Source organism: Bombyx mori, chromosome 21 (assembly GCF_030269925.1).
Source record: "Bombyx mori chromosome 21, ASM3026992v2".
NCBI classification, from domain to species: domain Eukaryota; kingdom Metazoa; phylum Arthropoda; class Insecta; order Lepidoptera; family Bombycidae; genus Bombyx; species Bombyx mori.
Window position 1 is genome coordinate 7,795,665 of NC_085127.1, and position 144,179 is coordinate 7,939,843.

A 144,179-nucleotide genomic window follows, 5' to 3' on the forward strand; every position below is an offset into this window, starting at 1 on the left:
GTGGGTTATGAGTTCGTCAGCCCATCTAAGCAATAAAAAAATCTAATCAAACCTTCTAATCAAATCATAAATTGGATTCCTACTAATAGTTATTTGACGCCAGACTCAGGGGACCGTGGGTTTTGTTATGATCGATTGCTACTTGCGCTATCTGAAATGTATGAACTGATCAGTTTTTTTTCTTTCTTTTTTTTTCCTACCTAAGCTGAGAGCCTTGAGAGGCTATTTCAGCGTAACCTTAACTAGTAGGTGAGCTGACGGGGTTCAGACCTGACGACGTTGCTAACACGAACCCTAGCAAGAGCCGTGCTTCGCAAAATCTACCACCGGATCGGAAACGCGACCCACTGAGAAGATCCGGCGAGAAACTCAGTGGCCTGTGTCTGAGGGTTTGATCGGTGGTGACTTGAGGTTTGACTACACAAAATCATGTCGACTAGAAAATTTCAACAATATAGTATTCTCGGTACTAACGCTTTGTGAATGATTTCATGACTCGTCTACGACAAATCACAGTGAAACATCTGTGAAAACAGTAGTAGCATTGAAACGCTGAGAAAACTCAGGGTTTGAACGTTTTCCGCCACTTGGCCAGTCTTTGACAGAACGTTGACGCGCGATGTCGCATGCACCGTAAATCGCCTACGGTATCTGTTAACTTATTTTTAAAAAATATATATACAACAAAAATGTGATATTTGAATTTTGGAACGGAACAAATGTGACTTATAGGTACAAATGTGATTCGTGGTAGCTCTGTGATTATTTTCTGTTTTAATGTTTGGAAAAAGTTGTACTGTAAATTTTTGAATTAGAACGTTCAAAAGTTTTGGGCTATTTGTCACGTAAGTTGGAAATTTCTTGAATATGATTTATTTTATCGATTTCTCTTACAAATAAAGTTTACTAATTATTTAAAACATTCTGATGGTTATTAGAAAAATAGTGTCATTTTCAGCTATTCGTTAAAAAACAGCACAGTTGAACAAACAATGTAACTTATTAAGTGTGTTTTATTTATCTATTTCATTATGATTTATTTTTAATACTCTCAACGCGAAGGAACATTTAAATATTATTGTTTTTAGTTGATTTTTTGTAGAACATATTACAAGTAAGGCAAAGTGAATAATAGGTATCTATACATGAAAATAAATCAAACTTTATGCAATAAATAACTTTGGAGCCATGGAGGCTTTGCCCTTAAGACGTCATTCAAACCAGAAATTGTTTCAGGCCCCGTGTCTGAATGGCCGTGAATACCAACTTTTTCATTTACCAATCTTGACGATATGTCTATCCCAAACGTTATGGAATTTGTAATTAATAAACTGTCAAATTAGTTAATGTATTAGTTAAAAAAAATTGATGTCTATGTATTTTTTTAAGGGATTTTATGACCTGGTAACTAAGACCTTTAAGTCATATCTTATTTTAATTTATATTCTTATTTTTATGAAAAATTATAATATAGAGTGAAATGAAATGAAATGAAATGAAGATGATTAATTTGAGATGAAATTAAATGAAATGAGATGAGATTATATGGGATGAAATATAATCTCAGTAAAATGGTGGTCATTTATTGAGATTTTTTCAGTGGACTTTTTGGAAGATCCCGAGAAGTACCGTTATTACACATTTAAATCTGAAGAAACACTAAATAAACAAAATACAACAAATCACACAACTTCACTCCTCGCGTTCCCGCCAAAAAGTTCCATTTCTATGTATTATAATCATCTAACGCCTTAAAAAAATTAATTAATTAATATTTAATTTTCTTATTTATATTATATATATATTATAATATTAGTATAACTAGTGGTCCCGCAGTAGTCGAAATTCGACTATAATTAATTGAAATTATAAGTTCGTACACTATTATGATTCTATTTTCAAAGACTATTATACTTCTATAATCACAAATTTCGCCAAGACTACACTATAGAAAAATATTAATAAAGACAAACAATATTTAATCTATTCTCAATTTGACCACAGACGCCAAGAACAAAAGTTTGAAAATAAATAAATAGTATGCATGCGTGTGTGCGACAAATATATGATATATAGTGTGTGTAATGTTTTTTTTATTGATTTAATGTATTTTTTAGGCATAATTTATAAAAATATTAACATTGTGCACTTCGTCTTTATATTCTCTATAAGTGTGGAAAATTTCATACTCCTCCGTCCGCGCAATTTTCGTAAAAAGGGATACAACGTTTTTCCTTCACGTATTAATATATTTTATAGATACAGTTTCTGGGTTAGAGACAACTGTAGGGGGTCAAAAATAACATATATTGCATATTCATTTGCACAGAATTCGTATTATTACAACTGAGAACTGATATTAACAAAAATTGAAATCTCACGGTAAATTTAACCGCCAAGTAAGAAAATGAAGATTCACATAATTGCTTGACGTCATCGCGTAAGACGAAAGTGCACGGGGGAGATAGCAAGACTCCCCATTCGATTAAAATATTTATTTCATACGTGAGCTTATTTTACTTACACAAATGGTAGTATACATAAAATAATCCGAAATATTTCTGGCATACACTTCTCTCTACGGTATTATCTAAGTGGTACGATGGGTCTTTCTTCAAACGACATTGGCGGAGATTCCTCTCGAGTCCCCGATAAGTTTTTTTTTTATTGCCATTATAGGTAGATGAGCATACGGCCCACCTGATGGTGAGTGGTTACCGTCGCCCATGGACTGCAGCAATGCCAGGGGCAGAGCCAAGCCGCTGCCTACCGCTAGTGATGGTGACCACTCCCCTTAGGTAAACTGTATACTCGTTTGCCTTTTAATGAACTAAAAAAACAAGAACCATTACATATGAAACAATGCTTCCTGTATTAGAATACTTACCCCTCCTGGCTGAGCCTTTGCTCATCCACCTGTTCTGTTAAAACTGAAAAGGCCCAGTAATTCTACAATGATAAAAAAGTATTAGAATTGAACTCTAATATGAAAAACATACTCAAATTTAAAAGATGCTCAAGCCTTTTGACGCTTATAGTGAAAGCCAAGGCTCTTGATCGGTAAGTACTAAGTAAAAAAGGGTGCGTGTACTTATGTACGCGTGTAAGAAGTTATACTTTATTTTTATTAAATTTATTTCTTTTTTTTATTTAAATTTTAATCAATTTGAAAAAAAATCGATTAAACAACATCCTCAAACACGCATATTGGACATCCCTTTTCTTGACATCGTATAAATTCGGTAATTCTCGGTACGGTTCGGAAAGTTCACCTGCGGCTATATTCAGACTCGCCAAGTTACGTCGGTCGTATTGTAATGAGCGATTTAGTGGGCAACTTCATTCTGTTAATTTTGTGTCCCGGTGCGCGCGCATCGTAAAATTTCACTCTCATCAATTTTTCATAACGCGCCTAAAGAAGTATAACTTCAAAAATAAAAAGATAGTAACTATCTGAAATAATCTTAAATTTTAACATGCAAAGAGTCTCATTAATTTTTAATGTAATAACTGCTTCGAAAAGAGGGCTGCTGATTACAGCAGCTGAAAATAGAACGGAATAATTGCATATTAATGCAATTGTTCCATTCTGTTTTATATTAATTTAAGCTTCGATAAAAGAATGGTATTAAGAAAAAGGTCAATTTTGTGATTCATCCTACTTGATTATGACGAAGGTCATTAAACTTTGATGAACCCTATATTTTATAAAACTTGTTTGGTTTTAATACCGTCTGTGGTTTATTTGTAAAAAATATACAGAATTCGAACATTAAATTAAGATAAACTAAGGTTGCTTTTGTTGGCAATTTACTTAATTGTTAAGTCATGAGTTTTTTTTTGCAATAAACAAAACATTCCTGATTAATGGTTATAATTTTTTTTTTGGTTTATTTAGATATTTATTTTAGTCTTTAAAAAATAAGATTATATTTAATTTATTGATCAAAAGTGACGTTATTTGAAATGTTACTGATGCTTGTGTTTTAATAAAGAAATAAAGCTCACAGGTTAGAAATTGTTGAACATGTCATCAGTAGCGTTGTACATATTTATGCACAACTTAACGTGTGAAAAATATTGAAGCTACTATTACGCTTTAATCTAGCGATTTTTATCGTCTGTGTATTATTTCCATCGCTTCGAAATCTTTAGTATTTGTGATCATAGACAACTAAGGTGGATACCAATTATATGTTTTATTTATTTATTGCTTAGATGGGTGGACGAGCTCACAGCCCACCTGGTGTTAAGTGGTTACTGGAGCCCATGGACATCTACAACGTAAATGCGCCACCCACCTTGAGATATAAGTTCTAAGATCTCAGTATAGTTACAACGGCTACTCCACCCTTCAAACCGAAACGCATTACTGCTTCACGGCAGAAATAGGCAGGGCGGTGGTACCTACCCGCGCGGACTCACAAGAGGTCCTACCACCAGTAAACTTTGTATATTGTATATTGTGTGAGTGTAACCTTAAGAGTACTTTTAATTATATCTACTACCTACTCGCAAAATTTTTAGAAAGTACTACATATAAGGTAGTGAACGAACAAAGTTGCCGATTTGAGTCCCGCAGTCAGATACTGACTTTAAAGTTGTACATATTATTATTGTAATCTACAAGTCTGGAAAAACATCTTTGTGCTTTAAGAAGCTTATAAAATCATCATTCTCATGCCCTTCTCCCTGGGATCAGTGCAACATGTTGTCTCTTTCCATACTCATCTATCACATACGATTTCTTGGCTCACTCCCCTCTTACACATATCGTATTTCACACAATCCATCCATTAATTTAAAAAAATAAGAAACTTATAAAACATGTTGAAAAATTAACAGTCTAAATAGATAAACTTATTGCCGCATTAATTATTAAAGTATGTTCATCTCGCAGTGTCAAAATTGTTGCTATTCCAAAATATTTATTTATGAATTAAGGACGTCTCACGATACTCATAACCGAGTTTTTTTTATTAATCAATGGCAGCTTATTTGGCAGTGAAAAAACATTTTTAGGACATTCATCTCCTCAATTTAAAGTTGCCATCTAAAGCAAAAGTCGAGATTAGGTATAGGGTTCATAGAACGAAAAACTTATTTTTTACGTTCAAATAATTAGATTATCATGTTTTACCTGTTTAATGTCATCAGTTGTATCAGATGACTAAACAACAAAATATAGCCAGAACTGTAATAAAATGAAAAAAGATATTATTAACTTTAACACGGATTTATAATTTTTGCGTGATTTGCAACAGGGCAGATAACTTATAATATGTAATAGTAAAAACAGTGCAACTTTACAAGTACAAATTAAAAATAATCAGAAGTATATATACTAAACGACGTTATTGACAATTGTATTCCATTTATTCGCTACACGGGTAATAATATTAAGCTTCGAATACTTGGGAGCGTTCATTCATTTTCTTGGAATCAGTCAAAGGATGTGGATTACTGTGTAAATGTCGGCGAGAATCAACAAGACGAGATTTCTAGCGTTTCTTCATACGTGTTTCCTGCTCTCTTGAACTCTTTTAGATACATTCAATATCGCAGTCTTGTTGTAGTTGACTTTACTATTGTAGAGCGTAAGACTAAATTTTCGACTCGGTATTTAATCATATTTTACTAATGACTAGCGACCCGCCCTCGCTTCGCTTCGGAAACATTAAAACACACATGAAACAAAAAAAAAAAAAAAAAGTAGCCTATGTTCATCAGGGACAATGTCGGCTTCTAATGGAAAAAGAATTTTTCAAATCGGTCCAGTAGTTTCGGAGCCTATTCGAAACAAACAAACAAACAAATCTTTCCTCTTTATAATATTAAGTATAGATATAGATGACAGATACGCGGTAAGCACAGTCAGATGTCAAGAACTTATGGGTTTTTGTTATGCCAGGTCCAAAGATGAGCCAGTGTCTGTTGTAAAATGCCTTCTTTCGGTCTCTCTCTCTCTCTTTCAGACCACAGATATCCACTGCTGGACCTAGGTGTCTCGCAAGCCTTGACACAATGACCGGCCTTGCGCTGCCTGTATCCGCGTCTATTTTAAACACAAACAATTTAATAATTAAATTACATGCTATTCATGTATACGCTACTTTCATTTTATTTAATCCTGTAGTTAATTAAAGGAAGATTTGAGTTGCTAGAGCAATTAATGGATCTTATTTGGGCCGGGCGCCGAATATTCGCACGAGATCCCCGCGATGAGTGGAGTCTGGCGGAGAGAAAATATGTGAGTGGTTACGGCAGTCCCACATACCCCGTGCTCCCCCCTCCCTCCAGGCGTGGATACGGCGGACGGTCAAAAAAATGGGGGAGATTACCGCGGCTAGCACTGCTAATGATACTTTGGCCCTTTAGATAATTTAGCATTATTTTTTTACGTGGTACAATTACGCACCTTGTATTAAGCTATTGTTGGAGCTCATAAAGATAAAAACGTGAATGTTGTAACCCATCTTGATTATGAGCTCATAGTCTTAATTGTTTATAATATTATAAAAGTAAAGTATCCCCCCTCATTTATCACAAAATCTCCAAAAATATTCGTCTGATTGACTGAGACATTAAGATTGGCACTGATTTTATTTTTATTATGTGAAAGCGGATCTTACGTCAATCTTATATACCTACAGCACATATACATATGTAGTACACATATCAAAAATTGCCGGTGTAATGTATTGAACTGTTTGTTTAAAGATCCGATTACCGAAATCCGAAATTCTTGATACTGAAAATAAATTGCTATTCATAAATATTTAATAACGGTACGTCTAGTACTGTACAGGGGTGTTTCAGGGGTGAATCGAAAAGCGTGATTATTTCGTTGTGGAAAAGAAAGGCCGATTGTTGTTCACTAGTAATTATGCAAATTTATAAATATCGTCAACTTGGTTTTTTTTAATTGAACGAATCCTAGTGGAAGTCATTTGAGTTAAGAGAACATGAGTCAAGTGCGTATTTTATTAGGAAAATGAGTATCATCTTGCGGGATTTGAACCATTTGCGGAAGCCTAGTCGCTTTAGTGGGGTAGAACTTATGGCTTATTTTCATTGTAGTTCTCTTTCGACTGTAATCGCTTGGCACTGGGATGACCGTCTGTTTTTTTTGCAAACTACGTCTTAATTCTCTCACACTGATATTGATCTGAGTAACATAGTTGCACACTCTGAATTAGATGTAGCCACCGTCGGGTCATCGTGGCCCGATGGTGGCATTCCTTAGGGAGGCACGGATCGGGCCTCAGAGTTGTTATCTCTATCCGAACTTGAGCTGTACCTAACTGGCAGGGCTGATTTGTATGCTGTATAGATGATATGGTATTTATTTATATATGAACAAATATACTTATGAATGGAGATATGATAATGACGAAAATGGGAATGATGATAATTAGGTGATGGCGTCATTTCCTGTATAGTTCACGGGGATCGGACTTTCACTCGCAGGCTTCCACTTCCGCATTCTTTTTGCTTATCCTCTTTCATCCATTTACATTCATGCTTTTTTTTTATTTCGATACTACTTTTGCTACAGGGCGGGATCGATGGAGACAGTTGGTTGACGAAATCGGACGGAGTCACGATCCTCAGCAGTGAGGAACCGATCGAAGAGAGAGACTACTTTTGCACTTGCTTCCTCTTTAACTGGTTACATCTCTACCCTGATATGACTCTAATGGAGTTTGTTGATGAAAGCATGTTAAATACCGATTGCTGTACTGTTTTATTATCAAACTTGGCATTTCTATTTTTGATCTGATGACAATACAATGATGCAACGTTATCGATCTGTTGTCATTATAAACTTGAAGGATTGATGAGAGAATTCATGCTAGAAAATCTAATTCCAAAGTGCTTTCACAAAATATTTCATTCTGTTTTTAAGCTATAATTATTTTTGTATTGTACAACAAACCCACTCGTCAATGTAAAGTAATTTTATCATTGTAATACAAACAACAAAAGTGAGAGGTCCATTTCAAAAAGATTAGTTTAATAAAATTTTGTACTCCATAAACGTTGCTTTGTTTATTTCAACTCAATTAAAGGTGTATTCCCTTTCCTTAAGCCGATTTCCTCAATTATTTCAGATTATATTATTCACTAATTTATTAATTGGAGAACATTCTTTGTTAATTCATCTCTCTCATAACGAAGTCTAAAATGTTTCATAATCAATGTACTTTTAGAATAATGATTTACACATTTGCGAAATTTGTTAGACTTTCAAGTAATTAATTATTTGTATTAACGATTTGAAAGTAAACAGCTAAACTATTTGAATTTGTTTAAAATTTCAAATAAACTAAGAATACCTACTAATTATTATCACAGAGTCCAATTTCTGAAAAAAATATTTAAAAATAACTAATGATTTCTGAAACAAACAGAAAATTTTAACCGAATATTTAATTGCTTCAAATATTGATTAGCCTTTCTTTAGTAACTTTGAAACTTTTTAGTAAATTTAAACTTTTTAATTAAAGTTTCAATAATTTGTTTTCGATGTGTACCTACATCAAACATTTTTATTTAAAAATTTTAAAACAGAAACAAAATTAATTGCGTGTAAACCCACATCTATACGTCTATACATATCTACTAATATACATCTATACATATCTATAATATGTTGGTAATTACTGTGTTGAATATGCGGCACGTGTCTCTCCTCAAAGAGGGTAATCAACGTAATTACTCTTCATAATAACGCGGAAAATCCAAATAAAATAGGTTTTGTTAACGAATCGCGTATAAATAAATAAATAACAATGACATTTATTCACACCGTTTCTTTGTTGGATATTATAATGTAATTGAGAGAAAAAAAGGGTTTTAATTGCTTGTCATGTCACTAGTGTAATAGTGCTACTTTACTAAGTATTCTGTAGTATCATTAATGTAAACAAAGAAGTAGAATTTACTTATATTTAAATGCATACTTTTTTTTGTTACAAATTACATTAATATTTGGGTTGGGAACATTCGTCATTTTTTTATTTGTATAGATAAGTAGATAAGTTTATCCCCAAATCGATGGATTCCAGGTGCTTACCGGAGCTTAATATCATAAATTGACATGTCCTACCCGTTAAAACGAAAACTGTTTCACAGCAAAAATGGTGACACTTTATCAATTTATTTCCAATAACGTTATTGCGAGGCGTCCTTCAAAGAAATAATTCAATGTAATGACATAGATATACATCTTATAGCTGCAACGAAGACAAAACATAGCATAAGCCTAATTTGAAGAGGAAATTATCTCGCGTTAATTTATTTGAGACTTCAAAATAAACAGGAAATTGATTCTCACCTGAACTGACAATAGCGTCTGGAGTGAGCGCATCAAATATCTTAATTTTAAACTAAATAGATTTACGAGTAAAAGTACTTTATTCTAAGTTTCTCTCCTACTTCTTGATGGCTTTTCCTGCTATACTTAGAAAGAAGTTCACGATTATATGGTATAATGTGTTTTGGCTTGCAGTCAGCTGCTTATCTGTCATCAACCAACGTGTTATATGAAATGGGAGGTATTTACTAATGGGAATAATCAGGGAAAGTATTCCTTAGCTCTTAATCGTTAGTTAAACTCACTGCCGCCTTCCAGACTAACATGAGGCTAAGGTTTATCTCATTTAGGATGTATGACTACTGTCAAATTTCTTCTTAGTCGTTTGCAATCTTGGCAGAGTGATTGTAGTCATCAGTTCTGGTGGTGGTACGCTTCACAGGATGTCGTCATTCCTCGCGTACCACGGTCTTTCTGGTGCACTCGTTGACGGGGTCGTTTAGAGCTGCCTTTGTTTCAAATCAAATCAAATGAAAAAAAATTTATTCAACATAAATGAAAGTACATACTTGTTGAACGTCAAAAGAACTACCGCCAATTCACAAGAACCAGCCTCCGTCCTGAGAAGAATTGGCAAGAAACTCAGCGGGCATGTCTTTTTTTTTTATATTATATAAATTTTTTTTATTATAAGTTTTTTGTTAAATATTATTTTTTTAGTGAGTATTATAACATAACAATTATTACAATATTGAAATGCCCGGAGCGAGCAACTCATTCCCACTTTGTGCAATCTTCTAGATAATCATTGACTTTATAGTAAGCTTTATTGCACAGATGTTCTTTAATAGTTTTCTTAAACCTATGTATATGTAGGTTCTGAACATCTTGTGGGATTTTGTTGTACAGGCGCACAGACAAACACCCGAATGAATTTCGTATCTTATGTAACCTACTCATCGGCACAACAAGCTTGTGTTTGTTCCTAGTATTTCTATTTTAGTCGATCCATCGTAAAGTCAAATGCGAAAGCGTAAATGCTTCGCGGCAGGATTTCATTTATTTGTCATTATTTATAGTCCAATTTAAATAGTTCATTTATTATTAGAATTTCTCAAAAAAAAATTGTACATTTCGGCAGGATTTGATCTCAACACAAAAAATGATGTTAGAATCTTTTGGGCCAACTTCGGCAAGAAACAGTTTTAAAGTTCAATTTGGTGACAATTTATTCATTTGTTTTTAAACATTAAAAATAATTCGATTATTTATCGAGATTTACTTTGAGGCTTGGATGTTCATTTGACATAGGTTTGACTTTGACAATAAAAGTATTCTAGGTACTAGATGAATAATAAAGTTTTAATAGTAGCATAAATGGCGTAAGTGGACCAATCTCGAGAACCGTAACAGCAATGAACGACTAAAGTTTGTTTTTGGTCTAAATGTCAGCTTAAGCCGAAAACAATGATAGTTTTTGAAGGAAAATTCAGGAAATTATCGTTTTTTTTTTTAAATTTAAATATGGTGACGATCACACAGACTGAAAACTGGTGCCCATGGATATCAGCAATACCAATGACAGAGTTGAAACGCTAAAAATATATTTCGCGAAATTGTAACTTAAACCGCTGGTAGTTAGGACTCGCGTGTTCCCTTGAGCCTGTTGATCTTGTGCGTCACATGTGACGTAATATGTACTTTACAACGGCTTAGTCATACTACATAGCTAACAGCTACAAAGCTAATAGCTAAAAAGTTTGACTTCATACGGTATTTATAATGCCAATTTTATATCATTGACCAGTTCTGTGTTTGTCAAAAAATTGTCGTGCTCTAAACTCGCACGGGTTCCTCGACAGTATTACTGCTTGAATTCCGATTCCAGGTAAGACAACGAATATAATAATATGTACTGTAGTTATATAATTGAGACGTCGTATCGGTAGGCAGCGGCTTGGCTCTGCCCCTGGCCTTGCTGAAGTCCATGGGCGACGGTAACCACTCACCATCAGGTGGGCCGTATGCTCGTCTGCCTACAAAGGCAATAAAAAAATAAAAAAAAACTTCAACCTCATATCTAAAAGGGGGTGACGGCATTCACAATGTGATGATACCTATTCGATCCGGCAATCACTCAACCAAATGAACTGTGATCTCTTTCACTCATTAATGCAGTCAATAAAAAAAGAACCCTTCCAGTCTTTCGTGGCCACGAAAAGAGAAATAAGGTTGCGTACTAAGTCTCACTGAGCCCTATTTCAATAATATCATATTTTATCTCTGAGGCATTTCAAAAAACTTATGTTACTTACAGATCGGAACGCTTCATTTTTCCCAGTGAAGCCTCAGTCTTCTGTCGATTGACATTTTCCCGTATTGCTCAATATTTATTTGTTATAAATCGACATGGGCTAGTGATCGACGCAAGCCGATCCCTGTGTTATTGTTTGGTTTTGTTCGCTTTCATTTTAGATGAACGATTGCGCTGATTGGAAATGAAGCTATGCTCTCGGAAAGCGAATCGGATGTGGGCGAATTAATATCGTTAGTAATGTTGTTCGAATTTCCTAATTTATGTAGGATTGGTAAGAACGGAACGTATGAAAAGGGTGTGGAACGGAGTGTTAAGATGTGAGTGAGAGACAATGGAATTAACAACTCAACGGACAGAGAATTGGAAGATGGCGAGGACGGTTTAAAAATAAGCAAGACGTAATAGAAGTGTTAATTATTAATTATTATTATAATTGAAGATTTTTGAAGAGTGGAAGTTTTATTTTATGCGCTGCGATCCCTATTCTACATTTATGTATTTCTTATTAATGGTACCGCTTATAGGATTCGGGTTTCCGTCATAATATGGTTGAACTTCAGACTATCAGTATTTAAAAATGTTCGCGTACTCTAACTTCATTAATCCATATCTCAGACGGTAGCCAATATCAATCATAAAAATAAATTCAAAAGTCGTCACGTTGAAAAATCAATTTAAAACTGATTCATCGTTGTCTTTCACAAAGCAATTTACTAGCCAAGAAACTCATCTTATTCCGTAATTGTGAGTATCTCATAAGGGCGTCGGTCGGTACATTGGCACTGGTCGGCCTCAGTCATCGGGGCAAAGATCTTTAACCTTAAGATGAAACGCCTTTTTTTGAAATAAAAGGGATAAAGCCAAATTATTGTTAAATCAAGAAAAAATTTAAATCTATCGAAAGGCAAAAATTTCTGTAAGCACGTACTTATTGGACATTGGAATTTTATATACTATTTCAATCTTTGAACTTCTTTTTTTTAGTTTCGGTGTTTTTGAAGCAACTAATTTCGCTTTGATGCTCCCAGTGAAAAGCATAGCACAGTTGTACTTGTTTTCAGAGTTAGCTTCGATACGCCCACTTCTGGAATTACTGTCTAAAGGTTACGGCTGAGGTCAGAAATTTCTTTGCGATAAGGTTATTCCTTGTTCCTTGTCCCTACTCTAGTAGTAAACTCGTTCCTACTTTAGTAGTAAATTTATTCTTACTTTAGTTGTAATCTTGTTCCGATTCTAGTAGTAATTTTGTTAAAAAAAACCAGCCACCACACAATAAATATTAAAAGGCTACATTGATTTGTAGAAGGAATAATTAACATACATATTGTTTAATTGAAGTTCATTTTAGTATTTAATAAGTTAATTTAACAATTTAATTAATGTTAGTACAATTATTATAAGTTTAATAAATTTAGTTAAATATTTATTATTAGTTATTAAATAGTTTATGTAGTAATTAAGCCAAACTTTGAAAAATATTATTGAATAAAAAGATTTTTTTATGTGGCTTGTCAATCATTTTATAAGTGTGAGCTGATAGGATATGTTACTAAGTATTGATTGGAGTTCTTAGTTATGACAACATAAATGGCGCAACCCTTTAGACTAGTTTGGCTCTGTTGTTTTATAATGACGGATATCTGTCGTATTAGATGGCAACCGATGCCTTACATCGCTAGGACAATGCCATTCAGTAGGCTGTAATTGGCATAATGCCAATAATACCAAATTTAAAAAATACACCTAACCACTATAGAAATTAGGTAGCAAAATAGGTGGGAATTGTGACAGCTGCTAACAACAACAAAAAAACAAAATTAACTTTAATTTAAATATCATTGTACACAGGTACAAATAAATAGCCTGAAAGGTACAACGTTCCAAGAAAACAGTTGAAAAAAAAAACCCGGTCAAGCAATGCAAAACTGAAGCCAAATTATTGCCAAGGAAATAAAACTTTAATAATATAAATGAGATTTTCCTTTTGTACTGGTCCAACCTTCTAAAAAGTTTAATTTATATAGACAGGTTACTTAGATTTTTCTTCGCGCAAAAAAGGGTTGTTCCATTTAGTTTTCACAGGAAAATAAAATCAATTTGAATAAATGAAAATAGAGTCCAGATATAACTAAATAATATAATGAGATTTCTTCATTCGCTCTATGTAATTTAGTTTATGTTGAAATAGCAACAAATAGTATATTGCTATAACTTGGTCAGACACGCATTGAGAAATAAGGCGATCTTACGATTGTGTGTTCAACAAAGCCCGCGGTTCCTCCCGCGTTCTTCACGACGTAAGTTCCCTTAGAAGAAAATATCCGAACGGTAATTTGATAAAGCGGCGCGCCACGATAACCCTCTTGTCGTGACTGCCGCTCATTATTTATCCCATAGATAATACACATCCGACACAGGCGACAGGGCAGCGCAAAGCCGCCTTCGCCCAAAACATGTCTAGTGAGTGCATTTGGGCTCTTCAAGCTCCATTCTCATTGAACTCGTTAATTATGACGAGAGGTCGACGTGCGAACTAGCCCATAGACACAACACACTGAGTTTCTCAGCGGATCTTTTCAGTGGGTTGTTGTTGTTTGCAGCTGTCACAGTTCTCACCTATTCTGCTACCTAATTTATTTAATGGTTGGGTTTATTTTTAATTTGGTATCATTGGCATTATGCCAATTATAGCTTTCTGGATAGTATTGTCCTAGCGATGTAAGGCATCGGTTGCCATCTAATACGACAGTTATCAGTCATTATAAAAAAACAGAGTCGAAACTTGTCTAAAAGGTTGCGCCATTTATATTGTCATGACAAAGGGCTCCAATCAATGCTTAATAACATATCCTATCAGCTCACACTTATCAAATGATTAACAAACAAACATAAAAAAATCTTTCTATTCAATAATTGATTTCAAAGTTCGCGATTCGAATACGGCGGTAGATTCAGCGTAGCACTGCTCTTGCTAGTACCAGACTTAGAAATTTATCCCAGTTTGAACTCTGTGAGCTTATCTTGCGATCCGTGAGCTGCTGGATTTGCTTTCTAGACTGCCAGCTATTACGCAGGAAAATGTTAACGCGTTAGTAGCGTCTGAATTTTTTTTACCTGTATTCTGGGCTGTATACGCCGCATGTATTGGGGATGCCACGATTAACAACGTAGGCGACCCTTCAAGTACGCCCTACCACCAGTAATTACGCAGATTATAATTTTTGTGATTTGATTTTTTTATACGACGTTAATCCTTCGCCGTGGAATCATTCGAAAATTTGCGAAGTACTTATTTCATTAGAAAAAATTGTACAGGCCTGTGGGATTCGAACAGCAACACAGTCACATCGCTATATACCAGGGGTTCCCAAACTTATTTTGTCTAGTACCCACTTTGAAAATAAATTATTTTTTAACTCCCCCATTTTATCACCTACTTAGAGACCACTATTTATAGCGAGAGCTCAGTCGGTATCTAAGAGTCCTCCTAGATAAAAATACAAATCGCCTCTCAAGCTTCTGCACAGTGCCCCCAATTTTTTTCTGGGTCTTTTACCGCCCACCTTTAGGCCTACAGCGCCCATAAGGGGGCGTTATCGCCCACTTTGGGAAAGGTTGCTGTATACGAATGCACCGGGCGCTTTATCTTCTAAGCAACGACGAATTTATAAAAGTTACCAATGAATAGCGCCTTAAATAATCTGTGACTTGCTAACTTACCCACGTTTTTCGCTTCATTTGAGTGTTCTGTTGACAATTGTTTACTTTTTTTTATTGCTCGTGTAGGCAGACGAGCACACGCAAACCTGACGGTGAGTGGTTACCGTCGCTAATGGACGTCAGTAATGCCAAGGGCAGAGCTAAGCCGCTGCCTACCATTAAATACTCTCCACAAACCTCGTTCTAAACGCGGGCTTTTGTTTTTCGCTTGGGAAATTGAGTTACTAAATACAGCATTATAATAGACATTTTGGTGACCTATTAAACCTTTATCAGGTGTATTCACAGCTGACTGATCACTTACAGCGACTTTTTAAATAATTACGTTAAAATGATAATTATGTTTAAATGAAAATGAGAACAAAATCGTTTTTGATTTCTATTTCAATAGTTTTCAATAATAAAAGACCGTTTTAATATTAATTAGTTAATTTAGATAGAAAAAAAATTGTTACATTTATTTTTTATTTATTTCGATTCGTAGTAGGTGATATTTATCACGTTTTTTTTTAGTAATCATACTCCTTGACCCTCTTTCGATTACATCCAAAACTTCTTAATCGAAAACTTATTTAGAAGTGTCAAAATCAATCTTCGATGAAAATTTTCAACGAATACTTGTTGTAGTCCTCAGTGTGATAAAAGTTTAGATTAAACTTGTTCGCTGAAGTATTTCGATCCCTTGAGGCCAAGCCTTTTGAGCCTAAACAATGCTGACTCATTTTGCTTGTATGATGAAAAGTATGCGATCAAAAACAAAAATTAATATCGTTTTTAATTTTTAACGGTAAATATCGTAGGCGTACATGAATATTAATAATTGAATTAGTTGTTTACTCTTATTTTATGATTCCCTAGTTGATAAATATTATAATATAGTCGTACTAGCTGACCCGGCAAACGTTGTTTTGCCATATTTATGATTCCTAGGAAATTTCTAGTGTAGAAAAAAAAAACTAACTTATTGTTAGTATGTAAGAATGTGGTAAAAGAGTGAAAGAGGAATGTAGCGCTATGAACGACGAGGGAATATAAAAATAACAAAACCTCATTTAACAATATAACAAAAAAAAAATGTCCAAAAACTAAAAAGCAAATGCTAGGGGTGGACAACCCTTATTACCTAGGGGTATAAAAAAGAGATAGTAGCCGATTCTCAGACCTATAAAACATGCATATAAAGTTTCATAAAAATCGGTCAAACCGTTTCAGAGGAGTATGGTAACTAACATTGTGACACGAGAATTTTATAAATAAGATATAAATATGTCTAATTGTTTGTTATCTATTTGCTATTTATTAGCTATTGTTTGTTAAGATTAGATTTAACTTTGAACTCGGGCCTCGAGGTAGGTGGGCTTAGTATTTATCTACCTTGCGATACCTAGAGGCTCCTATAGTACTTTAGAATCAAGACCGTGTGCTACTCAGTTCAGCTATGCCAAAAACAGTTTGTCTCATCATCGAAGTAACTCATCATCTCAGCCTGTCCATTGTCCACTGCTGAACATAGGCCTCTCCAAGTGATCTCCAGTGCGGCCGGTCCGTTGCCACCTGCATCCAACGTGACCCAGCGGTTCTTACCAGGTCGTCGGTCCATCTCGTAGGTGGCCGTCCCACACTGCGCTTGCCAGTACGTGGTCTCCACTCGAGGATCTTTCCGCCCCATCGGCCGTCCGATCTTCGCGCTATGTGGCCTGCCCACTGCCACTTCAGCGTGCTAATCCTACGGGCTATGTCAGTAACTTTGGTTCTTCTACGGATCTCCTCATTTCTGATTCGGTCCCGTAGAGAAATACCAAGCACAGTAACTCACTCGAGCTAAAAAATTCTAGAGCTTTTTTTTAATTTCATCGTTGCTATGTGCATTTTCCCGGTATTTTAACTATTATATTTACAGCTCAAGGTTAATACTTGATTAATTTGTCAAAATTTTACACGCATTATATAGCTTCGAACAACGACGATTTATGAAGTTTTCTTGATACATTCCAACAATGAGTGATTTTCTGAACTGATTGGACTTGTAATAAAAAAATACCATATTTTAGAATATTAAAAAAAAAAACGTCCAAAATTTATAGAGGTATAATAATGACAGTTAATTCCGTGAGTAATTTTTTTATGGCAAAACATCAAATTGTCTTAATTCCTTTTAAGCTTCGATTGTAATGGCAGTCATTATGATTACGACGTGAAATCTCCAACTATACATTCCGGGGAACAATTCAATTTACAACAATATAAAACTTGTTTTGCTTATAATCGAAAATGAATTCTTAAAAGTTAAGGTCAAAATTATTTACAACAACATTTGGAAATCCCAGATTTGTTAAAATTTTTTTTTTTTTCAATTTTTTATTAACAAAAAGTCAAATCAAAATAACTTAACATAACTCAACCCACACAGTAGAACAGATCTTCCAACGCGCTTGAAGGAGGCACAGTCCCCAAGATACTGGCTACGTTGCCTCGTTGGACAGCCAGACTCACTCTCTGTGCAAAGTACCAGCCAGCCTTAGCATCATGTGTAACCTCCTTCAAGCGTTTGGAGATTTCTGTTAAAAATTTTTTTGCTTCAGGGCCCCAAGGGCCCATCGTCTCAACCGCGAAAGGCAAAAAAGAATAAGAAGACGCTTTACTCAAATAAATCCCAGATTATATTTGAGTAAAGCGTATATGTCGGCGTTACGCCAGGGTTTTCACTCATAAGATCTATTACAATGAAAATATAATACAATTCCATAAAACGTTAACATTAATTACTTATAACAAAAAGCCACGTCTTAGTTTTTACACAATTAGCCATTTTGTGATGGTTATAGTAACTACAATTTATTTTATACAAGCAGATGTAATTACTGCGAAAGAATTCACAAAATATGGCTTAATATTCACAATACATATTTGAGTGATTTTTACATGACTCTGACACTAATTAATTTATTTATTTTATTATTATTATTATTCCAGAATAGTAATATAATAGATGGCGCCAATAACATGATTTGCATAACAATTGCAATATTTAATGAAATTATTAACGTTAATTATAATTTATTATGAATATTTATACTTTATTAATATTTGATTATTTTAACAATCATTTGTGTTTGAAACTAATAATAAATAAATAATAACTGTTCATGACGATGGTGAAGAAGAAACCACGCATGACAGAATTTTGATCGTTTTATTTAACTACTTTTAAAATACATTATTTTACAAAATATGTTGACGCGTGTCACGCTGCTGGTCGACGAACATGAATCCCAGGCCGCGGGCGCATCCTCCTCCCGCTGCCTTACCCCGTCCCCTCTCTCGCCCTGAACGTCGTGAACAATAACATAGAATAAGCTAAACTATACATAATTTTTTTTTTTTTTTTTTTTTTTTTTTTTTTTTTTTTTTTTTTTTTTTTTTTTTTTTTTTTTTTTATGATTGATAGTTTACTGGTGGCCCGAAGGCCTTTCCAGTTTCACCAGGACAGGTGGGCGAGCAAAGGCTCAGCCAAGAGGGGTGGGATTTGCTAACAACTGCCCGAGTGCCTCCGAAGGAGACCTAACAACTCAAGAGCAATTGTTTCGCGAATGAATCTACTACCGGATCGGAATCGCGACCCGCTGAGAAGATCCGGCGAGAAACTCAGCGGGCTGATGCATGGGTTAGGTTGCACGTCGACCTCTTTGTCGAGTTCGACGAGTACGGTTACCGGGGTCCCTAAGCCTGCCCCTAGTATTAGAGCTGAAGGCATCTAATGCAAAGGTTATTGGATCTGATGGATCCGTAAGGACACTATAAATAATGTTAATTATTGTCAATAGTAGCGTTTGCGCCAATACATACATTTAATATTATTATTTATGTAGCGAAAATATCCTCGCGTAAGAGTTGTGACGTTTTCAAGTTTTATAAAATCTAGTGTGGAATTAGTATGCGATTTTAATGTGGATTGGTTTACTTATTTGACGAGGACAGGGTGTCGCCATGCTTTCCTTTAAGTTATATCGTGTGTTCCCCCCGTAATCAAGGTCTATCCGCTATGACTTATATTCAACCCGGTACAGATATGTCCCGAAGCAAGCATGCTCAGATCAGCATCCAGTCCCCGGGAATTGGGCAAATCGCTTCCAAGATTCGCCCTAAGTTTGGCCAAATGTTTGACAAGCTACCCTTGCTATCCTCCCAGCGCGAGCTCTCAAAATATGGCCTTGCGCGCTCGATTTTACTCGTAGTTAACAGATGTGTAATTTTTCTTACAAAAAATTCTATTTAATAGCTCCAGAAGTTAGTCTCTAGTTCTTGTACTTATTATTTACAATAGCTCATAAAAATCGCAACCTAAATGCTTCTGGACAGATTGAATTGACAGATTGACAGATTGAATCGAATCGTGGTCTACAATACACTCTAACGCTAGTTGCTATTCTTTTTGGTACGAAACTTGCATTCAATTAAGTTTATACTGTTTATGCAAATGCGGTTAGAGATTAAACTTTTGTTGACAAAAAACATAATTTTCAGTGTCAGCCCAAACAATACTGTCGATTTGAATCCTTTAATATTGTATGTTTAATATATATACACGTGCTATGTTCTGTACAGTCTTCATTTAATTATGAAATGCTCTATTGTTTTATTATTCATTGTATTAGAATAATGAAAATCTCATTTAAATAACAGTTATTTTTTTTGTTGCCTTTGTAGGCAGTCCAGCACCACCTTATGGTGAATGTTTACCGTCTCTAATTGACGTCAGTGCCAGGGAAACAGTCAAGTCACGTTTCAAGAACAACATGTCACAGCACTTGGTAAGCACCGTGGATGGGAGTTTATTGCATATCGGGATGGAATATGGCAAAAAATTCTCTAGAGACACACTGCCAATGAACTTTGTATGGATTGTGTGATAGTAAAAAGAATTTGGCGGGATCGTCTCGAACAACTCCTCAGAAGATGAAGGCATGTAATGTAAATCCTCCTCCTTGCGTCGTATTCCTTCCTCATTGCTGAGGGTCGTGACCACCATTTTGTATCACCTTCGCACGCACGCTCTTTCTCCACGTATTCTTGTCTTTGGCGATGTGGAATACATTGTGCAAAGTGGAATCAAGAGCGGTGCGGATCTGGTCGGACCAACGTATTGGGCTGCGCCCCCGAGGTATTTTCCCATCTATCTTACCAGTCACGATGAGCTTCTCGAGATTGCCAATGCTTCCTGTAATGAAAATCACATACATAGAATTAAAAAAGTGAAACTACTTAAACTAAAACTTGTGTTGTTGGAAGATGTTTAGAGTTTAACCGCATCTGAATCTGACAAACCATATGTTTAAGATTAGAGGCATGCTTAAAGCGCACGAGTATCAGTATCATCCTATGTCTGCCCTGAAGCAATTACGTTCACCGATTCCAAGGGTAGAACAGCCACATAAAATTACCTAAAGCAATTGACCGACACCGAGTGGATTGAAAGTGAACTTCCTCTCAAATCAGTTGTCAAGAGTACTCGACGCGTTACCTCTGAAGAACCAGCCATTATTTTTTATTAAGCAAGCAATCAAATATCAAATTTTCTTTATTGAATTTAATCCAATATTTATTTCAGCAGTTTCAGTAATTTTTAACGTTTACTTATTACATTTTTGTATATTTATAAACCTTTTAAACTTTTTCGGTATGAGCCGAATAATAATTCTTAGAATTTCGGTAATTGTAAAGTCAAATAATCGTGTATTAGGAAGATTTTCATTGAAAATTTTCACTTCCTTTTTGCTCAGAGTTCAAAAAATAAATAAATAAACGCCAAATAATAAAAACTAATAATTAATAATGATAATCACCAGAATCGACTCATAAGTATCGAAGATTAACAGATTACGATAGATTCTTCTAATTTAACAAGTTTTAACCGTGATTTTCACATTTCTGGAGTTCACGATACTTTAGCGCCGTTGCAAGCGCCAGTATCACTAATTAATAGTAGTATACATATAACCATAGCGCTTGCAATAGTCATAAACCGATAAATAATAGTGTTTATAATATACTTAATACTATACTGTAATATACTTATAATAGCCGTGACAGTTTAAAGCAATCCAATAGTTTTATAGATATCACACACAGGTAAGAAAGCGGTTCAAGATTGTCATAACATTATTATTGAGTGTACTTTACTTTAGTTGTTATGATACACGTGATTTTTTCAATGACTCAATAGAGGACATCTGTTTCTTTAACGACACCACAGTTCCGTATGCTCAAGTAAACATTAATGCTTACGTCAGGCGTCAGCGTGAAAATCTGCTGGCCACAAATTGCCATGAAAATAGATTTGTTTTGATCGATAAATTAATAGTTTTAATTTTACCAAACTTTTATGATGTATTAATTAATTAATGTGTCAATTTAGTATTGAAATGTGAAAAGGAATAAAAAAGTAAAAGTTTACACAGAAGTTCATGCAAAAATTTGTTGAATCTTTAAATATATCTTACATTCAATGGAAATGCTAATGTTCAACTGCCTTTAAAAAGATAAAAATATTTTATTGAAAATATGATAATCTACATAAATTTTCCATCGGTACGTATAACACGTCCATTTCATGGAAATAAGATTGACGATGATTCGAATTATTTATATTTCGACGTTGTGGAAACTGTGAAAAAAATTGTATTTGAAAAAAAAAATATATATAGAGAGAGAGTATTCTTTATTGTACAACAAAAAACAAATAAACAGTGCGATACATTAAATACAAAAAAGTACAATTGGCGGTCTTATCGCTAAAAGCGATCTCTTTCAGACAACCATCAGGTGGACAAGAATCATTTGGAAACGAACTACGAAATATACCCAACGAAATATACCCATATGTTTTAGTGTGGCTAACGTTCGATGTTGTGTATTTGAAATCCAATTTTTTTGCATTAAATTACTCATTCTTTGCCGTTTAATTATTCACAGAAGTTTTTGTAAATATATTATCACAAAATACTCAAAATAGCAGGATATCGTAATAATGGTTGAAGGAAATTTCAAACCTTCAAACCCTTAGGAACTCAAAAAAAATTGTTTATTATTACAAGATTTTCCATTTCTCTTTAACTTCTACTTTTCTACCTCTGTCATCTATTTACGATCAGGGTACTTTGCTTCATCCCCACTATCTGGAGCCAACAGAATGATCCACCGTGTATTTTATTCAGACTATTTTTTTGTTGGCAAAACCCGTGTAGTGCTGATAAGAAAATCTGTCAACGGTGTTTCTTGAGTCTTATAAAGTATTTTTCTTCAAATGGGGATTAAATGAAATCCTTCAGCAGCAGACCCTACCTAAATCCTTGATATTGCTGTCTTTAACATATTATACTCGTTTGCAATCAATCGAGAGCATTAAATCTGTTAATAGCTATGTCAATATTACCGTAAGGTGGTTTTAGTAGTATCACTACCAAAATAGGAACGCTGGCATTATGCCACGGTGCTGAGAAATCGTAATCACGCACAAATAATGGCTTGTGGCCAAATCATTTCAAGATTAGATAGATTTGAGTAGGCGCATAAAATCTGTGGATTGGCCAAAATATTTAGCATTTATGTTGAACATTTGGCTTTCTGATGGATTGAGTGAAGGCCCTATTAGGACTTCAAATTTCAAATCATTATATCCACATGCTTCTTTCACTAACTGTAAATTCATCCACTAATGAAGGTTCATTAACGAATTATCTAGAAACAAAATAAGTACGCACAGGATTCATAACTATTCTTGATTAAAATGAATCATTAACATGCACATATTTTATATTATTTCGTTCACATCTTCATGTTAGGTGCCGTTTATTAAATAAATGATACAATTGTTTTGCATTTAATAATTATGTAACTTTTTACTTACTCCCCGTTTCAGTGTGACCGTAATTACAGATAAGTTCTGCAACGATGTTTGACTAATGGCTAGTCTCTGAAAGGCGACTACCGCAGAGACCACAGTCGAAAGTTGTATATTACGTTCGTTCAGAAATCCAAAGCGGCAGTATTTATCTCGTTGAAAAACTTTACTTTTAAATGATCGTTTTTTTTATTATTTTAAATCTCAAATTAGATTGAATCTGTATGCATAGATTTTATTTAAAAAGAGAATGCTTAGAAAATGTATCTTCTACTATCCGCAATCACCTATTCCACTATGAATAAATATTAGACTGTTGCATCTAAACTTAACGTTAGATTAGTTGGTGATAGCCCAGTGCCCACTTTGTGATTCTACATGCGTTCAGCTTTGAATCGTGTAACACTCGTTGTACGATATGACTAGGGCCTCATGTCTTCAGGTACCTTAACGGAGGTAGGTACGTTTTCATCTCTATGAGCTCTAGTAAGCCTACTAATATTATTATAATAACTTTTCGTAAGCAATAAACTTTTCATGTATAATAACATCTAGTTGAGTTACTTGAGTTAAGTGAAACGTAATCTATTCAACAAAGCAAATATATATCCGATGCTTAATTAATCCTGACCCATCGCAAGTTGAATATTAACTAACTAACTTTGATTAGTTAAGAACGTGATCTGCGGGGAACGAAAAAAAAATTGACAAAGGAAAGAAAGTTTGAAGCTGTGAGTTAAGGAGATTCAGCTTTTTAAACGCATTAAGAAAGATACCTCAATATATAATAGGATTTCTATAGAATCTTATCACAAAATATACACATAGACGTTCGATGAAAATAAAATTAAAATCCGAAATAAATTTACCTTTGAATTTATACTACTACTAATCTGGAGTCAGTCGAAATTGCCTATGTAATATTTTAATCCTATTTTTTAGTTATAGCAGAAAAATAAACTTAAAAGTGTATTAACAATTTATTTTTTCTCTACCTAATCGTTGGTAGTCTAACGGGCGATTCCAACTACGCGGGGACTGGTAGGTGACGTCATAGGGTTCAACTTGGAAGTATTTGCTAACACTAGCCTTAGCAATAGTAACGGTAGCTGAATCCACTACCGGATGGAAATCGCGACCCACTGAGAAGATCCGGCCAATAACTCAGTGTGTTGTATCTATGTACGTCGGCTTGGTTGCACGCCAAACTCTACGTCGCATTCGACGAATTTGTCGAGAACAGTGACTGGTGCTTGGAGAGCTTAAAAGCACCGAGAGTGAATCAGGAAGATCCGATAAGATGGCATTAGGGCGACAGCGGGTATGCGTTGGCTACATCATTTGGTCTATGACTATGTATAGCTATGCATTTTGTTTTTTTATTTAGGGTAAACGGGCTCACAGTTCAACTCATGTTAAAAGGTTACCGGACCACATAGAGATTGGTCTCTTGTCTCGAAGTAAAAGTCGTGAATTCTGTCACCCACTTCGAGAGCTGATGTCGAAGTCTTTATGATTATATAGAGCTGTCTAACTTTACAAAAATCGTTTCTTTTTCTCCACAACCTTGTTCTTTCACCGTAAAAATCAATCGTGAACAGATATCAGGTAAGTATTTTATTTGATTTATCCAATGCCTGCCAGCGGTATTCGAATCCCGATACAGGCGTATCGCTTGATGCGAGTACATCAAGAAGTCTTATCTTTTATACAACAATGACTTCGAAAAGGAATAAGTAAGCTTGCACGGTGAACCATTCTCGCTCACGACTCGGTCGTGCGCGGACGTGCTTTCCGATCCGTGGCCCGCTTGCGAGCCGCGTCTCTGAACTCACAGTTGTGCTCGACAGTGTAGTGACCGTGAATACATCGTGCGTACAATTCGGTAGTGCGGACGTGCCGATCCGTTGGTCGCTTGCGATCTGCGTATCGAGGTCCATTTTTGTGCGCTAAAGTTTTGTAACCGCGAACCCACCCTTACCAACTGCCTTTTTCAAGGCAACCAATCGCTACGTTCAGCTTCCTGTGGCACTCACAGGCTAGCGATTTCCTAACCCTTCCCAAAAACAACAGTCTTTTTCAAGACTAGACCCCCGCTCGCGATTCTGCCTGCTGTAGCACTATACAGCCCGAGCGGGTTCCTTTCCTTTTCCCCGCCGATTGCCGTTTTCACGGCATAGGCATTCCCCCCCCCTGCTCCTTGCTGTCCTGCAGCACAGGGGGGTTACAAATCCTATCCTATCCGGGGCCTCGCCTTTCGGCGAGTTCAACAAAAGTCCCGGGGCCGCCCCCCCCGGGCAAGAAGCAAGAAGAAACATGGAAGAAAGTGCAAGTGTTTGTGACAGTGATCTTGTCGGGTTCCTCCGGGATAGGTACCCGTCAATTAGGGCCGAATATTTAGCATTTAGGGCCTCTCGTGGCAATCCCTCCCCCCCCGCGTCCGTCGCCGCGTATTTCAACCGTGCCTCGGAGGCACGCCGCGCGCCCCCCGCCGCGTTAAGTTCGAGCGCACGTTCCGACGATGCGACTCACGAAGCGCCTAGCGCTACCCCCACCCCCGCGCCCGCGTCGATTACGTCATCGCTCGTATCGTCCGTCGCGACCTCGATTGTTTCGAGTTCAGGCTCCGATACCGAATCGGAGATGGATTTCGAATCCGCGTCAAGCCCTCAGCCTGGAACTTCGGATGGGTTCCAAACCGTAACGCGCGGTAAAAAGCGTACTCGCGCCGTGGAGTCCCGGAGCTCCACGACGAAGCAGACAAAATCCGCGACCGCCTCCCGCCCGCAGGTAGTCGTGACACCGGAGTCGGACTCCGCTCGCCGCGTAACCCCGCCGCCGCGTCCCAAGCCCGCGCCCGCTCCTAAAGCAGCTGCCCCGCCCCCGCTGATTCTCCAGGAAAAAACTGCGTGGAACCGCGTTTCCCAGGCCCTTCAGGCAAATAAAATTAATTATACCCATGCGCGTAACGTCGCGCATGGGATTCAGATAAAGGTCGCAACGCCGGGCGACCATAGGGCCCTCTCAGCATACCTCCGAAAGGAGAACATAGGTTTCCACACCTATGCTCTTCAGGAGGACCGCGAGCTCCGCGTAGTGATACGCGGAGTCCCTAAAGAACTCGACATCGACTACATAAAGGAGGATCTGACCGCTCAGGCCCTCCCGATAGTTAGTGTGCACCGGATGCACAGCGGGCGGGGCAAACAGCCCTATAATATGATACTCGTGGCGTTAGAACCCACCCCGGAGGCCAAAAAGAAGATCGCATGTCTCACGACAATTTGCGGCCTATCCGGGATCTCAATCGAAGCCCCCCACAAGCGTGGCACTCCCGGGCAGTGCTACAGATGTCAGCTTTACGGCCACTCGGCTCGTAATTGCCACGCGCGCCCCCGCTGCGTAAAGTGCCTCGGCGACCACGCCACACTAGATTGCTCGCGTGTTAGGGAAACCGCGACCGAACCCCCAAGTTGTGTCCTATGCCTTAAGCAAGGGCACCCCGCGAACTACCGTGGATGTCCTAGGGCTCCGCGCAAGCGTTCAACCCTCCCAGCTCCGCGAACCGTCGGCCCAAAGACTTCGGCACCCTCAGTGCCGAAACCTGCCTTCGTGCCGGCTGCAGTTCCCACGGTTTCAGCGTGGAAAAAGCCGCTGCCGTATACGAAGGCGGGAACACAAACCGCACCCCCGCCCCCGCTCGCGACACGCCCCGCGCCTCAGCCCCTGCTCGCACCTCGCCCCGCGCCCGCGTTCCGTCCCCCGCAACCCTCTGCCGCCAACGACTTCGCGCTCGTGCGCGACTTCGTCACCGCGGTGAACTTCGACCGTCTGCGATCGTTCGCTGACGCTATCCGTAGGTCGACAACCCCCGAACAGCGGCTCGCGGCCGCGTTCGATCACATGGACGTTTATGAGTCCGTGTCGCGTACGTTATAAAATCTTTACCGGTAATCAATGGCGCAAAAAGGTAGAGAAAAACCGTATTCCCTTACGTTAGCATTCTACAATGCTAACGGACTCGCGCGGCAACGCGATCAAATTTTCGAATTCCTCCGCGATAATCTTGTAGATATTCTATTAGTGCAGGAAACCTGTCTGAAGCCCTCGCGTCGCGACCCGAAAGTCGCGAATTACGTCATGGTTAGGAATGACAGACTCACCGCCTCCAAAGGCGGGACTGCCATTTACTATAGGCGGGCCCTGCACGTTGTCCCTCTCGATACTCCCTCGCTCTCACATATCGAGGCGTCAGTGTGCCGTATCTCGCTGACGGGACACCAGCCGATCGTCATCGCATCCGTTTATCTCCCCCCGGACAAGCCCCTTCTGAGCAGTGACATCGAGTCACTGTTCGGCATGGGAGACTCCGTCATCCTGGCAGGCGATTTAAATTGCCACCACACTAGGTGGAACTGCCACAGTTCAAACATAAATGGTAGGCGTCTCGACGCGTTTATAGACGACCTTACCTTTGAAGTAGTCGGTCCCCCAACTCCAACATGTTATCCGTATAACATCGCGCTCCGTCCGAGCACTATAGACCTGGCACTGCTGAGGAACGTAACTCTGCGCTTGCGTTCCATCGAAGCAATGTCAGAGCTCGACTCGGACCACCGACCTGTCGTTATGCAGCTCGGTCGCCCCCACAACCCAGTCACTGTTACGAGGACCATGGTGGATTGGAATAAGCTGGGCACGTGCCTAGCCGACACCGCTCCGCCAATCCTCCCTTACGGCCCGGATTCGAATCTATCCCCCGAGGACACCGTCGAATCCATAAACATCATTACCGATCACATATCTTCCGCGATCATTAGATCTTCTAAAGAAGTCGATGTGGAGGACAGCTTCCACCGCATCAGACTGTCCCCCGATCTTAGGAATCTCTTAAGAGTTAGGAACGCGGCAATCCGGGCCTACGATCGTCTTCCCACGCATTCAAACCGGATTCGGATGCGTCGTCTACAACGCGAAGTCCACTCCCGCTTAAGCGACGCGCGTAACGATAATTGGCATAGTTATTTAGAACAACTCGCGCCCTCCCACCAAGCATACTGGCGACTAGCTAGGACTCTCAAATCCGAAACTATAGCCACTATGCCTCCCCTCGTACGCCCTTCAGGCCAACCACCGGCATTCGATGACGATGACAAGGCTGAGCTGCTGGCCGATGCACTGCAAGAGCAGTGCACCACCAGCACTCAACACGCGGACCCCGAACACACCGAGTTAGTCGACAGGGAGGTCGAGCGCAGAGCTTCCCTGCCGCCCTCGGACGCGTTACCCCCCATTACCACCGACGAAGTTAGAGACGCGATCCACAACCTACAACCTAGGAAGGCACCCGGCTCCGACGGCATCCACAACCGCGCGCTTAAACTCTTGCCAGTCCAACTGATAGCAATGTTGGCTACAATTTTAAATGCCGCTATGACGCACTGCATCTTTCCCGCGGTGTGGAAAGAAGCGGACGTTATCGGTATACATAAGCCGGGCAAACCGACAAACGAAACTTCTAGTTACCGTCCGATTAGTCTCCTCTCGACGATAGGAAAAATTTACGAACGGCTCCTTAGGAAACGCCTCTGGAATTTTGTTACCGCGAACAAAATTCTCATAGACGAACAGTTCGGATTCCGCTCAAAACACTCGTGCGTACAACAAGTGCACCGCCTCACGGAGCACATTCTGATAGGACTAAATAGGCGTAAACAAATCCCGACCGGCGCCCTCTTCTTCGACATCGCGAAGGCGTTCGACAAAGTCTGGCACAACGGTTTAATTTATAAACTATACAACATGGGAGTGCCAGACAGACTCGTGCTCATCATACGAGACTTCTTGTCGAACCGTTCGTTTCGATATCGAGTAGAGGGAACTCGTTCTCGTCCCCGTCAACTGACCGCCGGAGTCCCGCAAGGCTCCGCGCTCTCCCCGTTATTATTTAGTTTGTATATCAATGATATACCCCGGTCTCCGGAGACCCATCTAGCGCTCTTCGCCGATGACACGGCTATCTACTACTCGTGTAGGAAGATGTCGCTGCTTCATCGGCGACTCCAGATCGCAGTAGCCACCCTGGGACAGTGGTTCCGGAAGTGGCGAATAGACATCAACCCCACGAAAAGCGCAGCGGTGCTCTTCAAAAGGGGTCGCCCTCCGAACATCACTTCGAGCATCCCACTCCGTAGTAGGCGCGCAAACACCTCCGCCGTTAGTCCCATCACTCTCTTTGGCCAGCCCATTCCGTGGGTCTCGAAGGTCAAATATCTAGGCGTCACCCTCGACAGAGGGATGACATTCCGTCCCCATATAAAAACGGTACGCGACCGCGCCGCGTTTATTCTAGGACGACTCTATCCAATGCTTTGTAGTCGAAGCAAACTGTCCCTCCGCAATAAGGTAACTCTCTACAAAACTTGCATACGCCCCGTCATGACGTATGCAAGCGTAGTGTTCGCTCACGCAGCCCGCAACCACTTGAAATCCCTTCAGGTTATTCAATCACGATTCTGCAGGATAGCCGTCGGAGCGCCTTGGTTCCTTAGGAATGTGGATCTCCACGACGACCTGGAGCTCGACTCTCTTAGTAAGTATCTACAGTCGGCATCGCTGCGCCATTTTGAGAAGGCGGCACGACATGAGAACCCTCTCATCGTAGCCGCTGGAAATTACATACCCGACCCAGTAGACCGAATGGTAAACCGTCGACGTCGCCCAAAGCACGTCATTACGGATCCTCCTGATCCATTAACGGTGCTTTTAGGCACCACAAGCACCGGTCACCGTCCTCGTCGAACCCGTCGCTTGCGACGAAGGGCTCGACGAGCGAACTAACCCATAGACACAGCCCACTGAGTTTCTCGCCGGATCTTCTCAGTGGGTCGCGTTTCCGATCCGGTGGTAGATTCAGCGAAGCACTGCTCTTGCTAGGGTCAGTGTTAGCAACTCTCCGGTTGAGCCCCGCGAGCTCACCTACTAACGTTAGGATGAAGCTGAAATAGCCTCTCAAGGCTATCAGCATAGGTAGGGAAAAAAAAACGGTGAACGATATACGTACAATAATGCAACATGTATACAGTAATTTTACACGCAGAGACATATTACAAATATCCTTATTGATAAAGTCGGGTATTTTAACATTAGAACGTATTTAAAGTATCAAATATACAATATGCGCTCATGGAAATAGACTTTCATTTTTACATTACTATTATATAAAACAACTGAATACTGATAAAATCGTTTTGTGTCGCCACATATTCTTATCTACATGCCTTGAATTATCTGTTTATGTTTTCAAAACAATCAAACAAACATTCTTGCTGTCAATATCTAGAATTAATGGTGTTGATGACTACATGCTTTCTTTAATTGTATTTAATAAAATCAATAAGATTCTTTAAACGAATATTTTTTTATTGATTACTATAATATATGGTTCTAAAAGATAATTCAAGTTTCAAAAAATATAAGTTAATTTTTGTTTTTTTTTTGTTGCTTAGATAGATGGACAAGTTCGCGACCCATCGGTGCTAAGTGGTTACCGGAACCCATAGACATCAGCAACCTAAATGCTGTCTTGAGATATGAGCTATGACTCTCAGTTTTATAATACAATTGCTGCTTCACCTTTCAAAGCAAAACGCATTACTTTTTCACGGAACAAATTGGAAGAGTGTTGGTACGCAATCACATGAAGCCCTTTTTTACAACCATTAAAATGAAAACCGGTAAAAATGGTCTAATAATTTGTTATACGACAAGAAGCATGTTGTAATTATTATAAGCAACGCCACTGGGCAATAAATATCAATAGGAATATTATTAGAAATACAAAATTGTGGAATCAAAATAAATGTAAATATTTCTAAAGAATCATTTTACCTAACACATGTTCACGAACGTAGTTTTGATGAAACAACATCGTTTTTTTTTTTTTTTTTTAATTGCCCTTGTAGGCAGACGAGCATACGGCCCACCTGATGGTGAGTGGTTACTGTCACCCATGGACTTCAGCAATGCCAGGGGCAGAGCCAAGCCGCTGCCTACCGCTTAATACTCTCCACAAGCCTCGTTTGAAGAAGGACATGTCATAGCGCTCGGGAAACACCGTGGAGGGAAGCTCATTCCATAGCCGGACGGTACGTGGCAAAAAAGATCTCTGGAAACGCACTGTTGATGACCGCAGTGGCTCCAGGTAGTATGGACGAACTCTACTCCGGTGGCGGGCGGTGCGATGGTAAAAACGAGATGCCGGCATCATCTCGAACAATTCCTCAGAGCACTTAAAAAAACAAAACTGCAATGTTTATAAATTTCCGTAATTCGTGGAAAGGTTGAGTTTGCATGGATAGGTGCCATCATCTATCTGAGATGAAGCAGTCATGAGCTCCATGTTGAAGAGTGACAAAGCTGTGAAATAATACGATTTCAGCCAGGAAGAATTTTAAATCAGCTACAATGTCTGTTAGGTATTTATCTAAAGCGTCTCTGTTATATAGGCTTGTTTGTATGGAATATGGAATACACGAATCAAAAGGAAAGTTATAATTAAACTAGGGGCCTTCCCCCGGCTTCGCTTGGGTAGTAGCGCACCCGATGTAAAGAATTTTAGGTATTTTTTTACACATTGGGTTACATTATTTGAGTTTCAGTAGTGGTCCCTAATTTTTTTGAGAATATAATAAATGTAGCCTATGTCACCCGGGGATAGCGTAGCTTTGCAACAGTGAAAGAATTTTTTAAATCGGTTCAGTAGTTTCGGAGCCAATTCAATACAAACAAAAAAACAAATCTTTCCTCTTTTTAATATTAGACACACTCTTCAAGTTTATGTTTCCTAATCGAATGTGGAAAAAGTACTTGTATATACTATGACAATACAACGGATCTCTAAAATGTGAATCTTCTTCTCATATAAGTTCGAAAGTAAGTATAAAAAAGTCGAAATATAAGTTGATTTTATCATGTCATTCTTCCCGTGAAATTGGTCACCCGCAGAAGTACATTCACTATAGCGACGTGGCACGTTTTGATAGATTACCGTTAATAAATAAAGTTAATCGCTCCATTGAAGGTAGCCCGCCTATTTATAATTTCATATTTAAATATAATTTGATTCTGAAATTGTCTTTTACGGCTTTCAGAATAATTTGATAAAAGAAATACATAATTTACACATTAAAATATTGTAATACGCATAGCTTCAGGTAAATTGTCATCTTAAGTAACTAAGTGCCACAAATCTACATGTTTCTAACGCGAAATATGAGAAAGTGATACAAAAGAAGTGAATTTTTGACCTGTTGTCTTTAGTTACGTAGCGAGATTCTCGTTGTGATTTCTATGGAATCTCAACTCCTCTACCCAGTTCATACAAGTTGATACCGCGATTCTATCTATTGATGTTAATCCAGTTCGAAGGGTGGGACATCCGTTGTGCCCACGCGATAGGAGATTCGATCGGTTTTGGGGAGCTTACGTAACGCTTCAGCCCATTTTAGCTAAAAAATAAAAGCTACTTATGTCACGAAGGGGAATGAATACATGTGAAAACAAAAGTTAAAATCGTATCATTCAGCGATGAGTTGTTAAATTTAACTGAGCCAAGTTAATAGCCACTAACCTTTATTTTGTCTTCCATCAATTTACAAAACACGTCAGTAGTTATTGTTCAAATTTTGTGAATATCTTTTGCTTAACGCTTTTATATAGCTATTTAAAAATGGACTCCCAATATTATAAAGAAACCATTTAAGATTCATCGTCTCATATGATATTCAAATGATGTAAAACACAGAAAATAACCCTATTGATATGTAAATTTAATACGCTACGCGTTATATAGTTTAGTATATATTTAAAAAAATACATCGACTTCAACTTATGAATATATATTAAATCTACGTTATGTTTGTATATGGAATGCATTTAGGTACGAATTTATATAAAAATATTATTTTGAGATACACTAATGAGGAATGAAGCTCCTCGTTTATTAGGATCACGTACGTGCAGCTCTATGACTTAACTTAGTGTAATAGGATAAGGAGAGACTTGTTTATTTGAGGATACGATAACTAAATTATCTCATGAAATATCTTGAACGTTGATCTAAGCTATATCTCAGATTGCGACTGTTAATGATATTAAACCAATATCCACATTAAAAAGTAGTTTAAAAAAACTAACAATATACGCTTTTATAGAAAATCCAACAAAAAATAGAAAATAAATTTTAATAAATTTTAATTAAAAATAGTGTAAGAAAATGATTTTATTGTAAAAGAGCATGGGGTGCTTTTCAGGATATTGTCAAAATAACCCTTCTACTCATACTCGTATCTGTTCAGAAAATATTTATAACTGCTGATGCCATGCACCCCACGCTTTTTTTACAATAAAATCATTTTTTCTTACACTATTTTTAATTCAAATTTATTAAAATTTCTTCTCTATTTCTTAGTTGGAAAAGCGTATTTTGTTAGTTTTTGTAAACTATTATTTATTTTTCATTTTTTAGTTGAATTTCTTTGTAATATTGAATTCTCATCTGTCCTTAATAAGTACACCAAATTTCGAGTTAATCCGACGTTTTGAAGGCAGTCAAAATCATGTTCAAAGATTCCGTTACAAACATACATCAAACTACGTCTGAAGCTAATAAAAGCGTATTAAAAATAGAAAAGAAACCATTAGCGAACAGAACGAAATCTTAAGAGTTTACGCCTTATGTGTTCGGTTATCACTTTATTTAGGTTAAAAAGTGCATGTTATATTAATAAATTAAAATGTATGAAACTAACTTCGTTTTACAATACAACTGAATTATCAGGACTATACTAACCTCTCATTTTTTATTGGGCTTAATCCAAATAATCCTTTGATAACAACAGAGACTAAATGTTTCGAGATACATACGTCCCTCACTAGGGCACTTCCTATTTTCGTAAGGATTCACAATCAAACAATTACGCTTACACAACGCACACTGGTGGTAAGAGGTCTTGTGAGTACGCACGGGTAGGTACCACCACCCTGCCCATTTCTGCCATGAAGCAGTAATGCGTATCGGTTTGAAGGATGGGGCAGCCGTTGTATTGTATGAACAGAGACCTTAGAAATCATATCTCAAGGCAGATGGCGGCATTTACGTTGTAGATGTCTTTGGGGTTCAGTAACCGAAAAAAATCAGGTGGGACGCGAGCTCGCCCACGCAGCAAAAAAAAATATTTGATGGTACTCCATCAAATAATTTTTTAAGAGAAAAAGAGTAAAAGAGTTATACAGATTTATTGGACCACGATTGCCAAAAAATCTTTATTTGTTTTGAAATTCATTAACCATAACAGCGTATCGAGGTCTATCTATATAACAGGAACAGTCTATATAACAGGAAAAACCAAGCTCTAAAGCATAGGTTTAATTCCTAATATACCGCATCTAAAGCATAGGTTTAATTCATAATCTGATGTGTAAAAGGATGGCCAAGAATTTTTTCGTGGTCCAAAACAAAGCCAGTGTCATTTAAGGGCAAAATAAACGATGAGCTAAGCATCAATCATACAATATTGATTAGCCACATATGACATCAGGCTTAATGATTCGTGTCGAGATTGATGTGAAAAAGTTTACGTTATTTAATTTTTATTTAGTGAATTAAAAGTAAAAAAATATTTTATAAAAATATTAATGAATTACACATTCAAATTTTTTTCCGTATTGCGGGCTTGCTAGAGCAAAATCCCGTCACCAAAACACACGATCATGTCCAATGGCGGCAAAAGCAGTCCGTTGACGCAATACATGATCTTATTATAACTGATAGTCTCGAATCATTAGGCGCTCGGAGAGATGAGCTTTGACGCCTGACGGAACGTGGCAAAGCTGTAATTCAGGAAAATATGATAGTAATCCGGACGTAGGGGATATTTTCGATTTTCTCAGACATGCGAGATATGGATCGCAAGTGGTTTGCTTTTAGCCAGTCATTTCCAAGTGGAATTGCCAGACCTCCGCCTACGCAGTGAAACGATAGGTGGCCCATGTCGGAGTTGAATCTGCCAATATAAAACTTCCGCCTTAACGTCGGAATAGACAGCACTCACGGAGGGTTACCGAGGGCAAGCTGACGCATGTCGCACTCGTCGCCAATCTCTTTTTTTATTTTTTATTGCTTAGATGGACGGACGAGCTCACAGCCCACCTGGTGTTAAGTGGTTACTGGAGCCCATAGACATCCACAACGTTAATGCGCCACTCACCTTGAGATATAAGTTCTAAGGTCTCAAGTATAGTTACAACGGCTGCCCCACCCTTCAAACCGAAACGCATTACTGCTTCACGGCAGAAATAGGCACGGTGGTGGTACCCACCCGCGCGGACTCACAAGAGGTCCTACCACCAGTAATCTCTCCGCCGCCCTGCCCCTGCTCGTCACCAAGGTTCTTCGATTAGCGCTATCCATGGTCCGTTTAACTACTTAGTCTGGGGTGTATTGGACACTAAATCGAGGCCCAACATTATAATTCGCTCGACGATGAATACTAGTCAAACAGTAGAACGACCGGCATACTCGCGAAAATTATCCGCCCGAAAAGAGTGCTCCTCAGCACCCAGCAATACCAATGCACTTGCCTCTCTGTGGAAAACAAAATCATTAATATCAGCCTAGTATTATTATGAAAAGGCTGATTTACCTATATATATTCGTTCCATTATCTACCTTTTATCTGTGTTACGCAATTCCATTAATATTGTTTAACATCCACTCTCGTGTTGTATCGTAAACAGAACCGATATTGAGATAAGGCAAGCCCCAAAACTATTTGTCGAATATTGCGTATTTACTGAGCATCGTTTTTTCAGGACCCCGTGCTACCACGCGGGAGTTTTATGAGAAGGGTCTGTGTGAAATTTCCAAATTAAACGTCGAATCGTAAAGGTCAAGGTCCTATATCAGTTTAATGTGATTTAATATATCGTAGCATATTTTAAAAATAGGTAGGACAGTTGAATACTCACTCATAGTAGCTCACCGCTCACTCACGCTCATCAACTAGACTGTAAATATCGAATTGAACAATTAAAATTAACATCATTATTACGTAACACTTGTTTTACTTATCAAAAGACTTAGATTTAAGATTTTTGTTACCGGAGGCCATAAGTATATATTGGTTTCCGCCACCTACGTTTAGAATTTAGGTCTATGTTTCAATTGTAAAAAAATAATACTTTTCGGCAAAATAGCTAAATAAGTTCGTAATACCAACGGTAAAAATGCAGATCGGTGGTAAGTCTTTATTAAACGATGTTTTATCGTCATCGACTTCCAGTCATTCGTGACGATGTGTCAAATGTTATATTTTTTATAAAAAAAATTGTTGCCTGCGAGACGTAAACAACGGCATAGTCCCATCGCTTAATATGAAAATACCGGGCGTCTTATCCTTCAGGCCGCGAAGATTTCAAAACAACTTCAGATAATGCCGTCTACAGAGTAGTGATTACGGAGATTAATATTGCGCTCGCACGCACAGTCAAAGTGAAGGAATAACATCGTGTAATAAAAATCAAGCCCGCAAAATTATAATTTGTGTAATTACTGGTGGTAGGACCTCTTATGAGTCCACGCGGGTAGGTACCACCACTGTAACGTAATGTTACAACTGAAATTGTCTGCAAAATAAAAAGATAAAAAAAAACCTTAAAACAAAAGTATTAATGTTCAAAGCAGTTATTTTATCGACTGTACCGCTGAGGTGAGAACAATAGTTCCCACCTCCCCCCGAGACGTAGGTTCGGCTGGCGCAGACACTGCGCAGCCGCCGGCAGTCGTCACTAGACTTCCTTATTAGTCTTACGTTTGTATTCGAGTTCAGTTAAAGTTCGTTTTCAAACCTAGACGACTTACCTACAAATAATTTATTTAAAAAATATATTTAGTACAGCAATATCGTGTGCTGTTTAATATTAACACGATTAAAATAAACGGATTCGACCCCGCTTTTAGGGTGAGTTGGAAATGGCATATTATTATTTTTTAACGCATTACTTCTTTTCTATTTTTTTGCTAATTATGCACAGCTATATTTCACTTGTTTTTTTTTTGCTTTCATTTTTTATTGTGAATTTACTCCGTTCTGGTTGTCCACTACCACGATAATCTCGCCACAAGATGTGGGTACCTTGCTCGAGTTCTCGTTGGTCAACCAGATCGGAAGGTAGATAAACCAGTTCGTGAAGTTGGTCTTATCGCTTCCAGGGTTCATGCCTTGCTGCCTTTCACGCTTCTTGCTTCGCTTGATAATCTGCGTCTGTGCTGAAAAGGTCATCTCCGCACAGTAACCCGTACCCTGGTGATCTAGCCAGCCCAGGAAACCTCCAGGAGTCCAGACGTGGTGCTTCAGCGGGTCAACCCACGTCCGTTGGCTGCCGGAATTCAGGAGGGTAACCTACAGAGGGAGAGTCAGATCGGCCGTACAACCACACCCTACAAATTTGTGTGCTCAACTGCCTGTTTTTTTTTTGTAATATATATTCTTTTAACTGAGACACTAGTTTTTTTCTTTTTTTTTTTAAAGGAAAGACTAAGCAGTTGTCGCACCACCTATCCTATTTTTGCCGTGAAGTAGTAATGCGTTTCGGTTTGAAGGGTGGGGCAGCGGTTGTAACTATACTTGAGACCACGGAATAGATAAATAAGGTTGGAAAGGCCTTTGCTCTAATTTTGTATGAGAACCAGTGTCGCCGCTTCATCCCCACTATTTTAATTTCTACACATACACATACTGTGATTACAAGCATTTCGCACACAACAAAAACACCCACACATAAATCTCAGGACAGATATTCGTTCGCAAACTAGCACAAAACACCCGTAGGCATACACACTCACACACGCAAAAAGACAATAAAAATTTTCATACACACTAGTGCTTGATAAAATCGATATTCTTTATCGATAAATTATCTGATGAATGAATGGAGAAAATGAAACATGAAATAAATATTGAAAATGAAAACTATTTTACTTTTATTAATTACAAATAGTCACTGTCCCTGGAATAAAACTTATTTGTTAAGCAGTTGGCGCTTGCTATTAACTGCGAATGAATTTTTCAAAACTAAGTGTATTCTGATTTTTTTATGGTAAAATAATTTTCAGTAAAATGTTTAGAGCAAATAGTACTCGTCTTTGTCTCCAGTTTCCTCTACCTGTCACGTCAATCCATTGTTCCCTGGCGTTAGGTTCTTTAGGAAACCTAAAATTTTTAATTTACTGCATAAGTCAAATAGCATTTTACTTAGATTTTAATACGTCTTATACAATATAGTAAATACCCGTAAATGAGAGGTCTACATGTCCCTTTATATTATACCTTCACATTAATTCAATGATAATAATTCAATAATAATAATACATATTTATTTTACTCAAAATACGTCTCACTAAGAATATACTAGGTATCATTAATTAAATATAAAATAATGCAAAAATTATCCATGTCAAATGTAAATATAGTCGAGAATTCTGTCGATGATTTTATTTCACCACATGGTCACCTCACTATCGACAAACTGCAACGGCCAATCAGGGCAAAGGCCGAAATTTCAAAGATTGAAGTGTAGAGAACGCAATGCATGTAGTACATTGGAAGCTGACTTGGTCATTGCGTTCATTGGGCGAGTACACATCGCGCAATGTATGTCATTTATAACTTGTTGCAATAATATTGTTAATGTTTGGAATTTCATAATGCTCAGTATATTTTTATGTTTTAGACAAATAATATTGTAATTAAATGGTAATTTCGACTTACCGATCGAAAGATATACCTCCTCGCTCTATACTTGAGGTCTGATTTTTTGTTTTACAAGTTATAATTGCACAACACGGCACTATAAAGCGGAGATCTGTTCGCCCAAGTATTCCGAAGCGCACTAAACGCGGTGAATGAAAGAATCGGTCGAGTTATGTTTGTTCTATCATAACTGTGGCACGCTTGCCCCGCCTACATTACCATTCCAACCTTATTTATCTATTCCGTGCTTGAGACCTTAGAACCTATATCTCAAAGTGGGAGGCGCATTTTCCTTGTAGATGTCTATGGGCCCCAGTAGCCACTTAACACAAGGTGGGCTGTGAGCTCTTCCCCCCAACTAAGCAAAATAAAAAAATTAAAAAAAATTGTTAGAGCCCGCGGGAATCTGCTGAATGCAGGCAGTGCAGGATCGGTTGCTGTGGCGAGGCTTTGAAAAAGCATTTCTCCAGTAGTAGATATCTGTAGGCTGAAAGATACAGAAGGAGATACTGAAGAACTTACAAAATTGCTTTTCGTTCCACAATTACGAATATCATGCGAATCAGGTTAGTAAATTTAATAAAAATGCGCAGTACTTTTAGAATTATATATTTCTTAATGCAGGGAAAATATTAATACCCGGTCGGCGGTGTATCGCGTTCCGACCCGGCAGGCTGGTTCTGGCCCAGCGGGGTATCCCGGAACACCAGCGGCACCGCCCGGGCGGCCTGGTAGGGCCGCCGTACCGCGGAGACCGACGTCGTTGGTCGTCGACTATCGCCTCGACGACCCGTCGGTCGGGCGTCCTCGGGGTGGCGCCGCGTGTCTGGTTGTAGTGTTGACCGCGGGAACCCCCCTACTCTGAACGGGTTCTGACCCCGGACGGAGATCGGACGTCGGGTGTAAGAGTGCAGGGGAGTCGTTTAGTGGGTGGGCCCTAAAATCCTTGGGCCCGCGATCTGCTCTCAACACCTGCAGATCGTTGAGTCTCACATACCCCGCGCGCCCCCTAGGCGCGGGGACCTCGTAGGAGGATCGGCCCCCGGCCCGAAAAAATAAATAAATATATATAATATAATATTAATAGTACAAGCTAAACTCCAACAAAAGTAACTACAATAAAATGTGACGTAAGAGATGGGTTGTATTTAAAAGTATTGCTCACAGATATCACGATTAGGTCGATAGAATGACATTTACACTACAATCATAACGTTCTCCAAAAATAACAGGGCTTGGCCACTACATTAATCGTTGGAAATATTGATAGCTTTTAGCAGATTGGATATAAGGTATACCTGAATCAGTCAATTCATAGCGGCGTATCTTGCTCTTGAAATAAATATCATTGTTTAAATAAGTCCTTTGGAAAGTGCTTAGGAAAACAAAATGTAGAAACAAATTTGAGATCTGGAAAATGTAACTTTAAACATAAACATGTTGAAAACTGTTACATAGTATAATTTACAAAATGATAGTGTATTAGTCTATTCTTCGATAGGATATAGGAGAGTCTTCATTCCTAGACTTTTCTTGCTTTAAATGGATAGACCATCTCTCGGCCTACTACCGCCATTTTGAGATGAGGTTGAAGCATGGATTTCAATATTAATGCTATAATTAATATCATCATGTTGAAGCCTAACGAAGTATTTCGAGATTTATTAAGAATCTTTTCGCACTAAATCTGCACGAACTGAATTAAAACATAATTTGAAATCACTTAATCGAACTTTCAAAGTAAACTGAAATCATGAATATTGAATGTAGGTATTCGTAGCCGCAGACTGAAGCTATGAAATTTTACGTTGAACCTTTTTTCCAAGACATGAATTACAACTGGAATTCATTAGAATTAAGCTAATGACCGCAAACATATAAGGATTGAACATTAATGCTAATTTTAGAATAAAAGTGTACGGATATTTAAATATTACGATCTCCGTAGAATTAAAAATAATGTACAATTCCCTTCCATTGTGATGTTTAACCTTTTTTATTATGCTCCAAATGCGGGTCTCATTTACAGTAAACCACTGGATACAAATTAGATTTGGAATGATACACCATTTTCATTTAAAGCTTCAACAAAAAACGTTTTTAGATTTTTATTTGTGGTGGTAGGCTTTATTTATTCGAAAAATATGAATATGATTCTTCTTTATCAACACTCAAAAAGCAAATTTTAGTAGCTTCTTACCAAATTGCACCAGCATTAATGCATTACTGCAGATGCGTTCTATGAGAAACTGGACACAATGATTGAGAAACTCCTGGCAAGCCATCCTTGGTTAATCGTTCGTCCTTGCACAACAACGCTCGACTTCATAACAAACAAACGATATCTGAGCTATAAGAGTTAGGGTTCGAAGTTTTGCGCCCTCCATCGTACTCACCAGACCTTGCACTGACAGAATTCTCCTTTTCAAAGCTTAGACAACTTCTGGGCAACGATGCCCGAGACACGGAAAAAGTACCTTTGGAAGATTTGTTGACTCCCGTACGCCTTTTTCAAGACGAGCATTGAAAAATTATGGCTGTGATCGAAACACGCCCTCTTACCGCTACAATATCACGATTGGATATTTTAATTGATAGAAATAAAAAAATGTTCGTAAACTTTTCAACATACTAAACAACAATTTCGTTGGTAAAGACCTAATATACATAATATGAAATTAACCAAAAAAAAAATTATGTTGTAAGAACAATTTAATATTCTAATTTGAATATAATATAATAATAAACAAAAAGTAAACACCAAAAACAAAAACAAGCAAAGTTGAATAAAAACAAAGGTACACAACACAACACAACACCCACACGCATAGTATATATTATCTCACACTCGTTAATATTAAATTGAGTATTTAGGGATTACATATTATGTATCTTTTGTATTGTAGTTGATTTTCATCGGAATGGTTCGATTAAATCATGTGTGTATATCTGATAAATACTGAACATCTCCTTGACTTTGATCTATAGACGTAAATTGCTTCAAAAGCAACGTATTGTTGAGAATTTGCTAAGATATGTATTTCGAACTAATGATAGTATAAATTAACGCAATTACTTGTCATATTGCAAATTAATTGCTATTAATCAATTCTAATGTTAGCCAACTCAATCTAGTCATCAGAGATTAGTTTCAAATTATTGAAAACTTTCGTTTGGCCAATTAGCAAATTATTCATTGAACACCGGTTGAAATTTGATTGCTTGGGATTTTATTTTCATAAAACTAAAATCTACTCTAGTTCGTATTGAATTCAGAATATTCGTGCAGTGCGTCAATAAGTGTAGTGATATTACCTAGAAGCGTGCTAAAACACATTTAGGCAAACGTTTAGTACATATTTGGCGTCAACTAATTCGTATTAGGCTGAAATTTATTATGACTAGAGGTCCCGCAGTAGTCGAAATTCGACTATAATTAATTGAAATTGTAAATTTGTACACTATTATAATTGTATAATCCTCGTTAATCTCAAATTTCGTCAAGACTACACTTTAAAAATATTAACAAAGGCAAACAATATTTAATGTATTCTCAATTTGACAACAGACGTCAAGAACAAAAGTTTGACAATAAATAGTATGCATGCGTGTGTGCGTCAAATACATGGTATGTAGTGTGTATAATGTTTTCTTTATTGATTTAATGTATATTTTATGCATTATTTAAAAAAAATATTAGTATTGTGCACTTCTTCTCTATATTCTCTATAAGTGTGGAAAATTTCATACTCCTCCGTCCGCGCAATTTTCGTAAAAAGGGATACAATTTTTTTGCTTCACGTATTAATATATAGATAAGGTAGTAAGCAGCGGCCGTGTCACTGCACAATTATCTTGTAGAATTTACAGCAGGAATATTCAAGATAGCGATGTTGGTGTTAACGTGTCCAACGAAATTACACAAAGACCCTTGCAGAGGCAATTATTATTGAGTTTCGGTGGCTTTTGATGGACGTTTGGTTATTACTTTAAATTATGTTTAAAAAAAGTATTATATAGTATATTTCAAAGTAGCATCTTTGTTACCTTTGACTAGTGTTTTTTAGGTGTGTTTCGTACTGAAACAGATTTTTCGTGTTTCTGTATTTTTATTAATATCGAGTATTAGGCAATACATCTTCAAGACAACACAAATCTTAACCTAGGTACAGTAAGGTTCGATCTCGCCTGTGGACGGCCGGCTAGCCAACCAGAAGCTTGCTGAGCAACCCCTCCCAGCCTACGGGCTGAGATCGCCGTCACATAGTAACTTAACACACGCGTTCCGCGACAGACATTCTTTTATTACAAACAACAAAAATTACCCAACGCAAGTCACGCGTAACCATTAGAACCAGCGACAATTGTTCATCGTGTACCAGTCAAGGGACAGACGGTCCCACCTCCGGAAACGACGCTGAGCCCAGGGAGCGCGAGGCAGTGGAAGGAAGGTGAACCGGTAAGTCTTCAGACTTATTTCGTTCCTTACTGTACATATTTTTTTGGTCCATTCGAACCGAATTGCTTAGCGTGACCTTGTGTTGTCTTGAGTTAGTATTCATTTTTTATTTGTAATAAAATAAAATTCACGATAACCGCCATTAACTCGCGCTGCTTCGTAGCCATCATGGCGGATATCGAACAAGATTTGTTTGAACGCGAAATAATTCTTGAGGATATCAAACGTACATTACAAGTTGCTCAAATAAATGAACAACAATTTAGATCTCGTGTTATAGACTTAACTTCTCAACACAGAAAATTCTCAAAATTACAATCCAAAATTGAAAAAGTTCTTATAAAAACAAAATGTTTCGATAAAGATGAACAGCTTAAAATTCGTGGTGATTTTAATGACTGTTACTACGCCATAATTGCTCATATGAATAGTTTGAAAAAATCAGATGAAGAGAGTAGACGAATGAGTCGACCTTCAATTTTAAATTCTTCGTTTAATGCTCATAGCGGTGGTTGCGCAAACAAACTACCCACTTTGCCTATGCCGTGTTTCAACGGGGAACCTACAGAGTGGCCCCCGTTTTATGATTTATTTCGTTCGTTAGTGCACGACAGTGATGCCTTCACCAACACGGAGAAATTCCGTTACTTACTTTTAACTTTAAAAAATGAGCCGTATAATTTAATAAAGTCACTACCGATAACTGAGGACAATTACTTTGTGGCTTTGAACATTTTAATTTCACGGTATGATAATAAACGGGTGATCGCAGTGAAACATATCGACAAAATACTCGATATCGAACCTTGTTCCGAAAGAAACATTCTTACTTTGCGTAATTTACTGAACGTGTATCAAGAAAATATAAAAGCGTTGGAAGTTATGCCATTGCCCACGAAACAATGGAGTTTTTTATTATTGAACATCCTACTGCGTAAAATACCACCCTCAATACGTAAGAGGTTCGAGTTATCTCTAATAAAACCATGCGATATTCCAGACATTGACACGTTAATAAACTTCTTAGAACGTGAGTTATCTGCATGCCAGTTTTCAAACTCAAATTCAGTTAGTTTAAATACAAATGATAAAATGGTCGCACATGGGGGTAGTTCTCGAACATTACCGCAAAATGCATCGCGTGTTGTTTCTAAGTCAAGCGAAGCCACCTTAGGTACGCGACGTTCATTTGCCGCTAGCGTCATTCATGACGTTCCCTTAAGAAATAAAAACACGAAGAACAATATATGTTTATGTTGTGAGGCTCAGCATACGTTAAATAAATGCAGCAAATTTCTAAATTTATCTCCGCGTGATAGATATTCTTTCATTCAAAATAAAAACGTTTGTTTTAATTGTTTAAATGTCGGTCATGATGTGAAACAATGCAAGTCCAATTTTGTGTGTCGCTCGTGTCAAAAAAGACATCACACTTTGCTTCATTTTGATTCTCATCGTTTGTCAGTTACAGTAAATAGTGGTATGACAGAAAGTAGTTCTGCATCTCTCTCGCGCAACGATACATCTCAATCTGACGTAGCCGCTCAACACGTCATGACCGCGGTGAATCACGCACAGTCTACTGCATCGTGTGTTCGGGGTACAGTTTTGTTAGCCACAGCGCTCATCCATGTATATGTGACTCCGCGTATTAAGCACATCGTTCGATGTATTGTAGATAGTGGTAGTCAGGCGACATTTATCACAGAGGCTTGCGCGCAGCGTTTAAATTTAGCGCGTAAATATACTAACGTTCCGGTGTTCGGTGTGGGTGATAATAGGCCTGTATACCCGAATGGCGTCGTAACGTTCTGCGTTACCCCTCGTAATGGGGATCAGCCTTCGATCCCGGTTGAAGCATTTATTTTACCAAAGATTGTTTTACAAAATATGCCAAGTGTTTCTTTACCTTTCACGGAATGGCTTCATATACAGAATATTACATTAGCTGATCCCAATTTTCATACTCCACAACCAGTGGAAATGCTTTTAGGTGCGGACATACTGTCCCAAATATTATTAGGCAATGTGATTACGGGACTACCTGGTTCGCCGATAGCTATAAATAGCATCTTCGGTTATCTATTGTTAGGTAGTCTTTCTTTCAATCACAATTCTTCCCCTGTTACTACAGGAATGCAAGTTTATCATTCAAGTTTTAGCTCATCCTACGATGACATGGAACTAACAAAATTTTGGGAATTGGAGTCGTTGCCTGAAAGGAAAGAGTTCACTCCAGATGAAACTTTGTGCGAATCGTTATTTGTTAGCTCACATACTCGTGACAAAACCGGACGATACATAGTCCCCCTTCCGCTTAGACCGGATTCCCCATCCTTAGGTGAATCCCGGAGTATAGCTTTATCTAGATTAAATAAATTAGAATATCGTTTAGAACGTAATCATTTGTTAAAAATGGACTATCACACGTGTTTAAAAGAATACGATGATCTTGAGCACATGGAGTTAGTTCACACTCCGTCCCTGGTCCCGGACAATTCGTATTACATACCGCACCACTGCGTGGTCAAAGAATCGAGTACTACTACTCGAACGCGCGTTGTTTTTGATGCAGGTTGCAAAACTTCCAATGGAAAGTCTTTGAATGACATATTGTTAGTCGGTCCTAAATTGCATCAAGACATAGTCGATGTTTTACTAAAATTTAGATTAAATTCTATTGCTTTCACGGCAGATATAAAACAAATGTACCGAAGCATTTTAATACGCGAGTCGGATCGCGATTTTCAACGAATCTTATGGCGGTCATCATTAAATGAACCCGTACGCGACTATCGACTCCGAACAGTTACTTTCGGCATTAGTTCTTCACCATATTTAGCACTACGCACGATACGACAGCTAGCTGTCGATGAGCAGACGCGGTTCCCGTTAGCCTCGGAGGTCCTGAGGGACCAAGTGTTTGTTGATGACGTAGTCACGGGAGAAAGTGACGAGTCACGTGCTTTAGTTTTACAACAACAATTAATTGGTATTTGTCAATCAGCGGGATTCGAACTGCGAAAGTGGTGCAGCAACTCGCCCGCGATACTCGCGGCAGTTCAGACGCCAAGACTTCACGGTGAGCGGCAGGACAACATATCCTTCGCTTCCATGGAAAATGATATGCAAATAAAAGTCCTTGGTCTGCAGTGGAACCCAAAGCTTGACGTCTTTTCATTTTCTGTTCAAGTAGGAACCGATAAAATAACAAAACGTGCGATTCTCTCTCAAATAGCGAAAATTTATGATCCCATGGGTTGGCTCGCTCCTGTCACTTTATATGCCAAACATTTAATACAATTATTATGGTTATCAAAAGTTGGCTGGGACGACCCACTGCCCGTGAATATAGCAAACGCGTGGTCGACCTTTATCAATGAGTTGCCACTCTTATCGCAATTAGAAATTCCACGTTATGTTTTGCCAAATACATATGCTGTCCAAATTCATGGGTTTTCGGACGCATCCGAGAAAGCATATGCTGCTAGCATTTACCTACGTCTTACGGACTTACAACGTAATGTTAGATGCTTTCTTTTAATTGCAAAAACTCGCGTGGCGCCTATCAAACCGGTTTTGACGATACCACGCTTAGAGTTATGTGCGGCGGTATTATTGTCTCAGCTGTGTGAGAGGGTGCTATGTATTTATAAAGATCGTGTGAACTGCGAAGATATATACGCATGGTCAGATTCTTCTATTGTGTTAGCGTGGCTTCGATCACCACCTCATGAATGGAAAACTTTCGTGTCTAATCGAACGAGCGAGATACTCTCACGACTTCCTGCAAGGTGCTGGCGTCACGTTCCATCTGAGGATAACCCAGCAGATGCTCCATCTCGTGGGATGCTTCCTGAAACATTTCTAAATAATGAAATGTGGTTTAATGGCCCGCCGTGGCTTGCCCGAGAGCCGTCTTACTGGCCCACGAACAAAAACATTCCTAATACTACGGAGGAAAGACGTAATTTAACAGTAATGCTGAATTCAGTAATAACACAACCGGAGGACGTGGAATACATATCACGCTTTTCCACGTTAGGTAAACTTGTTAGAATTACAGCTCGAATATTTCGTTTTTACAATAATTGTAAGCGAAGAAAAAAATCCTATCCTGATTTTATTACGGTGTCCGAGTATGAGTTTTCTTTAATGAAATTAATTCACAGAGTTCAATTATTTTGTTTTTATGAGGACATAAAAAATATTTCACAGGGAAAATATCCTTCAAATAAACTCAGACGTTTAAATCCCTTTCTTGACAAAGACAATAATTTACGAGTAGGAGGACGACTTCACAAGTCAATTTTGAATTTTGATTCTAAGCACCAGTTGATTCTACCTAAAAAACATCATTTAACTTTTTTAATAATCGATAACGCTCATATCACAAATTTGCATGCCGGATCTCAATCTGTTCAACACATTTTATTTCAAAGATTCTGGATCTTATCCAGTCGTGATATTATTCGTATGCGTATTCATAGTTGTGTTCGTTGTTTTCGAGCACGTCCTGCTCCGTTACAGCCAGCCATGGCTCCGCTACCCGCCTCAAGAGTGCGTCCCGAACGTCCATTCTTAAAGACTGCAGTTGATTTCGCTGGACCGTTTTACGTTCGTGCAAACAAAGTTCGAAACGCGAAGGTAATCAAATGTTATGTTGCTGTTTTCGTTTGTATGTCGGTTAAGGCGGTGCATCTCGAGTTGGTTTCGGAATTATCTACTGACGCGTTTTTGGCGACTCTAAGACGATTTATATCACGTAGAGGTATGAGTACCGATATTTATTCCGATTGCGGGAGAAACTTTGTTGGCTGTAATAACTACCTACAAGAGTTATATAAATTTTTACGTGATAATAATGTACAATCGACGTTAAACAGTAAAACTTTAGAACAAGGTATAACTTGGCATTTTCAGCCACCTTACGCTTCTCATTTTGGCGGCTTATTCGAAGCTGGTGTAAAAAGTTTTAAGCATCACTTTTACCGTGTGTTAGGCACACAAACACAGACGTATGATGAGATGCATACACTTCTTTGTCAAATTGAGGCCGTACTCAATTCACGACCACTCTGTGTGTTAAGTAGCGATCCTACGGACCCTTTACCCTTAACACCTTCTCATTTTTTAATTGGAGGTCCTTTAACGGCTCTGCCAGATGTCTCATTGACGGAGTCTACTTCAAATAAACTGACCAGATGGCGTTGGGTACAACAGTGTCTTCAACACTTTTGGAAACGTTGGAGTCGCGAGTATTTACATGAAATCCAACAACGCAATAAATGGTTTCACAATCGCGGACCACTCATACGTGAAGGCACCATTGTCGTGGTACGCGACGATAATCTTCCTCCATTACACTGGAGACTGGCTCGCGTACACGCTCTTCATCCCGGGTCCGACAATGTTACTCGCGTAGTAACTGTTCAAATCGGTAATACCTTCGTTAAACGTGCAGTAGTCAAACTTTGTCCACTTCCAATAAACTAACTTTTTTTATTACTATGTTACTCTTTTTTTTTTACTTTTTTATTATTATTACTTTTAATTTTCACACATTCGTAGTTGAGTTACTGAGTTTTCAAATTCCTTCATAAGTAGTGTTAAAACAATTGCATTATTTTAAGGTGAGCGGCATGTTTCGTACTGAAACAGATTTTTCGTGTTTCTGTATTTTTATTAATATCGAGTATTAGGCAATACATCTTCAAGACAACACAAATCTTAACCTAGGTACAGTAAGGTTCGATCTCGCCTGTGGACGGCCGGCTAGCCAACCAGAAGCTTGCTGAGCAACCCCTCCCAGCCTACGGGCTGAGATCGCCGTCACATAGTAACTTAACACACGCGTTCCGCGACAGACATTCTTTTATTACAAACAACAAAAATTACCCAACGCAAGTCACGCGTAACCATTAGAACCAGCGACAATTGTTCATCGTGTACCAGTCAAGGGACAGACGGTCCCACCTCCGGAAACGACGCTGAGCCCAGGGAGCGCGAGGCAGTGGAAGGAAGGTGAACCGGTAAGTCTTCAGACTTATTTCGTTCCTTACTGTACAAGGTGTTTAATAGAATTTATCGGTGCCTAGTGAAAATGTGACCACCCACCTAGAGACATAAAGTCGAAATTCCAATTGTAGAGAAGGATGGTCGTCCCAACCTTTGACCGAAACACATTATTGCTTTGCGGCAGAAATGCGCAAGATAGTGACGGCAATCTGAGCTGGCTACGGTCAATTAAACACTATTATCTCATCTGTCTCACCGCAGCATGAGCATGCATCTTGCGGCTTCTATAGGTTCCAGTAATTATTCTATACCTAAAAAAACTGACAAAAACCCGCAAGAATTTGCTTCTTTTATAAATAAAAAGGGTGCGTGTACTTATGTATGCGCGTAAGAAGTTGTACTTTAATTTTATAATAATAATAATAATAATAATAATAATTTTGTCATTTATATTACTAAAAAACTAATGCTAACTTTTTTTTACGACTGTACATGCGTGAAAGTTCACCTTCGGCTATATTCAGACTCGCCAAGTTACGTCGGTCGTATTGTAACGAGCGATTTAATGGGCATCTTCATTTCTGTTAATTTTGTGTCACGGTGCGCGCGCATCGTAAAAATTCACTCTCATCAATTTTTCATAACGCGCCTAAAGAAGTATAACTTTAATAAAAATGTTCTTTCTGACATCAGAATGACAATTAAGGCTAGTTCAAAATAGTTCATTTTTAAGTTGTCTTCAGTAACACCACCCAAAATAAGAACAATGAAAGCAAACAAACCGAAAATTTGACTTTTAACCCTTATAAAAACGAAAGAGCTACGTAAATTATCTGCAGCTCCGGAGACAAAAGAATCGACGTAGCGTTTTAATGGAACAGTAATGGAAAACCGGAGGAATATTTATATAAGCATTGCTTAGAGAATGTGCGGCATGTTTCTTTGTTTATCGCCATCTTACAGGTACACAATACGTGAAAAAAGATTGATAGCATTGCTTTAGATCTTGAGAATCGTGTCTGGTATGTTATTAAGAACTATTATCATCGTCTATGCGCTTTGTTGATGGATAAAACAATAGGCTTAAATTATTTTTGAAATTTGCATGCCATTAAATTTAATTGAAGCTTCAGTTCAATAATACACTTACATTTTCTGAGATCACGCTTCAGACAAGCAGAAGCTTACGAATGATCATTATTCTTTTGGAATAGTTTTTGTGGCCATTATCTACAGCCGTATAATGTTCGGTAACAAAAACATTATTTTGTATGACGAAATCAGACTCGAAACGAGATCAAAGGTTTGTTTTAAATTAGTTCGTTTACCCTTTGTTCTTATGTGTAATATTTCTGTCCTTAAATTAGGACACAATATAAATATTTCTTTTACAAATAAGATTGCATTGTGGTCAATCAGTTGTATTTTCTAAAAGGTGCCTAATAGATATTCGATATAATACATCTTGTAATATACCTATCATAAAAACTCGAGAAAATTTTGTGAGTGAGTCTTAGGATTTTTTTTTTATTAATTCAATATTTAGTTCGAAGTATAAAGGTAACAATTATTAAGAGTATACCAAATGTCGTAATACATATAAGCATTAATGTAAAATAAAGTAATCAAATATATTTTTGTCAATCTTTTGTTTAAGTTTTATAGCGAAATTTTTATTTCTACAAACTTCAAATTTATTTAAAGTAGGCATACCAAGAACCTCAAAGAATAAGTGAAAATTCTTAATTACTTTGTAATAACGACTAGATCATTCTTCAGTATAATATAAATACTTCAGAAATAAACAATCCACAAGGTACTAATGAATATAATACTGAAATCTTTTATATTTTTAAAGATGGACGATTATGAGTAATATTTAAAACCCTTTACGAAAAACAAGCGTTCGCCGACATTGAAGGCCAACGAAGTTAATTCTCAAGCTAAAAAGGTACTAAAGAGCAATTTCTTTGTACATTTATAACATGGAAAAATTGCTGCCTGTTAATGCTTAGTTATTCAGAGAATGTACGAAAAAGTGTTTTGTGGATTGGATGTGTTGAGATCCTGCTTGAGGTGTTGTTGATTTACCCGGTACGAAAACCGGTGACCCATAAGTCATGACGTAGAAATCTCAAGACTCATGAAGAACTATATTAATATTAAACGATAATAAACTGTTAATTCATTTTAGCATCTACTCCATTATTATAATAAAGTACATAATTCAAAATATAAGATGTTCGTTTTGTGTTAATTTACAGGGAAATCTAAGTTAACGAAACTTTCTTGAATTTAACAGGCGAGTTATCATGACAGATTATGCAACTTTCTATTAAACTTCGAGATACAAATATGAAACAATAATTTCGGTTGCCAAGAGAATTTGCTTTGATGTTTGAGTTGTTTTTGGGTTTGAAACTCGTTACAATTGTACCAAAGGATTTGTTGATGTAAGTAAAATTAACTTCTCCGTGTAATGTTGTTCTGGTGGTAGAACGTACGGTGGGGGGGATTTAGAGGTACAACCATCCCGTCTATCTCTCCCGAGGAGCTGACATACGTTCTAGAATGATGATGATGATGACGATGAAGATGATGAAGATGATTATGATCATGACTCAATATGTTGGAATTTACGCTGTGATGTTTATGGTGGTATACATAATGGTAACCGCTTGATGCCACTTGAACCTGAACTAACTATTTGTCCTAAATATTACCTACCAAAATATGATTTATAATTAATATTTAAGGCTCAAAAATAATGTAGAAAAACACGAAAGCTTTTAAGATAAGTGGTATAATACTGAATAAAAAAAGAATAGGTATCGCAAAAAAAATGTGTGTTTGTCTAAATGTTTATTTAACAAAACTGTTTTTTTTTACTACTGCGTGGCATCCAATAAACTTTTCAATTTTACGCTGGAAAGGAGTAGTCGTGACCTAAAAGATAAGATACCCGGAGTACTAATGTAAAGTGATGCGACTTTCCGGTGCTCAAATCGCACAAGGAGTGACATTTGTAAGGAAATAAGGAAATGCGTACACAACACGACTGACCTCTTAACTGACCTCTGCCGTCATGGAATCTTATCATCCTTCGTACCCTTATCCCATAGTATGCGGAGTCGGCGCAGTATATCCTCTTATCATAGTGCATGGGGATTTGACGCGAGTTTTACGACCGGTCACCTACCTTACATCAACCCTACTCGGGATCTACCTCTAAATGTTATTTTATTTTTTATTGCTTTGATGGGTGGACGAGCTCACAGCCCACCTGGTGTTAAGTGGTTACTGGAGCCCATAGACATCTAAAACGTAAATGCGCTACTCACCTTGAGATATAAGTTCTAAGGTTTCAGTATAGTTACAATGGCTGCCCCACCCTTCAAACCGAAACGCATTACTGCTCCACAGCAAAAATAGGCGGGGTGGTGGTACCTACCCATGAAGACTCACAAGAGGTCCTACCACCAATGCAGAGATCCAATGCAAGGTACCATTGGGAGGGATTTTTTCCGTTTCTTCTTTTGGTGTTTCTTATACTTGATCCAGTTTAAGTTATATTTTATGAATCATTTACAATTTTCACGACTTTGGAATAACGTGGTGTAATTAAATTTAAACACGAATTTTTATTTATAATACTAAATACTAAATTTTCATTGCATTATAATACGTATGCCTTGAAAGCAGATCGCAAGACTGGTTTTGTGGTAAGACGATAGTAACAAATATTATTATGTTTCTTAATACAAAAATACCAATATTTTTTCAAAATGCCGAACAAAGTCACTAGTAATAAATAGTTATTAATGTTCAAAATAGAATGTATTAAAGAACAAATACTGTTTTTGTGGACCATTTTCATTCACACCTTACCTTTGGGGAATACTAATAATGTGAATAAATTTTAATAATCCATAATTAATCTAATAGATTTTTTTTAAGAAAGTGTACTATAATTGATATTTTGTAAAGTCCGCATCTATGGCAAGCCTTGAAGACATAATAATTTAAGCATTAAGTTATAACGAATTAAGCAATTCGCAAATATTCATTTGGAAATTAGAGTTAAACAGTTGTAAAACAAGACTGGATTGTCTCACCAGAAATTTAGATTTTCTTAGAAATAATTCGGATTCTCAGAAATAAGCCATTAACATCTTCTATAATACTAAACTACAAAAACAATTTTGTGTCAAGGCTTCGCATTTAATAGTTAATGTATAATTACTAAATTTTTTTGTTAGGTTCATTGAAATATTTGTTTGCCACTTTCTTCTTTACACGCCATCTTGCACTGCCGTAATTATACAGATGTTAGCCACCGTGGACCATACCAAAAGACTTAACGATTAGGTGCAGGCTACCTTTTTTTTCCTACCTAAGCTTATAGCCTGGAGAGGCTACTTCAGTATAACCTTAACTAGTAGGTGAGCTCACGAGGCTCAAACCTGACGACGTTGCTATGACGAACCCTAGCAAGAGCCATGCTTCGCAAAATCTACCACCGGATCGGAAATGCGACCCATTGAGAAGATCCGGCAAGAAGCTCAGTGGGCTGTGTTTATTGGTTAATTTACTCGTCGAGCCCTTCGTCGCAAGCGACGGGTTCGACGAGAACGATGACCGGTGCTTGAGGTACCTAAAAGCACCGTTAGTGGATCGGGAGGGTCCGAAATGACGTGTTTTGGTCGACGTCGACTGCATTCTGTCCGCAGCATCGGGAATGTAGTTACCAGCGGCCACAATGAGAGGGTTCTCGTGTCGTGCCGCTTTATCGAAGTGGTAGGCTATCCGAGAGAGCTAGCATGCTATGGAACAAACTTACCTACCCGCTAACAGGAGACAGCAATAACTGCAATTTCGCTTAGCCATAACTTAAGAAGAGAATGAAGCTGAAAGAAAATAGAGGGGAACTACGATGCGCCATTAACCACTTATAAATAGAAAATAATTGATAGAATATGAAGATCAAGTCTTCTTTATGAAGCGTCAATAATAGTTTAACCCGTGTATTCACAATAGTGTCCACCACCACCAGATTTCACAATATTTTTACACAAATTTTGCGCTATCTATCTTAACATGTTAATAACATAACAGTTTAAAGTGTAGTTCTTAAAATGTATTTAAATTTAATGATGTCAGTAATTTTGATTGAATTACAATCATCGATTTAGTTACAGACTTACTTATACATTACTACTTAGTATTATTAATAGTATAACTTATTTATATTCTTAGTATTAGTATAACTAACAATAATACAGTAATAAATAGGTTTGTTCTGTGTAAATATTTGAAGCCTACATCCGATATCATCGCCCAGTAATAGCTTGTACCCTCATTCTTGTACCCTTGTCTAAATTTTTGCGGGCTCTGAACCCATTCACAAATTTCCAGGACGTAAAATTCTGAGTACAAGAACAATTTTATTACTATAATACGTTTTGAAAGTAATTTGAAAAATTTTAAGTTCCATAATGTTGCATATCAATTATAATTTTCAAATTAGGGCACTTATTTTTCTTTAGGTCACTTATTGCAACTTATTGTTATTATTGTTATATAAGGCAACTTATTGTTATTTTTGATGTTTTCTTCTGTTGTAACTAAGCATTTAATTTTATTAACTTCACAAAACTGTAATATCTTGTCTCATGTGTTTATTTATGGCCACAACAATGGGAAAAAGGTTTTAGTTTTGAATTGTTGAGTATGAATACTATACATTTTCCTTTATTATATTAATTTATTTTATTATTAAAAACCCAAATACTGCTTTATTGAGCTAACATTTAAAAAACCTTTGTCATTTATATTTTTCTAATAACTTAAAGATATTCTGTATCGATAGCAGTAGGAATTAGTTGTACAGAACTTAAGACAAATGTTTCTAATTTTATAACATTAAAAATACATAGGTACCATAAATTCAAAAAAAAAACAATCAAATGATCACTTTCTTAGCAATTTTCTTTTTCTGTTGCCTAGTTGTAATAGTAATGAATTCAATCCTTTCTTCCTTCAAGTTAGGGTACCGGCATTGTTGAGTACCGAAACAAATGTAGAGAAATAAAGGATTGCTCGAGTTCAGTTGGGATCCAGGACTACTGACAATTATTTGCTCCGATTCAAAAGCACCCATTAAGCATTTTGATTGAGATTTTAACTTTGTGTTTTAAAATTAAATATGTTAGTCACATTGGATGGATCAGTAAATACTACCACATGTACCTTCTAATCTTAAGCTCATCTAAGGTAATAAATATTAACAAATACTGGAAGAAATAACTTTTCGGTGATGATACCAGTATCGATTCTGTAAGCTATTCAAGCGTTCTACACTCCTACGATACAAAATCAAATAGAATTTCAAAAAGTAAAAAAACTGCTTTCATGAAGATTTTGTGTTTGATGATTGGATTTAGTATCGTCTTTATGGTGATCATATTTATCTAAAATTAATTTATTTGTAGTCCTTTGTAATAGATACTATTATTTTATAAAAACATAAAAAATGCTAAGCACGTTTTTGTAAGCTCGTATTTTGGCTAATGCACAGTATACTGGTGGTAGGACCTCTTGTGAGTCCGCACGGGTAATTACCACCGCCCCGCTTATTTCTGCCGTGAAGCAGTAATGCGTTTCGGTTTGAAGGGCGGGGCAGCCGTTGTAACTATACTGAGACCTTACAACTTATATCTCAAGCTGGGTGGCGCATTTACGTTGTAGATGTCTATGGGTTCCAGTAACCACTTAACACCAGGTGGGCTGTGAGCTCGTCCACATATCTAGGCAATAAAGAAAAAGAAAAAAAAACATAAAATTATTATTGTCAAGGTTTTTCACAATTACCAGTAAATAAACAGACGTAGACTTGCTAATTCAAAACATCGTACTTTCTTTCATGTAATATAATCACGGAATATCAGTCTCCATTAACGTTTATTCGTTTGAAACTCTTGAGACTTGCTTCTGACAAGTCCAAATATAAATCCTTTGAATTCAAAACACACATAAAATATTAATGAAGACTTCGTATTTGAAAATATTTCATGTTGAAGACTTTACGACACATCAGTGATTCAATTCGATGAATGAATCGCAAGGACATCGAGGAATATAGCAATGACGAAGTTAATTCGTAATTTTACGATAATATATTTTTTTTTTGCTTTTCGAATTTTCTTTGCGTAATCTTCGCCAGTGCGATAGATAAATAAAATCTTTGATATTACAGAAGTATTTGCGTTTTTAGGAGTGGGTTTTTTTATTTCTTAGACGGGTAGACGAAGCTCACAGCCCATGCATGACCGAATTAATATAGCACGGTTTCTGTTTAAAAGTAAAGTTAAATCGTGTGAAAATAATAAATCACAGATCAAAATGGATGGAAATGGGTTCAAGCTAAATCATTCAATTAGTTTTGAAAAGAGATCTAAATTAATCCGATTCCATTGCATTCAATTTCATTTCATTAATTTGTTCTAAGTAGAGAAGTACACTGAAAAAACTGTTCAATAATGAATTCATTCTAGTATTATTAAAATTTACTCCATTGACAATTATTTAAAAATACGTTGTTTCACTTAAATCAAATTTAAACATTGTGTAATTAAAATATATAACTAAAGGCATTCCTACTTATTCGAATACTGAACTTATTGAAATATGTTTTTTTTTTCAAAAATCCAAATCGTGCATGTGTGCGACTAATTTAATAGGAGTCCTAGTGACAAATTTTCTAATTAATTTAAACTCGTTACATATTATTAATTGGTTTGCATTTTGCAATATGATTTAAGTTTATTTTCACTTCCCTCTTTAAGATTAAGAGGACTATCGATCGATGAAAATTACAAATTATAGAAATGATATACCTATAAATTATTAATTCTTACCACTATTAGTTAGAGCAGAACTTACATAAAACAGGAAACAAATTAAATAACTGTTAGGAAAATGAAAATTCAATAAGATGAAGAATCCCAGGAACAGATGAGGTGGTGCTATTTGAGGCCTACCCAACAACATTTTTATTTAAGTATCAAGCCGTTGTGGAAACAAAGGGATCTGTGGACAAATCGATTTTCACAAATAAATAACTAGTTTTATTCTTAGATCTAGTCTCAAAAGCTTATGAAATGATGTACTTAATGTTTTTTAAAGAAAAGGGTTATGTTTTTCAACAAAATGACATTACATGTACAAATTTAAAACATCATCTGCTTACATGTCTGCTTACTTGCAAATATGTCTACTTACTAGAACTTATAATTACATTTTATCCATGTTTATTTTTCTGTTGCTTTTAATTTTATCTTCTTTTATAGTCATAATTATTAGTTTTGGAGCATAATACTCTGTAGCTTGTTGGCGTCATCAGCGCTGATTGTATTTGAGGTCTTGCACAGTTCGACTTCGACCTAACCCATGCATCAGCCCGCTGAGTTTCTCGCCGGATCTTCTCAGCGGGTTACGATTTCGATCCGGTAGTAGGTTCATTGTCGAAGCAGCTGCTCTTGAGTTGTTGGGCTACTTAGGAGGCGCTCGGGCAGTTGTTAGCAAATTCCACCCCTCCTGGCTGAGCCTCTGCTCGCCCACCTGGTAAAACTGGAAAGGCCTCCGGGCTACCAGTAATACTTAAATCATAAAAAAATAGTAAATAAAAAAAAGTTCGACTTCGTGCTATTCTATACAAATGATGAGAGAAGAATTTGGTTTATGATTTTTTTTGAAATCACGAAACACCTGAGACTTTTGTTTTAGAAAATTAATTTTGAGGCGATTAAAACGTTGTACCAAAACGTATTCATAACAAATAGCTGAAGCATGAAAAAAATTCTCAGACAGTCGATACGGTACTTAATTGATTGTTACAAAGAAAAAGATCAAGCTAAGTTGGTAGCAGCAATTTTGGATACTAATATTATCAGGCGAGTGTTATTAGTTTTTTCTAATAAAGTTTTATTAGAAGCTAAGAAATAAAAAAACAATCTCCATCATGATGAACTAGGACATAAACATAGCTTTATAGCACTACATTCGTCCATGCTATGATTGTCCGTATGTGAAACATCTATGCGTTTTGGCAGTAAAATCGAACCGTATGCCGTAACGCAAAGGGCATGATGCTCTCTCATGCCATTATGCCCGTGCGCATACAAAACACCGGTCATCGTTCTCGTCGAACCCGTCGCTTGCAACGAAGGGCTCGATGAGTAAACTAACCCACAGATACAGCCCATTGAGTTTCTCGCCGGATCTTCTCAGTGGGTCGCGTTTCCGATCCGGTGGTAGATTCTGCGAAGCACGGGTCTTGCTAGGGTTTGTGTTGGCAACGTCGTCAGGTTTGAGCCCCGTGAGCTCACCTGCTAGTTAAGGTTCCACTGATATAGTCTCTCTAGACCGTAAGCTTAGGCAGAAAAAAAAAAAAAAAAAACATACAAAACATTCCGTTTCTGTGAGCTGTGTATTGGCTATGTTTTTTTTTATTTCACTTGACGCACTCACTGCTTGTTTATTCACTTTGAATTTATTATTTTATTTTCATTTTTTTTCTGTTTACTCATTATAATTTAATACTTTTCAACAATTACAAATTCTATATTACCATCAACTTTGATAAATTACATCTGTTAGGCATTCCATGATGGCCAACTTGTTTTTACCCATCGATCTATTTAATATGTTTCAAAAATACTAACTAAACATTTCTTACGGCATGGTATACTGTATTTCAATTGAAATTTCGATGAACTGTTAGCAGTAAGCCCACTATGTTTATGCAATTATTGATTTTAGTAACAATTATTTTAATTAGGTACAAGTAATAATAATGAATCCAATATTTGCATTGCAGACAAGTAAACAGCTGACTTCCCTGACGGTATAGTTGTTGCAAAGTACGACTGCGTGCCAACCTTAGTTGTGTGAGTGATCAATTTGTTTAAGCGTCGATGTAGGCGTGAGAGCACGTACGGTTAGCAAACAAAAATTCATTAATTCAAGTTATTATGAATTTCACCCATTTTTATATTTTAAGTATTTTTTTAATTTACTTAATAGTAGTGGTCAAAATAAAAAATAAACAACACCGTTTTAGTAATTAATGTACATTAGTAATCTATATATTAATACGTGCAGCAAAAACTTTGTATCCCTTTTTACAAAAATTGCGCGGACGGAGGAGTATGAAATTTTCCACACTTATAGAGAATATAGAGAAGAAGTGCACAATGCTAATTTTTTTTTGAAATAATGCATATAAGATACATTAAATCAATAAAGAAAAAATTACACACACTACATAACATGTATTTGACGCACACACGCATGCATACTATTTATTGTCAAACTTTTGTTCTTGACGTCTGTGCTCAAATTGAGAACAGATTAAATATTGTTTGTCTTTATTAATATTTTTTTATAGTGTAGCTTTGGCGAAATTTGTGATTATAAAAGTATAAAATACAATCATAATAGTGTACAAACTTATTATACAATTCCAATTAATTATAGTCGAATTTCGACTACTGCGGGACCTCTAGTAATAATTAATTACAGGTAAAAAATTAAAATAAACACATCTTTCCTCTTTATAATATTAGTATAGCAGATATGAACAGCATCGTTCTTGAATAATCAATCGAAAACTCGTGAATCCGTTTTGAATCCGTTTTACCGACAACAATGGCAATGTACAATGCTAACCCGGACAAGATATATATATGGGGTCTTATCTCCAAAGCCTACTGTGGGATTCGTGCCGGCAGTGTTTGAAGATAAGGCGCAGGAATCAGGAGAACGAGATATTCCAAAGGTCGAAGTGACAAATCTACTCATAAAATCAAAGATAATAAATGCTGTATCAACAACAAAAATACATCATGCGCGTCGAACACGTCTCTCTTATATAAAATAACATAGTGCGAAATCATGTTATTGTGTCGTTCCTTTCAGATTTACGTGCTCATAAAATGTATTTTTTTCGTATTGAACACAAATGTTTTGTCAAAAACAATGACTCGGGGCTTACAGTGTATAACCTAATTTCAGTTGCAATGTGTTCTAAAATTATCATGTTCATTTTAAATAGTTAATTATTATGGTTTTATTTCGAAATTGAATCTCAGTTTTTATTAAAACTAATCATAAATTTCATCATCATCATCATCAACAGCCCACAGTCGTCCACTGCTGGACATAGGCCTCTCCCAACCCACACCACTGAGCCCGGTCTACGGCTCTCTTCATCCACTTCTTGCCGGCCACCGTTCGGAGGTCATCGCACCATCTAGCCATAATCATAAATTTAGTAAAAGCTTATTATGGGCTGACACACAAACAGACACATTGGATCACTTGTTTCGAGCTCGAAGAAGAAGTGTTTTCTTCAATAAGCTTGTGACTTTGATCTCATGACGTCATGTCAGTCATGACCCAAGAATGGTGACATTCACTATGTGATATCTATGGACTCCAACATTCATTTAACGCCCGAATTACGGAGGGGTCATGGCTCCTATGGACCCATGAATAAATCTCAGTGAACTCCCAGTGAACAAACAAAAATTTACCTCAAACTGATACCCAAAAATCTCTTGTCCAAACAACAAAATATTACATCATTCAGATACTCAATAACATGAATTGTAATTTTACTAATTCGATTGATTATATTATTACACTATATGATATTATCTATACTAATATATAAATCTAAAGTGGTTTTTACGGAGGTTCCGTTATAACTACTGAACCATGCATCCGATTGACTTGAAACTTGGTATCCATGTAGAAAATATATGTACTTAATGGACAGGCTAATATTTATATGAGTGTTGGACTCCTTAATAATAATGACAATAAATAATAATGTTAATTTTAAATGCGCAGCGAAGCGGGCGAGTACGGTTTGTAAATTTATAAATACTAGAGGTCCCGCAGTAGTCGAAATTCGACTATAATTAATTGGAATTGTAAGTTTGCACACTATTATGATTTTATTTTATACTTCTATAATCACAAATTTCGCCAAGACTACACTATAAAAAATATTAACAAAGACAAACAATATTTAATCTATTCTTAATTTAACAGCAGACGTCAAGAACAAAAGTTTGACAATAAATAGTATGCATGCGTGTGTGCGTCAAATACCTGGTATGTAGTGTGTGTAATGTTTTCTTTATTGATTTAATGTATCTTTTATGCATTATGTTTAAAAAAATATTAGCATTGTGCACTTCTTCTCTATATTCTCTATAAGTGTGGAAAATTTCATACTCCTCCGTCCGCGCAATTTTCGTAAAAAGGGATACAAAGTTTTTGCTTCACGTATTAATATATAGATCACACATGAATATTCAACTGATAACGTTCTAACACGTGCTATTCCCATAACTTTCATAACGAAACAGTTATAGCGCCCGCATTTCACTTACACAATTAACATAAACGCCCACAGGTAATGAAATCGGATTTGTTTGTCTTTTGAATTAATTATCATGGAAATGCTCGTTAACGCTTTTCGTTCAACGTTTTACAAACAAATAAAAACAACATTATTTTCGTGGCCGATGCGGTAATTGAAATTAAAAATTTAAATGTGTTTTTATTCAAGTACGTCTTCATAGTTTTTTTTCAACTTTAACCATTGTATCGCAATGCAGTTTCACTGGTGAGAAGAATCGACAAAAAAACTCAAGATTTGCTGGGTTTTTTTTAAACAGTTTACCCTAGTTAACAAAATTCAAATTATGAAATCTGTACATATAATAATGACTTGAATGAGAATAATCGGGTCTGCATTATCAAGCATTGGCCAAAGGTCTATTCGTACTGTTGCAGTGTGGAAAACAAATTCAAGCCATGTGCGTGGCGTCCATAGAGTTACTATTCTAACTGGAGTGCTTACTTCGTTTGACATAAAAACTAAAAATATACTTTATGTCTATGGCTTAAAGTTTATTTTTAAATAGCAAAAGATGTAAGGAAAAACGGTCTGAAAAGAGAATGATTATTAAGTGGTGGTGTCCCTCTCACACATTTTACAAACAAAAAGCAGTGTTGCTAGCTTAGAGGATTTTCCATAAAATCTCGGAATTTGGACCCCCGTCTTAGTTATCAAAAATGGCTTTTAGTGGTTAGTGGATTGTTTAGTAGCTTGGGTGTTGTTGAAAATTATCGAAAAGTTTAAAATCAATCCACTTTACAGGATTTTAAACATTTTATGACAATAATATATCTAAATACATATTATTTAAACGATGTGACTTAAACTTAACTAGAAAATGTTGCGAGAATTTAGAATTTCCATCAACGTCAAAAATTAAATTGGTTCAAAATAAACGTACAAAGTTATGGTGAAATTAGTTTCTGATGATGACAATTTATTAAAATAAATTATATAAGAAGTATTGATTATATGATATATATTGATTTTTAATAGAACATCATATATTAATAAAGCTTATTAACAAAAAATTATTGTTCTATGTTAATAAGAACTCTGTTTAATGGAAAATTTAATGGTAGGTACGTAGATTTCTGATGGTTTTCATGTTGAATTTGGTGGGAAGCCAGATTAATTGTTGGCATCACCGAAAAAGAGCTATGAATGGATTAAAAGAAAAATGGCGTCTATTTACGTTTGTAGTGCGAAGTTAAAATGGCACTGATACAGCTTGTGGCTTGTTTTTTTTTCGAAAATCGTGAAAGTTTCCGTGTAATCATGGTGAACACTTTTAATGTAAGTGGTTTTAAGCGAGAATCGTCTCCAGTTTGTGGAATATCCTTCCATATGTCAGATTCATTGATAAATTTTTACTAGTGTGAGCATATATTTTTAAAATGTGAGATATTTTTTCTCATTATAATATTTAATACCATTTGTCTTGTAAATTGTACTTAATCTATGTCATATACTAAATTTGAAAAAACAATCGTGAAAACTATAATTTTGCAATGTATTTTTCATATTATAAGAGCCATCACGTGGTATTTTTTGAACTTTTTTTATTGTATTGAATAGCGTCGCACGGAAGCATGTATATCATTTGCCTGACGTTAAGCGAACGAGTAGGATCTTCTAGTAAATATGACGTTGGAATTTCTGGAAAATGTCCTATATAAAGGTCAAACAAGAAGTATCAAGTACTCAAACGCAAGAAATAAAAAATACCCCGAGAAAAGCAAAATTACGACAAGATGTTAAGGTATTGAAACAAAAACTTAAAAGTCGCGAAATAGTGATTGTAAATATAAAGTCGATTTTAGATTTATTAGAGAAAAATGGCGATTTTTAATTGAATTGAAATTTAAATTGCGAAATTTTAATGATACTCATGGTCCACTTAGATATTGATTAAAATAAATTATGTATTTCGTTGAAAAAAAAGAATTTACTTAAAATAGAGGAAATGTTATATTATAAGACTACAGAAAATTAACTGAACTTAATAATAATAATATGTATAACCAATATTTTGTAAATAGAGATCAAGTACTATGTGTATCGTGTTATGTGTATTGACTTGTCATTTAAGAGTTATTTAATTATCTACATATAACAAATAAATGAATTTCAGTTCATTTCATTTTATTACCCATTGTGTTTTATTTCCTAAAATGTAACTAGTAGACTTAATATACACGTGTCATGAAAATAGCACAGAAGTAAAAATACAAACAATTTTAAATCAATTGAAGATGTGAATGTAGGAAAAGAGCACCCGATACGCGCAGACCATGTGTGTTGCAGTGTCTCACTCAGTGTGTCAAATATTAATTTGCACGGCCCACTTAGCCAGTGCATTAAAGTAGGAATTGCATAATTAAGTTCAACATAATATATTATTTAAGTCGCGGTTGAGTATTCGGACGTTAAACACGAGTTTGAGGAAGTTTAAGTAATAGAACTGAGGTAATGATGTTTGTAATAAAACTCAGTGCTAGATTTTCGACTACGCAGCAATTTCCAAAAAAAACCGTCGAAAAAAAGTCACCATGACGACGAAGCAATGCTTAGAATTGAATTTACATAAATAAAAGGTTGCAAGCACGTGTTTTGTATTTACATAGGGTTACACAGAATTACTTAAGGTAAATTCAAAACTTATGCATGTGTATAATTTTGTCCTATAATTAAATTATATATGGTCACCACATTAGACAAGGACACCGCGACCAAAAAGTATTCTCTTTCGAGACCGATTTCTCGGCATTAGACAGCACTCCAGTTGTAGGTACTTATTAACTCCATGGTGGCGTCCATCTTACGGGGTCGTCGTACTCCCTTACGGGGGCACGGAGCGGGCCTCGGGGTAAACCCCACTACCCGGGCAGACGCTCCCTGCCACACAGGGCAGGGGTGAAATAGATGCAAGACTGGATTGGGGGGAGGGCTGTTCGCAGCGTGCTTCGGCACACTCACATCGACAAAAATACATACATATATATAATACGACGGGCTTGATGATGGAGGAGGAGTGATGCCCGTGGACGACGCTCCCCGGCGCCAGCTGCTGTCCTCTGCTTCCTAATGCTAATTTTTTTTTTTTTTTTTTTTTTCCCTTACTATCTAACTACAACTAACCTAAAGCTAACTAAACTACTATATACATACAGGGACAACAGTCAGCAACCTTGGGGCCCGCCACCGGCCCCATGCCGCGGCCCCACCTCTACAAACCAGAGGAGGAGCCGCGGCACTAGTTTGGCGTTCACCCGTTCTGGGTTCCCCAAAAGGGGAAGACCATCGCGGGGAGGGACCGATATTAAACACTCCCCAGACGGGGGAGTGGTCCACCCAACGGGGGTGGGAAATGGGTCCCCATAAGGGGGCACCCCAACGATGTGGGGGGACATGACGAGTGTGGACAGCTCAGTCCCATGGGGGCACTCATTATGAGCACTCCCATATCACTCCGATTAAGCCGACTATCTTACCATAGCCGGGGGTTCCAGTAGCTCCCTTGGTAGCGCCCGACCATCAGGTGGTCTGGCGTGCAAGGGAGCTATATTGTGGAGGTGCTCGTGGGGTCCACCGTCAGCACCGTCCATCAATAGCATCATAGTTGTGAATATTAATTTGAAATAAATAAATAAAACGATTTAACTGAAAATTCAATAATATAATTAACAATGTTTTTGTTGATTATAGTATACCTATACAAAAAAGCAGTGAAACATCATTTTTTATTTATTAATATCATTATATTTACTAATGCAAAAGTAGCAACTTAAAAGATATAGTTAATTACATGGCTTCAGTAAAGCCCGATATGTAGTGTTCGCCCAATGATTAAATACCAACCATATTCAAGACAAGATTTAGATTAATGTTATGTACTATAGATTCACTTTTTTTGTTATACATCTTTAATACATAACTGGCTATTCATAAATATGTATAATATATTTTTATAGCATTGGAGCTTGTTATTAGGTACTCGTACTAAACAAAAAAAGAAATTGACAAACGGAAAAAATAAAACGGCACTTATATGTTTTGGTCTTTGCCTAATTAAATATACATACACTAAAGTATTATAACTTTATCTGTTACTTTAAAAAAAACTGATTTCAAAACAATATATTATAAATAAATAAAAATACTTTTTGGATATATTTTATAAAGTCAAAATCAGTATTTAAACGTGTGATCTTCATCCGCATCAGCAAATTTAGAGATCCTGTATAAATAGTTCGTAGCTCGCCAGAACTAAATTATCTCTTTGTAGTTTCGTAAGAATGGGCATGGATAGCAAACAGCAAAATAGAATCTAAAACAAAAAGGGACTGAGGAATTTTACTGAGCTGAATTTTACATTTGACCAAGGTTTTAAAATATATAATATGTAGCGGTTATGGTACGACTAGAAAATGAGCTAAGAACATAATCAAGGTACATTTAATTCTGCCCTAAATAGCAAATTTACAAAACCTTGGACGGACATTTGTTTTCAGATTTTAAATTTGTGTGCGTCGTGATTATTCAACGTGATTATCAACGAAGCTCTCATTAACATTGAAATTAGAATAATTTGTATACCTACCTATAAAGACTATGTGAATATATGATTATTACATTACACTCATTTTACGTAAGTGTGAATTTTCCAATTGCCGTGCATAGTATGAAGACGTACTTACGTCCACATCCATAGTTTTTATTATTTTTATTGCGTAGATAGGTGAAAGAGCTCACAGCCGACCTGGTGCTAAATGGCTACCGGAGCCCATAGACATTTACAACGAAAATGCTGCCACCCACCTTGAAATATAAGGTCTAAGGTCTCAGTATAGTTGTCTCAATCTTCAAATCGAAACCGATTACTGCTTCACGGCAGAAATAGGCGGGGCGGTGCTACCTACCCGTGCGGATTCACAAGAAATCCTACCACCAGTAGTAGTAGTTGTTAGTCACTGGAACTTTCAGATACTTCAACATATACCTCCACCAGCTGTAGTATATGAGATTACAATTTCATTGTATTTTAAAACGGATGTCGTCTCACCCTTAAATCTAAAATACGTGACTGCTGTATGGTAGAAATAAAAATAGAACCAGGAACACAATACACGTTGTCACCTTTAGTTAATAAATTTGGGGTTTTTATTTTATATCAACGCCACGGTCAAATTCCCTACAAATCGATTCAGAAAAAAGGTAGGAACTTTTATATGCTGTGCGTGTAGCTACGAAAGCCCGAAGACATGAATTTGACGGCTGTCCCTGCTTTAAAGCTTAAATTCATGATTGCTGGTGTACTGTTTGGTAGCTAGCGTGTTTTTTAGTGCTCACCCATGTAGGCTCACAATATATGTAACCACTGATATACCTATATGAAAAATACAGAGTAGTTAAAGTAGGCCGAAACCCCACCGGCGATAACATGAAAGTAGTGCGTAGATGACAATGTGACGTATGGGTGTAGATGCGGAAGGATGCTTGATAGAACTTTAATGAACGAGGTACATCAGGTCTCTAATTAATTTGGAGAAGAGATTAGTATAAAAATAAACATGGCGCGTAACGCAAGAAATTAAGATGGCGCGTAACCGAAAAACGTTACATACGTTTTTTCCTCCCTACGTCGATAAAGAAGTTTCACTTCAAAAAAAAACCACTGATACATAGAGGTCGGTAATCATAGTATGCTCGTATAATGCTCAAATAGTAATCATTCTGTGGCCTAATATTCAAATATGATATGATAGATATCCACCACTATGATAGACCGACTTAGCGATTTATACGACATGATATCCACCCACTAGTCTTGTTACGCCAGATGTGAAAAGTTTTTTAAACATATACTTGTACTATTTTATAGTTTAACTATGTAACTACAGTAAAATGCTCCTGTTTGAAGGTTCAGTAACAAAGCCCTTTGTTAAGATACGTCCCGTGATCCACTAATTCAGTAGAAAGTTCAGCTAAAGTTCTTGTAGGTACTCTAAGTTCGTGGAACTTTATTCGAATTACTCTGTACTTTTCTCGTTTTGCTATTAGTTACAAAGTACATTTGCCGGATTAATATTGTTTAAAATTTTCGCGCTTAAATATATTGGATCAATTTCTTGAAACTGGAATACCACGCCTACTACACACTAGAACAATAATAATTGGTGTCCTAATGCTGTAATAAATTACTGGTGGTAGGACGTCTTGTGAGTCCGCACGGGTAGGTACCACCACCCTGCCTATTTCTGCCGTGAAGTAGCACTGCGTTTTGGTTTCAAGATTAATTTTATTAATTAAAATTACTTTTACGGTTTGATCGCTCGTTTTTATTGTAATTATTGTGTCATTTCGACGTTTCGCATTCACTATCGCATTTGGTACGCATTGCATTTTTTCGTGGTCACGAAGTACTATGATTAAATCGTAAAAGTAGTCGTAGAAAATATCCTTTAATCCAGTCTAGTTCATAAAGGTCACAACATATAAGCCTAACTAAGAAAATTCTTACGTGTCATTTAGAACTTCTGGACGTAAGTTTTTCCGGCTTTATTTTGTATTTGTTTTGTAGCGTACATTCTTGTTGGAATTTTTTAAGTTCATCCCGTAATTTTACCATTGCTTTTTTATTTCAAGGCAGACAGGGGACAGAGCCAATCCGCTGCCTACCGAGCCAAGTATCACCTACCACTGGAGCAGACCTAATTCGTACCTAGAAACCCAAACGATTATCCATAATTTGCTGTCAGTATTTTTTTTGCCTCGTCGTATCTGATTCAGGGATGAAAACACCTCCACAGTTTTTTCCGAGCGCTATAAGCTATTTCTTCAAATGAGGTTTGAAGATAGTTTTAAATTGGATTAAAAAATAGTGTGTAATCTTCTGGTTACCCAACTGATAAGACTAAAAATACTTCTTGTATTGGGAGCCTTTCTGGTTCTGGTTGGGTAAAACTATCCAGCCCTGACTTGACAACAACCTTTGTATAATACTAATGGAACTTCAATCTAACGACTCAGTTGGTTGGCGGTATTCAGCAGCGGTTATATCTATATATATCTATATAATAATATTTTGTCACTTCTAATTTCTGTTATAGACCATTTTGCTTTGCGAAGCAATAAAATAACAAAAAAACTGAAATTAAGTTTTGAAAAAGCACTTAGCACTTACTACGTTCATTCATAGTTTGTGTCACTCTTAAAATAATTAGTCGTAAGGAAAAATGTTTTCGCAAAATCAAACTAGCACTTGGCTAGGATTTACATCAAGTATTTGCCAAGCTCTTTACTACTATTAGATTACGAGCGCAACTATTTACCTTTTGAACCAAAAAAATGTATTTGATTTCGGTAAAATATCGTAATGCTGTCAACTAAAAAAAACTTCAAACGGTACTTCAGCGAGCGAATATATCGCGAGAACTAACGAAGACTATGAAAATGAAAATGTTTGACTTTAAAAATCTCTCCTTAGAAGGAAAAATTCCGAACCAAAAAAACATGTTTTGAAGAAATCGCTCACTCAGTAAATTATTTTTTTGGAGAAAATGAAAAATATATTATTGTCATTAGAAAACTAGTGGCAAGATTAAAAACAATACAGAAAATTATCAAAATATATTTAAGAAGAACACACACAATACTAGCTAAATACTATATTATGTTAATAAAATAAAATTACGTTTGAAAAAGATTTGTTGATTTGATAATACCATATATTCTTCGGTTTTCGGGACTCGTACACGTAATAAAAGGTACTTTTTCGGTTTAATCTCGCGTTTTTTATTGTTATTATGTTATTTCCGATGTTTCAAATACTTTACGACTGTATGGTATTAGAGAATATAAATTACGCGGAATTGTACAATAGACCAATTGTAGGGACAAAGCGGTATGCTTCCAAAGCAAATTCTGTGAAATTTAGGAACCTTTTTAAGTGGCTTCAATCGATTGAAAAGGCACGTATAAATATCGTTCGGTGAATATCAATTCGTACTTTATGCTTTTATTAATTAAATTTCGAAATATTAAAACGACAGCTAAAACAATTTATAAATTTTATTACTTTATATAATCATCGGAAGTATTTATTTTAACTAGAGGTCCCGCAGTAGCCGAAATTCGACTATAATTAATTGGAATTGTAAGTTTGTACACTATTATGATTGTTTTTTATACTTCTATAATCACACATTTCGCCAAGACTACACTATAAAAAATATTAACAAAGACAAACAATATTTAATCTATTCTCAATTTGACCACAGACGTCAAAAACAAAAGTTTGACAATAAATAGTATGTATGCGGGTGTGCGTCAAATACATGGTATGTAGTGTGTGTAATATTTTCTTTATTGATTTAATGTATCTCTTATGCATTCTTTTAAATTTTTTTAGCATTGTGCACTTCTTCTCTATATTCTCTATAAGTGTGGAAAATTTCATACTCCTCCGTCCGCACAATATTCGTAAAAAGGGATACAAAGTTTTTGTTTCACGTATTAATATATAGATAACTTTTACTTAACTACGATGACTTATCCGTTTTATTGCACTCGGTTTTATGAATAAAAAATAAATTTCAATCTCAGTTGTTCCACCAAAACTTTTACTATTATACTAAGCTAGGTTTATGTTCGAGTCCCTAATTTGATGAAGTTTTGCTTTTAATATGTAAGTAAGAGTTATATGCATATGACTCTGTAGTAATTACACACCGCTAATAATTATTAGCCATCAACTTATGAGGGCATTGGTATATGGATTTTTTTTTTATTGCTGGATGAGTGGACGATCTCACAGCCCACCTGATGTTAAGTGGTTACTGGAGCCCATAGACATTTACGACGTAAATGCGCCACCCTCCTTGAGATATAAGTTCTAAGGTCTCAAGTATAGTTACAACGGCTGCCCCACCCTTCAAACCGAAACGCATTACTGCTTCACGGCAGAAATAGGCAGGGTGGTGGTACCCACCCGCGCGGACTCACAAGAGGTGCTACCACCAGTAATTACGCAAATTATAATTTTGCGGGTTTCATTTTTATTACACGATGTTATTCCTTCACCGTGGAAGTCGTGAACATTTGTTGAGTACGTATTTCATTAGAAAAATTGGTACCCGCCTGAGATTCGAACACCGGTGCATCGCTCAACACGAATGCATCGGACGTCTTATCCGTTAGGCCACGACGACTTCGATGTATGTTTTAATTACAATTGATTTTCCCAGACCAAATAAAATATTAGTGTATTATTAATTACATAAAATGAAGACAATTGAAGAAATCCTTTACTATGTATACAATTCCCCGATAAATTTATAAATTAACCCGGATGCTTAAATATACGTTGATGAGAGCTAATATAACATTTCTGATAATTTTTTATACATCACGGGGCGTTGGGAGCTCGGAAGGACCTATATTGTTATTGATTCTTCGTCTTCAGAACTTCAAGAAAAGTTAAATATATAGAGTATAGTATTGACTTTTCACTATCTTATTTATACAGACGTTTAAGTCAATTAATCGGGGACACAATCACTCAAGCATATAAGGGATATATATGTATATATAACATAATAATAACAAGTGATTTTGAGCCAATTGGTTTGTGAATGACCACCACCTCTGTCAACAAATGCCTTAATAGTACTCAATCAATCTAACTAAGGGTAAAGTCAAATCAACTTTTCTAATCGGATAGAGAACTTCTATGACCAAACTACCTTAATCAACTAACAGTTCCCGTTCAGTCAATACAGAAAGCTGAAACCTTTTGTTCGCGACGGACATAAAGAAACATAGTTAGAATAAGATATTCCCGAACGGACATAAATGATTGAAAATAGTTAAATAGATATTGTTCGCGATGCACATAGATAGTTGTAAAATAATAGAAAATGTCCGCGATAAATAAATAGAGAATAAATAGATAATACGTTAAAACAGAAATGTCCGTAAATAGATACGCTAGAATAGGAATATGTTCGCAAGTACGGCTAGATTTAATAGAAATAGAGATAGTCAGTATGTTAAAAATAGTTAGCATACAAATGTAAATAGAAATAAGTTAATTTGTAAATGTTATTTTGTAAATAAAGATTGGTCCTCGTGGTCTTTAATTTGGCGTGGGAACGCAGGAGCGAGTCACAATACGGGCAACTAATAGAGCGACTAGGCAAACAATAGGCGAGCGAGGCGGCCGAGAGAACAATAGACGCCCACCGTGCTCGGACTCATAATAGCGCTGGCCGAGTGCGTGTGGGCGACCATAAATAAGGGGCCTACCTCGCTGCAAATTCAGTTCGAGACAGCGAGCCGACGAGTCCAGACCTCTCCAAAGAAGAGGAGAGCGCCAACCGAAGAAGAAAAGACTCGCTCCTACGCCCTGCGCCGGTCAAGCCACGAGGACCGTGTGAACGCCATACTGAAGCCTTCGTTATTTTCCTCGAACCAATCCCAGCACCCGTTCCGCGACAGCCACTGCGGCAATACTCGAGCCACCACGTTTCAACGAGAGTAAGAAGTCTAAAAATCACACGTGGTGGCCGAAACCTGAGCGGTGGCCGTCCGGAATACCTTTCATTCATTTCCTACACACAGACTTCGTTATAAATATCTATACTAATATTATAAAGAGGAAAGATTTGTTTGTTTGTTTGTATTGAATAGGCTACGAAACTAATGAACCGATTTGAAAAATTCTTTCACTGTTTGGAAGCTACACTATTCCCGAGTGACATAGGATATAATCTTTTTTGAAAAAAATTAGGAATCCTTACTATAACTCCAATAATGTAACCCGAAGTGTAAAAAAAATATCTAAAATATTCTTTACATCGCGTGCCCTGCGAAAACTATTGATGATAGAATAAAATAATGTACTACGACTTTGTAGAACACATTATTATTTACAAAAAAAGGTCACGACAGCATATGTCTAACTATTATACTTGTGCCGCAATAAGTGTTCTTTTATTAAAAAAAATAAAACAACGTCAAATATCGTTGAAGTTCTTGTTAGAGACCCGAGCGGAGCCGAAGCGGGCCGCTAGTATTATATATATACGTAAAATATTATTCCATAGATTAATACATCTACTTAGTTCAAATTCAAATGATATGTGTATTGTGTTGTGTAATTATTCATTAGTTTCAACTTCTCTACTAGAACTAAAACTAATATATCTTTTGAATATAAAATATGTCAGTTTACTTCTAGCCTTTTTCGAAATATTTGTGTTCATACTAAATTTAAAAAGCAGTTAGATAAATGTCGTTAGGTGCCTTGGGATTTTAATTCCCTATAAACTAAAACTAGGTTATAATATAGCGAGACAGTTTATTTAGCCGTCATCTTAACTATGTACTAGGCTTAAGAGTAGTTTACCGTACTTCATAAGATCGTACCAACTTTGGCTTTCCTTACGACCTATCTTCGTGAACACACGTATATCACATTTTATCATAAACTAGCTGACCCGGCAGACTTTGTACTGCCTCAATCGATCAATAACAGACCTAAAGTTTTGTATAAAATAAACTTAAAACAAACAAAATGAATCCGTCCGACGGGGGATACATCAAAGCGAAAACAAAATTGTTATTTTTAATTAATTCCGAGCATTTTCATATTTATCTACCTTTTAAACCTTCTCTGGACTTCCACAAATAATTCAAGACCAAAATTAGCCAAATCGGTCCAGCCGTTCTCGAGTTTTAGCGAGACTAACGAACAGCAATTCATTTTTATATATATAGATTACCTATCACAATTTGTACCAGATTGGTATATATTATACGACAATACTTTTGACCGAGTTCATAAAAGCGGGGGCTATTTTTTTAAGGGTGTTAATATAGAATCTTTTGAAGTGAAAACTTCTTTAGAATCGTTGTGATTTCAAACCGGATGCAACGGAAAAAACGACAGGTAAGAGACACAAATACAAAAATGTGTAGGATGAAGCCAGCAAAGAATGAGACAGAAATATACAGCGCCATCTGTGAGATTTTCTAATACTAACGTGTGTATGAAAGCTCTTGTAGTGAATTTTAATTTAGGATTATACGTGAAATTAAAATATCAATTCACAGAGGGCGCTACCTTACAATTATTTACTAATGACAAAATTTTACATATACTTAAGACGTTTAGGATAATTGTATTTTAATTTTGGAAGGTTTCACTTCTACCACGGGTGAATTGCACACATGTATTTTTTTTTCATTGTGAATCGATCCGTCGTTTCTCATGTAGAGAAATAAAACATACCTCTAGATGACAGTATTTTTACTATTATCGTTTGGATTCTTTGAAATACGAGTTATGTAACGAGCAATTTTCATTTATGTTTTCCATCTATTCATCAACATGTAACAAAGCGAGAACGTTTTTACGACGCCTTCTATAGCGGAAATTGAGTTTGTTGAAAAAAACGAGTCGCTCATCGTAACCTTTATGTAACATTTTATTGACTAAGCACTTAGCAGTTTTTCGATTTTATTGGAAAAGCAACGAAATAGTCTACTTCCGAAATGTTTCGAACCTGATATTTTCGCAGATCTCAATGGCTTCTTCATAATAGATCATGCTCGGGCTAGGATTGTAATTTATTGTAAATTAAGCAGTCATTTTCTTTTTCAAGTGTCAATTCTTAACAAAAAACGTTGGTCCTTAAATCGGCTTTGACAGCTGGACTGAACAAAGATCGCGTTCTTTTTAAAAACCATTGGCAAAGGTTTTTATGACACGATACTCCCCTACTCTACTACAATTATCATCTTATACACATGACATTAAGCTCACAATCCACTACTTCAATGAACGAATAAATCGTGTGATAAAATTTTACCCGCTAAATTTCAAAATATATTAAAGAAGTCTTGCATCGAAAGTCAAACCCGTAAAGTTACGGGATTTGCGAATATATTAGTGATATTTTATATATAGTAGTGCAAGGTAGAGGAGGTAGAAGTCGATCGAAGAAAACATGGATGGGGTGTGTGAATGACTATATGGGAGAGAGAGCAGTGAGTGTGACCAGTTTACTGGTGGTAGGACCTCTTGTGAGTCCGCACGGGTAGGTACCACCACCCTGCCTATTTCTTCCGTGAAGCAGTAATGCGTTTCGGTTTGAAGGGTGGGGTAGCCGTTGTAACTATACTTGAGACCTTAGAACTTACATCTCAATGTGGGTGGCGCATTTACGTTTTAGATGTCTATGGGCTCCAGTAACCACTTAATACCAGGTTGGCTGTGAGCTCGTCCACCCATATAAGCAATAAAAAAATGTGCTGAGTTGACGGCTGATAGAAGAGAATAGTATAGAAAAAATCGCTGTGCCTTGTGGGATAAGGTCGAGAAAAAGAAGAGAATAAGATTTTATATATATTAGAGTCAAGAGCTTCACGCTTGAAGGTAGTGTTGATGCATATTGTAATATTTATTGCTCCAGTATCCAAAAACAGATTTCAATTAATACGAACCGCGCAATAAAAATTTGAAATCATACCACATATTTTCGACAATACAATACAAACATGTCACATTCATATTTTTCATTTGTTCAGTTGTTTTATCGAATAAAGGTATTAATTAAGATTGTTGAATTTACATACGCAAAATGTTTACAAAATGCTTACTTAAAATTGTAAATAAAATAATTAACGAACTGTATCAATAAAATAATAACATATATTATATTTTTTGGTCATTTATTCACTTAGAGTAAGTAGTAAGGTTTTTGAACTATAGTAAAATTGATAAAGGTAAATTTGTATGCAACTTAGAGAGCTTTTGCAATAATATCAGTAAGTTAAAAATGCTACTTTCAGTAACGACTGTAAGTGAGCACACAAAGTCGTAGTATTTTTCATCTCAAAGTTTTGCAGGATAATCCAAAGTTTATTAACCATTCCACTTTTTATAAATTATTTAGAAGAAATTTATTTCCTACTAAAGAGCTTATTTCAAATCCATCCAATATCCATTTTTAAACTAATTGTTCAACCACAGTCAATTAGAATATTAATAAAAGATATAATTTAAAGTTTTATTATAAATTTTATTTGACTTCCGAATCTTTAATTAATAAAAAAACATAAAATATAACAAATATTATAATACTAAAAATAACAATAAAATCGTTTGTTCTTCATTTAAACTTAATGTGTAAAGAAAATAGTAGAGACGAAAACCGCTTTAATTTAGAGGAACAAGCTTAATGGGTACTTTGTCTTAATCCGCAAAGCTTGCGGTTGCAAACATAAAATATTATTCTCTGTTTAGTGTGAGTTAACGAATGAACATCATGAAAACGTTCCAAAACTAATATTAGATATATTAGTTTTTTGCAAAATTTGACTGGGAATCTGAATAAGTTAGTCAGTCAATATTGGTGAAATCGTATGTCCATAACTTTTGTTCAACTACATGATATTCTAATTTAGCTCAATTCACATTCCCAAACAATATACTTTCGAGAGTAAAAGGGAATATTTTCACTAAGGAATTTCATTTTAGGATTATTTGAAAATATTAATTAAGTTTCTGATTTAATACTAAAGCAGGCCGAACAATGTGATTTTAAGCTCTGATATTTTCGGTCACAGGTCTCGTGTTGTTACCTCTGACGTATGAATTTAAATCAAATATTTGATACAGAACAGATGATTCCACTGCTCTATGTTTTTATAGTAAATATCAGCAAGTGAAATGAATATTATTACTTAAAATCATAGCTGGACATTGACAGCATTTTCAGCTTCTCATAGGCCACAAACTCCAAAAATAAAAGCATATTATACCGATAAAGTGTGTGGGAAAGTATTTGGATACTTCAAAAATAACCTTTGAAAATAGCATAACCAGACTATAACTACTTTTTGGGATTTTAATTAAATAGGTAAATTCTTTCGTTGATAGAAAGAGATTCCTTGTTTAAATTTGCTTGGTTCCAGTTCATTTAGGCTCACAGTACCAACGTCCTCCAGTAATGAAACAGGTTTATGACCGTGTTTAATTTTATTACCCGGTATTATGTGAATATATTTTACGGGAGTCGTTCGTGTACACACATTAGGTACATAATTACTTAGAAAAATGTATGCTCATCCCAGGATAGGTTTAGGAATATAGCACATGTGCTTTTTCTACCATCCTACTTATTGACAGCACACGACAACCCTACAATTACTACAATAAATTCTCATATCTAAAGGTGAGTGGTGGGATTAAATTGTATATATAGGCTTCGAATATCTACACAAATATTTCATGAACCCAAAGCGATAGTTAATCAAACGGATATAATGAAATAGGCCAGGAGTTTTTGTTTTAACGTCAAATACATAATTTGAATTTTTGGAAGAACGCAATAACGCACCTAGCGTACTACTGCTCGCCTGTGGCTCCATTTCCCTGCTATAAGAGATTAAGCATTTCCTTTAGTCGCCCGGTTTTTACAAGAATGATGTGTTTCTTATGATCATTTGGAATCATGCCTTTAATTGAAGCCATTTAAGATTGGAAATCCATTGTTGATCTATATAAGGCTGCAAGAAAGGATTCACCGCCACGAGCCTTCGATCGTTTCTGTAAATTATAGGGCGACATTAAACTAAACCAAATTGGTCACGTATCTGTTTTATTGGTTCAGTAAATGCTTTTTCCTATTCGAATTTGAACTTTGTTTCATTACAATGAACATTGTAAATTGCACTCAGGTGGTTTGGAATATAAAAAAAATTGACTGGTTAATGTTTTACTTTGAACAGTTGAGTGTGTTTACCCGTGACAACACTTAAGCCGATACCAACATAATATAAAACTGAGAATTTATTTGTTTGTGTCTTTATAATCTATGTGCTGTTTATTTGTTTGAATTAATAATATGTAAACATTTGTTGTTGATACTTTAGAAATGGTTTCTTATGTGTTATTGAATGCCTTTTAGAAGACAAAAAGCAGAAAAAATTATTTCATTTTAATACTTTTTTTTTATTGCTTAGATGGTTAGACGAGCTCACAGCCCCTCTGTTGTTAAGTGGGTACCGGAACCCATAGACATCTACAACATAAATGCCCCACCCTTCAAACGGAAACGCATTACTACTTCATGGCAGACATGGGCAGGATGGTGGTACCTACCCAGACGGACTCAAAACTTAAAGCTAGTACGATGACCTTAGAAATTACGTTTGGTGTTGAAAACGTCGAGCGCAAGCCATGGTGTAGATTGATGAGTGAGTTTATAGAACTCCTGAATGGTGGTTCGAAAATTATAATTACTTTCCTTAATTTTACTGAGCCTGTTCGAAAGTGAGAATTCAGCACATCGATTTTGTACTAAGCCAAAAACTTTACTGAGTTAACAATTTAATTATTCTAAATGTCAATTAACTTATAAAAGCTATACAACGATTCGTTTATTTTACATACATAATTGTAAATAGAAATACGCTTTAATAGAATCCGACTTCAAATAGAAAAAAAAAGGAATTCCAAAACAAATTAATATATACACTAAAAACAAAAATCATCGAAATCGGTTGGCGTGATATTGAGTTATTGAGTTATTCATCTATTTGTCGTGCACGTACTTAATGCAAATTTAAGACTTATATGGTTTTCTCGTGGATACCATTATCAGAACTGGATTAAATTGAAATCGGACCACACGGAAAGTGTCAGCTTTCTAATAAAAAAAAAACATCAATATCGATTCACCCAATCAAAAGTTATGAGGTAACAAACATAAAAAAACACAGTCGAATTGAGAACCTCCTCCTTTTCTGAAGTCAGTTAATAAAACTACTTTTTTTTTCCTATAGGAGTTTGATATTGGATTGAGTTTGGTATTGAATATTTAATACCAAACTCAATTTCTAAAGTTCACATCTCGCTTAAAGATATTATATTTATTAAAAATAGAAAATGGTGTGTATATTATTTATCCGGTACATATAATAAATACAGCAGACATAATTCAGGTAGAAACGTTAAACTTTGAATCAACATCAAGTTGGAAGGGAAACTTGTTTACAAATAATGTTATATCAGCAACTGTAATGAATAGTGATGTAGTATTTTGTTTGGTTTTCGTATGTCTTGTTGAGAATATAAAATTTGAGATTTATGCTAGAATTCCCTTTGTGCACTCTAATTGTTTTGTCTTCCTACGCCATGAAGTGTGTTCTGGAACAAAAAAACTGCAGAGTAGAGAATTGTGTATAAAATGTAAAAATTAAAGTGTGGGAATGTTTAGCATTTAAATTATGTCCGTAGGAACATGCCTGAAATTATGTTTTTGCTTTTAATTGTTGCACAAGATGTTTAACAAGATGTTAAACATCTTGTGCAACAATTACTGTATGTTTAACAAGATGTTAAACATACAGTCAATTAAGACATCCGTAGATTTCGGTATAGTATCAAAATTAAGTTAAAAAAGTTTCATTCAAATGTTACAATAGGTTATTGGAAATAATGAAATATGCACATAAAACTTAAATCAGAATCAAATCAGTATAAAATATCATGTGTATCAAAAAGGTGGAGATAAAAATGAATTTAGGTTAAATAAATTGACCACATATAGTTTCTAAATAAATTATAAAAGAAACTATTATTAAAAAGAACATATTTCATTTCATAATATTCATATGTTTTAATGAAAAAAATTCTATTTAATATCTCAATTGATTTTGTAAAATCATTTTTTTTAAATATACGCTATATTATTACATATATTTCTAAATATTAGCTACACGTATTTTATGTGCAATTTTTCCTTGAAATACATCTAACTCTTCTGCCTTTTTAGCCTCAGATCCTGAGAAATCGCGATACAAAACTCGAAAAAGGTAAATTTCAGACGGACGTTGCATACTCACACAATACGTTACCAGAGCCATTGTTTTATTAAAATTGTTAAACGGAATTCTTATTGTCTACAAATGTTATAATTTAAGATTTTGAACGAAGTTTTTATAGATTTCGCAGATATATATTCAAAGCTAATTAAGCGCAGCCACCTGAAATGAAAATTTTAACATTTCGTTTGTATCACACCATTCGTAATCATATTTAATTTACGTAAATCAATGTCCTATCCTTATTTCTACGACGCAGAAGTTCGAAGAGTAGCGTAGTATGTGCCCCTGACTAATGGGCCGAAAATGGAGCCTCTGGGTCTGCGGAGGGACTTCGGTTCCCTCTGTATTTTGTACCGTATGTTCCATGGGGAGTGCTCTGAAGAATTGTTCGAGATGATACCAGCATCTCGTTTTTACCATCGCACCGCCCGCCACCGGAGTAGAGTTCATCCATACTACCTGGAGCCACTGCGGTCATCCACAGTGCGTTTCCAGAGATCTTTTTTGCCACGTACCATCCGGCTATGGAATGAGCTCCCCTCCACGGTGTTTCCCGAGCGCTATGACATGTCCTTCTTCAAACGAGGCTTATGGAGAGTATTAAGCGGTAGGCAGCGGCTTGGCTCTGCCCCGGGCATTGCTGAAGTCCATGGGCGACGGTAACCACTCACCATCAGGTGGGCCGTATGCCCGTCTGCCTACAAAGGCAATAAAAAAAAAAAAAATCGTGAGATCGACTACAAATTCAGGCATATACTCATGTGACGAACAGCTTCACTTGCTCTGTGTTTCGGTCATTAACATTTGTGCAAATTCATACATTTATAGTTAGTACTTATAGAAGTCTCTATTTCAAGGAATGATAGTTTAGGTTTGAATGACTTTATGTGAGTCCTCAATTATTTAATTTAAAAATATACCCGCTTACAATACAAACCCGTATATGTTTAAGAGCACTTGAAGCGCATATGAAGAATGTGAGACACGCAATAATGCTTGTTTATATAGAGAAGACAATTTAAAATTCATTCGCGAAGCAGCTGGTCTCGAGTTATTAGGTTTACAAAACATTAACTGTCCCCTTCACACTAATAAGCTAGACCGCGCCAGAGAGAGATGGGCAGACTTTTCATGATGCGCATGCAGTGCGACGTCACGCCCCACGCTTATTCACACACACTACACAAGCGCAACGTGTGAATGTATTGAACGTGAGCTACATGGAAGGCGGAGTGGGGGGTGTTAGGTTTTATTTTCGTTACGGAATTTCTTGATTCGGTCGCCGCGCTCAAAGCCCGCGATAAAAGCTATGCAATAGCTTAAAAAAAGTTCACATAGCAAACGTTAAAATACAACTTCTTCATGAATCTAAGAATTATCAAAGTATATACAGACACCATTTAATTTTCTTATGTTGACTACCAGCCACAATATTATTCCCTACTTCGGTTCGTCACCCTTTCACATCCCACAACTTCGAGATAAACGATGTTTATTTTGGACAAACAAATATTCAGAGGTTACATACATAGTTTATCGTTTAAAGTTTCGACTTGTACCGAGAAACTCATGAATATGCTATGATAAAGATGCTCTGCTGTTCTAAAATTCTATATGCTTGTCTTCATGAATTACATTTTCACTCATCGCTAAATTATATTGACTATTTATGTTCAAACTATCACACATTAATCTCGTTTTCACTGGTGGTAGGACCTCTTGTGAGTTCGCACGGGTAGGTATCACGACGCTGCCTATTTCTGCCGTGAAGCAATAATGCGTTTCGGTTTGAAGGGTGGGGCAGCCATTGTAACTATACTGAGACCTTAGAACTTATATCTCAAGGTGGGTGGCGCATTTACGTTGTAGATGTCTATAGGCTCCAGTAACTACTTAACACCAGGTGGGCTGCAAGATCGTCCACCAACCTAAACAAGAAAAAAATTTAAACAGGTATCAGCTAGTTACACGTATACTTAATCTTCGTTAAATGTTGAAAATCTATATTTAGACAATTACCATTTTTTTAAAACCTCCACAGCTTATAAACAAAACAAAAAGAAGTTATTGTTTACCTAGTTTTCACAACATGACATATCGTCACGATCAATTTAAATATTTATTCACTTTGTCTACATTGTCTCCAGTCTGCAAACGCTCCAAAGAAAATACTCCTTTGTCTTTTGTTACAGTTCGTTCATCTTTAATCGGTAGACCACGCATGACGAAACATGGACAACGAAGGCAACAGTACCATATTATATGATGGTAATATAATGTACCCAAGTGAATTAACTCTTCGCACAGAATTCAATACGGATGGTAATAATATGAACGTCTGTGCAATATGGCCAATAGAAAAATGTATAGAGATCCTCATACTAAATGACACAAAGACTGATGATATCCTTGGCCGATCGTTCATTTACAATGATACTCAACTTACATGCTTAGAACATGCTCCAGTACTCACCAAAACCACTGTAATCAGAGCGAGCGTTCTTTCTGCTATGGCTTTTTTATCCTTCATTGGCAATGTGGCAACAATTATAAGCATTCGGAGGAGTAAAAGATGCAGAGGAAGAGCACGACCTTCTTGGACCGCCATTTACAGTTTAATATTCCAGCTCAGTATAGCTGACTTGCTAGTAACGATCTTCTGTATAGCAGGAGAAGCCGCTTGGTCGTTTGCTGTCCAGTGGTATGCTGGTAATATTGGATGCAAATTATTCAAATTCCTACAGATGCTAGCTCTTTATTTGAGCACTTTTGTCTTAGTACTAATAGGAGTGGATCGGTGGCTTGCCGTTAAATATCCAATGAAAAGTATGGCTACAGCGACAAGAAGCGGAAGGCTGGTTATAATTGCGTGGGTCCTGAGCGTCATACTCAGCATTCCTCAGGTAAATATTAATTATGAGTCTATTTGTCTTAACCGAAGAGTCCAATTTAACTTTCGTGAATTTTAATAGACAGCATTAACAACCCTAAAGGAATATTTATAACTTGAGTCGTTACTGGTAGCGTGTATTGAGATTCCGCAGAGGTATGTATATTCGCGAAACAGGTTTGAAAAATGAAATTGGTATTTTTTAATACAACTGATAATTCCACTTCATTAACTCCTTGACAACAGATGTCTTCTTTGCCCATCACATCATTCGGTACAATAAAAAGACTAGCCAGCGAGAAAACAATTAAAATTCGTAAAATAATAGTAGAAAAATCCATGGTTTTCAACCTTGAATCTCGATTTTAATAATAATATACAGATGTTAAATGTTGAACATGCTTGGCATTTCACACGAATTGCTCATTGAAAAGAAGGGTAGTCATTTGACAAACTGTACACACAGGTGTGCCTGCCAAATTGCGCCGTGTTTACCATTGTCTTTATGAACAAAAAAAAATTCCGTACAACATTCACGGCTTTTGAAACATTCCAAAGCGAACGGCTAACACGATTTAGATACGCCTTTTAAAATGGATTCGACGTAATAGGATTATTTAATTTATATTCTTCGTCTCTACACTCATCGATGCTCTAATGAGTATTTTATGAAATTAAATTACTATGAAATAATTTGTATATTTATGTCATTCATTTGACCCGATTTTCATAACCAAATGTGCTAAAATAGACTATAAAGGGCTTATATTTTTTATCAGATTATTTATATTTATTTACAAATTTCTTAATAATAATTCAGTCTGTTTTGAATCGTTGTAGATTTCAATCAGAATAAGTGCGCCCTCTGGAAACGTGATAGAAGAATTCTAAAGTGTCCTTCATTACTACTGTACTTCACGCATGATTTTTATATGAAATGCATCATAAAAAAAATTTTTTTCATGATCTTCATGATCCTTAGATGGGCAACAATAACTCAAAGTCCACCTTTTTAGTGTTACGTTACCAACTCCTATAAATACTATAATAATACTTTTCGAAACGACAAGAGTGTGCTACTAATGCATTAATAGCATTATTGTTTATAATGTATGTAATACAAATATAACTTGAGTTCCCGTACGGTCTCTTCAGCACAACAAAAATATTCCAACGAACATTTTTTTCACGAGCCACATGAATAATAATTTGTTTCAAAACTATGTTCCGTTATTAATATTCATATAGGCACATAATAAGTACATTCGGAGCAGAGGCGGGGGGCCCCCGTGCTCTCATGTAAAGCGACCCGCTGGACACGACCGGAATTCTAATCTCAAGGTCGAATTTTTTTCATGCAAATCAAATATCAGTTTCAATTATTTTGTTTTCAATTTCGTATATACGTATACTGGTGGTAGGACCTCTTGTAAGTCCGCACGGGTACCACCACCCCGCCTTTTTCTGCCGTGAAGCAGTAATGCGTTTCGTTTTGAAGGGTGGGGTAGCCGTTGTAACTATACTGAGACCTTAGAACTTATATTTCAAGGTTGGTGGCGCATTCACGCTGTAGATATCCATAGGCTCCAGTGACCACTTAACACCAGGTGGGCTGTGACCTCGGCCGCCCACCTAAGCAAGTGGAATTCAATCGTGAACATTTGTTAAGTACGAATTTCATTAGAAAATTGGTACTTGCCATTCGAACACCGGTGCATCGTTAGATATTAATGCACCGGACGTCTTATCCTTTAGGTCACGACGACTTCTAGATGCCGTCACTCACCTGGAGATATGAATTCTAAGTCTCAGCTGTATAGTAAAACGGCTGTCGCACCCTTCAAACCTCAACACATTACTGCTTCAGATTCACCTGTAATTGAGCAAATTAATTTGTGCGGGTTTCATTTTGATTACACTATGTTATTCTTTCGTAGTGAAAGTCATTCGTGGCCATGAGTTAATTGGATTAGATTTAATCTTCAATTAGAGTTGATTAGATAGCTTGGTATTTGCATGCGGGATTCCAACACCGGCACAGTCGCATCGCTTGTTACGAATACACCGACTGTCTTATACTTAAAGCCAAGACAACTTTAAATTAATACTACTACTAGTGACTAGTATGATAATATATTATAAATCATTAGTCTAAGGCTATTACGTATATTAGGAGTCTAGGAATCTACTAGGGTCATATTTATTACTCTCACAAAGCATTCATCTGTTCCTGTTTAAAAGATAAGATAGCCGTCATACAATCTAGATTTGAACCTCATATCTAAAATAGGTTGGCGGCATTTACTTTGATTTCCATGGACATCCATGGTAGTTTCGTTGGCCCATAGTATAAAAAAGTTTTTGTTTCAGGCCGTAGTATTCCGAGTAGCAAAAGGCCCGTTCTTTGAAGAGTTCCATCAGTGTGTTACACATGGATTCTACACGGAGCGATGGCAGGAACAAGCATACACTACTCTGTCGCTAGTCTTTATGTTCATACTGCCATTGATTATATTGGTTTCTACTTATGTGTCGACGGTTAGGACAATTGCACGTAAGTTTCATTTTACTAATATGACATCGTCTCAAACTTTTTTGGTCTGTGTGTTGCATGTCGCGTGACGGTCGGCCACGGAGTAGGGATAAAGTGAAATGCGCTCGTCAGAGCAGCCAAGGCCAATATGGCGGCGCCTATTGAGCAGCTGACCGTGTAGTGTATAGACTATTACTTAATTTATGCCAGTGCTCCACGCTGTTTTGTTTTTGTCAGTGTTTAATCTAAATGTTGTTTGCCAGAGTTAAATGTCTATAATGTGAAAAAAAGTTTCAATTTTACTGTGGTTTCATAAAACCACACAATCCTTTTTTTTTAATCGCCTAACTATTGCTAGTAGTCTTGAGGGGTTATGCTAGCTTCAACGGACGCGTAGGCGAGCTCACGGAGCTCACAAAAGCAGTGCTTCGCTGAATCTACCATGATCAGAATCGCAACCCTTTGAAAAGATCCGACGAGAAATTTAATGGGCTGTTTTACTACCAATGGGCAGCTAAATTCATCGGATCATTGTGCAGATCAATGGAAACGACCAGACCAGAGGCTTTATCTCTAGTAACCGGATCATTAGTTCTATCCTATTCGTAGTATGTAACTGTTATTTAGCATTGGTATGTGAATGTTTTAGGCACTTTTAACAGAGAAATATATATTATCTAGCCTTTGAATATCGAATGCTTGAATTTAACTCTATGAGAATTAATAAATTAAACATTTTAAAATAAAAACGGCTTCCTCGCTAAAATCCGCTATTTATTAATTTATTCAATTAAATACAAAGTCAGGCTTACAGTTTTCACCAAAACGCCTAACTCGTTAACCCAAAAAACATTACTAAAATTATTAAGTATTTATTATTATGCAAAAAATAATATTATTTTAGATAAAAGTATTCCCGGTATTGGTATGCCAATGATTTTATTGACAGTATTTTAAAAGCCCCTGATAATAGAATTCTGAAATAGCACAACTCATGTATTTTCAATGAAAACACAAGTTGATCTTTTAGATCCATAAATAAATTAGTGACTATATTTGTTGTATAGGTTGAAATTGTAAACGAGATTTTGTTTTAGATTTTGTTTTATATACTTAATGCTTATTCACTTAGAACTAGGATTAAAGTATTTATTAAAGATAGATATTAGAGATAATAGATATTAGAAAATTAGATTAAAGATATTGTTAAAGTCTCCTGTATTACGCCAGCAAAAACACAGGAGACATGAACTAATAAATATAACCGGATCAAGTTATCAAATAGTATAATTAAAAAGACCCATACATGTGCTCACATATACAAGTATGTTAGAAGTCATAGTTGTTGAGCGTAAATGAATTATTTACTAACTGAAAATCTTATTATTGTACTCATAAATAATAAGTACATGTATGTAGCTCCAAATCTTGCTTGCTACACAATGTTTCCAATGGAACTACAATGAAATAAAATATGTGTTATGATCGATTCGATTCGTGATATGTTTTCTCAAACGCGGCAAAAGAGGTATAGCTAGCTTCAAGAATATAAAGATGATAACAATAGAGTATTAATCTATACATATAAATAAAATTAGAGTGTCTGTTTGTAGTATTGAAATAATCGCTTTTTACTACATGCGTATGAATATATATATACGGTACATACACCAAAATAACATTTTTTACAATTTTTGTCTGTCTGTCTGTTTGTTCCGGCAATTCTCTGGAACGGCTGGACCGATTTTGATGAAACTTTCACTGATAGGTAGCTGATGATATAAGGAGTAACTTTTTTTAGACTAGCTTCGCCCCGTATATTATATTATATTACTTTAAGTTTCAAATACTTTACAGTTTTCGTGGTCACGAAAGTCATTCGTCGGTCAGACGTTATGCCGCAAAAGTACATTTTTTACTGGTGGTAGGACCACTTGTGAGTCCGCGCGGATAAGTACCACCACCCTGCCTATTTCTGCCGTGAAGCAGTAATTCGTTTCGGTTTGAAGGGTGGGGCAGCCGTTGTAACTATACTGAGACTTTAGAATTTGTATCTCAAGGTGGGTGGCGCGTCTACGTTATAGATGTGTATGGGCTCCAGTAACCACTTAACACCAGGTGGGCTGTGAGCTCGTCCACCCATCTAAGCAATAAAAAAAAACCATAGTTTTCATTATATCTATGACTAAAAAAGGCCAAAGAAAATACTAGCCTTACACGAATTATGATTTTCTGTAAAACTGAATACTTAGTTGTTACTTGAATATTTATTATAAGTCTCGAGAGAAACTATGACCAGTATTAACCATAAGAAATATCACTGATAATTTTAGTTAACATAGATAATTTAAAACATAAACGTCTAAAGTTATAGTGTACAGAAAGAAAAAATAATTAACATACAACAACTATACTTAAGAGAATTAATTAAAAGTATATACGTATTATCCGATATTATATAACAAGACTCACCTTAAAGTATTCAGTGCTTTTAATAGATCTGACGGTTCGGATTTAATGGTTATGGGACAGCCGCTGTCCCAACTAGTGGCTACAGAGGTTAATTGACCTTGGCCCATGAGGTCAAAATCTGCCTTCACAAGATAGTCTTTTTTTTATTTATTGCTTAGATGGATGGACGAGCTTACAGCCCACCTGGTGTTAAGTGGTTACTGGAGCCCATAGACATCTACAACGTAAATGCACCACCCACCTCGAGATATAAGTTCTAAGATCTCAGTATAGTTACAACGGCTACCCCACCCTTCGAACCGAAACGCATTACTGCTTCACGGTGGAAATAGGCGGGGTGGTGGTAACTACCCGTGTGGACTCCCAAGAGGTCCTACCACCAAGTTCATAAACAATTATAAAGTAAGCCGCGGTAATTGCGCAAACTTACAAATTTAACTAGCTTGCCTTAAACCCAATGATAATACGTATTAATTCAACTTTGAAAGCGGCAGTATTTACATCAGTTCTATATCAATATGTCTTTCTTAAATTAGAAATGTTGTAATTCGTATCTTATTTCCTCATTTTGATTAAATTCGCGTTACATTTATGTAATTATCCTTAAATTAAAAACCAATCTCCGAGATACGTTTTGATGAAAGTCATCCTTCAGTATATTCGCCTTTCAAGCAAATATACGATGCGGTGTCAGTTATTGTGTGGCAAACTGGAATGTCATTTGAGTAATTAAAGTGAGACGCTCCGCTTTTGAGCCGAATATAATTTAACGATATTGTGTTTTACAGTTGATAGTTCTGAGATTAAATTAATTGATAACGACAGAGTACCACAGAGAAGCTCAAAATACATACTTGTGACCTAATGCGTTGGACGGTGTACTCAAACCAAGTGATGAGACATCTCCAGGGTTCAAGCTTTGAGGCAGGTAGACCGTCGAGGCGATCCGCCCCGTTCTCTCGGACTGGGTGAATCGCTACCGAGGATGCCTCATCTTCCCAGCGATCCAGGTGCTCACGGAACACGGCTGTTTAAGCTACCTGCATCTCGTTGCCTGGAGGGAGCCGACGCCGCAGTCCCACCACTGCAGTAGCTTTGACGGGTTCCCGACTTATCATAGCACTAGGACTGTACGAAGACGCCGAAAGGGGCATCTACCGTGTGGTCGGCCACGACAAACCCTCACACATCCCTACTAGTCTGTGCTATCAGCCCAATGTACTCGATGTGTGTGTTCATAACGGACCACACTGTCCCATGATAATTGAAGCGCTTTACGACCTGAGTACTCAGCACCTTCTCATCCTTATAACTTTGGGACTGAATGTAACTCGATGCCTCCGTAGGGAGTTCATAACTTATCACTCCCAGGGACGCCGGCGAGAACGCTATCTCAAGTCTTTTTACATTTCCCCGCAACAGTATATGACTTCTCAGTCGGACACTCTTGTCAGAGTGGTCGTGGTTGCGCTGACGCTGTATGTGCAGAAGCACCCGTTAGGTCGCCCATGCTCCCGAGGACCGCTCTCCAGGCAATGTGCTTCCAGGTCTGGTGGTTCGAACTTATATGACACGGCTGTTTAACTCCATTCTCTCCACATGTACTTCCCGGGAACTTGAAAATTGTGCAAGGTGATAGCTCTGACCAAGTCCGGGGAGAATAGGCTCCAGCTATCATCGGATTATTATTACTATTATGTTTATTGCCATTCTATGCAGATGAGCATACGGCCCACTTGATGGTAAGTGGCCACCGTCGCACATGGACGTCAGCAATGCCAGGGGCAGAGCAAAGCCACTGCCTACCATTAAGTACTCTCCGCAAGCCTCGTTTGAAGAAGGACATTTCATAGCGCTTGGAAAATACCGTGGAGGGGAGTTCACTCCAAAGCCGGATGCTACGTGGCAAAAAAGATCTTTGGAAACGCACTGTCGAGGAACGCAGCGGTTCCAGATAATATGGATGAACTCTGCTCCGTTGGCCGGAGGTGCGATGATAAAAAGGAGATGAGGGGATCATCTCGAATAAATTCCTCAGAGCATTCCCCATGGACCATACAGTATAAAACACACAGAGAACCGAAGTCCCTCCGTAGACCCAGAGGTTCCAAGCGATCCATGAGAGCGGGACTATCGACTATCCGAACAGCCCGTTTCTGTATGGAGTCAAATGGAAGTAGCTGGTATTACTCTATTGTCGTATGTAGGCAGCAAACCATCCCTGTCCCATAGACTGGAGAAATGATGCTTGGGTAGACGAGTTTTCCCGAGATCCGTCCCGTGCCGTAAGCATGCATGACAAGCCGTTCTTCTCCTACGAGAAGAAGTCAAAGAATTATTCAATTATAGTGTATACCAACCCAAAACTGTCAATTTATATAGAAAAAACTCCTTCGTAAATAATTTTTCTCTTAGAAATTAAACTTTTTCAAGGTATTATATTTAATGTTGGGGCTCAATTCATGAAGGTGAACACGAACTCACCTTATTTCAATAATCTTTTCAGCTATTATTTTGCTTTAATAATGAAAACAACTATATTTAGAATGCTTAAAAGGTTTCAAAGCGTTGGAAAATTTTGTAGACGATTTTCGGTCAATATAATTTTATGATATTTTGTACTTCGCATATCTAATTTTTTGCATTGTCGCAAATGTCGAAATATTTTCTTATTATTAAGATATATTACTAAAATATCAACTGTAGATAAATTTACTGTGAATTTGGAAGCGGATTAATTATTTTGCGTTATAATCGCGAAAGCTCGACTAATAGTTAATTTATTCTATTATATTCTATTCTATAACTAGCATGCCCATTTATAGCGTTTGTACACATTGTTAACTTAATACTGACGACACGCATTTAAAATATTTGTGGATCAACTAAAAAATGAAAAAAATAATTAGTGAATAATGAAATGATTTTTTCATTATCATTTTTATGATCCATTTCAAACGGAAAACTGATTTATAAATGGGAGCATCTCTGATTCAAATATGTACATATGATTTATTAGCGTACTTAACGAATGGAAGGAGTACAATGTTACCCGAGCTTACCCTGTTTAAGTGTACCTTACTCTTACTTGCCTCTGAACTTTTAATCATGGTGACTCACTAATTAAAGTGCCTTTGAAAATATTTCGGGCCCTAAACGATGTCAATTGTAAAGCTTCTCTCATATTCTACGGATCATTGAACAAGCTTTTGGTTTCAATGAAAATGCTTGATTATCAAAATTTTAACCGATTAATTATTTTCAGAGAGTGAAAAAGTATTCAAACCTGAAGTCAGAAGGCAAGAAAAATATTTCACTCCCGACATGAATAGACGGAGATTAATAGATCGGGCTAAGATGAAATCTTTGAGGATGTCCGTTGTTATTGTGGCTGCGTTTCTGATATGGTGGACTCCGTACTACGTAATGATGATAATATTTACGTTTCTGAATCCAGACAAAAACGTAAGTACAAAGATTTGTATTTTACAAAATCAAATGTAAGTGACTTGATCATTGATTTTAACGTCGCCCAGATTAAGATTATAAGAACTCTATACAAGATATAGATGGTTTTAAATCGACATGACTTTACTGCAACATGCAAAATGTAGCTTCAGAAAAAATATGGCATTGTTACAATATTTCACCATGTAAAAGTGACTATCAAAGAAATTGTACCTTTCACAAGCGAATTGTACCTTCTAGGATTAGGTTGAATGCAACAAACAAAATATTTAAAAGAGTTTGAAATTTTAAAAGTTATAAAAGTATATTGTGGATGTGGAGGGTGTGGAGTGTGGCGTGATTGTTAGCAAATATTTAATTTGTTTAAAAAAAAAAAAAAAAAAATTGGGAACACTGGTGAAAGGGCATATTGTGATTTGTTAAACGTCACGCATACGTACCACCATCTTGTATATTTCTGCCGCGAAACATTCATGTGTTTCTTTGTCTAATGTCTCAAGACGGATTGCAGCATGTTCTGTATATGGGCTTTAGTAATCACTTAACATCAGGTGGGCTGTGTGCACATTCTCCAACTATGAAATTGTACTGTGCTATGTCAGCCGCACAGCAAGGTACCAACCAACCACTATCCGCTCGAACCGTGAAACAAGTCTAAAATTACCAAATGGTTCATATGTGAACAATAAAATAAAATGCCATACAAGCTATGAACATATTTTATGTGTCATATTTTATTATACTATTTTAAACTGAGGCTGCTAGTAACCAGATATGATTTACCATCTCCGTATATATGTGAATATAATACTAACATTACATATATATATACAATATACTCAGTAAAAGATTATTGCTTGTTATTGTAGTATTGAGAGACGAATTAACTCGAGTCCCGTCGAGATGAATGAGGGAGGTGAAAAATCCAACGGCATTGTTCGATTTGATCCAAGTATTTTCTTTTTAATACGCTTTTATTAACTTCAGATGTATTTAATATGTACTAGAGGTCCCGCAGTAGTCGAAATTCGACTTTATTTAATTGAAATTGTAAGTTTGTACACTATTATGATTCTATTGTCAAGGACTATTATACTTCACTATTTTTATTATACTCACTTAATCAAAGATTTCGTCAAGACTACACTTTAGACAAATATTAATAAAGAGAAAACAGTATTTAATCTATTCTCAATTTGACAGACTATAACTGACAGACTGCAAAGAAAAGTTTGACAATAAAGAAATATAGCATGCGTGTGTGTGTCAAATACATGGTAGTGTGTATAATGTTTTCTTTATTGATTTAATGTATCTTTTATGCATTATTTTAAAAAAATATTAGCATTGTGCACTTCTTCTCTATAATCTCTATAAGTGTGAGAAATTTCATACTCCTCCGTCCGCGCAATTTTCGTAAAAAGGGATACAAAGTTTTTCCTTCACGTATTAATATATAGATGCTTGTAACGAAATCTTTGAACATGCTTTTGACCCCCTTGAAAACGTCGGATTAACTCGAAATTTGGTATATATTTATTAAGGACCGATGACATTCCAATATTTAAAAAAATTGAAAGAAAGTTGAAAAAATTGAAATTCAACTGAAAAATGATAAATAAATAATAGTTTAAAAAAACTAACAAAATACGCTTTTATAGAAAATCCAATTAAGAAATAGAAAATAAGTTTTAATAAATTTTAATTTTAAGAAAAAGTGATTTTATTGTAAAAAACCCAATACAGTCAAACCTGGATAAGCGAGAACTGGATAAATGAGAAAACTCTATAAGTGAGAGTAATAGCCAGGACCCGTCATTTTAAGCTCCCAAAACCTCTATTAGCGAGAAACAGAAACCTCTGTAAGAGAGAGTCGTTTCTCCCTCATGGACCTCCGTAAGTGAGACTGCTACTTATCTATACCTCTATAAGCGACAGTCGAGCTTTATTCTTTATATTATTTAGGAGGAACAAATGACAAAACAAACTACAAATTTAACATCTACTATTTTATGACTCATTCTTAACTTTCGGGGAACTTCCTACCATTGTTTTTGTATTGTTTTCTCGTCAATATTGAACCTATTCTATTTCATGGAACTAAATAACGTTGTTATTTTATCGCATTCTTTTCGAATGGACACATGTGCCTGTGTATCGTCCTGTTTGTCGGCCTTACTCAGTTTATCGTTAATCAATTGCGAAAGAAAGTTCTGTTCTGCATCATGTCAAAACGGAAAATTAAAGTACTGTCATTAAGTGATAAACTTAAAATAGTGAATGCGTTTGAATCCGGAAAATCGCGAAATGAAATTCAGAGGGAGCATTAGCGAGAAACTCGGGTTAGTGAGAAACCTCTATAAGCGAGAATGAGATTGTGCTCCCTTGAACTCTCGCTTATCCAGGTTTGACTGTATATATATATATATATATATAGGTATATCCATTTTCTATAGTCAATCCAAAGAATAACAGAAATATTACGAACATACGAATTTACACTTAATTTAATTACGACATTACGAATATTATTAATAAATAAATAATAACGAACAACCTACTTAGAAATGCTAACTAAACGATCAAGATATCATAACATAGATTCCACTATCCCCTTTAAAAACAGAGCTCGATGTCAGAACATAGAAGATTATTGTTAAATGGTTGCTGAAAATCGTCTCTTGTCACGAAAGGATCAGGCTATTCATTTTATGGGACTTCAGAGATTATTTCAAGAACCGAGTAAAATAAAAGTAACCGCAGAATGTCCCTTTGGGAGGCTTTATTTGTAGCTACACTATTACATTGATTTCACGCTGAATTTCATTTATTTCACATGTTTATTTTCTTTTGATGTTTATGTTGAGATCCATTATTGTAGTAGAATGATCTATTTTGTTCGCTATTCAATCGACGTAAACAAGAAAAAAATGAAACAAGATGTAGCATATATTGCAATATTCTTATATACTATTACATTATTTACCTTAAATACTAATAATTAGGATATATGTAGTTTTGAAAGAGTGTAGATCTTAGTTAGATCTTAGAATACTTATTATTACCATAGCTTTATTTTTATTGAACTTACGTTCGAAAAAAACGACTGGTAAACAACTAGCTGTTCGATTTTGATGAAGACCGTAGACTTTCGTTTCTAAATTATTTAGCTACTTTATTTTCTTCTTTTATAGTATTAGCCGCCATTAGTTAGATAGTCTGTAAGCTTAATAAAAACCTCTCGCCGCCGTTGAACATTAAATTCCGAAGATCTGTACTAGACGAGAGCTACTAGAATTGCATTAGAAATATTCAGCAGTCCCCGGAGATAAAAGAATTGTAGCCTCCTAGTGTCTATCACACTCCTAGACGTTATTGCCTGCTAGAATACATCGCCGTGTCGTTTGATACGAGACACTAATAGAATATTACTCGTAAATAACGTACCGTAGTACTAAACTGTACTATCTCCCTCAGCCCACTGAGTTTCTCACCGGATCTTCTCAGTGGGCCGCGTTTCGGACCTGATGGTAGATTCTGCGAAGCATTGCTCTTGCTAGCGCCAGTTTTAGCAACAGTCCCGGTTTGAGCCCCGTGAGCTCACGTACACGTCAAGGAGAAGCTGAAATAGCCTCTCGAGGCTATCAGCATAGGTAGGACAAAAAAATACTACCTCCCATGTCAGGATGAAAATTTAAAGTAATCTCGTCCTATTCACATTTCAATGCATCAACATGATTTTTGATTTAGAAACATTACATATCACGGTCTTGGTCTGTACTTGGATTGGTATCAAAATTAGGCTAAGTATCATATAAACCTTAAGCTGATTGTTCACGGTTGAAATTTCTGTGTGGTTTTTTTTTCTTCATATTTTTGAAACAACTTAGTACTGATGGAACCAATTAAAACTTCTCGACTCTCGTTAATGACTCTATCATTATCTTCTTCAGAGCACCCTCTAAATTAAAATATTCTTAAACTAAAATACTTTGAAAAGCGTTTTGATCTGCGAAAGCTGTCTGGAAAATAATTGTTATTTGCGCTATTAATTTTAAATAACAAAACATTGAGACACGGTCTCATGACACAGCTGGCATAAATAGCTGGAGCTTATAGATGTCACAAAGTGGATATCACCACCTTGGGACATATTATAGTCTATAAGTCTATAAGTCTCAGCGGCATTGAGTAACGGTTGCCCCTGACAACTGGAAAGTATGATGGCTTCGCGACAGGACTGGTGGTAGGATGTCTTCTGAGTCCGCACGGGTAGGTACCACTGCCCTGCCTATTTCGCCGTGAAGCAGTAATGCGTTTCGGCTTGAAGGGTGGGGCAGCTGTTGTAACTATATTTGAGATCTTAGAACTTATATCTCAAGGTGGGTGGCGCATTTACGTTGTAGATGTCTATGGGCTCCAGTAACCACTTAACATCAGGTGGGCTGTGAGCTCGTCCACCTACCTAAGCAATAAATAAATAAATAGAAACAGGCTGGTGCTTCCTACTTCTGCAGGCTCAGTATATTCTCTCCAATCAGTGTGATATGATTCTCAAAAAACACTGCTACTCATTTTGAGCTCAAGCTTGTCTCGTTAGGCACCCATCTACTACGATTGATAAATTCGCGTCCGCCGCCACCGGGCCTCTACTGTAAGCCCACCCTTAATTGTCTTTTACAATGCTTTCGAGATGAGATTTTCGAATTGGTTCATTTAGGTCGACACAACACAGACAACGCTGATCGCATACTTGTTTATAAACAAGAACCAAAACTGAGCTCTTTCATTTATCGACCTCATTTAAATACGTGTCTTTACCAACGTAACGATGCGTGTTTTTCGTTTATTATTTCTAATGAAGGCTGCTTTGAAAGATTTATTTCGACAACATAGTCAAATTCAGTTTTGGTTTTGGTAATGTATTTATGGAACTGTATGCTAATCAAACGATGATAACTTGAGTATGGCTTTTCTGGATTTCCTTTCTATGATAAATATTCAAATGATGATGTATTGTGTTTCGATGATCATGCTTAACGATAACTTTGGCTTTCTGTCGCATCACCTCGTAAACCTGTATTGAGTGGAGACTGCAAATTGGCAAACGTAATACAGGGTGCTCTCAGGCTCAGTGGAGTAACGATAAATGCAGGGTACCTGGCAAAAGCTAGATAAGAGAGTTTTTTTACTGGTGGTAGGACCCCTTGGACCCGCACGGGTAGGTACCACCACCCCACTTATTTCTGGCGTGAAGCAGTAATGCGTTTGGGTTTGATGGGTGGGGTAGCTGTTGTAACTATACTGAGTCCTTAGAACTTATATCTCAAAGTGGGTGGCGCATTTACGTTATATGGGCTCCAGTAACCACTTAACATCAGGTGGGCTGTGAGCTCGTCCACCCATCTAAGCAATAAAAAATAAAAAAGTTGGAAAGGCCTATGTCTAGCAATGAATTGCTATAGGCTGATGATGAAGATGATGAAGATGATTATGATGACGATGATCACGATGATCACACAACATTCCCGAAGTTCCATGGTACGGATGAAATGCCTGATTTGGTGACACTTTTCGCGTAAACAACTATTAACTACCGTTATAATATTTTTAATTTAATCTCTTTCTCTTTCCGTTGATAATCCTCAATACTAAGGGTCGGGACCTCGATAAAAAACTTTCTCATGCACGATCTTGTACCAGCTTAATCTATCCTCGGCTGCAGGGAATGAGGTTTTGAAGCATTGAGGAAGTTTATCTTGTACTAATTATGGTAATGTCTTCATTTTAAGAGTCGAATTCTGACGAATTCAATTCTGTAGAAGAAACACGCTGCATTCATTTTTAGACGTTGCTTTATCCTATTAAAACAAGGTAGTACAGTCCGGCTGTATTCCACGGCGAATAATTTTAAATAGACAACTGTTTTTTTATATTTTTTTTATTGCTTAGATGAGTGCATGCCTTTCTTTAAAATCATCGCACATTGATAAAACTCAAAAAAGCCGATGTGCTTACCTACTAAGGGGAGACAGAGAATTGGCTCTACCTCATCATAGACCCTGATCTCCCGCAAGACACCTGATTGGTGATGGATAGCAGACCCTAGACCTATAAAAAAACGGAACTCAACTTCGTGAATGAATACCATAAATTATCTGAAATACATATAATTTCCACTATAATATAATCCACTATAGTATAATGTCCACATGTCCATTGTAATAAATAGGCAAATTTAAATTTCAAGAATTATAACAATGCTTAATTTTTTGTTACAGCAAAGTGAAGAGCTACTGAACGGTATATTTTTCTTCGGAATGTCAAACAGTCTAGTCAACCCCATCATATACGGGGCTTTCCATTTGTGGCCGAGAAAGAAACGTTCATACCAGCATAGTGACCGGTATGTTGAATAAATTCATAAGTATATACATATAAATGATATTTTTGCAGCTTTACAGGGGAGCCACACAAAGCTTAAATTTTGGAAAAAATATCATGCAAAAAACATCTTCAGCTATTTGAGTGTGGTAAACCTAATTGATGTACAATAAAAAATAACGAGAGTTGATTGATAATACTACCAAATAAAACGGAACTTTAATTACAAAGATAAAACTCGCGTATTAAGCGTCTATAAACGAAATCGCCTTTCTGCCCTCGATATATATTATGTATGTGTATATATGTTGAATAACTTTGATAATCTCGTTGTGTAGCTGATAAACTTCAGTACTTTATTATTTTTCATGTTTTGAAACAGCTTAGACACCTGACAACATTCTGCTTATCTCTCTTAAGCACTTACAGTATATTTTTGGCTAGTAGTACAAGCCAATAAATACCAATTTTAAAAATACCAATAAATATATAAAATATATATAAAATACCAATTAAATACCAATAAATATTTACAAATAAATTCAATGTAAAAGTTAGTAAGAAACTACTAAAATATGTTAATAACAATAAATATTTAAATGTTAAACTATTTTTCTCAAATATTATTTGTCACAACACTAAACAAGTTCTTTGCTACGAAGCTAACGTGACACTACTGTACAGAAAACCCATTCTTCATTCTGAAAAGTTTCTGTATTTAATTTTCAAATTACGCGCTACCAGCATGCAATACTGTCTCAAATTACAAATGGTATTTAAGAATCAGAAATTACTAACATCTTTCAGTAACAATATTTCGTTACAAGCTCACACATGTTTCGTGTCCAATATTAGTGACATTTGCGGACAAATATTGTAAACTAATTCTGTTTGACCTATTGAAGAAATTAATGAATCTATGATATTGTTGAAATAATTTTGAATAAAGTTTTCATTTATTATTTTCAAGAGATAGACATTTTATTGCTTCTCTTATATTATTTAGGAATTCACCAGAGCATAGTTGGACCATACCATTTAGGATCACTATGTTTATCCTCAGTCTGTTTTCAGAGATCTTTTTAGCCTTATAACGTCGGGATTGGAATGAACCTGGTGTTTCGTGAACACTATAACATTCTTCAAACGAGATTTGGGTAGAGCATTCAGCCTTAGACAGTGGATTAACTGTGTCCTTGGCATTATCCACGTTCATGACTGCATACTCGCCTGCCTACGAATTAAGAAAACTTACATATCTGTGGTATCATCTTATTGTCTTTCATTAAGTGAATCACATAGAACCATTTTTTTACAAAGCGTCAAATAATTACATCAAAATACATTAGCTTTCTTTACAACTCATCCTTTTGGCTATTCGATGTTAGACATAATATAAACTGTCCAATATGTTTTGGCATTATTTCAAATAGTAAATAATGTCATAGCCAAGTGCCCGTTCCAGATATTTATTACAGCATTAACATAATATTGTGATATAAGATCATATTTATTTTTACCATCACTTCAGACCCTTGCAAAAGTTTAGTATCAACTTTTAATGCTTACGGGAGAAATTCTCAGGACTTCGGGTCCGCCATTAATGTGCCTCTCGCTTTTTTCACGGCACATTAAGTCCTTAAGTATTATTAGATAATACTTTGGAGGGTTACCATGGAGCAAGAGTTTCGTATACCTTTTAATGGTTTGAGTACGCCTCTTTCCTGAATGTAATGTGGTGGGGTAATGTCTTAGATAATTTGTTATGAGCTTTATAGCAGCAACAATATTTGGAATACTGTGATTCATTGGAATTGTATTAGCCTTAACTTATTATCCTACCAGATATCAGTTGCAATCTGAATCTCTCATTTCCATCATAGAGGTCGATTTTTATAGCTTTGGTGGGTTATTAACATTTATCAACAATGAAAGTGCATAAATTTAGAAAAATAAAAATAAATAGTTAGATGTGTTTTATCCGGTTCTTTCAAAAAGTGTTTCGAAGCGTCAGTATCTTCCCACCATTTCGCCAAAACACTATCTCATATTATTTAATTCCATATCATTCATTTTTATCCCATAATCAATTCAATTTTGTTCCATTCCGATGAAATTTAATATGGCAAATAATGTAATATACGTTTAATTAATGAAGATTTAACTAAATATATCAAATCTTGAAAAATATATAAAAATATTTCTAATACAAATTCAAATTCAAATTCAAATTCAAAATCATTTATTTCAACTTGGATGTCATCAAAAACACACTTGTTGAATGTCAAAATGTAAAAGAAAATGTTAACTCTACCACCGGTTCCAAAAAAGCCACAGTCCTGAGAAGAACCGGCGAAACAAACTCAGCGGGCTTTTTTATGTATTTTCTCAACTATTTTCTTCTTTTTTTTTTTTTAAACATGATAACATATTTACAGTATACAAAAAGACAAGTCAAAAAAATACAATTCAAATAAATAATAATAATAATGAAAAATGAAAAGGCCAGGAGCGAACGCCTCATTCCCACGTAGTGCCATCTAGTAAAAAATCCTTAACTTTATAATAGGCCTTGTTGCACAAACGTTCCTTGACAGTTTTCTTAAATCTATGAACAGGTAGTAGTTGAACGTTTTGTGGGATCTTGTTGAAAAGTTGTACACCCAGCCCCCTGAAAGAGTTGCTTATTTTCTTAATTCGAGCCGCCGGTAACGCAAGCCTATGTTTGTTCCTAGTGTTCACATTATGCAAATCGCAGACTCTGGGGAATTCTACAATGTTTTTACGCACGTACAATAAATTTTCAAAAATGTATTGGGACGCTAAAGTTAGAATTTTGATTTCCTTAAACTTGTCCCTCAAGGATTCCCTCGGGTGCATATTATAAATAGCACGAATAGCCCTCTTCTGCAGGATGAAAATCGTTTCGACATCGGCAGCATTGCCCCACAGCAAAATGCCATAGGACATAACACTATGAAAATAACTGAAATAAACTAGACGTGCCGTATCTTCATCAGTATACGTTCGTATTTTTTTTACCGCAAACGCTGCAGAACTAAGTCTATTCGCTAACTTGCATATGTGAGGACCCCACTGCAGCCTGGAATCAACTGTTATACCAAGAAAAACTGTCGAATCAACAAGCTCCAGTGTCTCTCCACTTACAATGATATTAGTGTCTACTTGTCTAACATTGGGTGTGGTAAATTTTATACATTTTGTTTTTTTGTTATTTAATAACAGATTATTAACACTAAACCAATGTACCACGCGCGAGATAGCATCATTCACATCGTCATAATCTTCCAATTGTCGTTTAATTTTAAACAATAAGGATGTATCATCAGCGAATAATACGACCTCGTGACGGGTTTCAATAAACTTTGGTAAATCATTGATATACACAAGAAATAAGAAGGGACCCAATATGGAACACCCATATTAAGTAAGACACCGGAAGATCTCTTTCCTTTAACGTCTACCTTTTGGATTCTTCCGGATAAATAAGATTTAATAAGTTCTAATGAAACGCCCCTAATACCATAATGGTGTAATTTCCTCAACAATGTATTATGCTCAACACAATCAAAAGCTTTAGATAAGTCGCAGAATACCCCAAGGGCATTATGCGATTCCTCCCAAGCCTGAAAAATATTTTTAATAAGATCTACACCTGCATCAATAGTCGAACGACCTCTAGTGAATCCATATTGTTTGTTATGAAGCAGGTTATTGGAATAGAAATGGTTCAAAAGCTGTTCCAAAATAATTTTTTCAAAAATTTTACTCAATGTAGGTAGTACTGAAATGGGTCTAAAGTTAGTGGGGTCAAAAGTACTACCAGATTTAAACAGAGGTATTATTTTACTATATTTCATTAGATCAGGAAACACACCATTATAAATACAGTCATTAAATATTGTAGCAAGGTAAGGTGCGATTATATCAATAATGGATTTTATAACCTTAATTGATATTCCCCATAAATCACCAGTTTTTTTAATATTAATGGTCTTGAAATTATCAATTATGTCCTTTATAGCAATATTTGTGAACTTAAAGTTAACACTGCATTCATCAACATGATCTTGCAGTAAATATACAACAACAAAGCTCACCTTATAAGCTCAAAAGTTAATTTGGATGTGTATAATATTATTATATTCACAAAGACATCTCGTTTAATAAGATTACACAAAAATATTTAGATCTTGATAAGATAGACTTAATCTAATAAATAGAATATTATACAGGGAGAAACATTTTTAGTGTGAATGATTGTATATGATTCGGATATCATACGTGAATCTAAGTAGCATAGGATTTGTGAATGGCAGATATATTTTTTTATATGAAATGATTAAATTGGTAGAGATACGACAAAGGGAAGATCTTACATCGAGCGGGTGATGTTGCTCCGTAGACCGACGGTCCAAATATTGATGTTCGGAACTTGTATATAATAATAGGCTAGCTTGAAAATGTCGTAAGCGAGATTCAGCCATCTCTCAAACATCTTACGTTCTACCGCCACAAATTATTATCTTAATACATTAAATTAAAAAAATTAAGGTATTATAATATCAAATTACCTTAAAAATCAATAAAAAATTATTAAACATGGTTGCATGCCTAGAATAGAAACAAATACTTTCGTATTTGGATCGCCAACGGGCATTTACTCGTGATAGGGCGTATTGTAAGCCCATATGGGTAAATATCACCACTCCTCTTATTTCCGCTGCCAACATATTGTGTTTGAAAGGTGGAAAAATCCTAATTCAATAAAATAGATACTTCGATGTAGGTGACCGAATTCACGATGCGATATATGTATATATGGGCTCCACTAACTACTTCACTTTAGGTGGCCCGTAAGCCCATTTATCTATCCACGAAATTTTGGTAATAACAAAAAAGTCGTCGACGATCTAAAATGTATGAAATGCCATTAATAAAAGTCAACATAGCCGTCAAGTTAAATTAGAATTTACGATACATTGAGTGCGAATATGTCGGGAACTAAGGTGATATAAAGTGAAGCTAATTTATTTTGGAGTGATTTAAATTTTTTGGATTCTGATTCGAAATTAAGAATAAACTTTGATTATGTGTCCAATTTTTTGACGTAACTAAACCAATACTAACCAAAAGTACATTTAGTTAATGAACGCTTCAAATGCGTTTGTAAAGTATGAAATGTGAAATATAATATATCGTGGCCTAATGGATTTGGCGCGAGGTATTGTAAGAACGCATTGGTATGCCCTATTTATTACGGTAACGAAGCAGTCAGGCGTCCCAGTTTGAAAGATGGAACACCTGTTATTGAAAATTCGACCAATAAATGTCTCACGTCTCAAGATCAGGGCGGCATTCACTCTCTGATGTTTATGGATCGAGTAACCAATTTCTCAAAAACGAATACTATTAGTACAAAGCGTTATGTCATTTCACGACGATGGTAAAAGCAGCATAAATGTATTTCATGAGCTGCATTTGATGCTATTTATTGGTTAGATTTTTATTTATATATTTGTTTTTATTGGTTAGATGGGTGGACGAGCCCACAGCCCACCTGTTACTTAGGGGTTACTGGAGTCCATAGACATCTACAACATAAAAGCCGCCACCCACCTTGAGATATGAGTTCTAAGGTCTCAGGGTAGTTACAACGGCTGCTCCACCCTTCAAACCGAAACGCATTACTGCTTCACGGCAGAAATAGACAGGGTGGTGGTACCTACCCTTGCAGACAAGAGGTCCTACCACCAGTAATTACGTAAATTATAATTTTGCGGATTTGATTTTTATTACACGATGTTATTCCTTCACCGTGGAAGTCAATCGTGAACATTTGTTAAGTAGTTAAGTACGTATTTCATTAGAAAAATTGGTACACACCTGCGGGATTCGAACACCGTTGCATCGCTAGATACGAATGCACCGGACGTCTTATCCTTTAGGCCACGACGACTTCAGTTTACTATACAGTATATATCTATATAATATCCACAGTTTACTATAATATCTTAATTACTTTATTTAGCATACTAAGTGTTTGGGCTTGGTTCTTTTTTATTTATATTTTTGAGCGCAATCGATATGATACTTGGTAGTAGGTAATATTTTTAGGAACTCACCGAAAGTCTGTGTCTTTGTAGTGATAATATTTGTAGCACTATCTTCATGGAGTGGCCACTCCTGTCTTCTTTCTTTGTATCTTGATGAAAAGCTTTTAGTTTTTTAAGTACTTACTTAGCTGCACTCAATATTCACCACTTTTTTGCGATCGCACAATTTTGATGCGCACGATTCAAATTCAATTTAAAAGTGTCATTGATATAGGAGGGGAAAGGGGCGGGACTACATCGATGCGCTCTCAGTTACGTTCCAAAACATCAATGCTAATTATCCATTGCAGATAGCGTAAACATGCCCCCCAGTTTGAGAGAGTAAAGCTCTTTCAAAGTTAAACACTATAATAATATATGAAACCTACATTATAAATAATCTTATTATCTTAGACTTATTACTTTTATTATTCAATTAGACTATTAAATTACTACTTAATTATATTTAATTAGATTTTGTGGACTGTATGTATGTAGAATTATATCGAACCACTACTGTGTTGGTAAAGGATAAACCTTAACAACAGGTCTACGATAAGTACCAGTTTTCGTTCTAACGTTAACCACCCTTACAACTCCATCACGACCCGGAAAAGTTTCCTCTATTATACCCAATGGCCAATTAAGAGGAGCACTATTTTCAGATTGAAGCAGTACAACTGTGCCAGTTTTAATAGGAGTGCTATCTTTTTTCCATTTATTACGAACTTGTAATGTATTAAGATATTCAAGTTTCCATCTTTTCCAAAAAGACTGGACCAAACTGTCTACAATACGTTTCCTTTGGATGAGATTAGAATGTTCCGTTATCGTTTCTGAAGGTAGTGATTTTAATGGTGTTAAGTTTATAAAATGTGCAGGAGTAAGAGCTTGAGGGTCACATGGATCTGAACTCAAAACTGATAGAGGTCGCGAATTTAATAATGCTTCAATTTGAGCAAGTGTAGTCAACATTTCTTCAAAAGTGAGAAGCTGATTACCAATTATTTTATTAAGATGAGTTCTAACGCTCCGAATATTACCCTCCCATATACCGCCAAAATGAGGGGCTGATGGTGGGTTGAATTTCCAATCTATATTATTATCACGCAATTCATTTGCAAATTTATCTGCATACTGCTCAGAGGAAATCAATTTATACATTTCCTTGAGATATGAGTGAGTTCCCAAAAAGTTTGTTCCACAGTCGGTATATACTACTTTGATTGGACCACGCCGCGCAATGAAGCGCTTGAACGCATTCAGGAAAGCTGCTGTGCTCAAGTCCGTTGAGAGTTCTAGGTGAACTGCCTTGGTAACTAGACAAATGAACAGACAAATATACGCCTTTTGACTACGAACACCACGTCGCCTGTAGGGAATAATACGTAATGGGCCAGCGTAATCTATACCAGTGTGATAAAAGGCCTTTGTTTCTTGAACTCTACAAGCAGGTAAATCAGCCATCAATGGACATTGGTTTCGGGGATTTGCTCTATAACATATATTACACTGCTGTACTCGCTTTCTTATTATATTCCGAGCAGAGAGAATCCAGTAGTTTTGGCGTATCAGAGACATTAAGAGCTGCGGTCCGGTGTGCAAATACTTTTTGTGATAATAGTCTATCAAAAGGTTCACTACATGGTCACGAGCGGGAAGTAAAATAGGGTGCTGACTATCAAATTCCAAGTGAGCATTCTCCAATCGCCCGCCAACACGAAAGATACCTTCGTGAACAAAGGCTCTGAGCCGTTGAAATGCAGGCGGTAATATTTTGCCAGACTCCATATTCTTAAGTTCTTTATCAAAGTGAACTCGCTGTACGGCCTTGATGATATTCGTTTCGGCCACCTTTAAATGGGAAATATCAAATTTACTCGGTACCAATTTAATAAACCGGAGAACATAAAGTACAATACGGACCAGCTTGGGCCATGATGAAATACGACATGCAAGCGTGTATAATATATTGTCATTCCGTGCATCATCAGTTGTGAATAGCATGATAGCTGGTTTCATTTCTAGAATATCAGTCATCGATGTGGCATCAAAATTCTTAACTGGCCAATCTGAAATGGGTAGATGAGCAAATCGGGGTCCACTGAACCAAAGAGGATGCTCCATCAATTGTGATGGTGTTAAGCCGCGTGAAAGACAGTCTGCTGGATTCTCTTTACCCGATACAAAATAAAAGTTTCTGGGGTGTATTTCATCCTGTATCTTTGTTACTCGGTTGGCTACAAACGTATGCCATCTAGCCGGTGATGAGTGAATCCATGCCAAAGCCACGGTGCTATCCGTAAAGGCAAATACATTACTTATTTTACAGCGATGAGAATAGCTGTCAATAATTGCTCTCATCAACTTTGCGAGAATCAAGTTACCGCATAATTCTAGTCTTGCCAATGACACGCATCGTAACGGCGCCACTCTGGATTTGGCACAAACAAGCGTAATAGTGAACTTATTTGTTTGTGGAAAATAAACATGTAAATAAACGACACCTCCATAGGCCTTTTCAGATGCATCAGCAAATCCCAATAAGCTAACTATGCACTCCATAACAATGCCAGTATGTCGTGGTATTCTAACATTTTCCAATATTGGCAACTCAGACACGAATCGATGCCAAGCTGCTACAATTTCAGGGCGAGGAGTTTCATCCCAATCTATATTATTAGCCCATAGTGACTTAATGATGAGCTTGGCCCATAGTGTAACAGGAGCTACGAATCCCATTAAGTCCCAAATTCTTGCTATAACTGATAAAATATTTCTTTTAGTACATTCGCGGTTCCGTAAATTTACTGTGAATGTGAATACGTCTTCGGCTGGAAGCCAGTTTAGTCCCAGTATTTTTAAATAGCTATCTGGACTAAATTCTATAACTTCGAATTCTCTATGTGAAGAGGGTATTTTAGAAAGAACCTCTGGTGAGTTACTTGAAAACTTTACCAAATCAAAACCACCAGCATGAAACATTTTAATAAGTTGATTAGAAAGTTCGACCGCTGTTTCTTCATTCGCACAGGAAGTAGCCAAATCGTCAGTGAAAACGTCACTGTCAGCTACTGGAGCCGCGAGAGGAAATTGTGATCCCTCGTCCGTCACTAACTGGCGCACAGTCCTGATCGCAAGGAACGGACTACAACACAAACCGAATGGCACACGTGTGAATTCGTAAAGTTTTATCTCCTCGCTTGGATCAAAGCGATACAACATTCGCAGGAATTTCCTATCTTCGTCCTTTACTAAAATCCTCAAGTACATTTGCCTAATGTCAGCACTAATCGCTACATTAAAAAGTCTGAAATTTAAAATTATTCTAAAAAGGTCGTTTTGCAAATTCGGTCCGACTTGTAATATATCATTCAGTGCCAGTCCCGATGATGATTTCATACTGCCATCCAATACTACCCGTAATTTTGTTGTACTTTTATCTTTTCGAATGATGCCGTGATGTGGAATAACATACTGGAGTGAGGACTCATTTATATTTCTAGAACATGGGTTTAAATATTCCTTTTCTAAATAGTCCTTAATGACTTTATCGTATTCTTGTCTCATTTCGGGTTCCAATAGCAGCTTACGTTCCAATGAAAGATATCTACGCATTGATGCTTGCAATGAGTCACCCAGCTTACTAGGAGTATCTTTGAATGGTAACGAGACAATGTAACGACCTAAGCTATCACGAGTAGTCGTTTGTCTATAAAGGCTTTCACACTCCTCTTCCTGTTCCGTGTATGTCTTGACGTCTGGAATATCCTCTAATTTCAAAAAATTACCAATACAAACATTATTCTCATTATCCAAATTGTCCTCACCAAAGGTGCAATGTGTATAGTATGAATTATCTATCGAGGGAGCTAATACCGGTGCCTGGCCGACTATTATGTAACCTAATGAAGTCTCAATTGCTACAGGTTCACCGGGGGCCCTAGAAATTATATGAGGTCGTAAAATTCGAGAGAATACATCGGAACCCACAATCAAATCTATACCACTAGGCTGTGAGAATCTGTCATCAGCTAGCTTAATGTGTTTTAGATAATTAAGACTTGAAGTATCGATCTTTGAGGTAGGAAGTTCACCTGTAATTTTATTGATTACCAGAGGTTGTATTGTAATACGCACTGATTCTTCAGTACAAGAGCAAAGTGTTAGACAACAATATCCTTCAATGGAATTTTTCACATCACCCACTCCGCACACTTGCTTTGTTTCGGAAGGATAAATTGGTAAATTAAGTCTCTTACAAAATTCAAGAGTAATCAGATCTCGTTGCGATGCACTATCTACCAATATTCGGGCAGTACTCAAGAACGTACCTGAATTATCCATAATATTGCATATCGCTGTACCAAGCAATATAGTTTTAGTGGGCTGTTGATTACATACCGTCTTAAAACACTGCTGTTCCAATGCGCATGCGCACAGTGAATCTGGCATAGCGTTGTCTTGATCTCCGTTAGTGTGGGTGGCAATGTCTACTGATTTCGGTGCTTCACCCGAATCACCTTTTCTAATAAAATGTAACAGCGAATGATGACTACGTGAACATGAACTACATTTTTCATTTGACGAACAATTTCGAACTGTGTGACTGGTACTTAAACAATTGACACAAAATCGGTTGGTTTTGATGAAAGAAAACCGTTCCTTTGGTGTAATTGATTTAAACTTAGAACAATTTTTTAACTGATGGTACTCCGCGACACCACAGAATATGCATCTCTTCTGTTCGTGTACAACAAATGTTTTCACATTATTATTTCTTATATTACGAGGTTTGTTTGAATTACTTTGTTGAGAATTATATTTATTCATTCGAATGCTATTGTTATTAGATATATTATAAGCACGTTGTAAAATATGGGACTGATTACGAATATAATTTATAAATTGAGTACAAGTGGGTAGTTTATCAGAATCAGAGTAGTTCATTTCGAATGATTTAATTAATTCTAAACTAATCTTCTTACAACCTAAATGAACAAAAATAAAATCTTCAAGACATTCTAGTTTTAATTGTTTTAACGAGCTTACTAATGAAGAATATTTGTCTATGTAATTTTCTAAGCTGATCGGGTCGGCATCGTTAGCTACTGGAAGATTCAATAACGTATCAAAATATGACGCCGCCAAGACTCGCTTATCATTATATTTATTCACTAATGTTTGCCATAAAACTGAATAATTTTCAGCAGTGGGCATAAACCCTTGACAAATTAATTGAGCATTACCAGTCAGTTTACCGATTAAATACTGAATTTTTTCACTATCAGATAAACTTTGATTTTCATGGATTATAGATTTAAATGTTTCATAAAATATAGGCCAATTTTGAAGTTCACCATTAAACGGACATAATTCTAATCGCGGTAATTTCGGACACTGTCGGTAGGTCTCAATTTTATCCTCACCAACAACAGTGTTCGCCGTATTTTGCGTATTGTGACGCAACGACATTAGTTCCGAATATTTATATTTTATGCGAGAAAATAGCTCATCAAACGCCACCATTGACTCGTAATTGGGTTCTGTGGCGTCTTCATTTGATGCTAATAAATCATTAAGATCGTCCAGTGACTATATGAATTCGGTACGCATCATATCTAAAGTACTACCATTCGACATAAATACATCCACATTGCTCTCATTTATTTTAGTGATACTGTCATAAATGGACTGTACTCGAGAGTAATATGCATTAATTTTACTACGCATCTTACGTACATTACGATCAAAAAGTGATTGAGATTTAGAAGTAGTAGCCATTTTAACTAAGTAGTAACAAAGAAATTTAAACAAAATATTCACCTATTAATAGTTTTTTCAAGTTGGGGGTAGCCGCTCAATCTATGTGCAACGGTTAAATTATTGTTAAATATCCGGCTCGAAGTGATCAAATATGTTTGGGCTTGGTTCTTTTTTATTTATATTTTTGAGCGCAATCGATATGATACTTGGTAGTAGATAATATTTTTAGGAACTCACCGAAAGTCTGTGTCTTTGTAGTGATAATTTTTGTAGCACTATCTTCATGGAGTGGCCACTCCTGTCTTCTTTCTTTGTATCTTGATGAAAAGCTTTTAGTTTTTTAAGTACTTACTTAGCTGCACTCAATATTCACCACTTTTTTGCGATCGCACAATTTTGATGCGCACGATTCAAATTCAATTTAAAAGTGTCATTGATATAGGAGGGGAAAGGGGCGGGACTACATCGATGCGCTCTCAGTTACGTTCAAAAACATCAATGCTAATTATCCATTGCAGATAGCGTAAACACTAAGTATATCTCTTTTTTTTGTTGCTTACTTAATACATAAAAGATTCGCGTTCGGTTCTGCTTACACAGAATTGTAATGAAATTGAATCTATACTGAACTAAATCGATAAACTTTGTGCGAATAGTCCTTTACAGGAGCCATTAACGGTAGCGTGTGATTAAGTCTTTAAAGCCAGAAATCGATTTTTTCCAAAAACGATTAAATATGCTTGAAAACTTTCTTTCTGGATACGAACTGATGAATTTACGGCACATATAAATCTGTTATTTGACTATCGAAGCTGTGCTGCCAACACCAATAAATTAGCAGACTTAAATATTTTTTTAATTATATATTCATGTCTAACAATTTCTAATTTAATATGTACACACGTATTAAAATTAGAAATTGTAGGACATGATTATTTAGTAAATAAACTTAAAAATACTTTTACCGTTTAATTTCGCGATTTTATTGTCTTATTAAATATTTGATTGTCATGTCGGTCAGTCGTTCGTGACCACGGTACTGTAAAGAACACATGCAAAACATAGGAAGTAATCTACCCGGACAAAATACAATTTCCAATTATAAGTGTCTGTATTGGAAGTTATGGATAGGTTATTCGTGAATAATGAAAAGTACGAACAGTTTACATTTAATCAAGAATTTTTATTTGAATCAAGCACATAGGATATGCATTCTTTATTGAAAAGGATTACGTTTTGAGAAACGTCCTTGTGTCCGAAAGAGTCGTCAATAATTTATAGCCTTAAGGAAACAATATTTATTTTATAATGAGGCCTGTGCTTCTTTTCCCACGCATGGAATTTGTTTTTGTAGGCCTGACCGTGGTGCTCGAGAAATTCTAATAAAAAACGCTGAATTATGACTGCAATCCACTTCAAAGTCATTAGAGCCTAATGTTGAAGTTACAAAATTATAAAAGCTAATCTTACAAACTACGGCTCAATTTTGTACAAAGAATTCAACAGTATGAAAAAAGGGGTGCGTGCACTTATGTACGCGCGTAAGAAGTTATACTTTTTTTTTATTAATTTTTTTTTTTTTTGTTTTAATCAATTTGAAAAAAAATCGATTAAACAACATCCTCAAACACGCATATTGGACATCCCTTTTCTTGACATTGTATAAATTCGGTAATTCTCGGTACGGTTCGGAAAGTTCACCTGCGGCTATATTCAGACTCGCCAAGTTACGTCGGTCGTATTGTAATGAGCGATTTACTGGGCAACTTCATTCTGTTAATTTTGTGTCACGGTGCGTGCGCATCGTAAAATTTCACTCTCATCAATTTTTCATAACGCGTCTAAAGAAGTATAACTTCAATAAAAACTGAAATGCGAATTATCGATTTTTTTCCGATGCTCTTCAAATAAACACGATATTAAAAATCGACTATTATCTCCTTATTCACACGACTAGCTCCCACCCTAGCTGTCGAAAATTGAGAAAATACGATAGAGTGAACATCATCTAGCCTCAGCACGAAAGGTCATAGGGTATATTGGTAGCCAAGATAAAACCATAAAACCACAGATAAAATTACAAGGATATTGTCATCAAATAGGAACTTGATATTTTTATGATACATTTTATCCTGTTCATAAAAATTCGATCCTTTTTTTTCGTTCGCAAGAAAACGAGCTTGTGGCCAATCTGATACTGAGTGGTCACCGTTGCTCGTGGACATCAACAATGACAGATCTGAAGGGTATACTTCGAATTAAATTTCTACATACATACAGTATTTTTAATATTACATTACATTGAAGTAGAAAAGTGTTATTAAATACCCATTACAGGAAAAATAAACATTTAGTTACCTGGAAAATTTCATATAACTATTCTCATGATTAATTGCGGTGCTGTTGTTGCAAAGGAAGTAATCTAAATAAATTATGGATAAGAAGAACTTTTATATTTTAAGGGGTTGAATGTTTTATTTTTGTGTCGTTTAAATTTTAGTCATGCGATAGTTTGTAGTGTTTACTGCTGGCAATATATCCAATATTGTAAGCTTACTACGAATGGTATCGTTTCGCCTGAATTTGGCGCGAAGCAGTTATGCGCTCTGGCTAGATCGGTAGGAATTATTCTTGTTGAGTAATATTGTTACGCCGGTAAGAGTAACGCCATCTATCGCCGAATAGCCGAACGAATATCGAAGGATCTAGTAACATCTAGACCGCTCGAGGAGTGCAACGCCATCTATTGTCAGATAGCGGAAACACATAATACTCGACTTTTGTGGAATATTCCCGACGATTCTAGGAATTTCGTTTCGACTATAAAAGCGTTGCAGAGATGTTACGCAGTCTGTCCCACCCACAGAATCAACCCTGCTACTCTCAAACCTGCACCTCGTCACCCCTGCCTCAATAGGCAAGGAGATCTAGTCCGGGCAGAAGGGTTTCCCCGAGGCCCACTCCGCGCTCCCGCAAAGGGACGCCACGCCCCGCACGACACGCAGTTAGTTAGTAATCGGAACAGCGAACGGATCAACTGAAGCGAAGCGAACGAAGCGAATTTAGACTTTTCAAATGTTTGTGAAGTGTTTTAAGTGTTCTAAGTGATAAATACAGTTTTAAGTTGCACTTTGGTGGAACATTTATTTATCCTAAGCCCCAGCGCGTAACAATATGTACAAATGAGATTTCGTCTAAAAGTACGACGGACTCCGTTAAGCACTTAACATTAGACGGGGCATGAACGTCTATCAAACCAAAGAAATATATGCTATTTTGTTTAGTAAATATTCACGATTAACTACAGTTTTATCCATTTTTCCCATCTTTACAAGAAAATAGCATTAACAATACAGAAAAGAAAATGTAAAAATTGCAATGAATATAAAGCCTTAGGTGTCAGTGGTTACTGTCAAATTTCAGTTGCTGAACGAAAACTAAATAGTTCTAATAAATAGTCGTCGACGGTAGCGTACGCCACCGTGGTCCGTTGGCAGGTAACAGACGACCAGCTTCAGCGACAAATTAATAACAGTATAACTTTTTTTTATTGCTTAGATGGGTGAACGAGCTCACAGCCCACCTGGTGTTAAGTGGTTACTGGAGCCCATAGATATATACGACGTAAATGCGCCACCCACCTTGAGATATAAGTTCTAAGGTCCCAGTATAGTTACAACGGCTGTCCCACCTTTCAAACCGAAACGCATTATTGCTTCACGGCAGAAATAGGCAGGGTAGTGGTACCAACCCGCGCGGACTCACAAGAAGTCCTAACACCAGATAACTATACTTCTTATTAAAAAAAAACCGATAGAGGGGATAACGAGTTTGGGATTCGAATAATTCCACAAATGTCTGATGGAGAAGGCGATGGGAAACCGTTGTAATACTTTCCGAAGACAGTCCACAAATACTCAAAGTAGTTGCTAGTCACGTATACAGGCTTTATTTAGCTAATAAATTGTAATGATTCACATGAGTGAACACGAATTCTCAATTTCGCCTTTTTCCTGTTGATACCGAATATCGTTTCTATTTTGAAATATATATTTTTCCCCTTAATTTTCTTCGTTGTAGTTTGAGATTTTATACCAGAATGAACAAATTCTTATAAAATTATATGAAAACGCACGCGTAATTCATTCATGAGCACAATATGAAATCGAATGTGTACTGGTTTTTACTGGTGGTAGGACCTCTTGTGAGTCCGCGCGGGTGGGTACCACCACCCTGCCTATTTCTACCGTGAAGCAGTAATGCGTTTCGGTTTGAAGGGTGGGGCAGCCGTTGTAACTATACGTGAGACCTTAGAACTTATATCTCAAGGTGGGTGGCGCATTTACGTTGTGTATGTCTATGGGCTCCAGTAACCACTTAACACCAGGTGGGCTGTGAGCTCGTCCAACCATCTAAGCAAAAAAAAAAATAAAAAAAGTATTGATGTGTAGGTATGTGAAAAAATGTTTTTTCTATACTTGCACTGTGAGACTTTAGCGCCCCTGCAACATAGCAAAAGTTCAAAAACCATGTCATTATTAAGTATTTGTTTCGTTTTAATTACTTCTACAGTAGAGTTTTGCTTTCATAGTAGTTATGCACTTAAATAAATATAAATTCATCGTGAAACGAATAATACCAAGAAAACAATACTACAACCCACGTGATAGTGTAATTGTGGTGATTACAAAAGCCGGTACAGCTATGGTTGCCATATTGGAAAAGGAAATCTTTTATTCTATTCTATTTTTGCTTTAAACACCCAGAGATATTCAGTCAAAATACTAATTGCATTGGGTAAAAATTTAGCTATTACTCGCACAATGTTGGTTAAATCTTTAAGAAGCTTTGTCCGAAAATAGACACCGCTACTAATTAGACATAATCTATATAATACTTTCATAATAGGAACTTTTTAGGAGAAAAAAGAAGTACTTTGTTTGCATTTTATTGAGTCTTGTATCCTTTGTGAAACTAGATAGTTATAATTAGTATTCTGGTAAAAGATATATAGGCCCATCACAGCCCACGTGAAAAAAACCTCTTTATGCGAACAAAATGAGTTTCTTGTGTGATAAACCACTTTAATTGTAATACATTTATGTATGTTGAATTGACTAATATATTTTTATCTTTACAGAGAATCGGGAGGTCATCATGCATCGATCCTTCGTCGTGGTGATAACAACACATCATCCGTTAGATTGACGACAATCAGATCTCTCCGGTCTTCGGCAAAATACTCGAATGGACAGAACATTAGTTTGTTATAACAAGGGCGCAAGCCAGCAATGGCTGGTGTGATCCTCGAGGAAACCCTCACGAACAATGATATCCCTTTAAGCCAAATCAGTTGTGTGTATTGTTTAGAAAAAAACAAAATGAGGAACCGGCTTAAATACAACGATTTTTCTGTCTAAATTACTTTTTTGAATTGTGTGAATTTCAGATTTTTTTGTTCAGTATTTCCTAGAATAAAACTGCTTTGTTTCTGAAACTATTTGATAGACATTAAAGTGAGTAAGTTACCTAATGTTAAATATTAATTTTTGTATAAAATTTATTGTTATAAATAGATGTCTAAAGTAATCAAATAAAAATAAATGTAATTAGAACTTAAATAATTGACAAAATGGCCTATCTATATACCTGCTTGATCTGCATACCATATACATTTTTGTTTCAAAGAATGTATATTTCTCTGTAGCTGTTAAAGAAGAAGGCATTTTTTTAAGAAAAAAAAAACAAGCAGGAACTTCATAACTTTAGTTACTATTAAAGTTCTAGTTTGTTATCTAGGTTGTGTTTACATTCGGAACGCGGGCTTAGTTCACTACTTTGTGCGTGTCTAGCTCCTTTTATTATCTTTCTTTATAAGAGGAGCGAATGAGATATAGTACGACAACTAATATACCTGAGAGGCATTTTCCTGAAACCGAATCGGTGTAATGATAAAAATTACATTGTGAAATGGAATTCCGTAAATAGAACGCCTAATTCCAGAACTAACTTAAAAGAAAAAGAAAATGAAAATATTATATGTTATGTACATATATTTGACTTAAATATTGTATTGCGTCTTGTTTTTTAAAAAAAACTAACTTATTGAAAATTAGTGAATTGATTTATTGAGTATCGATAAACAAGTAAAAAATATACAATCGATAACAACTCGCGTGTCGTAAGTCATTGATGAAACTATGCCTGAACTTCCTGAACTTCAATAAACTATGCAAGTTTTAACACACCCAGATAAGTGACACATAAAAACATAGATTACAAACTAAAAAAATTATCTAAAAACAATATTTTTTTGAAATAAAAAAACATAACAAATAATACCACCGATTCACATATTATCGTTATTTAGTAATGTAAATATTGTAAAAAAATACCATAGCCGAATAATTTAAAATGGTAATACTGTGGTGCATGAAATAAATTTACGAAATCTACCTCTTTACTTGTAAACATAATAGCTTGTTTAATCTTGAATGATAATATTTGAAAATAAGCTCAACTAGGTTGCTGGTGGAATTATGTATGTGAAACAAACAAATTATAAAAAGATAGCCGGCTAGATGAAAACTAATTCAACGACAAAAAATTGGAATCTCTTTATTTCGTGAAAATTTTATTGAATATATTATAAAAAAAATATCGGTTCATTGGGTGTTAGTTAAATGATTAGCTGAGCCTGTTGATGACACAATTCCGCTAATAAATAAAATTGATATTTTTTTCATTGCGGCAAGGTGAAAATTGCGTGCGGCGAAGGTGCTAACTGCGGTGACCCCATAGCCAAAGCCCGGACTTTGACCTCGGGGGGGATTGGACGCTTGGGCGGGAGTGCAGCGGAGTCTTTTAGTGGGTAGGGCCTGTGTCCTCTCCCAACATCTGCGGACCGTCCAGTCTCACATAAACCGCGCGCCTCCTAAGTGCAGAGATCGCGTAGGAGGTTGAGCCACTGACCCATCTGACCCCTAATAAACAATCCGGTGGAAATGGCATGTCAATTACAGTCATAACATTCAACGCTCACTTGTCTAGAAAACATTTTAGGTTTGTACTACTTCATAGCATTGGAGACATATCTCGCGACATTACTGCTGAGTCGAGATACTTTTGAAAAGATAAAATGTAAAGTATACATGTGAAGGTTTACAACGTTTACTGTCAGTTGGAATGTAGCTTATCGTGAAAGATGTTTGGTGTCTCAAACTGCCTGAGGCACTGCCTAATTATTATAAAATTAGCTATTCGGATTTAGCTTGCATTGCATTACGTGACGTCATTACTTAAGTAAGTGAAAAAAATACTTTTAATAGAGAAGAAAGCGAAATAGGATTAAGCTTAGTAAGATTTTGGAGTGGAATATGTAGAGATTTGTTAATGCAAAAAGAGATTAAAAAGATTACTCAATAATGTCAGATTAGACGGAGTTTCCTTTTTAAGATACAAACCTTCAAGATCGATTCTTAAATTGATCTGTGGATTGACTCTAAATATTCATACCTCGTTAAGAACGACATGAAATGCTATACTTGATTTTCAAGTTATGTTAATAAGTAAATGAGTTCAACCTCAATTGAAAGTTCAATTAGACAGATGTTCGGATAGATATATATTATTATGTTCCTGGTTAATACTTTAAAACGAAATGGTAGGAAATTATATAATACTAGACCGATCAATTGAAGGACCGAAAAAGGATTCGTTTTACTTACGGATTTGCTCAGAAGACATTTAAGGCTACCGCTAAGTCGCAGAAACATTAAGGAAAATCGTTTCACCATGACAAACGTCCTCAACTTTGGAATATGCAAACACCTTTTAGAGCATTCGTCTTGGTTCGATCTTTCGGTAAATAATCGATCTTCTCTTAAAACGGGCACCGGTTTGTCTAAATAAACAAGTTCTTTACCTACCATGACCGGGATTAAGGAACGACAATATTATTATATCCAAATCATGAGTGTAACATTGAGTCGTAATTAGGAGCCGTACCTGATGGTAGGACCTCTTGTGAGTTCGCACGGGTAGGTACCACCACCCTGCCTATTTCTGCCGTGAAGCAGTAATGGGTTTCGGTTTGAAGGGTAGGGCAGTTGTTGTAAATATACTTGAGACCTCAGAACTTATATCTCAAGGTGGGTGGCGCATTTACGTTGTAGATGTCTATGGGCTCCAGTAACCACTTCACACCAGGTGGGCTGTGAGCTCGTCCACCCATCTAAGCAATAAAAAAAAGATGTATGGTGACATTCTGTCGTTATAATTGTCGGTCTTATTAATGTACTAACTTAAGCTGCTGAGAGATTGTTTGCTCGTCATTTCTTCCCAGCTATCAATATATATGCGGGAGTTACTTTTTTTTGGAAACATTAATTTTTCATCAATATTTAAGTGTGGAAAAACAAAATTTGAATTATAATAGCTACACAATGATGATGAAGGCGCCATTTTTTATTATTAACTAAAGCTCTGTTTTGATTCGAAATTTGAATCAGAAATGTATTGTTTGTTAATGTTGTAAACGCGTATACCGTTTATATATTATAAATAGCAATAATCGGTGCATATTACAGTATTGAGTTGTGTAAAAAAAGTTGAAATCGTAGTCTTCTATTTAGATAAAATAAAGTGAATTAAATTAAATTTAATGGCAATGTAGTAAAGCGAAATGAATCTGCCTGTGCGTATTGTTTAAGTGTTTTAAATGTTATCATAATAGAATCTAGTCGTTACAATGTTTCTATCGGCAGCTTAGATTAATTATTTAAAATTATATAATATAAAAAACTCAGCATAGATGTTTTCGCATATATAGTGATCTTAAATTTTGTAACTTTATAAAATAGAATATTGTAAATACGTTGTAATAATACATGTGTAGGAATTATTAGAGAAAATTAAACTTGGTTTGAAACTTTTGTGTATTCATTGTTTCTTGTTCTTAACAAAAAAAAATACTTAAATGGTATTAGCCAAAAGCTAGAACAAACAAGTTTTAATAATACCAACTAATTTGAGGACATGGCGATAAAAAAATAATACTTACTAACTACACAACGATGGACATTGTAAGAATGCTATTCGAAGGTACTAGTAATGTGGCGTATTGCAAACCCTCATAGCACCACCACCTATACCACCACTAAGCGCCACCATCCTACCAATTTCTGCAGTGAAGTAGTCAAAAGGTCAAAAGGCGTTAAAAGCCGAGACCAAAGCAAATTTTTTTTAGCCAAAAGCTAAAATAGTGAAAATGTTACCGATGTTGCTTTATATAAATAGTTTTTTTTTGTTAATCATTTCTTACTTTTATAGTTAAATAATTTATAAGTTGTATTTATTTATGCCTACACATTTGTACTTAACGTATTCACTTAATCCCACAATGTATGGAATTTTAATGTCCAACGAGTGACAAAAACTACTATTAAACTATTTTAAAATCTCAAACTCTTTAGGGAGCTATTAAAGAGCACAAACTAAATCTCATATGAGACGCAGTTAAAATTTAGTTTCCTATTTAATCAATTTCTACTCAATCAACATCATAGAAAATAATTTACATTAATTATTCACAAGTTTCTTTGAATGATACACATAGACAACTGCGAACAGCTAACCCAGCTGCGCAATTTGTGTTAAACGCTTCGCTAACTTCGGCTCTGTGTCAATGAAAATCAAATCTTATCGCTCGGTTGAGAGTCCTGTGAGCTAAATTGAGGCGTTAAAAATGTGAGTTTGATGCACACAATAATCCGAACACAGAACGAACGTTTTGACCAAACAATTAAAATTAATATGATTATAAAAATACACATTTTTTTTTTATTGCCTTTGTAGGCAGACGAGCATACGGCCCACCTGATGGTGAGTGGTTACCGTCGCCCATGGGCTTCAGCAATGCCAAGGGCAGAGCCAAGCCGCTGCCTACCGACACATGTAGGTATGCGGTAAACGAATCAATTACGTGTACCAAGAGGAACGTAAAGTAAATTAATTAATTTAACTTTTCTAACAAAGCATATACATCCAATAAGAGAACATCTGTAAATCAGTAGGAAACATCATAAATATGACCTCAATTAAAGTTACAAATGAAAATCAATTTAGTTGTCAATATAATAAATAACAAGCCGCCCCGCTCCGGCTCCGCTCGGGTCTCTAACAAAAATTTCAAAGATATTTGACGTTGTTTTATTTTTTTAAATAAAAGAATACTTATTGCGGCCTAACTATAATAGTTAGATATATGCTGTCGCGACACTTTTTGTAAATAATAATGTATTCTACAAAGTCGTAGTACATTATTTTATTGTAACATCGATAGTTTTTGCAGGCCACGCGATGTAAAGAACATTTTAGGTAATTTTTTACACCTTGGATTACGTAATTGGAGTTTTACTAAGGATCCCTAATTTTTTTCAAAAAGGATTATAGCATATGTCACTCGGAAATAGTGTAGCTTCCAAACAGTGAAAGAATTTTTCAAATCGGTTCAGTAGTTTCAGAGCCTATTCAATACAAACAAACAAATAAATCTTTCCTCTTTATAATATTAAGTATAGATATATAGGTATATATGCAAGATGAAACAATTTTGACAACGCAATGTAAAGAGTTATGATGATTGAAAGAGTTTCGTCGGTCACTCAGCAATTTACTGGCATCGAGGTTCAAAAAGCGGTGGGAGCTTATGGAATTTTTCTACGTAAATTCATATTCAATGCGTTCACGAGACATGGACGATGAAGAAATTGACCCGCTTTGGTAGGTGCTTGCTGTCTGATTGTGACGTGGTCGATAACGTGTTCAGCTATTAGTTATTTCAAGATTCAGCCTTCGAACTGTTTGGCGGCATACGTATTGATGCTTATGAAGCCACCGGGCTTCATAGACATCCATGGCTTACCGATCGCATTTAATACCATAGATCCAACAAGATCGAAAACTGTGACGATAAACCGAACCAAACTTTCCAAACTAGCTTTACGGCCAAGTATAAAAGAGAAAAACCATATTTTTATTGTATTAATGGGTAAATGGCTCATTGGTGACCTGGTAAGTGGTTACCCGAGCCTTTAGATGTTACAATGTGAAGCCATCAACCTCTAAACGTGAAGTATAATAATTTCTGCTTCGCGATAGGAATAAGTGAGATATCTACCCGAGCGGGCTTACAATATGCCCAATGACTTCCAGCTTGCGATGGCAATGCGCTAGTACAATACTGGGAGTACGAATAATTTACACCATACAGCCAAAAACTAAAATACGTTGTACATATTAAGCAAACGTTTTAGAGGCGGAGACAAGGACACAAGAAACAATTGGAGGAGTGAAAATGCTTGAATTCCACATAAATATTTTTAATTAATTTGCATTAATAATTGAAAATGTATTTTTTCTAAAAAGAATGCCCTTGTAGGCAGCCGAGCATACCTCCTGATGGTGAGTGGTTACCGTCGCCCATGGACTTCAGCAATGCTAGGCGCAGAGTCAAGCAGCTGCTTACCGTTAAGTACTCCCCACAAGCCTCGTTTGAAGAAGGACATGTCATAGCGCTCGGGAAACACCGTGGAGGGGTGTATGACTTATTTTGAATATTATTAAGTATGTTTTGATGTGCAATAAAGTATACTCTACTCCTTCCTCTCTGTCTTGTCCTAGAGCGTGCTAAAGATTTTGGCATACATACACTCGAAAAACACTACTCTCCTTGGGCTAAAGCGTAATTGTTTCTAGAAATAGTCTATATTCAATAAGCTATCGCCACAATACTCATATAATCTCATATAATAGTTGGCGGTTGCTAAGTAACGAATGCCAATGAAGGATTAGAAAGGTTATCGAACTCTATCACGGTCGGTATTATCGGATCAGCCAAAGATAAAGGTAATAACGAACATAACCCATTGAATAATTGTCTCTGTATTGAATTGTGCATAGTTTAAATTTTTTTTTTTCTATTTTTTGGTGTGAATTAGTCATATGTGACGGTTTAAGGTGGGACAGTTGAAACTGTATTTTGACTGTTCTATCTACTGACTGACTTGGTAGTATAGTGGGTTGTTTCCTTGATTCCTGGGCCAAGGGTCATAGGTTCGATTCCCACAACGGGCAAGCATTCATGTAATGACCAATATATTATTTAATATTTAAACGTATTTCAGTCTCTGGTTGCCATAGTTTAGGGAATCCTAGCTTGGCGAAAGTAGACCGTGTCTGACTTGTTCGCTTATATTGTACGAGTATTATCATTACCTAATTAGTAGTGGCAGTCACTTCGTTATATCAAAGAGATAAATATGGGCCTAATCACAGATGGGCCATGATGATGTATCTATAGGTGTAAAAAACTGTTTACCTTTTATTTAAAAAGTCGTAAGCTCAGATCAAAACTTCATCTAGAATCTTCAGAAAAAAGTCTTCACTTAGCCGTAGGTCTTAATATTACCATCAATCATGATTACATCTGACGGCTTCAACGGAAGTAAAGATCGTGTAAGGTTTTCTCATTTTATATTCCGAATAAAATGCTGCCTAGTACTGATAGTAAAATTATAACATCGCCGTTGCCATATTGACAAAGCTATCACGGATTCGTGCGGCGGTAATTCGTTAATCTCATATTGATGGAAGCGAAATTGCTTTTTAGATTAATGCTAACAACACGAATATTAGTTTTCCAATAAGAACAAAACATTTCGAAAATTGCTCGGCCATCTGCAAGTTTGTTTCGGTCGTTTACTACCGCTGTCACACAAATTACCCTTCGCGAACCGCGAAGTTTGCGTGACTTACTTAAACAGACTTCGAAACGTCCAACGTATGATGAATCCGTGCGTTAAAAGCCCGAGTTAATAGAGTGGTTTATTTATATTTGAAAAGTTTACAGGTGAGCTCAAAATCTATCCGATGTTAGGCAGTTACCGGATCTTATCACACTGGTGTTTGTAGTTGTATATATGCAGGTCTACTGTATCTCCAGCCAACAGTAGGATTAAGGGCATCAGTGATTCAGAACGTAAAGCATTCATAGTCTAAGTGTCCTCACTCCCACGATCACCCTCTTCGGCAAATCAATATCCAGGACCAGGAAGTTCAAGTTCCTGGGAGTCACCCTGGATGCATCGATGACATTCCGCCTGCACATAAAATCTGTGCGCGACCGCACCGCCTTTATCTTTACAGACTTACCCAATGATTTGTAAGCGAAGTAAAATGTCCCTTCGAAATAAGGTGACACTGCAAAACTTGCTTACCACCCGTCATGGCGTACGCGAGTGTGGTATTCGCTCACGCGGCCCGCACGATCATAGACTCCTCCCAACCCTTCAATCGTCTTTTTGCAGGTTAGCCGTCGGAGCGCCGAGGTTCGTGAGGAACGTCAACCTACACGACGACCCCGGCATCGAATCGATCCGGAAACACTTGAAATCAGCGTCGGAACGGAACTTCGATAAGGCTGTGTCATGAAAATCACCTTATCGACTGTCGACGTCCTAGACTTGTCCTTACAGATCCATCAGATCTAACAGCTTTAGACGCCTTCAGCTCGAACATTAGGAGCAGACTTAGGGACTCTGGTAATCGTACTCGTTGAACTCGGCAAAGAGTGTGACGTGCAATCTAATCCATTAGCCTGCTGAGCTTCTTACCGAATCTTCTCAACGGGTCGCAAAGCCCATAAGGTAGTAAATGCATTCGCGAAACAGCTGCCCTTGAGCCCTTAGACCTCTTTCGAAGGCTCTCGGGCAGCTGTTAGCAAATTTCACTCCTCCTGGCCTTTGCTCACCCTCTTGTCCTGGTGAAATTGAAAAGGCATCTGGGCCGCCAGTAATCCTTCTTCCATAAAAAAAAATATTACTTTTTATATAAAACTATTATGCCATTATCTATTGCTCCAGATTGTAGTATATTTTTTGAAGACGTTTCATTCAATAACGGTTTCCAGAAAGAACATTTGTCTGTTTTTCGCTGATAAGCCTATAAAGATCAATGATCAACCAAACGATAAAAATTTAAAAACAAGTGTCCCTGTTATAATTCTATTTATCAGGAAGGATACAAACAGTAGATGTGAAAGGAAATAGATCTTCAGGCACCACGTTGAAAATGGGTGTACCTCAGGGTTCCATTTTGGGTCCTTTTTTATTTCTAATATATATAAACGATTTGCCTAGTTTTATTGAGTCCCGACACGAGGTCGTATTATTCGCAGATGATACATCTTTATTATTTAAAATTAAACGACAATTACAAGTCTATGACGAAGTGAATGATGCGATTTCGTGTGTGGTTCATTGGTTCCGTATCAATAACCTATTATTGAATAGTAAGAAAACGAAATGTATTAAATTTACTTTAAAATGTATTAAATCATCTTTAAATGTGAGACAAGTAGATAGTAATGTAATTGTTTCTGAGGAATCATTGGAGCTTGTTGAGTCAACCGTATTTCTTGGTATAACAGTGGACTCCAAACTGCAGTGGGGACCTCATATTCATAAATTGGCGAGTAAGCTTAGCTCTGCAGCATACGCAGTAAAAAAAATTAGAATGTTAACAAATGCGGACACGGCTCGTTTAGTTTACTTTAGTTACTTCCACAGTGTCATGTCCTATGGCATTTTGCTATGGGGCAATGCGGCCGATGTAGAAATGATATTTATTCTGCAGAAAAGAGCTATACGTGCTATTTATAACATGCACTCAAGGGAATCCCTGAGGGAAAAATTTAAAGAAATTAAAGTTCTCACTATGCCATCCCAGTACATCTTTGAAAATTTGATGTATGTTCGTAAACATATTGAGGAGTTTCCTAAGATGTCGGACATACATAATAGAAATACTAGGAACAAACACAAGCTTGTTGTGCCGATGAGTAGGTTACATAAGATACGAAATTCATTCGGGTGTTTGTCTGTGCGCCTGTACAACAAAATCCCACAAGATGTTCAGAACCTACATATACATAGGTTTAAGAAAACTATTAAAGAACATCTGTGCAATAAAGCTTACTATAAAGTCAATGATTATCTAGAAGATTGCACAAAGTGGGAATGAGTTGCTCGCTCCGGGAATTTCAATATTGTAAAATTGTTATGTTATAATTACTTATTGTAATATGAATATTTAAAAAAAAAAATATTTAAAATAAAAATAAAAATCTAATATTTAAAAAAAAAAAAAAAACATGCCCGCTGAGTTTCTTGCCAATTCTTCTCAGGACGGAGGCTAATTCTTGTGAATTGGCGGTAATTCTTTTGACGTTCAACAAGTATGTACTTTCATTTATGTTGAATAAAAACTTTTTTGATTTGATTTGATTTGATTTGAATTTTGTTTAGATTAATTGAATTGAATTATATATATTTATTTTTTATTGAATCATTTTAACGCACAGTATACGATGTGTTCTATTTAGAATAGTTCCAGCACGGAACAGAATCTACTGGGAATTAACGGATCGTTCATCTTCTCATAACGATCATATTAGACAGATATACCTTATAACATATAATAACCTTTTAGAAAAAATGCTAATGCCGAGCCATCCATTCTAATTTAATTTAAACAATTATTCTAGCGTCTGTTCTCAAACGTCCCGCAATCTATTCAAAATTATGTTAAAATACAAAAATAAATAATTTGTAGTAAAATAATTCTCAACGGAATTTCGTAAGAGAAAATCTTGTAACATTTTCATAAAACACACATTACCTCTCAGTTACTTGTGTACCGTAAACAGTTTTTCGCGACCCTACCAAACAGATCCAATTAGTGATACAAGAGGTTCTAATGGCCCGTACTTTTTTCCTTGGATTGAGTTTTTTTTTTCCGAAACACAATACTTTTTAATGGGGTCCATTTCAAAGATCACCATGTACACCTATTGTCGTTCAACTGAACCTGAGGCCCGGAATGTTTTGTCATTGTCGTTTATACATAATATAATCAAGATTAGAAACGAGTGATATGCTTTTGTGATTTCAAATGGCCTACAAAAAATTCCTTGCTATACCTTCGATTTTTTTGGACACACCTACGTCTTCATCTACAATATATTATGTTTATGTTATGTTTTCATAAATAAAGCAAACTTTGAGCTTACGTATTGTATACGAAAACCATATCACCCTTAAAACCTAAGAATCTATTATGAGTAAGCATAGAATTTCCTACTTTTTTTTTATCCTACCTATGCTGATAGACTTGAGAGGCTATTTCAGCTTCACCCTAACGTTTGTAAGTGAGCTCGTGGGGCTCAAACCGGAGAGTTGCTAACACTGATCCTAGCAAGAGCAGTGCTTCGCAGAATCTACCACCGGATCGGAAACGCGACCCACTGAGAAGATCCGGCGAGAAACTCAGTGGGCTAACTTCCTACACGCCCAATAATTATGATAACTACTTATAAACTACAGAATAATTATTTTGATTTTTAGTGCATAACTTTATTCCCTCAACTTAAAAGTATCGTATCGTATGTACGACGGAAACCACCTTCTTGCATCAAACGATTCGAATCACGAGCTTACTGGAAGATTAAAGTATCTCGAGATAGAAATAGCATCCAATAAATAATACTGAATAAATCAAGGAACGTGCTCAATCTCAATATAAAATAATTGTTATACTTAGATATTTGCTATTAACTATATCCGCGTATTTCTTTTTTTTTTTGTTATGGCACGACTGCGATTGAGATCATGATCCATCTAGGTTAAGTCATAATATGTAGGAGACTATAGACATTAGAACTTGAGTACCACCACCCACTTCGGGACGTGAGAACTAAGTGTGAATTGTGTAATGAAACAGCTCTTCCAACCTTCACAGCGCTGCTATGAAATGCCCTACCAACAATAGAGAGGCAAATTACAATTGATCCGGGCTTATTACACGATGTTATTACAAGTAAAAAATATGGTGGATTGTTTTTTTCCTCAGATGCTTGAACAAGCTCTCGATCCACCCCCTGTTATGTGGTTACCGGAGATAATAGATACATCAGCAACCTAAGTCCCGGCATCCGCCTTTAGACGTGAGTGCTAAGTCTTAGTTTTCTACATTACAACGATCCTTCAAACCGAAACGTATTAAAAAAATTGATGTGTGCCTACGGGATGTCAATACTGGCATAATCACATCGCTCTCTACCAGGGCCATTATCTTTTACTTCACGACGAGTTTGACTTTTATGAATTTGCCATGACGGATAGAGACTGGTTCCATGGCGTTTTTAAAATGATGACGTCAGCGTCGCTGACGCCAATCTCTTCGTCATTATCATTGCCTTCTACAGTGACAGTAGTTAAGACTCACTTTTCCAATGAATTCCGTTTATTACATTTCAATAAGTGTACAATGATAGCAATAGAGAGCTTCGCTGCGTTCGACTGCTCGACTCGGAATTGTGCTTTCTTTCCTACTTATGTTTGACAGACTATATCAGCATTACCCTAGCGCATGGGTGAGCTGTCGGGGTTCAAACCAGGAGGCGTTGCTAACACTAACCCTAACAAGAGCACCGCTTCGCAGAATCTACCACCGGATCGGAAATGCGACCCACTGAGAAGATCCGGCGGGAAACTCAGTCGGCTGTGTCTATGGGGTTTTGTGCGACAATAGTCACTCGTACTAATAGTAGAAAGTGTGGGTAGCTTAGTCATGAATTCTCTTGAATACCGTCTAAAATAGTTGTTGACATGCGTAGCATTAAGGAAACAGTTGATTTTAACTATTTTTAGTTAACTAAATGGTGACGTTGTGCCGACAGCTATAATACAATCTCAACCATATACACATTTCACCGCCTATCTAATTATTTGAGTGACAGGAATCAGTAATGGTCATAAATTTTGGTATAACACATTCCTTAATACTGAAATATTTAGGTTTAGGTTACAAGTTTACAAAAGCGCCAAAAGTCAAAAATGACGCTTGGTATGTCGAAGAATTGGCCATCTAAGTGACAATGGGCTCGGTCTGCTTGCTAAAGACCGACAAAACTGCAAGTCGATTGACCACTCGCATAACTAACTATACCACCGAACTTTACGACATAAACAAGCATATCATTACCGTGTAGCTAGAATTAACTAACTACGATATAAAAGGTGGTATCCGTGAGGACTTCTAAAGCGCCATCTATCATAATTTTCCAGTACAATTTAGTTTTTGTTTTCTTTAGTGACATCTAGAGTCACATGTTGATATTACTTCAAATTGTGTTTCCTTTTAACTTCGTAATGAGTGTTGATTTTCAGAGTTTCAGGGTTGTCCAATGTTTCAGAGTTTTTCTACTTAATACAATTAAAGTATAAGAGATGGCGCTGTTATAAATGTATTTTAAATGTATTTCAAAATTGTTGTTAGAATTTAACGCCTTGTTTAGATGCAACCTAAGACATGTTGCTTAATTATCTATTTTGAATTTACAAACGTCTAAAATGCTACTCGCAACTATGGCGCCTGCAAAAGCCCTTAAGAACCCGTCAAGTGTTTTTATTTATAATTTAAATAACTACAAAATTTCGAAAAATTTAAAAAGGTTTAATGTTATAAAAACGGATAAAAAATCTATAATCTTGTATCGAAACTGGGTGATTCCACAACTTAAAATGACATTGTCTGATAGAAACAATGGATGCACAAAATAATTAAACAAATAAACAAAATGTGTGGATTCGAAAGAGGATTTATTTATTTAATTACTTACTACTATTACGCCGGTAAGAGTAACGCCATCTATCGCCGAATAGTCGAATGAATATCGGAGGATCTAGTGGTAACTAGGACGCTCGTGAAGTACAACGCCATCTATTGTCAGATAGCGGAAACACAATACCTACTCGAAATGTGTGGAATGCTCTCGATAATTTTAGGGATGTCGTATCGGCTATAAAAGCGTTGTAGAGATGGCACGCAGTCAGTTAGTAATCGGAACTACTCGAAGCGAAACATCGAATCACGTGAAGCGAAACGGAAGAAGCGAATTGAGAATTTTTAAGTGTTTGTGAAGTGTTTTAAGTACTCTAAGTGATAAATACAGTGTTAACTTGTAATTCGGTAGAATTTTTATTTAACACGAACCCCACCGCGTAACACTACGATAATTCAAGAGCTAAAACCTACATGCAATATGCATATGCAACCTACATCACCTCTGTAATCGAATTCAGCACGATTTGCAGTCTCAATGGTACTGCTCTTCTACCCATCCTACCTTATATTTTACCGGAATACACTAATAATTCAAAAAGAGTAACGATTAGGCCACCCGTGCGAGGTTACGCCCAAACTTCCATAAAATTAAGAGGAAATTAGGCATGAAACATTTTATACGCTAGACTGCTACTACGAATGAGCTAAGGGAATTTCGTAACATCAGCTAGATGTAGACGAAGTACCGTACGCGTACCCCTTGATGGATAGCTGGGTCGACTATTATTATTGGGTGAGTGAAAAACCTAAATGAGAATTTTAATAATTTTTAAACTAGAATAACATGTGAAAAGAAATGATAGTGGAGATTTGAAAATAGACATTACTATGATCCGTTAGAAATCTGATGGGTCTGCTTTCAAGGGAAGAAACCTTTACAGGCAGCAGTGGGCTTGGTTTCAACACTTTTGAGGAACGGTAATCCTGAGATTTGCGATCAACTTAAAATACAAATTTTATCTTACCTTATTCTAATTCGTTATTTCATATTTCTATACGGTATTATAAGTCATAACAAATATCATTCCCAAAAGACTAGTTCGGATGATTTATAAATATTGCAGTCGGTTTATTGAGAAACCGATCACGTTAGGGAACTAATGCTAGTACGTGATGATCAGAAAGTTCCGATAACTTAACATGTTTCTTGATATCTGTAACGTAATTAAGTTTTGCTTCAACATTATAGATTAGGTCAGTGATTAAATTGAAATCCACAATATAATATAATACATTTTTTTTATTATTATTATAAGATGAATGGATCAGCTAACGGCCCACCTGGTGGAGCCCCTAGACATCAGTAACATAATTTCCGCCATCTACCTTTTAAAGTCTCCGTTTTTACAGTACATTTTTCCCTACCTAATCTTCTTTTTCCCTAATCTTTGGCAGCCTAAGGGTCTGCTACCACACCACCTATCTTTTTCAGCAGCAAAGAATTCTAATGCTTTTGATTTTGTGATAAGGAAGTGATGAAAGCGTTTCACTATCTGAGAGTATCACGACTAAAAACATCTTTGATATTTTTAACGTAGCCTACATCGTTGGTACTATAGCCGCGTTTCGGCTTTATAGGCATATACACATTGTGGGACACCCTGTATAAGCTGCACTCTATTTCCGCCGCATCTTTTCAGCATATCGTGATTCCGATCAGTTGGTAGATTTAGCGAAAGATTATCGTGACTAGGGCAGATCGTAGAAAATTATCTCAGGTGGAGCCCCGTGAGCTCGCGACCAGTCATAGCGAACTTAGAACAGCACCTCAAGACTGCTGGTAGATAGGTAGGCAAAAAAAATCCACTTGAGAGAAAACTGATGTCTGAAGGTAGCGGTGGTACTCAGATTTTTTTTATTATTCTATGGGTTTTAATACCAAGTGTACCGCCTCTCTACATTTCTGCCCTATACGAGTTTTGAGCTACTCCAGAAGGTCATAAACTGTTATGTAAGTTAATTTGGAGAATCAGTCCATAAAACTTTTATATATTTTTTTATGTTTAGATGGTTGGACGAGTTCACAGCTCACCTGGTGTTAAGTGGTTACTGGAGCCCATAGATATATACAACGTAAATGCGCCGCCTACCTTGAGATATAGTTCTAAGGTCTCAGTATAGTCACAACGGCTGCCCCACCCTTCAAACCGAAACGCATTACTGCTTCACGGCAGAAATTGGCAGGGTGGTGGCATCTACCCGTGCGGACTCATAAGAGGTCCCACCACCAGAAAACGTCACGTAATAAGGACGTATTTCAATTAAGTAAATCAACTAAGTGCGCTAACTAAAAACATACGTAGGATCAATTCTTCAACTACAAATGCAATATTTAATATGTATATCTAATCCCGTTTCTACATCAACGTTTTATGTACAATCATATTTTCTTGTCTGGCCTCTGCTTTTACTGTGCTGTTATTTACGCGTAAAAGTAAAGCGTTGTTTGCCCGCAAAAAGTTATTTGAGATCACAAAGTAGAATCTCCAAGGGCGGTTAAACAAACACTTCCATTATTTTCAACGGACCAATTCTGTTTTGCTTCTTTTTTTTTTTCTAAAATGTTCCGGGTCCTTCATCTCTTTAATAATAGGGTTCAATATTCCCTTTGGCTTTCTCCTCTTGATTAAACTCAGGAATTAATGATGCAAATATATTTTAAGTCTTTCCGTTTCGTTGCGCGGCGATCGTATCTCCGATACGACAGCAGGCTTCATAAAATATTCTTAAGCGATTGAATAATAAAAATCCATTGTAATAATAACACTTGAGGATTTTCGAGGAAAAAGTATTCGATGTAGCAATTGAAAATCAAATTCGATACAAACGTGCCGTATAAAACCGAAGTGCACTATCCATTTCAGGTCCAGCTCTCTCTATCAATCTATATCTATACTAATATTATAAAGAGGAAAGATTTGTTTGTTTGTTTGTATTAGGCTCCGAAACTACTGAACCGATTTGAAAAATTATTTTATTGTTTAGAAGCTACACTATTCCTGAAAGACATAGGATATAATTTAAAAAAAAAAAAAAAATTTAAGGTCTTTACTAAAACTCCAATAATGTAAAAGGTGTAAAAAAATTACCTAAAATATACTTTACATCGCGTGCGCTGCGAAATTCTATTAATGATAGAATAAAATAATGTACTACGACTTTGTAGAACACATTATTATTTACAAAAAGTGTCCGACAGCATAATATGTCTAACTATTGTACTTATGCCGCAATAAGTGTTCTTTTATTTAAAAAAAAAAAAACGTCAAATATCGTTGAATTTTTTGTTAAAGACCCGAGCGGAGCCGGAGCGGGCCGCTAGTATAATATGTTTCCGAGTTTATTCTCGACGAAGTGTGAAGTGCTGAAATTAATGAAACAATTTTGGGAAAAAGGAAACTATCTCCTTCACTTCTAACTTTACTATACTCATTTCTTTTGAACGAACGAGAGTGGAGAGAAATGTTTCTCTAAATTCAATTTCGTACCGGTAAACTAGTAAACTAAGTGTGTTTTGTTTTGTTGAAGTTACGTTAAAAATATAACTATAATCGTGTTACATTTCACGAAATACTAAAAGTTGTATTAGACGAAATACCTTGGTTGCAATAGAAAATATTTCAATTTAGTCCTTTGATTTTATAATTAAGGTAACCGTCTACTTAGCACACCTCATTGAAACATAGAAATACCTATAAGTATGGGAAAGTGGCAATAATCACGTTTGTTCTACCATAGCTAATTTACTAATGTTTTTACCACAGGTGAAAACCACCGGATCCTCTCCCGCGCGGAGGGTGGGGTATGTGGAAGTTAAACCTCACTAAACACTCCTACCGCTTACAGCCGGAGTCCAGTCCCGGACCGGGCTGGAGCTCAATTGAGGTATTGAGACAGCGACGTCGGCGGACAGAGTCGACGCAGTGCATATTACATCCATCCCGCCGTCCCCCAGACGCCGGACCGGCGGTCGCTGGCGACACAACCACCGGCTTCCTCGGTCGAGGCGGTTGATGGCGCCACGCTGCACCTTCTCCCAGAGTGGTCGGTGGAACGCTGTAAAGCGGGTGGAGCCCGGAGCTCTTAGGGGGCCGGGCATGGATGGGACCCCGGTTCCGACCCCCTGCTTGGTTGCGGCGGATTTCTGCGTAGTGAGGAGAGCTTTGCCTCAATCGCCCCGCCTCCTCCTTCAGCGAGATGGTGCACTCGCAGTAGTCGAGCGTAGCCTTCCAGGATTCGTCGCCGCCAAGCATCGACGCCACGACGCCAGGCAACGACAAGTCCGGTCCTATCTTTGCGACCAGGACACGACGCTGCACCTCCCAAGCGGGACAGACAGCGAGCGTATGCTCTGCTGTGTCCAAGTCGTGTCCACAATGGTGGTACCTAGTCGTACCATAGCCGCTTAGTATCAAATGGAAAATGTGATTGCCAGCCTAAAGCTTTAAAATTATGAGGAGTAAGAGAAATTAAATAATCTATAGATTAATAGACATATAATTCCTCAATATATATTCTAATAGAAATAGAATAGAAATTTAAGAATTCCATCGATAGAAAATAGATAAGCTTAGAGTAAGATCTTAGAAAGGAATCTTAGGAAAGATATCCTTAATAACATCTACTCAGTTGTTGCCACTTGCAACGTGCTTATAATTAACTGAAGTTACGTATTAAACGACTCCCAGTAGTGATAGAAATAAATTTTCAAAAACCTTCAAAAGTCAACTCTGTATTGGAAGGAAAATCCATTGTATCTTAGTTAAATAAATAAGCGTGCATGTGTTTGGCTTCCCTGAAACCTTTTACTGTAAAGATTTCCTCGTTCGTCCTAAATAAATGTTTGAAAGGAATTTTGATGGCGATAAATTGCTTGCTTTAGAGATAAGCGGTAAATGCTCTTTAGTTTAGTGTATTATTTAGCTGTTTGGAAAGGAAACAAGGATTTTAATAAAAAATGTGGAAATAAAAGTCAAGGTTTCTTGCAGCCCGGTCGAATTTATGAGACGTCGCCTTTACCTACTGCCACGATTCGGCACAACATGTTTTTCCTCAAAATATTAAATCGACTTCGAAAAAAATCACCAGAAACTGTACTGGGTGCATTTGAGAAAGCATTGAAAGTATTGTATTAATAAAGCTGATTTGTAGTATTCAAATTCTGCGGACCCAATTTAAGTCGATAAAAATTGATAATTTTTTTATTCGACTAACTTAAATAATGTCAATAAAAACTTCAGTGCCTTCACGTAATTTTCAGTAAATAGATTTTATTTTCGGTTAATAACCCTTGCGGAAAAAATATTAAACAAGAAACATTGCAGTTTGCAGCAACGTTGCAGTAAGCAGGAGTTTTGTTAACAACAAATTACCACATTACAAAAAGATACAAAAAAGATCTTTATAGTGAATAAAATGCAGACAGAACCAGTTTTGTGGAAGCCTAGACATTAATGAAAAGCAATTGCCCAAATTAATGATTTAGTCAAAAAAACATTCTTCTATGAAAACATTATTTTAACACAAAAGCTTCGACGAAACTTCCAAGGAAATATTTATTTTGAATGTGGACCACGTTTGGTTTTCTGATTTAGATCCGAATATATATGTTCTTGAATCCGTATTTAATTCCTATGAGAGTCCACGTGATTTACCACGAAGCAGCGTTGAGACGTGAGATTTATAAGATTTACTGGTTCTGCACTTTTAAAATTTTAAATCAGAAAATCCCGACTACGGAACATTATGCAGAATATTATATAGAGCTGTGAAGTATTTTGATATATGCTTCGAGCAACATGAATAAGTTTGTGCAAAAAGTATTATATAAAAATGCCAATACAAGCTTTGTCATTTCATAGTTTTAGTGTCTACTAGTAAAATCGTGGTTGTCTTATCTCAGTCTAAAATGAACACTCAGTCCAAAATTAACCCACACTTAAAACTTTTACGGTCTTGTTACGCGTTTACTATTTTCATTTTACTATTTCCTACATTTCGAATATTTTACAGTTTTCATGGTCACGGACTGAAAGTTCTGAAAAGAATTTTATTATTATTCCAATAACGTAACTGTAAATAATTATGTATCACAATTATCGAAAGTAATGTAATATCAACAACTCAAATCAAATAAGTACTCAACTCAAACAAGTACTTTACATTTCCTACGCCGCACACATTTTGAAAGTTCAAAAATGTTTCGACCTTATACTTTAATGTAGCGAAAATTTTTCAGTTAGCGTTGTGCCTGCTCTATTGTTACTGGTTGAGGTTGATCTTAAAGATCCTCCTAAAGGAGACAAGGAACGGTAGGCACTAGACGCCAAACTGGCCATAAACGTGTAATGCTCATAATAGAACAATGTAAAAATGGTTAATTGAGGCATACTTAAAGAAAGTCAGTACCGTAGTAAAGTAATCTCTTTATCCATCAATTTTTAGCCATTGTATTGCAAAGCTTCGAATAATCATTGATTTAAAATAAAGCAGCTTAAGAGAGAGATTAAGGTGTTTGTAAAACCTCCGAAGCCACTGTCAGAATTTTAGAGCCTAAAAATAAAACATTTTCACTTAATTCATTATTAGCTCCACTAATGGGTTGAAAGGTACTTAAGGCTTTTAATTTTGAATAATTGTTAGGTAAGCTAAGTAGAATGAGTTTTTAATGGGAAAACTTTGTTCAAATAAACGTGATGAACCTTATTTGACATAAGGTTTTAAATAAAATGTATGAGTTCTCCAATGTTTGAGACATGAACATTCAGTTATTTATTTTTGAATTTTTCACACAAATTATTCTAAGTTTACGCGTCATGCGTTATAACTATTTAATAAATGAGTATTTAAACACGATATTTAGGTTAATATTCTAAATATTACAACGATATTGCCAGCACAATTTGCTAAGTGTCAAGATTGAATACTGCTAGTAGAATGTGTAATGCCGGCTTTTAGACTAGTTTAAAAATGCATTGGTTTTTTTATCCGATTACCATATTCAACACTTATACTTATACTACAGCTTAAAGCTATGTATTTTTAAAGTCATCATTTCGGGATAGGCACTTTTGAAATCGTTGAAAATTTAGAACCAAGCAAAGTTGAGATAATCTTGGATAAAGCCTCTTCAAAAAACGCAACCCAATTTAATACAATCTCAGAAACTGATTGCGCTGTATTTACACTACTTAGTTTTAATTCTTTTCCCATCACTGCTTTGAAATTCATGAAAGTTATTGTTCTTATTTACGTTTTCTTTCTGGTGTTTCGAGTTCATGCAATGGTCATACATTTCCTACGATAGCTGATCCAATCAATCCACTTCAGAATTGACCACATACTACCTATTTTTCATTTCCGTCGAGCAATATCCTGCGGGGAATGTTTGGGTTAGGTTTTCCAATTTCCTTCGTATTGAGTTTTAAATTCGTTTGCGGGTTTCCTTAACTTAGACTAGCACCTGTATTCAACTACAAAATGTATTTGAAATTTGACCTACTATAGTTTTTTAATCACTACAGTTCAGACAAAGTGTCCGCGATAAACTTATTATGAATTTTAGATGTTAATTTCAGGTGCCTATATCTGTGACGAGTAGTGGGCTTCAATAAAATTACAACTTTCACCTTATGTTTTAAGGTGGATGATGGGGATCCATGTAATGAAATTTTTGAGCAAAAGATAGGCAGGGAACTCCTACCACGACAAATTTTCTGATTTAAAAAATTAAAAATTTTCGATTTTCAAATATGATGACTCGATTCGATTCTTCTATGTCCAATGTAGGTGACCATTGAACGGAAATGATAGATCAACTAAAATTAGCTGTTCTTGGAAATGAAAAAAAAAAACGAATAAAATTTTGCACCACCGGTTCCTTCTATTTTAGCACGAAAGCACGAATATACTATTTCTTAAAATAGCATAAGATTATAAACACAAAGGAAAACAAAATCTTAAAGCAAAAGGAACAGGAATTCAATATATTTTACACAGTTTTTAACTTTTTACGTGAAATTTATTTGGTTTATTTACTTGGAAAAACTTGCCTGTCCCTAGAAAGCTTTTAAAGCAGGCACAACTTATTATCCATATTTGCAGTATTTTTGGGATCTATACAATATATATCGGTCAGTTAAATTAAGCCTCATTAATTGGCTAGTCCTCGAGTAGCCCAATAAACATGTGAGTTTAAGTTTAAGTTTTGTAACCGCATTAATGAAATAACACAATGGTAGTCAAACCAATTAAACAGGAAGTTAAGTTAGATATCAAAAATATATTCTCAAAAATATTCCGGCGGGAAAAATTAACATATTACAATAAAAACGCCTTGCGAAGCCTTAAGAAAAAAACGCTAGCTTGCCCATTTTATGATCGTAAATTATGGTCCAATATATGCTATACAATGTTCTGCCTATATTGTTTTCAAACTATTTGAAGTGGAAATAACGCAAAATTTTCAATCCGTTCAGATAAATGGACATCGGATATTTATCAATCTCATAAATAATAAATCAATTTTATTTTTAACTAGCGACTCGCCCTCGCTTCGCTTCGGAAACATTAAAATTTTATTATTGATAACTGAGTCCTGCGATGTTACCCGCGGTTATTGTCGTACCACGGCTGACGCCGCGGGGTGAAGCTAGTCTTAAAAAGTAGCCTAAGTTGCTTCTTATATCATCAGCTACGTGTCAGTGAAAGTCACGTCAAAATCGGTCCAGCCGTTCCAGAGATTAACCGGAACAAACAGACAGCCAAACAAAAATTTAAAAAAAAATTTATTTTGGTGTATGCACGTAGTAAAAAGCGGTTATTTCAATGTTACAAACAGACACTCCAATTTTATTTATATGTATAGATATCATTAATTTAAAAAAATGATTAAATCATTAGGATATAGATTTACAATTTAAGAACGGCAACCGGTATAGTTAGTCTGTTTCTATTTATTTTATAATATATCCAGATACAATTCCAGCCCTCTGTATTTGACGTGCAATTAGCATCGCATCAACGTATAACAGTGGCCGTGTCATAAACAAAAGACGATTGAACGATTAAATAGCTTTCAATCGATTCGTAAAACATTGATGTGTCAACAATAGAAATTGGAACAGCAGAAGCTGGAAAAATAAATAAAAAATACGGAATTAAAACATGGACAAATAATATCACGTAATGCGTAATTACTGGTGGTAGGATGCCTTGTGAGTCAGCACGGGTAGGTACTACCACCCTGCCTATTTCTGCCGCAAAGCAGAAATGCGTTTCGGTTTGAAAGGTTGGATAGCCGTTGTAACTATACTAAGACCTTTGAACTCGTATCTCAAGGTAGGTGGTGCCATTTACGTTACAGATGTCTATGAGCTCCAGTAACTACTTAACATCAGGTGGGCTGTGAGCTCGTCCACCCATCTAAGCAATAATTTTTTTTTAACGGAAATGAAATTACTTTTTATCTACCTTTTCGTATACTCTACAAGAATTTGAAAGAAGCAGCGCGCTAATGTAATGGGCGAATTGAACATAATTTCCAGAAACAGTCATCGTCGCTATATATCGTACTCACTCAGTAGGTATATTTGTGTAAACTAAAACCTTTGGGAGCATTTGTTCCATTTGGGTCTCCTTTATTAGTTTTTTCGAGGGGAAACCAAAAGAACCCGACGTCACACACAATAACTTGCACAATGTTTCCTGAAAGCAATATTTTTGATGGATGATAGTTAATATGTCTACATGTGTTGCCTTGTAAGCGGGTAACTAGTCTTTGTCTTTACATATACGTTAACAGTGAGACAAAATTGTTAAGTAAAGTTTTTTTTCTTTGTTTCAACTGTTTTGTTTAATTGCCGTTGACGAGCTTTATTTTAGTAAAAAAAAGTGGAAGAATTCAGTTTTTTTTCTTCTTCAAAACATCAAAAACAAAACAGGCAGTGTAATATCTATATATATAAAAATGAATTGCTGTTCGTTAGTCTCGCTAAAACTCAAGAACAGCAGGACCGATTTAGCTAATTTTGGTCTTGAATTATTTGTGGAAGTCCAAAGCAGGCTTAAAAGATAATTAGATAAATATGAAAATGGTCGGAATAAAATAAAAATAGCTTTGTTTTGTTTTTCCTTTAATGTGTCCTCCGTCGCTCGAACGGATTATTTTTGTTTGTTTTAAGTTTATTTTATACAAAAGTTTAGGTCTTTTATTTATCGATTGAGGCACTACGAAGTCTGCCGGGTCAGCTAGTTAAAATCTAAAAAATCTTGTGGCGTCAATGATTCTGATCGAAAATTGACATTCGACGAACACTAGTTAAATTTCAATCGATTCGCTTTTCTTTTTAATTTTTATTAGTAGATACTGATACAGTTTTGTACAAATAATTGCGCGCGGCATATTTCCGTACTGACGGACTGCAGCTTATTCTATTTAAAATTGAACGCGTTATTCGTAAAACTACAACTTTCAAATTAATAATTCTATTTTAATCTAATAGGTTGGGGAAAAAGTCTTTTCGCGTTATAGTATGTATGAACTTGTAATAAAATCTCTTTGGCTATACTATTTTTAGCTGGCTGGTTTTGGTATAATTAAAAGTTTAAATTTTAAAGAAAATAATTTCAAATTTGAAAAATGTGTGATTTTTATGTGTGTGTAATTTTGTGGACCGATTCTGAAATCTACCTACAAGATGGCAAAAAGCTATCAAACAAAATAATACCTACATACTATAATTAAATAAACTATAATATATTAAAAAATGTTGTGAATTTTCTTAAAAAATGCGAAGAAACTTTTCCCCCAACCTACTATATAATTGCAATTACAATTTTAACTGTCAAAAGAATCAAACGATTACCAACGTTATGATTTCCTTGTAAATCAAATGCTATATTTATTTAAAACCTAGAATTACTACGCATTTATATCTTTGGAAATATCTATAAGTATATCGTTGCTTAATATAATGTTAACAAAGTTGACAACACTTTGATCAATATCTTTATGATCGTTTCTCATGTGATCGGTGACTATTAAGTCAATTGAATAATGATTGTTAAGTATTTTATTTCTAATATAACAGTCTGTAAGTCCATTTTTATAATTAATAAAAACAGATTTAACTAAATGCATTTATAACAATGCAGACCTATATCTTCGCGAGAGATTTCCGCGAGGGATTTCCAAATTCAACCGATGGAATAGGCTATCTTGACTTAGTTTTGCCTCAATATTATAGTAGAGGTGGTTGTGATATCTTCTGAATTCAATTTCACAAATCTGGAACATTGGTCCCATTTATGTGTCACGTGAAATTCTATTCAGACAGTCTATCGAGGCTGCTTAGAGTATTTGATATTGATCTTCCAAGAGCCGTTCTTGACAAAGTTATCTAGGATCTAGGTCATAAAGGACCGCGCTCCTGTATACCTCCGAGACGTATGCCTTTGACAACCAATTAGCGTTTTGACATCGTCCTATTGTGCTCTTTGGGAAGCCAACTAAACTAATAGAAGTTGTAACACGACAAGGATTTTTCGGTATGACTCTGAATATATATTTTTTATTTGCACAGCAAGTAATGTTATTAAAACTTTGTCTTGCATTAGTACTCTAGTATAAATCAACGCTCTCAGATGGCAATTCGAATTAAAAATATATTGAAAAAACCTTAAGTGTTCGCAATTAATTGAAAAATCACATTTAATGGCGGTACACATTGTGAGCCCACACTAGATTTTGGGCTATGAGACCGAGAGCTCTTCTGTAGCAATGAAAGTCTCAAATTAAGGAACTTTAATGAAAACATTTAATATTAATATCGGTACATAAGAAAAAATATGTTTCAATACTTAAATAGGAAACTTTAGGGATAACGCAATTAGATATAAGATCAGATTTGTAGCGAAGTAACTTTGAATAAAACTTTACAGAGGCGAATAAGATTATAATACCCAAATACCCATTATCCTAAAGCAACTTTGTTTTCAGTACCTTTCCTTATTACGGATGCGAAAGTCCTAACACTGCCATCTTAGGTGTTAGCTTTTTTCATCTCACAAAAATTGGAAGTATTTTTGTACCGACATTGTATTTTTTGCCTTTTGACTTACTAATTAAAATAAAACAGTATTAAGCAACGAACCAATAATGGCTTTATCCGCTTGTCCTGAAAAACGCTCATGTTTTTTGTGTAATACGTAAGAATGTGCCGTGTAACCAACCATTATATGGATTGTTTTTACAAATTCAATTCTTGAATCGAAGAACAAAGCTATGAACTACTTTATCTTTATTTTTTTTATGGCTTAGATAGGTGGACGAGCTTACAGCCCGCCTGGTGTTAAGTGGTTACTGGAGCCCATAGACATCCACAACGTAAATTCCGCCACCCACCTTGAGATATAAGTTCTAAGGTCTCAGTATAGTAACACTACTGAAAACCAAAAATACTAACGATATACATTTAAATAATTATCTAAATATTTTATATAGGCTAAAGAACTTTTGTGACGTTTTAAAAATGTCGGTTTGGATCGGATTTTTCTTCAGATATGTCTTTTATTGCTTAATTTTTTTTAAATAAAATGAAATCCGGGACATGTTTCGCGTTAAGTTCGGAAACAAAATAAGGACATTCGCAAGCGTAGATATATCTACAAAATTCGACGCTTCGTTCCTCTGTGAAACAAAATGTAGATAGCTCGAGTTGTGGAAAATTTAAATAAACTTCTGCGTTGTAGTTTTCATATTTGAATAATTCGACATGTTAGAATGTTGGAAGAAGTTTTTACTGTATTAAATTTTACTAAATAAATACTAGAATAAGGTCTATATTATCAATATGCACATGCTAATTTTAAGTGGAATACCTATTTTATTGTGGTGAAATTCTAGCCATACTATCTCATTAACACCCCTGCGGGGCTGCGTTTAGCAAATACTCCAAAGTACTGTATAAGTCTGATTTTATACATATAACAAAGTGCTCACTTAAAAAATAAATGCATAAGTATCTTTGAATATATTTGAAACAAATGGTACAAGGAAATGTCATGTTAATAATAATAATCACAATAAAACAACTGTATTATACCTACATGTAAGTTTTGTATGAAGTTAGTTTTAATTCGAAAGACAGTCCTCGAGTGGAATAGTTTTGCGGCAATTCAATTAAGTACAAGCTGGCCCTTGGAGGGGATAAGGAAACTTTCGTGGTTGTGTTGGCTGTGTACAGAAAAAATAAAAATAGATGTTTGTTTGGAAATGTGATCTTCAGGCATCCTTAGTAATCATGCTTATTGCGTACTAGCACCATAGCCATATCATATGAATTATTTACGTATTTGAACGCAGAAGCGTTTGATACCAGGCGTACCAAGATTAGTCTTGTTCGGTCGGTGGACCTACGACTGGTCCACGCTATCCCGCGCCCCTTTCACGCACTGAAAGTGCAGTCTCTTCGGAGTCCTACATAGCCTGATTTCCCATCGGCCGGGTATCTGTAAATAGATTCTCCACCTCAAAAAAGGCGTACCATAAGTGTCTAACCAAATCCGATAAGCAAATTCGAAATACTACAATCTACCAATCTTCTTAAGCTACCAACACTCTCTGTATTGTCACTAAACCGACTTTAAATCTAAGTTTAACTGTTTATATTTTTATTTCTTCATCGTTGTTTGAAAGTTATTATTTGTGCCAAACGGTATATACATACATAGTATGTATTTAAAATATATTAATATAGAATTATATTAACTAAAGGTCCCGCAGTAGTCGAAATTCGACTGTAATTAATCGGAATTGTAAGTTTGTACACTTTTATGATTGTATTTTATACTTCTATGATCACAAATTTCGCCAAGGCTAAACTATAAAAAAATATTAGTAAAGACAAACAATATTTAATCTATTCTCAATTGACAACAGACGTCAAGAACAAAAGTTTGACAATAAGTAATATGCATGCGTGTGTGCGTCAAATACATGGTATGTAGTGTGTGTAATGCTTTCTTTATTGATTTTATATATCTTTTGTGCATTATTTTAAAAAAATATTAGCATTGTGAACTTCTTCACTATATTCTCTATAAGTGTGGAAAATTTCATACTCCTCCGTCCGCGCAATTTTCGTAAAAAGGGATACAAAGTTTTTGCTTCACGTATTAATATATAGATGATTCTTAATTCACTTGTCTACCTTCTATATTCTGATTGTAAAATGTTTTTCTTCTTAAATATATAAGGTGATTCTCATTCAAATATATTAATTAGTTGCTATGATTTAGAAATCATTCCAAGCTCAGAATATCTTCAAAATAGTTCCTAGAATGAAGTTTCATGAAATGTTTAGTGCATTTCAAAAGGCAGCGTTGCGTCGATTCATCTCGTGCACTTCAATCCGTACAAATATTTCACAGTTAGTTATTAGCGAAATGAGTAGTTAATGAAAATCTACGTTTGCATTTAAAATACCGCTCTCGTCTAATTGAAGTCTACGCCGTATTGGGGGTGGGTATTCATGAATTTTCCATGTACGTATAATGAGGCGTTAATTGTACTTTATGGTGTTTTAATTACTTTGAAACTCGTTAAATATTAAAAAAACCAAAATGTGTCATGATTTTTTGATGATAAAAAGGAAGCAATTAAGACTTTAACCCAATAAATGAAACACAGGTGAGGAGGAGATTCACGTGGTAGTGTCAGTAAGATTCAATATTTTTTTTATTGCTTACCTGGGTGGATGAGCTCATGGCCCACCTGCTGTTAAGTTCGTACGGCTATGCGATTAAGTTGGTAGGTTTCAGATTTTACAGTAAAACCGCTTTTCCATCCTTTAAACCGAAATGCATTACTGCCTCACGGCAGAAACGGGTAATGCGGTGGTTAGCTATCCGTGCGGACTAACAACACGTCTTACTACCAGTAACTAGAGCTTGTGAGCTTAATTTTTTTAAATGGCTTAAAGTTGCGAAAATTTTAATTGTTAACAGATTTCATTGCCAGAAAATAACTAATTCGTAACGGTAACAAAAGAAACCGGAGTGTTTTTCTTCTCTGTCTATATTGTCGTGTACAACTCAATATTCCTGCGATTCAAAGGCTTTTGTATCCTATTCGAATTGCTATCAGTTGCATTGATTCCACGTGGAAGTCTAAACAGGCAGATCTGTGTTTGCTCGCAAACACGACGCTGGCCAAACAATAGCCGTCAGTACTACAAATGCAGTGTACCGAGATGTACATTATATTAATACACTAAACAAATACAGATAGACTGTACGATATGTAATTAAATCATGAAGGATAAACAGTTAAACAATTACAGGAATTTTCACTGGTGGTAGGACCTCTTACAACTTATATCTCGAGGTGGGTGGCGCATTTACGTTGTAGATGTCTACGGGCTCCAGTAACCACTTAACACCAGGTGGGCTGTGAGCTCGTCCATCCAACTAAACAATAAAAAAAAAAGGATCACCAATTCTGTATTGTAAAACTTAAAATGTTTTACTTGACGGAACGTTATGATATTTGGAGAATTAATTATGAAGTGAAGATGTGAATGTGTGTATTATAAGTGATAATTGTAGGTGTATCTATCTAATCACAAAGCTGTCTGACCAACTTAGAAAGACTGGAAAATTATACTACTTTTTCTATATAATATGTTTCTCGTTTTCCTTATAATATTTTGCGTTGCTGTTCATATTGGTCATATCTAATAAAACCTTTTTCAATGTAGCTTCGGACCTTGATATTCTGGGTATATCCACACAATAGATACCTCGCGGTCTCTATGCGATTTGGTAATCTGAACGCAGCGATCCGTTGAGGTTGAAATGTGTTACGTAATGGCTTTCTCAAATATCCGGTGC

The 144,179-nt window shown here is 36.1% G+C and overlaps 1 protein-coding gene and 1 long non-coding RNA gene across 3 annotated transcripts; both read left to right on the plus strand.

Moving 5' to 3' along the window:
• The first annotated feature begins 619 nt into the window (after nucleotides 1–619).
• On the plus strand, nucleotides 620–118,473 carry NGR-A21 (neuropeptide receptor A21). Of its 2 annotated transcripts, none has more exon segments than NM_001134247.1 (6): nucleotides 620–845; nucleotides 82,108–82,818; nucleotides 85,176–85,359; nucleotides 91,076–91,275; nucleotides 97,560–97,684; nucleotides 114,685–115,079. In NM_001134247.1, coding segments are annotated over 5 exon segments (1,314 nt in total). In that variant the 5' UTR covers nucleotides 620–845; nucleotides 82,108–82,146; the 3' UTR covers nucleotides 114,818–115,079.
• Nucleotides 36,925–37,816, plus strand: LOC134200824 (uncharacterized). The gene is made up of 2 exons (XR_009975884.1): nucleotides 36,925–37,277; nucleotides 37,529–37,816. It is a non-coding gene; the product is annotated as an uncharacterized LOC134200824 (long non-coding RNA).
• Nucleotides 118,474–144,179: the final 25,706 nt, after the last annotated feature.

Bases quoted from the DNA above. Each gene is read 5' to 3' on its own strand.
- NGR-A21 (XM_062674542.1), top strand. From the start codon at position 82,147: ATGGACAACGAAGGCAACAGTACCATATTATATGATGGTAATATAATG. The intron at 85,360-91,075 runs GTAAGTTTCATT...AATTATTTTCAG, and splicing joins GACGGTTAGGACAATTGCAC to AGAGTGAAAAAGTATTCAAA. The intron at 97,685-114,684 runs GTATGTTGAATA...TTATCTTTACAG, and splicing joins TCATACCAGCATAGTGACCG to AGAATCGGGAGGTCATCATG.